The sequence below is a fragment of the Siphateles boraxobius genome, unplaced genomic scaffold (assembly GCF_051911475.1).
Source record: "Siphateles boraxobius isolate OS27281-9 unplaced genomic scaffold, OSU_SipBor_1 16, whole genome shotgun sequence".
NCBI lineage: Eukaryota > Metazoa > Chordata > Actinopteri > Cypriniformes > Leuciscidae > Siphateles > Siphateles boraxobius.
The window spans coordinates 20,701,410-20,845,588 of record NW_027508766.1 but is presented as its reverse complement, the minus strand read 5'-3'; the positions used below and the strand labels follow the sequence as shown (position 1 = coordinate 20,845,588).

Below are 144,179 nucleotides of genomic sequence, written 5' to 3'. Positions count from 1 at the left end.
AAATCATACTTTGATAAATTAATATAGTAGATACATGTTAATATCTGTATCACATCAATATCATAATACAATGCTCCATATTTTTAAACCACTTTGATAAATTAATATAGTAGATACATTTTAATATCTGTATCACCACTAATGAATTATACCGTCTTTTCCTTATGTATAAACAATTTTTCAGATTAAACATCATTGCATATTACAGATAAACAGCACCGTAGCATAAATTAATTATAGAGAAAGTACTCACTGTTTTGCATTTTTGATGAGGTGGTCATAGAAGAGAGGGTGCAAAAGTTTTTGGTCCAGACATGGGGTATGGCACACGACCATGTGTCTTGGCTATTTTATAGCCTTTTACAGTAAGAGCCTGTGGAAAACTATGGGAAAACGGCGGAGCTGTGTGTCCACTATATTCTTTCAGTACCCTATGAATGGAACTGTTCAGGTTCAAGGCCAATTCACATTCCCAGCATTTAGGCAGACCTTTTGATAACTGTCACTCCTGAAAATAAGTCTTATGAATTAAAATTAATTTATTACCGGTGGTTCGAAAACAGCGATGATATCACTTATTTGTCACGCACACTGTCCATGCTGGCAGGCACTACCTGTGTGATTTTTTTTCTTCAACCCTGGTGAAAATGTAAGATGATTTTATTTTTATCTAAATCTAACATAATTGGTACAGTAAATTTGTAAATTATTTATTTTAAATGAACAGAATGCTTTTCAACTTCAGTAATTTAGTAAGATTTTTTTTAATGAACAGCATGATTTTCAACTTCAGTAATTTAGTAAGATTTTAAATGAACAACATGCTTTTCAACTTTAGTTAAATTAGTAAACTATTTATTTTATATATGATATATTTTAATTTATACACTTCTAAAGGAACACAATGCTTTTCAATGGGCTCAGGAACGTGTCACAAAAACAGATACCAGGCCAGCCACACACTGGTGTGACAGAGAGAAAAGACTTCAGGGGAAACACTTGTGGGTTTTTTTCAACCATGGTGAAACAGTAAGATGATTTTATTTTTGTTTAATTTATATACTTTTAATTGAACAGCATGGTTTTTCAACTTGAGTCAGTGTCAAATATTTGTGAATGACTAAATGTAAATTTTATAATCATTTCATTTAAATGAACATAATGCTTTTTCAACTTCTGTGTGAGATAAACTTTCAAGGTCCTCAGCAATGCGGAGGGGGGGAAATTCCTGCTTTGACACACACACACACACACATAGACACGCGTGCTCCCTATGTTTTTGAGACAGAGTCAGATCATTCATACATTGGATTGTTTGCAATACTTTTGTGGCTCCATTTTATTTAAACTGAAATGCTTGGTTCAGTGAATAGTTGTACATTTATTTCAACTTTTTGTGTGAGATTTTATTTTATATTCTTTTTTACAGAACAGATAAACTTTCACCATTTTATTTAAATGAACATAATGCTTGGTCCAGTGAATAGTTGTACATTTTTTTCTTATCACTTTCACAGCTCCCCTTGATAAAGCTCAGGGATGCGGTGACCAAAACACCAACTTCAAACAATCACATCTCAAACTAACTGTCACATCACTTTGTAACTGTAACATCAAAGCTTATGTTAACAAGGCCAATACCTCCCTTTTCTTGATCAAATGAACTTCAAACTAACTGTCACACATCCATCATTTTGACAGAAGCTGTAACCGCAAGGGGCGGAACTAGGTCAAAGGTAACCATCCATCATTTTGACAGAAGCTGTAACCGGAAGGGGCGGAACTAGGTCAAAGGTAACAGGAAGGGGCGGAACTAGGTCAAAGGTAACAGGAAGGGGAGGAACCGGAAGGGGCGGGACAGGGGCGGGACAGGAAGGGGAGGAACCGGAAGGGGCGGGGGAAGATCAAAGGATAGACACGCCCACCTGTCAATCATAGGGTCATAAATCATTTTGACACTTGCTGTAGCCTATTAACTACTCAAGATATCCATCCATATTAATGGAAGACCACATGTCAGCCGTAAGTCTAACAAATTCCGCCTTTTGTAGGTCCTCCATTGTCTTCTCCTTGGTTGTGTTGTACCTTTCGCTGACCATTGTTTTAAGCACCTTCCAGGATGGGAGGACATAGCTTGGATCAAGCTTGTTCACAAAGGCCCTGAAACCCTCATCCTCCACGATGGTGAAGGGCTGCAGATCCTTCACCACCATGTTCAGAAGAGCCTCATCCAATTCCCTCTGTCTGCCTTTTAAAAGAGAAGATAAAACATACTTTCAGACAAATATATTGGATAAATAGTAGCCTACCGTGAAAGTAGTCTACTGGTTCATTTGGAAACCTTCCTAAACAAAGTTATGTTATGAATATTTATGCTCAGTGTGCAGAGAAAGATAAAGTGCATTATAGAAATACAACAATTACAAAAAAAAACAAAATGATGTCTTGGCTGTAGATTGGGTACTCATATGTAGACATATAAAATGTATATTCAAAAAGTATAATATTATATTGACAACATTTGTTTTTAAAGTGATTGGCAGTTGTGATTGGGATGTTAGGCATGTCTTAGTCCATGGCCTTTCTAAACAATGGCCCAACACTTAGTTATTATATTTCACTTATAATTAGCCTATATTTCAAACAATGCATACCTTGCTTAGATGGCCCAGCAGTGTCAGTAGCAGGCCTTGGTACAGGGGGAACACTACCATCCTCTGCACCCTGCAGAATGGCAGGATGAATGCTCCTCAAATGGCGCATCATGGATGATGTATTGTTGCAGTAGGCTAGCTGCCGATCACAATACACACATCTCACTTTATTTGGGGTTTCCAAATGGAAATGCTCCCACACCACAGATGTACGGCATCTCTTCTGTGGAGCCTCCATTTCTATCTATCTATCTATCTATCTATCTATCTATCTATCTATCTATCTATCTATTTTATATGTAGCCTATCTATCTAATAATCTATATGTATCTGTAATATATGTATCTATCTATTAATCTATATATATATATATATATATATATATATATATATATATATATATTTCTATCAATGCATCTATTAATGTGTCACTATTTGTACTCTGTGTGTCTCTAAGTCAATGTGTAAATGTAAATTAAATCCTAAATATAACTAAACAAATCGCACTATAAATGTCACTATATCACCAAAAATCCGCTATCTCAAAACCAAACTCCTCTCACAAAAACCCACGATATGAAAATGCGTTGACAAAAGTTTTATACTGTGTGATTTGTTCCCGAACCGACCAATCAATGAAACCCTGATTCGGAGGAGCACTCCACCTGATGAAACACTTAAGGCTTGTTCGACTTGAACTGGCGCTGCACAGACCGATCGGTTGATGACATCAAAGTACCGCGAGAGCGATTCAAAAGCCTAAGGAGCCGTCTGCTCTCTAATCGCTCTCGCGGTACTTTGATGTCATCAACCGATCGGTCTGTGCAGCGCCAGTTCAAGTCGAACAAGCCTGAACAAGCCTTTAGACGCTTCATTTAGCCGTTGTCACGTGACGTGGGTGTTTTGAATCACGCTTCGGATCAGTGTTTCGAATCATCTTTGCTTCGGGATCTCGCAAAGCTTCGGAACGTCTGTTTCGCGCCAGCCATCCTTACCTAAAACTATGTACTCTTTTTGTGAAGAAAAAGTACATACTTTTGAGTGTGTAGCTAAAGAGTAGGCAAGCTTTGGGACATACTATTACGTCATCTTTAATGGACAGCTCTGTCGCGTGCTGCGTGGATCCTGTCACCGCAACCATAGATATCATATAGAGACTAGATGCCCTATTGGCCGCTGAGCACCGAGAAATGCGGCCGCCATCTTGAACCGGTCATACTCCTAGTTTCGTTGCGTGGCAGCAGATAAGATGCCAGAGCATTGTGTAGCATTTTCCTGTTCTAATCGCCGGACCATCGAAAATAGGGCTTTTCACAAGTAAGTCTTAACATTACTGTACTATTGGTTGTATTTTGTGAATAGAATATTACCAGATAATCGAGAAGGAGCAAGGATATTTGCTATTACTGTACTGAAATCGTTGCGAAATGCTGTTTAACTTACTGCATCAGCCGGTGTTCACCCGGCATGGAGAGGTGGGGTAACGTTAACTGTTAAAGTAATAATTACAAGAGCTTCTAGGTTATCAGATAAGCATTCAACTGCCCTGTTACATAGGTTATTTGTGTTTGCGCACAAGATATCAGGAAGCAATGTAATACACGCATGACAGCGATGCGCAAATTGAGTTAGCCCTCCAACTTCTAGTGTTATTGATAACCTATATCTTATCACAAGCGATTTGGCTATTGATATTACAGAAGTCCTGTGGTAAAATTACATTATTAACTTACTCCATCTACCCTTGTAAAGTTAATCCGAATAGGGCTTTAGTCTCGACATTTTCCCCTCCCACATCCACATACAATAAAAAAGGTATAGGCTTAATGTTGTCCGAAATTAATTTTTAAAAATTTCTGATGCAAACACGTTGAAAATCTTCTTCTCAATTTTTATTACAGGTGGCTGCGTTCGGTGGATTCGGTGGCTGCGTTCTGTGTGTGAGAGAGAGAGAGAGAGAGAGAGAGAGAGTGTGTGTGTCTGTTCGTGTTTGTTTGTGTGTCTGTTCGTGTGTATGTGCGTGTCACAAATCATAAATTGTTTCTTCAACTTATTAAAATATCTTACTTTACTGCAACTATCTGTTTCTGCTTCTTTATTATATTTATAGTGTGTGATTTATAAAATACATTATATCCTTCATCACACATAATGTGTCTGGTCACTTTATATCTTATATCAGAATATTATATTACTGTTAAGCCTACTATGGATATTAAAATACGCCGAACCATGTGTCCTGTATCATAGCTACATGAATGACCTTTGCAGCAAAAAAAAACGCGTGAAAATCAGTTCAGTATTCAGTGAGATATGATTAATTTAATGCGCTGACAGCTCATTTCACCTGCCATTCAGATTACACTGAGCGGAGCGGGTGACCGATTTAAGATGGCGGCTCCAATTCTCGTCCGTGCCAATAGGCAGTAGCGGTCGATAGGGCGTCTACCTATATGATGTCTATGACCGCAACTGCCCTGTCAATCATCTCATCACAGTTAAAATCCTCCATTCAATCTAATTTGATTTCCTACTGTTTCGGAGAGCACGTTCATCTGCCAGTCGTGGGTCTTTCATGCGGATACTCTCCTGTTTGCAATTTGAATATATGATGCATTTAAAAGGTAATGGCTAAACGTATCTTTACAAAAGTTCACAATGCTGCAGATGCAATATAATGTGGACAGCATTGAATACATTCATTTTTGTCAGGTTAGATAGCTACGGATAATTAATCACTCAAACTTCTTTATCTAAACCTCTTTACATAACCGCGGGACTCGCTCATCCTCCATGTGTGTAGTTTTTTTTAACACTTTTCACTCGTGTTTGTAGTTCTAACCGAATCCTCGTCCATCGCGCGATGGGTTGTGGGCAATATCAGCCGTTAGAGTGTGCATCGATCTACACTTCTGATTCTGACCGGTTATAGTAGACCATTCGGGCATCTTTAAAACACTCATTTCAACATACTACGATTTGGGACGTACTAATTCTATTTTCGAATACTATTTAGGACCGATAGTATGCGAATTGGGACGCAGTCTGTTTTCCATTTTCTGCCTTTCCCTGATGGAGTCGTGTAGTATGGGTTACTTATTTCTCCAATCTCTGGTATGTGGATGAGTGTAAAGTGGCATGTGATTTAATTTTCTGGGTAATATTGGTGTGTAACCTAAAGCCTGTTTTACAGTTGTTACAGTGCAGTGAGCATGTGGCAGCACGTAGTGGTTTTATATAGACAAGTTTCCCGGTCACTTCCGGTTTACTTCCTGTTTCTGCCAAGAACTTCCGGCGCAGGCTGAGTAGTGGTGTAAACATGGCTTTGGAATGGCAACATTCGACCGAAAATCTCGTTAAAAATGGTGTTTTGACCATTCCGCATCCAAGTAAGGTAACATCATGGGCGGACAACATGTCGATATGGCCCAGCATCACAACATCCAAGATCTTTTCTTATTTTATTGATTCCATGGCGTTGGATGGGAATGCAATTAATAACCTGAAAAGCTCAGAGGCGTTTCAGTACCTCCATTCCGACAAAGTGGGCTGTGTACTTTTACACGATATGGGCAGTTTAATTTGCCTAAAGGCCGATGTTCAACCATGCCAGTCCGTTAACAATTCAGCGCATAACGCCTGGGTTTTGGTTACCAAGACGGGAGATGTGGAGACTGCAGGCTGTACCTGTATCGCCGGACCTGGACGTTCCTGTAGCCATGCAGCCGGCGTGCTTTGGAAGGTACGTTAGCCCATCTTATGCTTGTATTAAGATGTTTTGTATGTATCCGTGTGTTAATCTGCGTAATAATGAGTAGACTGTGTTGACTTCCGCGAATGATAAGCCTTCCGTATTTGAGTGCAAATCTATAGCATTTTACCGCAAAACAGAGAAATGTTACTTCAGCCTATCTAATGATATAGAAAACGGTGTAATCCGTATGAAATGGGCAAATTTGCAACAAACCCTTTCTGGCTTTTGTTTATTTTTATCAAACTGATTTATTTTATTTATCTATTTGCTTTTACTCATTTTTTTATATTACTCACTTATCATTTATCACTTTATTAAATGTTATTTATTTATTTAATATTTAATTATATATTATTTTAGTCTTTTATTATTCTTTTCATATTTTTCCAGATTTTTTTATATAAGTCTAAATAAATGCAGGCATTAAGGGGTTAAACATTGATGTTGATGACTGCAGGCCCAGCTCATTAATTGTTTTTTAAAAAGTAACAAAAACGCTCTACCTTCATCATACCCTTGTTATTTTTATTTACAAAATGTTGTCTCTAAAAGAAGTCAATTGTCTGTGATGCTCAAACCATTATTTAAAAAGTGTGTGATTTTGTTTCTATCTGTCTGCAGGTAGAAAATGCTGTGAGGCAAGGGAAGACAGGGCTTGCCTGCACTGATGTGCAGAATTGCTGGAATGCCGGGACAAAAAGCAATACTGGGCAGCAAAAAATCAGAGATGTGTCTTTCCGAAGACACAGCAGAAATAATTTATACCAACCAGCATCACAGGCATCCTCCTCCAGCTCTACACATAGTCGCAAAGTAAAAGTCCATGAGACACTGGAAGAATGGCAAAATTACTGTCTCTCCACACCAATAGCGGCACTTTTTACTGCACCTGGCAGTGGACTAATGCAGCTCACTTTTAACACCAGCCTCCCTGCTCAGTCTGCTGAGACATCAAAAGCTCCACTGCCCCTACATCATGGTGATCACAACACACAACTTGAATGTGAGAAATGTAGGGCATTCTACACCACATACATGACCACAACCCAATTTATGTACATTGAGCAGCACACAAAAGAACAGAGCAGGGAACAACTGTGGCATGACATGCGACGGGTACGGATAACAGCAAGCACAGCCAAGAATGTGCCAGTTTGGGCTACCACAGCACCAGACAAATTCTTGTCTGAACACCTCCATCCTACCTTTCATGGTAACGCGGCAACCCGGCAAGGAGCAGAGGGTGAAGAGCACGCCAGGCAATACCTGCAAGACCAAGGTCATGATATCGATGTGAAAGGTTTGGTGGTTTGCCCGAGTGAGCCATGGCTTGCTGCGTGTCCGGATGGTGTCATGAACAGAGACACACTACTGGAGATCAAGTGCCCTGTCTTAGTCAAAAACCAGTCCCTTACTGAAGCACTTGCTGCAAAAAGCAGTGAGATCAAACGCATGCCCACAGGGGACTTCCATCTGTCCTTCAATGGGCCAAAGGGATATTACATGCAGGTGCAACTGGGCATGCACTGCACAGGCCTACAGCAAGCCTTGTTGGTGATTTGGAGTAACACTGAATGTCTGCAGCTCAACGTGTCCTACGACCAAACCTTTGTTGAGGGACATATCTCATGGCTGCACTCCTTCTATTTTACCCACATGTTGCCAAAAGTTGTCGATGACTTCGATGATGGAAGGCTGGAGTTGTGCAGTACATGAATGTTGTAAAATCAGTATGACCTGCTTATGTGTACTGGGTTGATAAGTCATTCCTTTTTTAACCCCTTGTCCCCTGTTGTCACAAATTGGTGACAAATCCTTTCTAGCTTTTATTTATTTTAATCAAACTGATTTATGTAATTAATTTGATTTTACTTACACTTATTTATTTTTATATCAGTCACTTATCATTTATCTTTATTTATTTAATGTATTATTTTATTCTTTTTGTAATATTTTGAGATTTTTTCCTGTATTTACTTTGTTTTTATTTAATTATAAAAAATGCAGCCAATAGGGAGTTAATGAAATTGTCCCTTTGTTATGGAATAGGATAAATAAAAAATTATTCATATCTTCTCAAAAAACAAATTGTTTATTGTCATGTATCAATATTTACAATACAAGAAAAAGAATAGCACTCACACAAGTCTTTCTTAGTTAAAACTGTTTTGGCTTATCATAACACCAGAAAGGGTACAATAACAATAGATTTACACAGGTTTTTCTAGCTGAAATTTTATATATATATATATATATATATATATATATATATATATATATATATATATATGTACAATTAAAAAAAAAACCTGCAGGTAACCCCGGTTTTACTTTTCATAGGGACTTACACCTCAGGTGGCAGTCGGATGAGTCTGGACCTCATGTTTGCTAAAGCAGCACATATGATAAGAATCTTGTCCAACCTCGGGGTCATGGAGATGGGGACAGTTTGGTACAGAATTTTGAAGACTTTAATTTTTGGGATTGCCCTCTCCACATGTATACGGACATTGGCCACTCGTCTAGTGCGGAATACCTCCGGAATACCTCCTCATTGGTCAATTGACCACGCTTGTGGGTAAAGGCAGGAATATTCAATTTCACTTTCCTTTCATGTAGTACATCTCGAATCGTGAAACCCCTGTCAGCCATTACCTCATCACCAGGCCTTAGGGCCTCCAGAAACCCACTGTTTATAGTGATGAACTTATCACTGCTTTTACCAGCATAGGCCTCTGATATAAACATTATCAGCCCATGAGGTGACACAGCAACAAGATATTTGACAGTATTGGTTCCCTTGTAATGACTGAAAGTGGCACTCCTACGGTTAAGGTTTGTAGCTCTCTGAATAGCCGTTTCAGCACAATCGATGATGCAAGTGGTCTGGGGGTGGTTCTTTTTAAAGGATGGTGGCATGTTAGCACGAATAACACTTCTTGGCAGCCAGGCAACCATGGGTTCAAGCTGCTCACCCAATGTATCAATCCAGTGAGCAATCACTTTACTTACTTCACCTTTAGACACTTTAAAGCGCTTTGCCACATCCCCTAACACAAGGTTCAGTTTCAGTTTCATGAGGGTCATCAGTATTTGGTCAACAACAGGAATACTACATGATGGTTTACTAAATGGCAACATCGTTTTCACCAAAGTAAAAAAATATAATAGACGCAGTCCTGTGTACAGCAGCGAGGTATCATCATCCAGGAGCATATCATCAGCCACAGTCTGATCCCCAGTCTGCGTCGATTTGTTCACGTGGTCCAACTTTGCCGCGTAGCTATGGTCAGTTTTTGTTAGGTCCTCCCATTGTGTTGCAGCATCTTTAAACTTCGGCTCGATGCACACTTCTAAAGACAAACAGCATCAACTATAAATGTATATACCCTAACACAGGACAGAGACACATATATAAACAGTCGAACTTATGCTGCAAACTTTAGCTAACCAGAAAAATATCAAGATACACTTACCATCCGATTGCGTGTCACTTGTGTTTCTGTCGAGTTTACGTCTCTTTTGCTGGGGAGGTCGCTCGTACCCCAACCAAAGTTCCGGGAAAGGGTTTTCCTCTGTGGGCTTTTTATCAATGAAGTGATAAGAACAAACAAACAGTCTTTTGGGCGGATTCTTCAACTTCAAAGCCGCTAGCCACTTCCGAGATTCAACATTGTTTTTGGGTTTCTCATACAACGCATACGGGGGAGCACATCCACATTGGGCGCCTTGTAGATGGTTGATGGTCGAAACATTCTCCTTCCGACCAAACATTCAGCAATCGCCACGAGTTGTTACAACCGCGAACAGCACAATATGTCCCGGAGCCGTGTCGGCGTGTAACACCATCCATAGTTTACTTTTTCAGCACGCTAACCAAAGACAGTAAAAGACGCTAACCGGAAGTGCTTGGCAGACACAACCGGAAGTCGTTGGCAGAGTGAAAGGCTAATGGCGGCCCGCCTATTTCACTCAGGAAACTTGTCTATAGGCCTACGTTGTTCTGACGCAGTGAGTATGATCTCTTTTCGGGGATTCTCTTATGCTCTGAAGAGTGCTTAAATCTCACTGCTGTAAGTCAGTGGACCCACCCCGCTGGCCACCCCAATGGCCAGTATAAATTTTAGTAGCTTCAGTTATGCATTTCATAAATAAGTCAAAAATATTCTTTAGTAAAAGAAGACGGGGAAATTATGTGTCGTGACGTGCTTTTTAAGTGCCAAATGGTTACAGTACTGTTACTGTAACAGTACTGATAGACGCCCTATCGTGGGGCTGCCATCTTAAACCGGTCACCCGCTCCGCTCAGTGTAACGTTAATCTGTTTGGCAGGTGCAATGAGCTGCCAGCGCATTTAATTAATCATATCTCACTGAATACCGAACTGATTTTCACGCGGGTTTTTTTGCTGCAAAGGTCATACACGTAGCTACGATAGACACATTGAATATTTATCTCACTGAATACCGAACTGATTTTCACGCGGGTTTTTTTGCTGCAAAGGTCATACACGTAGCTACGATAGACACATTGAATTTTTTGTTCACAAAATATAACTAATAGTACGGTAATGTTAAATGTTAAATTTACTTGTGTAAAGTAATCCCTTAGGGATGGTCTGCCGATTTGAGCTAGCCTGGTTCTACCAGACTCTCGTACATTTCATTTGTACAGAGAGTCTGGCACCGCTCCATTGACAAGCGTTAACTTCCTTGTAGGCGGGTATTCTATTGAAGTCTAAAACTATTGGATCTGCCCAGAGTCACTCTATCTGCCATAACCAATCGCTGACGTTTGGTCGTGACATATGTCTTTTCCCGAACCCCGTGGGAGGATGGCCATAAACACAAAATTAAGCAAAGATTGTTCTTGCTCCGGCTTTAACTTCTTGATATTCGTCAGCGTTGCCACAGTGGACCGAATGGCTTCGCTCGCATCTTTCTTATTTTGAACTACAACTCAAAATAACGCACGAGTCGACATCAACGTCATCGTTCTCAGCCACTCCCTCTGTTCGCTGATTGGCCCGGTAAAAAATTGATCGGAGAAAACCAAAGTCTACAGCGCAATCCCAGACGTAGTACTGAAGGAAAATGAAATTGAGCGGAAGTGCGTAGGAGGGCGGAGCCAGGCTAGATTTGAGCAGGAATATGCTGCACAGTGCTCTGGCATCTACTGCTGCTATGCAACGCAAATAGGAGTATGACCGGTTTAAGATGGCGGCCGCATTTCTTGCGCCACAGCGGCCAACAGGGCATCTAGTCTCTATATGATATCTATGGTTACAGTAGCTTTTTGATGTGTCTTTGCCACGTTTTGACAAGCAGGGATGCAAACAGAACGCTTTTCGGCGCCTCCCGCTTGTTTCACGTCAGTTTGGGTGGCAAAGTCATCTGAAGTTATAGCTTTAATGTGAGGGACAGAAGTCTATTTACATCATTAAAGTATACGGAAACTCGTTTTCCCTCCTCTGCGGCTGTCAATCATTCTCCATTCATATTCAAACATCGCGCGCGCCTCTTGGATGCACGGTAAAACTCTCTCCAATATGATATATTCACATTATAATGCATGATCTGTAGATACAAGTCTGTAGATTTACATAAAATTACTTTATTTTGTTGGAGTTTGTTGCTGTTTTTAACGACTCACTACCGTGTGCTTGCTAGATCACACACATTACAAGGACTATGAATCGGCATCAAACGCACAATGACTGGAATTTAAAACTGTGAAACAAAGGAACAAATCACACTAGGATTCGTGCGCTCGACATGTCTTCGCTTTGTGACGTGAACTTTTAAATACAGCGCAGCGCTGCACACTGTGACTCCATGTTGCCTTAAGCACATCATTCTGCACCCGCGATGAGCAGACACGCTGTGTGCGCTCTGTTTTTCATGTTATCATGGGTTTGCGCACTGAAATATTAATGAAACCAATATATTTTGTTATACCTAGCCTGCTCAATACATTTAAAATAAGCATAATTTAATTGTATATTATTTCTTTGTTGTGTAGGCTATATATGCACTTCTGAATTCTTGACATTAATATATAAATATAAAATTGTGAAATGTATGATTGCCTGATTGAATTTTATAAGAGAACTAATAGTAATTTGTTTTTATTAACATATTTAGATTTTATAAAATTACTGTGCAGATTTTTTCAAGAATTACTTTTTGCTGCTGATTTATTCACTCATTAAGTTTATTAAAAATTCATAACACATTTATGTAATATTTAAAGGTGTTAACTGTAATCTTACATTGCAAAATAATAACTTAAAAAGGATTAAATTCATCACAATTATGTAAATATCTGGAAATTTGCCGCAGGCGAGGGCCCTTATATAGATCATATCTATATAATATGTATCATTATATATAATATAATATATATTAGTAGGGGCCTACTAATATCATTAGTAACATTAAAGTTGCAGTAGGGAGTTTTGATAAAATGTTGACTTAGCCTGAAAATTTGAACAAGCACAACTTCCAGGTCCAACCCCCTTGCTCTCTGCTGCGCTACAGCCCTCCCTCACAGCTCCTCCCCCACAGCGGCGCCTGCCGTGAACGCGCAGGCTAGTAAGCAGGACAACCGATGATGGCGGATTATAAACAGTTATGGAACATTCACTAATAGGGACGAAACATCAACAATATGCTTTACATTGACTATGGCCTGCCCATACTTTGACTACAAACTTGGTCCTCAAATCATTATGTATTTTGCAATACATGTAACTTTATAACGTTGCACTCTTTCTATAAGTTATAAATAGCTAGTAAGATAACGTTAAAGGATAAGTTCACTTTTAAAAAAAACTTTTGCTGATAATTTACTCACCCCCATGTCATCCAAGATGTCCATGTCTTTCTTTCTTCAGTCGAAAAGAAATTAAGGTTTTTGATGAAAACATTCCAGGCCTTTTCTCCATATAATGGACTTCAATAGGACACAAACGTTTCAAGGACAAAATGACAGTTTCAGTGCAGCCTCAAAGGGCTTTAAACGATACCAGACGATGAATAAGGGCCTTATCTAGCGAAATCGGTCATTTCAAAAATAAATACAAAACTTTAAGTTTTATAAGCACAAATGCTCGCCGTATGTGATGCATGTTCGTGATCCTGTTCGAACTCGTTCATCAAAATGAACAAATCTTTTTTCGAGTCATTTCATTCATGAATGAACGAAATGACTCCAAAAAAGACTCGTTCAAAATGAACGAATCTTTTTTCGAGTCATTTCGTTCGTTGAATGAACGAAATGGCTCGAAAAAAGATTCGTTCATTTGGATGAACGAGTTCGAACAGGAGAGTCACGAACGACGGTACGCGCTCGCGCTGAGCAAGAGAGGGGTGATCAGCGCGTACACGAGCGTGATTGACACTGCTAAGACATTCCTCCTGGCTCTGATTGGTTGTTTCTGACCGGGAGCGGTGTATTTCTGCAAATGGCAATAGGACCACAGGGAGGAGCCAGAGGAGCTTGATTTTTTTCCACAGATTATCTGTCTCATATTCTACTGTCAGGACATAATGACAGTTTTAACAAATATTTGTTTACAAAAGCTACCTACTGGAGCTTTAAATATAACACAATAAACCAAAGTATATCAGTAGGAGTTTCCGTAAGTCTTTCTGATAGTTTTTTACAGGCTGGTTTACTACAACAGTAGAATAAAAATCTGAAATTATGGTTTATAGTTTTGGTGTGCCACCCCAAGATTTTAAGTGGCCCCATCTGGCCACCCCTATGAAAAATTTCTGGAGGCGCCACTGTTGTAAATGTGTGTAGGTTGGGGGTCATGTCTAACGGCATACTTCCAGCTCGGAGCTGTGTAATCAGCAGGATGCACGGACCCAGACTACACTGCTGTTTTGTTTTGTCTTCTGTATAAATATGCTGTGTGTTGTGAGTATTATTTTAGGGAACCTGTAATTTAAGTACTGTGGGTTCTCTCTGAGACATTTGTGAAAGGCTATTTGGCCCACCCGCTTTTGGGATGTGGTGTTAAAAGTTAACTGTAAAAGTTAACTGTCTAATGGGACAATGTGTATTTTATAATGGAAGTTATTCAGATGTGAAAGTTGCAATGTGGTGTGTGTGCCTCAAGGAAGTTGTTTAAGACCAATGATCATCCTTTTCTTTTAAAGTGTGCATGAAGTCATGTTGTCACGGTGTGGGTGCGGGTTGAAGAAGAAGGCTGAGTCAAAAGGCCCCAATTCAAATATTTACTATAACAAATTAACTCAACAGGTACAGGCAGGTAGACGGGCAGAAGGTTAACATTCACACGTAACATATACAGGAAAAGTAACATCAAATGCAATGAAGCAAATCCACGCTCAAGTGTGTTACTTGAGTGTGTATTTGCTTCATTGCATTTGTAGTGAGGGTCACTAGCAGTGAGTAGTTACTTACAAGGTGGGTCAGGGATTCCTTTTCCTGTTCGTGTCTTTGATTAACCCCAGTATTTATTTTCTTGTTTTTGTTTTTTTCTTTGTCTTATTTATTTAAAATACCTTTTCTGTATTACATCTGTGGGTAATTAAGAGGTAAATGTCTGAAAGGTATTTATTAGTGAATGTGTTGTTTCTCAATGTGAAAAGAATTTATGTAATAAATTGCTTTTAATTGTCAGAACTGTCTCAGTCCTCCTTGGGAAGAACGAACCTGTGTTTGAGTATTACATATCCTTGGGTGCACATCCTGAGGTGGCATAGTTGGTTACATTGTAAATCGTATTAGAGTTGTATTAATGTGAACTCCCAGGTTGCTTATCTTAGTTAGCACTTCTCTCTCCTTGCTCCTTAGCCCCCGCTCGCCACATTTAGAACCAATTATTCCATACCTACTTTATGACCAATTGTATTTTTTTCATCCAAAGCAGTAGACAACTGCTTAATTGATGTTGCAGGTAAATATAATGTTTTATCATCTGCATACAGTACATGTGTCACAGTCTTCGTCTGCACCAGTCTGTCTTCGTCTGAACTACACTCCCCAGAATCCTCCTTGTCTCCACACCTGAACTCACTCCCTCACTTACCCACCTGTTCATCGTCATCCGTGTCACCTGTCTTCACCTTGTTATGTTTGATTTGTGCTTGTATTTAGTTTGCTTCTGTTCAGTCTGTCCTTGTCGGTTCTTGTCAATGTTACCTGTAAATGTTACTTTTCCAGTATATGTTACGTGTGAATGTTAACCTTCTGCCCGTCTACCTGCCTGTACCTGTTGAGTTATTTTGTTATAGTAAATATTTGAATTGGGGCCTTTTGACTCAGCCTTCTTCTTCAACCCGCACCCACACCGTGACAACATGACTTCATGCACACTTTAAAAGAAAAGGAAGATCATTGGTCTTAAACAACTTCATTGAGGCACCCACACCACATTGCAACTTTCATATCTGAATAACTTCCATTATAAAATACACATTGTCCCATTAGACAGTTAACTTTTAAACCAATTTACAGTATGAGAAAATTTGTAACATTTCAGTTTATCCAGCAATAATGTATGATCCAGTACCTCAAAAGCTGAGCTAAAATCTAATACTTGGCCTACTCCTAAGTTATTGTCATCAATCTGTGGTCTCTCAAATGCATGCTGAAAATTAGAGAGCAAATTATTCACCTTAAAGAATAATTGAATTTGCTCACAAAATATAATTTTCAATACTTTGCTAAGAACTGGTAGCAAACCTATTGGTTGACTATTATGACCATTAAAACACAGTGCTGAATTTTTTTCTGAAGATGAATAACCTTTGCATCTTTCCAAGCTAAAGGAAAAATCCCCTTTTCAATACTGATATTAAAAATGTGACAAACTGGTTCTCCCAAACAACATTTCTTTTAATTTATCAACTTTATTTATGAAAAAATCATTACAATAATTTACAATTTCATATGGTTTAAAAATAGTTAAAAATTAATCACCTGTATCAATAAAAGAAGGAATTTGACTTTATTTCCAATGCATTATTTCATTGTGTACTTCACATTTTTTTTACAATCATATTTACATTCACTTATTTTAATTTTTTTATTTTTAATTTTGTTACTTGATTTCTTAATTTGCAATAGATGTCCCAATCCTCCTTGTTCCCAGTTCTGTTTGCTGTACCCTTTGCCATATCTCTCTCAAACATGTTTTTTAGCTCATTAACAATCCATGGTGCCCTAACATTCTTCACATTTTTTCATAGGTGCATGTTTGTCCACCAAAGGGTAAAATAATCTTTCAAATGATGACAATGCATTATCAGGATGAACTTCCTTATAAACATCCATCCAACATCCATTATTTACGTCTGTACAAAATTATTCTTGACTGAATCTCTTATATGATCTTTTATATACTACTTTTGCTTTCCTAAGTTTTCTAAGTGTTTACATGCTTGCTAAATAAAACATAATATCTTTTTACGCATGTGTTTAAAGGCCTTAAACCGCTTGAACCCCGATAAATGCTGCTTGCAGCTTTAATTATTATTGTTTTTGAGCAGTGGCAGCAGTAAAATGCTTGCTTTTTCTGCATTCCAAGTGGCAGTCAAAGATGATAAAATCTATAAGAATCATAAACAACAAACAAAATTTAAAATAGGAAAATTCATAAAGCAAAACATGTTTGACATAAGTTTCCAATTATGATACGTAACGTCACAGTTCACGTTATCATCTATAACCTTAACAAATTATCTGTAAGGTAACAGGCATGCATATCACAACTGAACTTATACATACATTCATGACGAACTGCGCAAAGTCTGTGGCTTTGCAAATGACTTTGTATCTTCGTGTTAGTTATTGGCGATTCTATTACACGGAACTTGAAAATAGAGACACCAGCCACCATAGTCACATGTTTGCCGGGAGCCAGAGCCCCTGACATCAAAGCAAATTTAAAAGTGCTGGCTAATGCTAATCTTAAATTCTCTAAGATTATTATTCACGTCGGCACTAATGATGTTCGACTTCGCCAGTCGGAGATCACTAAAATTAATGTTAAAGAGGTGTGTGAATTCGCAAGTATGATGTCAGGCACTGTAATTTGCTCTGGCCCCCTTCCTGTTCGAGATAGTTAGCAGATTGTCATCACTCAATGGCTGGTTGTCTAAGTGGTGTCCGCAAAATAATATAGAATTCACAGACAATTGGAAAAGTTTTTGGGGCAGACCTGACCTGTTGAAAAGAGATGGTATTCATCCCTCCTGGGATGATGCTGCTCGTCTCTCTAGTAATATGGTACATAGTCTTAGAGCTCAAACATGACAATTTGGGGCTCGGGTCAGGAAGCAAACAAACTGGCTAAACCGATCGTCTGCCAGCTGTCTCACGTCACCAAGGTCAGATAAATCCCATCACATAGAGGCTCTTTAACCTAGATATCATCATATATATAGAGACTGTGTCTGTTCCCTGAATTAGGAAATACAAAAAACTTCCAAACCCATCTAAGGGTAAAATTTTTATTGATGTTCAACAAATAAAAAACAGAAATAATACTAATGAACAAATGATAAAACTTGGGTTGCTGAATATTCGATCCCTTACTTTGAAAGCACTTATGATATGATATGATATGATATGATAGCGTTAATTATATGATTACAGACTATAACCTAGATGTGCTGCGTATGACAGAAACCTGGTTAAAACCAAACGATTACATTACTTTAAATGAGAGCACCCCGCAAGATTACTGTTGAACCTCGTCATGAAAAGTAAAGAGGGAGGTGTTGCTATAATTTATAGTAATATTTTCAAAATTACTATGAAGTCTAGTTTCAAATATAATTCTTTTGGTGCTTAATGTAACAATATATAGTGCAAATGATAAATCACGTTTAAGATTTGTGCTGGCTACTGTATACAGGCCACCAGGGCACCATACAGACTTTATCAAAGAATTTCCTGACTTTCTATCAGAGTTAGTACTGGCTGCAGATAAAGTCCTAATTGTTGGTGATTTTAATATACATGTAGATAATGAAAAATATGCATTGGGATTGGCCTTTGAAAGACACTATTAACTCTATTGGAGTTACACAACACGTGTCAGGACATACTCATTGTCGTAATCATACTCTAGATCTACAACCCCAAATCAGAAAAAGTTGGGACATTTTGTAAAATGCAATAAAATCAAGGAATATGTTATTTTTTCATTCTTTTTAACCTTTTTTTAACTGACAAAAGTACAAAGAAAAGTTTTCCAATGTTTTCACTGACCAACATAATGGTATTTTGTAAATATGAACAAATTTTGATTTTGATGGCTGCAACACACCCCCAAAAAGTTGGGACAGAGACATGTTTACCACTGTCACTTCACCTTTCCTTTTAATTAACCTTTTTAATCATTTGGGAGTTGAGGATACTAATTGTTGGAGTTTTGCCAGTTGAATATTTGCCTAATCTTGTCTGATACAAGACAGCCGCTCAACAGTCTGTGGTCATCGTTGCCTGATTCTCCTTTTCATGATGGGTCATACATTTTCCATAAGAGACATATCTGGACTGCAGTAAACAGGCAGGCACATCCCTTCTTTGGTGCAGGGTGTCTAGAAACCACTCAGTTTTAGCATGTGCAGAATGAGGCCTGGCATTGTCTTGCTTCCCAGGAAATATGTCATCTTGATGACAGTTTATGTCTCTGTACAATCCAATTATATATGCCTCCATGTCAATGGTACCTTCACAATAATGCAAGTTACCCATACCGTTTGCAATGATGCACCTCAATACCAGCACAGATGTTTGTTTTTGCACCTGTCGCTGGTGAAAGTCTGGTTGGTCCCTTTCGTCTTTGGGACTGAGAACTCAATGTCCATTTTCTCCTAAAAACAAGCTGAAACATGGACTCATCTGACCACAGCACACATTTACACTTTCTTCTAGACCATCTGAGATGAGCTCAGGCCCAGAAAACTCGCCGGCATCTCCACATAGAACTGATGTAAAGCTTTCTCCTTGCGTAACAGAGATACAAGTGGCATTTCTTAATGCAGAGCCAGACTGTGTTCAGTGAAAATGGTTTTCCAAATTACTCCTGAGCACATGTGGCTGTATTTGACAATGCAGCATGATGGTATCTTGTGCAATGCCATCTGAGGGCTCAGAGGTCACGCACATTCAACAGAGGTCTACTGCCTTACCCTACACAGACTGAGATTTCTCTGGATTCCCTGAATCTTGTCACAATATTATGTATGGAAGATGATGAAAGGCATAAATGCTTTGCAATCTTGAATTGAGAAATGTGATTTTTTAATTGTTTGACAATTCTCTCAAGATATTTGGCACAAAGTGATGAGCCATGACCCATCTTTGCTTAAAAAGACTGAGAAGCACTTTTACACCCAAACACGATACCCTCAACTATTACCAATTCACCTGCTAATTGTGGACTGTTTCAAAAGAGTTGGATAATCTAATTTGGATAATCTTTACACTTTTATTTGGTCTCTGTCCCAACTTTTTTGGGGTGTGTTGCAGCCATCAAAATCAAAAAATTTTCATATTTACAAAATACTATTATGTTAGTCAGTGAAAACATTGGAAAATTTTTCTTTGTACTTTTGTCAGTTAAAAAAAGTTTAAATAGAATTAACAAATCACAGATTCTTGATTTTAATGCATTTTACAAAATGTCCCAACTTTTTCTGATTTGGGGTTGTAATATTATCACATGGAATCAATGTTGATGCAGTTGAAATTCTGCAGCAGAGCGACAAAATCTCAGATCATTATCTAGTCTTGTGTAAACTTCATTTAGCCAAGGCTGCAAAGCCGACTCCGTGTTACAAATATATTAGAGCTATCACTTCTGCCACTAAAAATTGCTTTATTAATAATCTTCCTGATCAGTTTCATCATCTCAGCATTCTAGATAGCTTAGAAGAACTCGATATTGCGACAGAAACTTTTAACTATCTCTTTTCCAGCACTTTAGACACAGTTGTTCCATTGCGCTTAAAGAAGATCAAACAAAATAGTCCTACGCCGTGGTACAACGAGCACACTCAGGCCCTTAAAGAGAGCAGCCAGAAAAATGGATCTAAACTGGAAGAAAACAAAACTAGAGGTATTTCGCATTTCATGGAAGGAGAGCTCTATTGCATACATAGAGGCCTTAAAAACTTCTAGATCAACTTGATCCTACAGAATTAGTCAATAACAGGCCGATCTCAAATCTACCTTTTCTGTCAAAGATACTAGAAAAGGCAGTATCCTCACAACTATGGTCCTTTCTAGAAATAAATGGTATCTGCAAGGATTTTCAGTCAGGATTTAGACCGTACCATAGCACTGAGACAGCTCTCATTAGAGTAACAAATGATTGGCTCTTATCATCCGATCGTGGTTGATTCTCGCTATTGGTGTTACTCGATCTTAGTGCTGCATTTGATACTATTGACCACAACATTCTTTTAAATAGACTCGAAAATTATGTTGGCATTAGTGGAATTGCATTAGCATGGTTTAAATCATACTTATCTGACTGTTATCAGTTTGTAGCAGTAAATGAAGAGATGTCTTATCGATCAAAAGTTCAGTGTGGCGTACCACAAGGCTCAGTACTAGGACCGCTGCTGTTCACTCTGTACATGCTACCCTTAGGAGATATTATTAGGAAGCATGGCATTAGTTTTCACTGTTATGCTGATGATACTCAACTCTATATTTCTTCAAGTCCTGACAAAACTTACCAATTCACAAAATTAACGGAATGAATAGCTTATATAAAAAATTGGATAACTAGTAATTTCCTACTACTTAATTCTGAAAAAACAGAGATTCTAATTATTGGAAAAAAAAACTTCCAGACGTAATAACCTAGAATACTGTCTAACACTTGATGGCTGCTCTGTCAAGTCCTCGTTGTCAGTTAGGAACCTGGGTGTGGTCATTGATAGTAATCTTTTATTTGAAAGTCACATGAATAGTATATGTAAAACCGCATTTCTCTCAATGACAAATGCAGAACAATTAGTTAATGCGTTCATGACATCAAGGCTAGATTATTGTAATGTTCTTATGGGTGGTTGCCCTGCACGCTTAATAAACAAATAATAGCTGGTCCAAAATGCAGCAGCTAGAGTTCTTACCAGAACCAGGAAGTATTACCATATTAGCCCGGTTCTGTCAACACTGCTTTAGCTCCCTATTAAACATTGTATAAATTTTAAAATATTGCTGATTACTTACAAAGCACTAAATGGTTTAGCTTCCCAGTACTTGAGCGAGCTCTTAACGCATTATACTCCTTCACGTCTATTGCTATCTCAAAATTTCGGCCAGTTGATAATACCTAGAATATCAAAATCGACTGCAGGCGGTAGATCCTTTTCCTATTTAGCACCAAAACTTTGGGACAATCTTCCTAACATTGTCCGGGAAGCAGACAGTCTGTCAGTTCAAATCTAGACTAAAAACACATCTCTTTGGCTTAGCATACACATAACACATTATAGACTTCTATAATTCCATGTTAGGCTGCATAGTTTAGATCAGCCGGAACCGGGTACACTTCCCATAAATCCTGATGTACTTTGTACATCATAAGAAGGATGGCGTCTACGCTAATATTAGTCTCTCTGTTTATCCCGAGGTTTACTGCAGTCCGCCGTATCCAGGCCGTATCCGGATCTGATGAAGGACCTGCGCCTGGACACAACAAGCAGTCGTGTTACGTTTGTGACGTAATGCAGCTATGTTGTTTCTGCTGTTGTTTCTGCTGTCTCCTTCTCCTCCTTTAGGATTGGCCCTGTACTTAATGCGAAGCTGTTGGTGGTTTGACCAGAGATGAGGCCTGGACTATAAATTCCCTGGAATTCCTCTCTCTGCCTCTTTGACTGCACTTGTTGTACTGTCTGTGTTAGCTGGTGAAAATGTAACTATAGATTGTGATCTTAGTGCTCTTTGTGGTGTTAACAGAGTGTTAACTTTTTTTTGATACAGTGTGATCTGTTTCTAAATCATTAGTGCCCTAATGTAAGTGTGCCATTATTTATGAAGCCGTAGGTGGTGAGTGCCTTGTTTACTTTGTAGGCCAAAAGGGTCTTTACTTTTCTCCTGTTTATTGGGCTAGATAAGGAGATAGGGTATGTTATTGTATGTTTTGTTTCTTTCATTTCATTGGTAGGGAAGTTAGTTTTCGTGGGGAAAGTTAGTTGCTGTTTGTTTATTGTTTTGGCATTAGCTCACCCCTGAAGATCTTGCTTCTACCTTTTTTTCTTTCTTTGTTTGATTCTTTCTTTTCAAGAAATTGTTTTGTAAATGTTAAAGTCTACCGCTCTGAAAACAAGCGAGAGCAAGAAAAGAGGAATAAAAAAATGGCTAACTAAGAAGTATTGTTTTGTTGTTTATGTTACACCCTGACCTAGACCAGGGGCCTGTTTCAGAAAGGAGGTTAAGTGAAAACTCTGAGTATGTTAACCCTGAAATGAGGGAAACTCTGGGTTTTCTGTTTCAGAATGGGAGGTAAGTCAAACCTGAGAAAGCAGGGTAAGTCAAGCCTGTTTCTGAAAGAGAGGTAACTTATACTCAGAGTCAGTTACCATGGTAACTCACTCTGTGAACCTAACCTGGTCGGGAGCAGGTTTACTTCCGTAAACCCAGAGTTTATTTCGGTCTCCTCCCCTTTTTTAAAGAGGAAGCGGTGTTTAAACACCTTGTTCATTCTTTCGGTACATTTATTCATTGCTGTTTTTCCCCCCAATTTTTTTAATAAGATGAAGTCTATATAACTTCTTAACTGGCAACTGAAAATACAGTAGATTAGAGTTACATCATGTAGTCCTAAACAAATTCTACAGAATTAAACTGTGGCATTCACTGAAAATCACTGAACTGTGTTCATCTGTGCACCAGAAGTTGATGGACCTTCCTCCTGCTGTACTTCCACACTCTGGGGACGGGGGAGAGATAAGAATATCCGTTTATGCTTAGATATAAACTTAGATTCTATAGGCTACTCCACATAAATAATGTGAAGAAATGTGAATGTGGAGATTGTTTGATGTGTAGACACATAATATTAACATTTCCTCTGTAGGCCTCTCTGTGGCAGCAGAAACTGTTTCTTCATCCCCATCGTCCTGTGAAGATGAGCATTTGGTTGAGCACATTTTATAATACTATTTGTCATAATTTGTGGTGTATTGAGTAGGCTACTTCCAACTGTCTGGGGTTCTGTTGGGACAGGAGGCTCCAAAAGACAAATATTACCATCAGAATCTGTTGGGAGCAACAAAAAAACCCAACCCAAAGTAAAATATATGGAAATATCAAAAACAGCCTATATAAAAAATAACACATATGTAGACCTCTTACATTTTATGAAGGCACTTGAATCTTCGGGAGTGACTGGCTCTGAAGTCCCTCCAGGAATTCCCTCAGCAATTGGCCTTCCAGCATTCGGGCTCAGGGCCATCTCCATCTCCATCTCCTCTGCATCTCCATCTGCATCTTTATCTCCTCTGGATCTCCATCTCCTCTGCATCTCAATCTTCATCTTCATCTCCTCTGGATCTCCATCTCCTCTGGATCTCCATCTCCTCTGCATCTCCATCTCCATCTCCTCTGCATCTCCATCTCCTCTGCATCTCCATCTCCTCTGCATCTCCATCTCCATCTCCTCTGCATCTCCATCTCCTCTGCATCTCCATCTCCATCTCCTCTGCATCTCCATCTCCTCTGCATCTCCATCTCCTCTGCATCTCCATCTCCTCTGCATCTTCATCTCCATCTCCATCTTTGCGAGCCTCTTCCTTCTTTCTGTTGGCTGAGTAGAAGTCAAATGAGAATGAGCATTTAATTGTGTTAATTAGACCTATGTCAAAAATGCTGCTGCACTGCAAGACACTGGATGCTATTTAGTTATTTAATATGTCAAATGTTTGTAAAGTCAGGTAGCTTACATCCATGATATGCTCAAGCCTTACCTGATTGAATTATGTTTTTATATTTCATTTTCAGCTGCTGCCATGTTCTTTTAATGCCTGCATTATTGCACCTACATGAAAATTAAAATTAGGTTGAATAACATACTGTTCTTCCAGTTTCACCTCTGATATTATAAAAGTTGGGTAAGTTACTCTAAAATAGTTATTAATTACTAACTACAAATTTCATCTTCAGCAGTGTAATTAGATTAATGTAACAATTACTATCTCTAGAAAGTATTGGTCTACTTATTACTAATTACTTTATAAATCCCATATCAACCTCAACCACTTGAACAATACAAAAAGATACCATAAACTGCACTTTTAATGCTTTCAAATTAACAATATACAATTGCATGAATTATTCTTGAATTGACCAAAGTGTGTAGAGAGAGAAGGTTACATTAAAAAAATACCTTTAAAAAATGTTATGTTAAATCCACTATTGTTTTATACAGAATTGTTCTATAGTCTATGCAGTATTTAATGCAATGACATCATATTTTACTTTATATTACAGAAGAATTAAGAGTAATCCCTTTAATTAAATTACAGTATTTAGATTACTTAGTAATTACACCCAACACTGTATAACAGTAATTAAAATGTAAACTTACGCATTGACTCGAGCAACTATTTTCTCCCAAACTAACTATCTCGCTCGCCGCTACTGCCCTGTTGCTTAAAAAAAAAATGTTTGCGTGCTGGTGAGAAATATGCAGACCTCTTTTTGTGTGGCGCTGTTACCATGGTGACTCATAATATTTGGGCTCCATTGATAATGGCTTTTTATAGTTGTGGTGCACGCGCTTAACTCAGAGTCAGTCAACTTAGAGTTGATTGAACTTACTCATTTCAGCTGTTCTGAAACCGAAAACTCAGAGTTTCTCATCTCAGGGTAAGTCAACTCAGAGTTCAAGTTTTAACTCAGAGTTGGTTGAACCTCCTTATTGAAACAGGCCCCAGGGCCCGTAACATAAATTGGGGGCTCGTCCATTGCATATCAATGAAGGTAATTGGTATTGATTACACACACACATTTGTTGCCTGGTAATTTTTCTTTGGTGCGGGACGAATTTGAGTATAAGCATGGAATTTGATTTAACATCGTTTACGTTGTCTCCTACCAGGGAGGAATTTAATTAATTAATTTTAAGTGTCGTAAGGCTGATTTGTTGCAAATTGCAGATTTCTTTAATATTGTTGTTCCTAGGGAGGGGCAAAAACAAGTTGTTAAAGAGAAGTTGTATAGCAAGTTGGTGGAGGCTAGAATTTTGCCTGATGAATCTGTGGAAGGAGTAACTGGGACAGGGGCTGAGGCAGCAGTTGATGGAGATACCTTTTCTTTTCCTAGCATAGATCCTAGTCATTCCCGATTTGATCCTATGCTAGCTATTAAATTGAAGGAGTTGGACTTGCAGTTAAAAAAACAGGATTATGATGCACAGCTTCTTCACTTTCGGACTCAGGAGTTAGAGGCTGATAGCAAATTTAATTTATGCAGGTTGGAACTGCAAGCCAAATTACCACCTAATGTGCCTGTGCCTGCACCCAGATCTAGACCACCATCTCCTCTTCGCCAGGGAATGTACCAGTTTCACCTGCACAGAGTCAAAGTCTACCCATTACCTCCTCTGTTGATGCATCTGTGACCAGCTTTGATGTGAGTAAATACATTACAATAGTCCCTCCTTTCAGAGAGACGGAGGTAGACTCTTATTTCGTCGCTTTCGAGCGTATAGCAGCTACATTGCATTGGCCAAAGGAGTTGTGGTCGTTGCTATTGCAATGTAAATTAGTGGGTAAAGCTCAGGAAGTGTGCACATCTTTACCTATTGAGCAAAGTTTGAATTACGATACTGTTAAAGCTGCTGTTTTGAGAGCATACAAATTAGTACCTGAAGGTTATCACCAGAAATTCAGAAACCATCAGAAAATTACCAGTCAAACATTTGGCGAGTTTGATCGCGAGAAAACTGTGTTGTTTGACAAATGGTGTGCAGCAAGCAGAGTTACAACATTTGAGCAATTACGTGAACTCTTGTTGCTAGAGGACTTTAAAAGTTGTGTTTCAGAGGACATCGTTGTGTATCTGAATGAGCAGAAGGTCTTCTCCGTGATTAATGGAGCTGTTTTGGCAGATGAATTTGTGCTCACGCACAAAACTGTTTTTACTCCGTCTGTGTGTAGAGAGAAGAATGGTTCATCTGTTGAATTTCCTGTGAGAAACGGTTCAAGTTTTTTTTTAAGGGTAAGGGAAAACGCGAGAGTAGAGAGGCAGCCTCGAGTGTGTTTCATAATACCAATATGGCTCGTGAGGGAGAAAGGCGCGTGTGTTTTTTCTGTCGCGAGCCAGGACATTTGATTGCAGATTGTAAGCGCTGGAATCAGAATAAACCCCCTGAGAAACCAAAGGGAGTTGCTCTAGTTCATACTGCTCCCTCTGCGTTGAATTCTATTAATCCGCATACAAACTTATACTGCCCATTTATTATTGTTAGTGGTTCAGTATCTCTCAGGTGAGCAGGGAAATTTGAAGCCGATTACGATCATGCAAGATACTGGTTCGGTTCAATCTTTTATTGTGGAAAGCGCTCTAGATTTCTCAGAGCAGTCATACTGCGGATCAAGCGTGTTAGTCCGTGGCATTGAGCTCGGCTGTGTTAAAGTTCCCTTGCACTCCGTTTACCTCCAATCTGATTTGTTCACGGGAGTTGTAAGTTTAGGAGTACGTGCTCAGCTTCCGATAGAAGGAGTAGGTTTGATATTAGGCAATGATGTTGCTGGTGGTAAGGTGTTTCCTCAGCCCATTTTGGTGGACAAGCCAGATGTGTCTGGATTTGGTGAGCAGGTTGATGTGGGCGAACAGTTTCCTTCTGTTTTTACCGCCTGTGCGGTAACCCGTGCTCAGGTTAGAAAGTTTGATGATGTTATAGATGTGTCTGAAACCTTTATGACTGATAAAGTTGACAGAAAGGATTGTGTGCAGGATGTTTCTCCTAATGTGTGTTTTTGACCAGGATGTTGCAGTCCAGTTTGAGTCTATGCGTGGAACCGGGAAGGAACAGTTGGCGGTAGCGCAGAGAGCTGACCCGTCTCTAGTCAAATGTCTCACTGAGGCTGTACAAAAAGATGAAGTGGCAGATAAGGATGTGGCTTACGTTTGGGAGTATGGACTGCTTATGCGTAAGTGGTCTGCGTCAGGGCCCGTAACACTTGTGAAGGACTCCTTCCCTTTACCTCGATACTGATAAAACGTTGTCGGGATAACTCCGATTCACGTGGCTACGTGGAAGCGATAAAAAAAAATTAAAATTCTCAGAGCCACCAGGCACTGTTTTATGCAAATGAGCGGCCGGAGCACATTAAAGAATTTTCTGTTAGAACGGTGTCGTGTTAGCGGCCCCTAAGTTAATAACTAATGATCGTTGCGACAGAAGTGAATCAATCAAAACTAACTTTAGCTTGACAATAACTTTATTCTAGAGCTGCTGTAAAGCCAAAACAATCTCTGTTACTTTAATTTCGTATTATCACTGTAAAGCTGTTTTGAAACAGTCCATATTGTTAAAAGCGCTATATAAATGAAGGTGACTTGACTTCAAAACAGTGAATCATTTGAAACCAAAAAAAAACCTAAAAAAAAAAAAAAAGAAAAAGTTTTTTTTTAAAGCTTTTTAAAGCTTTGAAAAGCATGTTCTCACACACACACACACACACACGCTGTGTGTCATATTTTATGGGAACTTTCCATAGACATAACGTTTTTATACTGTACAAACTGTATATTCTATCCACTTACACTAACCCTACCCATAAACTTAACCACCATCACAGAAAACTTTCTGCATTTTTACATTTTCAAAAAACGTGAATAAGTAGGGAGAACCTATTAGATATTTTAATCAGAACGGAAGGGCGGTGTTTTGTCCCGCGACTATGCCGTCTCACAGTCACCCAGTTGCACGGCATCTACAGCTGGAACCGAACAATGTAGAGTTCACTAAGCTAGTCACATCCAAAGTAGGATCTAAAGCCCTTGCATTCTTACTATCGCCGATTAAAGTTTTAATGTGTCTCTAGTTCTGAAATCTTCTCCATCAGCCTGACTATCTCCCTGCATTTATCACATGTGTAGCCTTCAACGCTGACAGAGAAGGCTATATGTTGACATTTGGCAGGCAGTGCAAGTGACAATAACAGGAGATGACATGACTTACCGTGTTTGTTGACTGATCCAACTCACCACAGTTGTTTGATGGACTTGTAAAAGGCACGAGCCTAATAACTTAATAACTGGCTAGCGAAATGCCAGCGCGTTGTGCGAGCGATAGCGATTTAGATTATAGCTAGCGATGTCAGATCAATGTGACAGACAAAATTAGATAATATCAGATATATTGTGATGATTAAATTATATCAAGCAATATAAAAGACAGGAAAGATAGAAAATAGAGTTTAAAAACAAAGCTATAAGGAGATACAATATAATTCACTCAGACAGACAGGAAACCGCTATGCAACAGTGAAAACGGGACGTTAAGGAAGGCTGGAAGTGAAAAATTTCTTATTGTGCATAATTATTAAGCAGGTTTCCTTTTACAGTAAAAATGGGCCAAAAAGGAGATTTAGCTTGCACTGAAAAGTAAAAATAAATAAATAATTAAATGTTCATGAGAAGAATGCAATACTAGAAATTGCAAAATTAAGGCGTGACCAATGGACAGCAAACGGTCATTGGTTCAGCAGGGTCATACAAAAACAGGCCAAGAAGAAAAGACACATTAACTGCAAAATAATTATAAATTAAAGTGAAGAATTAGGTGTGAAACCATCAGGAACCCTTTAGTCTCCAGCGTTACCATTTTTCAGAACTGAAACCTATCTGGAGTCTCCAGAAGTACAAGTTTTCAGGATCTCTATGGTAAAGAATCCAGAAATATGACTGTTTATAGATAATCTTTCTGTCTGAAGGCTTTTGAGAGGCTGAGAGTGACTCTTGAGGGATCACCACCAGTTCAAGTCAGACAGAAGCAGGTTTGGCGAGGGAGTGAGCTGCTAGTAACAATGAGCAAGACAGACCTTTCAGGGTAGGAGATGGAAAAAAAGTCTCAGAGATCCTGACACCTTGAACTTCTAGAGACTCCAGGTAAGTTGCAGTTCTGGAAAATGATGGCACTGGAGACTACAGGGTTCCTGATGGTTTCACACCTAATTCTTCACCTTAATTTCTAATTATTTTGCAATTAACATGTCTTTTCTTCTTGGCCTGTTTTTGTATGACCCTGCTGAAACAATGAGCATTTTGCTGTCCATTGGTCACGCCTTAATTTTCCAATTTCTAGTATTGCATCCTCTCCAAGGCGTTTTTCACTTCCAGCCTTCCTTAACAATTATGTACCACATATAAATGATTGAATAAAAAAATTCAATAGTATTATTCATGAATAGTTATTAAGATTGATGTGGTTTGGAATTGGTCAAATGTGCTTGGAAAAAAAATATGATCAAAATATCAACATGCATAATAATTATGCACACACACATTTCACTATTGCTGTTTAACTATAGTGGCACAAAGTAAAACTGGTGGAACTGTGTACATTCACAACAAAAATAAAAATAAATGGAGGATGCTTTGGTTAAAAGGATTCCAATCACTGATTTAAATAAATATACGAGTTAAAGCAAAAAAGGATATTCCCCTAGTACCCTCTGGACCCCAGTGTACATTAACTTGTATTAAAGGAATGAGGAATGTAATTTATTTTCATCAATTGCTAAATGTGTTCAGGCTACCATGTAATTAGACAATTTATAGTTAATAATATATTAGTTTGGAGAAAGAAATTAAACTAATAAAGCCAAAATATTTGAAAACAAAAGCCACTAAGGTTTCTACACAAGGAATACAACAAAGTCTTGTAAGGAAAAGAAAATGACAACCACATTTAAAACCCATCTTTATTATAGACGATAAGAAAAATTATCATGAAATAGTTAATCAATTAAATTGTTCATTAATCCTATAAATGCCCAGTTTTCGGTCAAACACATGTGCTCAAATATACACATGTATAATAAAGAGTGACACTGTCTCTTTTTGTTTGCTGTCTTTCTACACACAAAATGCACATCTATCATTCCTTCTCCCATTATAAATACAACCATTTCTTAATGTGTATTAATGAAATATTGTTAAAGATGTGAGCTCAAACAAAGAACCTTTTTATCTCAAATCACAATCAAGTTCCATCCTGTATTTTTCTGCTGTGTGTGTGTTTGTCACTGTTACAGCTTCTCTATGCTGGCAGCCACAATGGCAATTATGCAAGCATTTATGTTTGTGTTTACATGTACATACAGTATTTCAGACATGTATTTGTGTGTATACATTATTCACTGTTAATGTTTTTACGTATATATATCGTATGTACACAGTATGTGAATGAGTCTTATGGTCCAAGTGTGCATAGCTATTTGCTCGCTTTCCTAATTCTAAGCATGTGTCAGTTTGTCCGAAAGTGCTCAGTAAGCACTATGACGAGTCTCAAGCTACATTTATTGTTCTTCTGTATCTTGGTGGAATAAGCGACTGTGTGAGTTTCAATGTGGCAATTGTGTGCTTGCGGCCGGTGATTCCGAACGTTCTAGCTTGACAGCAGACTCCATGCTGATGGGTGAGGTAGAGGAGGGAAGGACACATGAGCCCTTGTTCTCCAGTGAGGAAGAGGATGAAGGCAAAGACACCACAATGTATTTCTGGAGAGGGCGTGAGCCACCCACAGCACCTGTGTTTCCAGACTCAAGTTTGACGAGTGGCTGTAAAGACGTGGGGGTGCTGGGGACTGTACTTGTGACAGGAGATCCAGACTGGGAGGAGCTGAGAGTGATTACCTGGAGGAAGAGTTTACATCTACAATTACAACAGATATATAGATTCGATTTTGACATTTTCTAAAGAAATTGTGAATTTCAGTTCAACTTGGAAAACTCACTGCCACGGTGCTACAATGTTGGTAGTTTTAGGGCATTGCATTGCCATTTCTAAGGTGTTGCTAGGGGTAGTTGCTGGGTGGTTGCTTACTGTTCCAAATCAAACCCACCTCCAAGTCTCTGACAATCTGGATATACATATGGCTTGAATTTACATATCTCGTTCAATGTAAATTTATGGGATTTTTTTCAGTTATTACTTTTCTAAGATCTGTATGAGTGTAATGAGAATATGATTTGTCTTTTACATTACATTTTACATCAGAGGGTGACAACAGTGAATCAGCTTTCCTAGGAGACCTCCTAGGAAAGCTAGGTTGCTTCTGAAAGAGGTGTTAGTGAGGCCAGCAGGGGATGCCCACCATGTGGTCTGTGTGGGTCTTAACGCCCCAGTATATAGAGGCTATGCGTGTGACGTCACCATCGGCTGGAGTGACTGCAGTTAAACAGCAGTAGCAGCAATAACAGGACGCTATGCTGGAATTGACAATATTGATTTCTTATATTTAAATCAATAAGCTACTAATAGCCGGATTCTTAAAGGAAGTTGTTCCATGGCAGAAAAAAGCACTTTCATTCATACACTTGTGAATCGGAATCGAATCGTGACTTCATCTGTATTAATACTCAGCCCTAGCAGAGAGCTCAGATACATAAGACAAAACTTCTTGTATTGTTAGAGCCAAATTGCTAAACTTAAACTGAAAATCTTTCACTAATGAACAGATTAGTATGGAGCCACAGAGCTCTGTCTAAAGCAAGATGCAGTTACACAAGTCTAAGTGGCAAAAAGACTGGAGCTTCAGCATTTGTTTTTAGCCTGAATGGCGCGAAAAAGACAACACATCCGAAACGGGAAAAAGCTTTGCGATTGACTATACAACTAGATTTGACAAGAAATCTGAGGTATATTTTTACAGACTGCCGATACCTAGAGAACAGATAAGCAAATGGATTGCTGCAATTCCAACATGACATCATGACTTTGCGTAAACATACACGCCACTTTCAAGTCAAGTGGCGTGTTATCTATACGCATTTTGAGCTATCCGCGTGTATGTCCACGCCGAAATCTTTTGCGTGTATGTCTACGCCATTAAATGTCCGTGTGATTCCGCGTGTATGTGTACGCCGTTAAATGTCCGAGCGAAACGAAGCAAAATCTATATCTACATCTGTGGAGCGATCTTTTTTTTCCTAGGATGGTAGGAGAACACTCATAAATGGTTAACCCCAGTGACGAGTAGGTTTATGGACGGGGTTGGGGTAGGTCATATATCTATATATACATAATACAGTAATATAACGTTAAGTCAAAGGCGTTGATAAACACGCTGAAAAGCGATTATGCGTGTTGATAGCACGCAAAAAATGGAAATACGAATTGGCGTGTCATACATACGCCATTTCATGAGATCAGTCTGGCAATTCATAGAAACTACTGGACTCCTGGCAGAAAAAAGTGGATTTACAGTTATCATTTTGTGTCACTATGCTGAATTTAGGAGTAAAATCAAACCCTATATATTGTATTGACAACTCATCAATTAAATATTTACCATCGTTTATTATCGTATATGTTTTTAAATAAAAAATGAAAAAAAAGTACCCATTCTTTCACAAATGTTTGTAGAAGCAGTCTGCATGCCTAGGTGTTTGATTTGTGGCCATGGAAGTGATTGGAGCACCTGAATTCAATGATTTGGAGGGATGTCCCAATACTTTTGGCAATATAGTGTATTTAACATTGATATAAGTTATCACATGGAATTAGACCTACCGATATTGTATTTATATATCCACCTGTTTCCGGGGGGTGCTACTATAAAAAATAAAGTGGGCGCAACTTCCGGTCAGGCGGCGGAAGTAGCATACCAATGGTATTTTGTGTGCTATTTAGCGAAGAGGCAAGGTTTTTCTTTTTTTCGGATAATTTTTTTACTATTAAAACTAAGTGGCAAACCTTTATGAGAGATGTCGTTACGGAGCTCATGGACAACATGTGCTAATTCAGTGGCCAATTTTATTATAGCCTACAATTATCCCATTATATAAACATGTTTTCGGTGCTAATGCAGACGTGTTCATGTAACATGTAAGGGTGGCGCTGCCAATAAAACACCTAAAAGCTGTCACAAGGAACCGGCAAAAGTAATGATTATGAATATGTCAAATATAGCAATGATACATTTTAATTAGGCTATTTAGTAATAAACAAGTGTTTTCTGTGTCGATGCGGACTCGCGATCTTCACAGTAGTGAACGCGCCGGAGAAAAATGCACATTTCATACGGATTACATAGTTTTCTTTCGTTTTGAATTGTTACGTTTAAGACATTTCAAGCGTTCTGTAGATAATATATATATATATATATATATATATATATATATATTTCTCAGGTCTGTAAGGCAAGTAGACTATGCTGAGTTTCGGTTCATTTATGAGACGAGCTGCAGTTCAGGCGCCGGCGCCTCCGTGTGGTGATATTATTGTCTGCTATATTTACTTATTATTTATTAAATCCAGGTCATTTTTGGATGAAACATTGATTAAAATGAAGATACAATTAATACAAAACAAAATTAACTTTAAAAAAAGGCTTAGTGCTTTCTGTTTGAGGTCTGTAAAAGTTTTAAAGCAGTCTTTTAGTAGGCTAACGCTTTCAGGGAACTCTCACGTCCGTAACATTGTTTTTTGCTTATAAATGCGAACACGAAAAATAAAATAAAATGAATATTTTATTTTCTGTGGAGAGCCAACCCTTCTTCATCCAGTGGGTAGTATTACTTTAGGTTGCGCAGTGTAATTCACACATTTCACAGAATTACAAAAAAAAAAGAATTTTGCCACCTAAAACTTTAAGATTTTTTTGTGTCACGTCCGTAACGCATGTGTATTTCCCTCATATTAAATATAAAATCCATGTGTTATATTTTTCTAATGTCTGGACTTCTTTATTAATGGAGTATGATATATAAACAGAAGTTTTAATATATTAAATGCATTTTTTGTGGTATTGTATTGTATAATGTTAACTTCAAATAATAGGCTACTAATAGTAATTTAAAGATATGCTATAGCCTATTGCATCTGGATGGGAAGGATAACTCTGGGAGTTGAAATTCTCCCTTCACACACCGCAACACAGGTTCGTGGATCGATTTCGGTTTTATATTGCGTATGTTACAGCATATTTAACATGATTCTTTTTTTTTATCATTATTATTTAGGAACAAATGAGGGTCTCTGTTTAAGAAACGCTGGCTCGCAGCAGCAGGTTCCAAAGCACCGCAGCGCATCTTCAAGTTTAGCCTAACCTCCAGTTTAACTGCCACAAGTTGATCTTCTAGTAATAAAGAATTCATCGTGGAAAAACACGCTGTTTTTTTATTGCATTTTTAATTTATAAAAAGTTAAATAATAAAAAAAAATTATATAAATATTAGTTTAGCCTATAACGTTAAGGTGATGATACACAGGGCAACTTTTTGAGCAATGTTGCTGGGCAATCTTGCCGAGCGACTGTTGCTTGGGCACTTTCCCATTATCTGGATAATTTAGATCGGTTGTGGGCCCTGTGTCTCATCTGGTTGCCCGTTGACGGCAACATTGCCCATCAACATTGCTCAAAAAGTTGCCTTGTGTATCATCACCTTCAGTCGATCATTAATTCTCCCGACGATCGACTAAGAAAATGTAATCGAATGCCCATCCCTAGTAGCCTAAGTTACTGCTATTTCACCATTTTTTTATTTTGTTGAGGTTATGTTCCCACATCGTTAGCAAGTTTGGATCGCTAACGTTACATCTTGAATGACTGTCAACTGTTGAATGAAGGAACGAGTGTCCCGTCAGGTCTCGCTTGTTTACTTCGAACCGGAAGACGCGCCCACTTTTGACGCTAGGCCTCATGGGACGTAGGAAACTTGTGGATAGCATTCACAGGCAAATTTGCATTATGTATTTACCCGGCATCGAAATCAGGCACATAAATGTCAGAAAACACAATCCCTGGCTGCATGTCAATACCCATGCATCACTGGATCTTTGGTAAGTTGTAAGGAACACTATATTGAGTCCAACCTTTAGTTTAAACTGATAATCGTTTGTTTTACTCATGTTTTCACAGTTTCCCCTATTAAATCCAGTCACGCAGCAGGCCATTTTGCCACTCAGTCCGGCTGAGGGGGACGTGTTCTGGCGGGAAAGTGACGTCAATGCACACCCCCTATAGTGATGGGGACACTATAATTTAACAAGCACCGTCCTTCAGAAGAGACATTAAACCGAGGTCCTGACTCTCAGTGGTCATTAAAAGTACCATGGCACTTCTTGTAAATGAGGTAAAACCCCAGTGCCCTGGCCAAATTCCCTCCATTGGCTCTTAACAATCATGGCCTCCTAATAATCCCCATCCACTGAATTGGCTTGATTACTCTCTCTCTTCTCCACCTATAGCTGGTGTGTGGTGAGCGCACTGGCGCTGTTGTTCTATCGCAGCAGTCGCATCATCCAAGTGGTGGTGGTTGAGAAGAGATTCCCTGATAGGATTGTAAAGCGCTTTGGATGTACATAGTAAAGCGCTCTTTCAGTGCCTAATTTCATTTTATTTAGTTTCAACTAATGAACCGAGGATAAACAATGTCTGCACATTGAAATTGCAGCGCCAAAAATTATTTACCAAAGAGCGCAACATTTCGAACAGCCAGGCCTTCCTTGGGGCAAAATACCTGTGTGGAGTGAGATGCAACTCTTTATAAGAATAGGTGATGATAATGATTAGAAACACATTGTCTCATGTGAAAAAAAGAAGAAAAAAAACGAAACTGCAATCTAAATGATCAACTAAGCAAATAATAATAAAGACAACATAAATCACACCTGTTACATACACACTACACTAAGGGTAATGAAGGGGATGGATTTTGGAATCCAATGCTGCTTCAATGTTTATCTAATGAGTGATTATAATCAAGGTATCAATCAATATTTTTCCTTCTAAACATCACATGAGTTGAATGACTTCTCTAGGCTTATGAGATTTTACTTTTTATAGAAGTGACCAGTGTGATTACTGAAATGTTCTTTTCATGTATTCTCTAATGTCTATATTTGATATGAATGCAGTAGCAGTGCTTGCTCATTTAGCCTGGCTTCCAGAAATGAAGTGTGGACTTCTTTAACATGTGTCAATACATATATCTGGTTTTCTAGGGTACTCAGACAACTATGGTCACAGGGGTCATTGGAATCAATAGTTTGAGTGACCATTTCGTACATTACTTTACAGTGTTAGATTAAGTGTCCTCTCCTTGAGAGAAATAACATTATCTTGATGTTTTGAGAGGACTCACCTGTTTATAGTTAGAGCCTGCCAAATCCAACCTTGTGATTTGAAAAGCTGTGTTGATGTGTGTGTTAGTATTTTTTGGTTACAGGTTAAGGAACCTGTAATTATTGGAGATTGATTGAGTTGTTGTTCTGGACATGCTGGCGCCCAGCAACCCAAATCTGCGACCTGGAAGGTCACGACGTGCCTAACTTCAGGGTCCGAGTGTCAGCTGCATAATCAATGGAGATATGCTTCAGTCTCTGTATATTGTGTGGAAAATTACTTTGTTTATCTATTTCTTAGCCAATGAGAATCATTCAATTTGAAGCAATGACGTAGCTTAGACCTTGGTGAAGTGTACAATTGCTGTGACCTTTGTAACTATAAACGTGGCGGCCTACGAACTCCGTGCGAGTCTTGAAGCGGACTTCTGCCTTGACGAAACTGCAAACTATCTTCAGTAAAACTTTTCTTTAATTTATTATAATTCTGACTCTTGTCTTAATTAATCATTTCTGGTTCTGGGTCTTTGACTGTAAATCCCCTTACAGTAAATAATGCAACATATTTCATTTACTACTAGGCTATATATAATAATTAAAAGTAGTATCATACATACATTTTATATTTATAATTTTTAAAAATGAGAAAAAAATACAAAGGCTACTACAAAAAAGTTTTTATATCAAACTCGTCATTTAAGTCGTGGGCCTAGATGAGAAGGAAATTCTGATCTAACAAGCATGTCATGGAAGATTTTGACGTCTAGTTTAGGATCTTCCTTAAAAATGCACATTAATTTAGGATCATTAGAGATAATATGCCAATGCCTACTGAAAACTTTTCAAACCCCCGCACAAAATGCAGAGATACATTTTACATTTATTCATTTAGCAGACTCTTTTATCCAAAGCACAAACATCTTTTTGTTAAATCAGTGGCTTGTTGAGAATAAGATTCATCTGTGCTACAAATTCTGCACTCTCACTTAAATTGTCTAACAGGCATCGGCGTAGATTACGCGGGGGACGGGGGGGACGTGTCCCCCCCCCACTTTTTATACAATGTAAATTCGTCCCCCGCACTTTTTCATAGGGCAAGTGTTTCAACGACAAGCTGAGGTTTTCACGGGTGTGTATACATCGATATTTAAAATCAAAAGAGTCAAGGATAATCTATACGTGACTTTCACGTTTCCATGGTAATCAGTCACTCGTGCATTAGCTTACGACACGCCCGCATCCGCGCCGAATCCATCAGTTTCATAGAGTTCAAAATGGCAAAAAACTCTTCACTCCTTTTTCACGAAAAAGTCAAGCACTGTAAGTAAGTTGTCATGTAGTATCCGAATTGTGTTGCACAATGATGAATAACTCCGCCTATTTCTCTTGTTGAATAATTAACAGGTTTTGTTGTAAATTCACTACCCGAACAAACATGCAATATTTTCAATCTTTTTTTTACTCGTAATGCATTTTATTTTCACAGATATGTTATCAAAGCCCTTCAATTTAGAATAAACATGTTGAATGTTAATGCTGAATTTGTATTTTCATGCATTAACAGCCACGATCTGCTTGAATCAGGCAGCGTTGTAACGTGTACATGATGTTTATCATAATTTGGTAACACTTTACAATTAGATAAAAAAAGTTTGTAGACAAACTTTAAGTTCTCTTGAAAAAGCCTAACTAGAAAGTTTGTAGTAGTTTTAAAAGCTTGAAGTTTGAAGGTTTTCAATAGGAAAGTTTTAGTTTAGTAAAACAGACTTTGTTTAGGCTAGTAAGAAAATGTAATTTTGCCAAAAGAAGAACTTTTATTTTAAGTAAATGTTATTTTTAAATCAGCTTCAGTGTGATATTTAACCATATTATCATGCTTAACACTGACAATTTGAATAATTGTAATGCTGACAATTTGAATAATTGTAATGCGATGATCAGATATCTAAATCAGAGAATATCATGTTTGGGCAGTTGGATTATTTATTTTTAACAGCGGATTCGGGGCACTCAAAGTGCACCAGATTAGTCAATTTATCCTTAAAATGTACAAGATCTTCTTTCAGGGGGGCATGCCCCCGGACCCCCCTAGAGGTACAGAGATCCACCTACGAAAATACTGTGGTAAAACAGTAGACTATATGATGGTCTATGAAAAATACACATTTTATTGTCTTATTAAAATACATGATCAGGATTTTACCACCTTCGCCTAGTTTTAAGCCAGGAAAAACCCTGCATGTGCAATATAAAGTACTGGACAACTTTCTTTCTTTTTTTCTGCTTTATTGCTTTAAAATAAATAGCATATTAAGCCAATTAAGCAAAAATCTGTCAACAAAAGTCTGAAGAAAAATAAAACTGGTATTACACTTGACATTCTGCCCCCTTCACTTTTGAAATGATGGCTACGCCCCAGCTAACAGGCAAGCTTTAGACAAAAGGTCTAGGGTGGAAACTATTGCCTCTTACTCCACCGGACGCGAATAGCGCGTCAAATTCGCGTCTACCGCGTCTAGTTTGATGCTTGACCACTTTGTGTTAATTCGCGTGTCAAGAGTGAAACTGACGTGCGTAAAAACAAAAGTTTGAAGCAAAATTTACGCGCGTCAGAATCGAAACCCGTTGGCGGCCATCTTTTTTATGTTGATCGAGCATTCATCGGAGAGTCACCGCTCTGTATTTGCTCTGTAGAGCAGAACGGCGGCGTAGGGGTAATCGTCGCCGTATTTGTGTCCACCAGACCCTTCGAAGGCGAACCCAGTGTGGCGTGTTTCACAATTGGCTCGCTCCAGGAGCTGCGCCTGGATGACGGCGGCTTTCAGCGGTACTTCCGCCTGTCCCACGCCCAGCTTGATGACCTGTTGTCCCACATCGGAGCGAGGATCACCCTCGCCCTCATCCACCTAATCTGTCATTTATTTTAGTTTTGATGATAAAAATGGAGCCAGCCTCCAAAAGTGATTAATCTGTCCTGAGATTTTTCTCTCTCTCTCACACAACACTGTCCAGACACAAACTTATGGAGTATGTTGGTTGTCTTTAGATTATAATAATATTTCATATAATCTAGATATGGAATAAATAGCATTCAATACAAAACGAAAATGTCTCATATATTGAAATCAAGTTTTATGTGATAAAATATTTGCTTTGTTGTGCATTAGAACCACAGTCATATTACAAAATAATTTATTGAAGCATCCAGATACTTCACCACGTGACAGCAGCAAGCAGCTAGGCTCCTGATTGGTTAACGCGGCGCGAATTGACGCAGAAGTTCAGATTTTTCAACTCGGGCGGCAGACGCGACTTCGCGTCAAACGCGTGAATGCACAAATAGCACTAACTAAATCATTCGCGCGTAACGCACTTAAAGCGGCATGTGCAAATCAGGCGTATTCGCGTCTACCGCGCTCTACGCCTCAATCACGCCGCAGGAAGTTTTTACGCGCGTAACGCGTCTTTGCATTGACTAAACATTGAAATCACCATTAGGGTGCATTCACACTTGTAGTTCGATTTGCTTGGTGTGAATAGACCCATAATTAGTATTCCTATTCGTAGGTTTTGAAATTTTGTACAAAATTTACTTAAGAACATAAGAAAATATAAAGTCTACAAAAATGTATCTAAAGTGGATAGGGATTCTTTACTTGACCTTAAAAAAGATGTTACACTGTAGTGGTGCATCCTGCAGATAATTTTATTGTTATACAATAAAAAAAAGTGTTGTGCTTTTTGTCAAATAAGGAAAAATAAACATTTATTTTCGAGTTTTGCCTTCTCTCTGTCAGTGAAGTCCATTATGAAACGCGTCCGAAAATGAACTGTAACTCAGCAAATACTTGTCACACAGGCACGAGAGATTTTTCTTTATGAAGCTTGAATTCTCTTCTTTCATTCGGCAACTTTTTCAACTTAATAAAACTGTTTAGAAATCATTTGGATGGTTTAATGACCTGTTCTGGTGAGAATGGTGACTTTCCCGGCTCCCCCCAGCGTTCCCAGGCGGAAAACCAACCTTGCAACATGGGGACTAACATCCTGGTAAGTTGGAAATAGGAAGTGTAATACAATGTGCACATGTAAATGTGCTTTATACCTTTAAGGACATTCTGCAACGTCGCTACGCACGTGCCCCTAAGGGAAGACGCAAGCTGTTGTGGAGAGTTTAGTTCGTACATGCCTGTATGTTACCTGCACGTTTGTTTAAAAATACAAAGTATTCATTGAAGTCTAAGACTCGTGTGAACATTTGAATTATTTACAGGAAGTCTCGTGAGAAGCGAGAACGAGCGAGAAACACAAACTGCTTTACGGCAATTCGACATAAACACACACACCGCCCTCAATGTGTGTGATGTATTACCCACCTCGGTAGACATAGCTCCACACGATAAAGTTGATCGGCTCCGATAAAAACAAATGCCCATGAGCAGCGGTAGAAAGGGGAGGAGGGTGCCGCAAGTGAGTTTTTTTACAACATTGTTGTGAAATATATGCCTCACAGCTGTAGAGGGAGCTCGTTGAGAAAACATGCGACAACAAAAGTGAAAATCAGCCAAGAAATAGCTAGAGTTGCCGAGTGCCCCTTTAAATTAAGTAATTTATATAAAACAAATATTCTAAGTTTATGTAATCTGTATGAAAAGAGAGAAATATGTCAGTATTTTTCTTTTCAGCTCATTATAGCTCATTAAGTGCTAATCTGACCACGCCCACAGAGAGCGCGCGCTATTCAAACACAAATGACCTGAGGCAAGCCATGCAAACATGCCAAACGCCCACATCAGCAGGATAAAACACATCAAGTTTAATAAGAATCATGGTACCTTACGTCGTCTTGCTACGCTGTGAGGAATAATACTATCGTAATGGAAAATTTACCTCAGAAGTACTGGTAGTTTCATTTAGAGGAGCAACGGATCAAGCTGATGTGAATAGTACGTGTATTCTTAAGTGCTTTGTTCTAATTGCGATATGGAATAGTGTCTGTAAACCGCAAAAAGACTGTTTAAATATGAATTGCGTGTCTGTGTGTTAATGAATGAATGAATGAACGGCAAAGACATGCGTGCACTGTTGTTTACTACAGCTGTACAGCGCACCTACATTAGTAAACATGTTATTTTTCATGAAAACGTCCAAACTATATTGCTATAGCCTACTGAAATGAGTCAAAATAGACTGAAATATGTTGAAATAAAATGTCTTTGTCTAAGCAACAAGCTGCAAATTAACATTTATATGCTAATATATCATAAACATGATATGTTACAGACTAAATATGAATGTTTAGACAAGATTTCGTTGATTAGTTTTGGATAGATTATAAAGTTTTTACTGTAAAAAAAAGAAAGACTACTGCCACATCAAATAAGCTTTTGTTCGCCAATTTCTGCTCACCGGGTTAGTATGGGATGTTTTGTCAAAAACAAAAGTAGGTATATTGAATTATCAACTAAGATGTTATTCTAGTGTTTGTTCCAATATTCAAACTAATGAATCCTTACCTTTGAAATGCGTATGATAATATGTATACTTTTTACAAAGAAAGATTACACTTGAAATATTGTTAAAATTGTAATTGTTGTTGTAATTGTAACCTTTTGTTATTGTGTTTTATTAGTGACACATTTGGGGAGAGGATACATATTCCAAAACTTTCTGAAAATACAGTATGAGAATTAACCGCACAATTAATATAAATGTTTACCTTGGATATTACACAATTTGCATGCATACAAAATTTGTGGAAAAAGACAAAAAAAATGTTTAAGATGTTTCCAACTCTAACTTTGAACCAATTCTGTACAATATATATATATATATATATATATATATATATATATATATATATATATATATATATTCTCTACAGAATTGGTTCAAAGTTAGAGTTGGAAACATCTTGATTTTTTTTGTCTTTTTCCACAACTAAGAATCCGAGGACAAAATTAATATTATATATATATATATATATACACTCACCTAAAGGATTATTAGGAACACCATACTAATACTGTGTTTGACCCTCTTTCGCCTTCAGAACTGCCTTAATTCTACGTGGCATTGATTCAACAAGGTGCTGAAAGCATTCTTTAGAAATGTTGGCCCATATTGATAGGATAGCATCTTGCAGTTGATGGAGATTTGTGGGATGCACATCCAGGGCACGAAGCTCCCGTTCCACCACATCCCAAAGATGCTCTATTGGGTTGAGATCTGGTGACTATGGGGGCCATTTTAGTACAGTGAACTCATTGTCATGTTCAAGAAACCAATTTGAAATGATTCGAGCTTTGTGACATGGTGCATTATCCTGCTGGAAGTAGCCATCAGAGGATGGGTACATGGTGGCCATAAAGGGATGGACTGCTCAGGTAGGCCGTAGCATTTAAACGATGCCTAATTGGCACTAAGGGGCCTAAAGTGTGCCAAGAAAACATCCCCCACACCATTACACCACCACCACCAGCCTGCACAGTGGTAACAAGGCATGATGGATCCATATTCTCATTCTGTTTACGCCAAATTCTGACTCTACCATCTGAATGTCTCAACAAAAATCGACACTCATCAGACCAGGCAACATTTTCCAGTCTTCAACTGTCCAATTTTGGTGAGCTCTTGCAAATTGTAGCCTCTTTTTCCTATTTGTAGTGGAGATGAGTGGTACCCGGTGGGGTCTTCTGCTGTTGTAGCCCATCCGCCTCAAGGTTGTGCGTGTTGTGGCTTCACAAATGCTTTGCTGCATACCTCGGTTGTAACGAGTGGTTATTTCAGTCAAAGTTTTTCTTCTATCAGCTTGAATCAGTCGGCCCATTCTCCTCTGACCTCTAGAATCAACAAGGCATTTTCGCCCACAGGACTGCCGCATACTGGATGTTTTTCCCTTTTCACACCATTCTTTGTAAACACTAGAAATTGTTGTGCGTGAAAATCCCAGTAACTGAGCAGATTGTGAAATACTCAGACCGGCCCGTCTGGCACCAACAACCATGCCACGCTCAAAATTGCTTAAATCACCTTTCTTTCCCATTCTGACATTCAGTTTGGAGTTCAGGAGATTGTCTTGACCAGGACCACACCCATAATGCATTGAAGCAACTGCCATGTGATTGGTTGATTAGATTGCATTAATGAGAAATTGAACAGGTATTCCTAATAATCCTTTAGGTGAGTGTATATATACTGTATATATCATTTCTTTTGTCCTCGCATTCTTTGGTACCCAGTGACACACCTGTGTGAAAGGCTCATTATGCAGCTCATTATGCGTGAATCATAATATATTTATAAGCAACAGAAAAAAGCACAAATGTTAAAACATCTCAAGGACCCCAAAAACAACTTAGACCCAAGAGGGTTAAACATGTTCAACTTTTCATAAAATTGACGTGCACGTCAGTTTTACTTTTCGTAAACTGACCAATCACAGCCTGGATGGGGCGATACATAAATTTTTTTTTTGACATGCTACAGTAAACTTTCAAATGTTGAACTCCTCCTGCATGAATAGTTCTGATTATTGATGAGATAGTAGCATTAACAAATTAGAGACCAATGTAAGCCATTTTTCTTGCACAGGGATTTAATGAATAAAAACAACTCACAAATATAAAACTGCTGTTTTGTCCGACTGGAATAAATATTATACCTGTGGTGAGCAATATAGCATATTATAACATAAAATTAAACGCGGTAGGCTATTTTATTATTATAAAGTGCAGAGACGTGAGTGCAGAGATCGTGAGTGGTATTTACGACAGTAACGTTAAATACAAGTACTCCACAGCTACTCTAGGGGTCGCTGTTTGACAAAAACTGAATTCCTGCATAGTGCGCCTTTAAATGAAGAGTTTGATATAAAGCCTTGTAGCAGCCAATATATTATGTATTTCTTCATGTTTATAATAATAAATATAAACTTTATTTTTGATTCTACTTTTTAAATATATATAGCCTTAAATATAATACAATAGTATTTTTTCCCTAGTGTGAGTCCCACTCATATGCAGGGTCTGCTTCAAAGGAATTATCCGCACATAAATTGGATTTGCCTCGAACCTTGGAACTTCTTGGAACTAACGACAATGCTACCTACTGAGCAACTGTCCCGCCACTATAATATCATAAAGGGCACCTATAATGCAAAATTCAATTTTACATGGTGTTTGAACATAAATGTGTGTTGGCAGTGTGTGTACAAAACCACCCTATAATGATAAAAATCCACCCAGTGCTTTTTTTTTTATTTTTTTAATCCCTGTAAATCAAAAGCGCTGTCTCAGAACAACCCGTTCTCAGATTCGGGGCAATGTGACATACTTTTGCACAAGCCTCTCCCACGACTGTTGAGTGACACTGCAGTTTTAGCATAGACCCGCCCTGAGTGAGCTGTAAACAGTCCGCCATTGTTTTGACGCCGTAGCAGCTGTAGACAAGAATGTCTCCTAAGTGGTTGAAGTGTTTTGTTATAAGATGTAAGAATGAACATAGCAGTCTTCATTTCACTTCACTTCATTTCATTTGGCAGCAGCAGCTCATTTGCATTTAAAGGGATACACACTAAAACAGCACGTTTTTCTCAGCCCAAAAAAGTGAGAATTAAACATGCTGTAAAAAATTATCTGTTGGGTATTTTGAGCTAAACCTTCACACAGACACTCAGGGGAAATTAGAGACTTGTTTTACATATTGTAAAAAGGGGCATAATTGGTTACCCTTTAACCTTGGACTATGACACTATTTTCTTCTAGAACTGCTGTAAAGCCGAAACAAACTTTATTGCAAAAAATAATTATCACTGTAAAGCTGCATTGAAACAATCTGTATTGTAAAAAGCGTTATATATAAAGGTGAATTGACTGTTCTTATAAAGAGTTGCATCTCACTCCACAAGGGTACTGTGTCTGATAAAGACCTAACATAATCGAAACGTTGCGCTATTTGGCAAATTCTTTTTTTGGGGCCGCATTTTCAGTGTGCGGACATTATTTATCCTGTTTTGGATATGCACACCTTTTTTTACTCAACTACCATGACACAAAATCCTTTAAAACTCTTACCTGCTGTGTGGATGCAGCCCCTGCACTTGTTGCCATAACAATATACTTGGTTGCTGGGGGTGATGGCTGAGTGGGCGTTCCAGGGCGAGTGGACATGAGGGTGAGCGAACTGGGTACTTTAATGATGCTGGGTGTGCGTGAACCACCTGACGTTGACAATCCACTCTGAGACATTGACAGAGTTGGCCGTGGCTGCAGAGGGACAGAGTGAGCATTCAGGTTTGATTTGAATGATTTTAACAAGGTATTTTTAGAGGAGAACTACTGGTTATGATTTAAACCAGCTCGACAAAAGTTTTATTTCAGATTTACTCACCTGTGTGATAGTGAGTGTGGTTCTGTTCACAGTTTGGGCCTGGAAGGAAGCCTGTGCACGGGCCTTGATCACATGGGAACAGAGCATGGTGCCCAGATAGCCAAAATCCGCCTTGTATTGATCCACCAAATCTGGTAGTGGCCTAGTTTTAGCAACCACACTTGCACAATGTTTCTAAACAGAATGAGAAAGAGAAGTTTTTTTTTTTTTAACCAGATAAGAACAAAAAGAAGAAAGTCCAATTAAATATGATTATACAACATCATATATATATATATATATATATATATATATATATATATATATATATATATATATATATATATTATTATCATTATCATTTTTATTATTAGTTCTGAGTGTGAATGTGTCCCAGCACAAAGTCCAATCAATGTGAACTTGGTCTATATAGTGGGTAGGGATGATGTGTAGAGACCGATCAGCAACGCTTGGATTGGACTGATTGCTCAGATTGACAGGTCTAATATTTACCATGCGCCATAGAACAGGAGCACACAATATTGAGGTAGACAGACAGCCCTGGAAGATCACCTGTCATCCACCAAGATTTTATAACTTGTTATTTATTCTACATAATTATAAGTATTGTTTTGGTTTGTTGTGTTTACAAGTGCAAGGCAGTTCTGAAAACAATCAGATTACTTATTTGGAGAGGTTTTTGGACTTCTGATAAAAAGGCGACCATGGCTCCAAATGCCATAACTTTTGATTGCTTTGAGGTATCAACAAATTTTTTTTCTCAATTACAATTGTCATGATTGTGAATGGCAAAAATTTATTTTTCATTTTATGACCTTTCATTAGGGCTGGACCCGAATATGAAAATGTGACATTCGAATAATCAGGTTTTTGGGGTTTTTTTTAGTGCACACCTGGCATCCCCCTCGAAACGCTTCTCATTTGCGCTTGAATATTTTTTACACTATAAAATCTGGTGAAATATAAAACTTAACACATAACTTCATTATAGCTACTTAATAAATATATTTGCTGCTTCTTGGACTACTAAAAGTGTTCCTGCAACGGGAGTATTCTCTGGCTAGAGCGCAGAACAGCGGAGTTTGTATGGACAGAAGTGCATGCCTTAGCTTGTATTTTGGGTTAAGCTGTGTTGCTTTGACATTGTGGAAAATACAATAATAGAACCAAAATGTATTATCCTTTTTACCCGTTATTATCAATCTAAATTAATCTACTGCAAAATATAGGAGAAATTTCGTTTTTATTTATTTAAATTTCGTTTTTATTTATTTAAATCTACCCTACTTTGTCAGTGAGAAAAATATTATAAGACTACCTTATTAAAAATATTGCTTAAGTTAAAAGACATGTGTGTGTGTGTGTGTTTTATATCACTATAGTGCAGTGTCCATTCTCGGAGCATATAAGCCCTGCTCGCGTGAGGCGCGCCGCTTCTTTGTTTAAATCTACCCTACTTTGTCAGAAATTTGTTTGTGAGAAAAACATTAGACTACCTTATTAAAAATATTGATTAAGTTAACAGACCTGTGTGTGTGTGTTTTATATCACTAGTGCAGTGTCCGTTCTCGGAGCATATAAGCTCTGCTCGCGTGAGGCGCAACGCTTCCCGCTCTTGCTGTTCTGTAGTTTAAAAAGTTTTTTAATTCAGAATGTGTCGTGTCACGCCTGTCTATCTATATTGCACCAAATACAACACTGCACTCCCTTGTGAAGTCGTTTGGATGAACGGTTCTCGAAATAATCAAATTGCAAACGGACAGACAGACACACGCATATTTTCGCACACACATGCACATTTGCACACACACACGCAAAGTCTCTCGCTCTCTCCCTCTCTGTCGTGCGCGCGCTACACGGTTTGGAGCTAGCGAGCTCTAGATTCCGGGAGATTTGAACTAATTTGCGGGCATCAGGAAGCCACTATCAATATGCGGGAGACTCCCGGAACTTCCGGAAGACTTGGGATGTCTGAGACATATAGAGATTACGAAGCTTTGAATATTCGATATTCATTACTATCGAAGCTTCGAAGCCCAAAAAATGGTATTCGGACCAGCCCTACCTTTCATACAAACTTTCTTATAGTTGTCATTTCAAGCATGAACAATAAAAATATGAAATCATTAATAATACCTACAGGGTGTAAGGGGTTCAAATGTAAATTTATTTGAATAAATAACAACAATAATATGAACAAACAAACTTGGCAGCACCAGAACTAGAGCTACTGCTCATCAGAATGACTGAACGCATTGTTGTAAGGTACTTACAAGTAACAGACTCTGGACATGATCGGCTCCAATCTTATCGATGTTAGATACCACTGGCCCATCCATCACAGCTTTAATACGAGCACCCTCTACAGACAGGCGAGGGATGATCAATGTCTTTATCACCTACATGAAAAGTAAAAGACTTAAGTTTACTCTCAGTGAATGATCAGCAACTTCCAACTTAAAATGTTTTGGTAGGGTCTTAAAAAAAGTATTAAGACCTGCACATCACTTTGACTTCTATGCGACACAGAATCACACTGGACATTTCTGGCTTTAAATGAACTATAGCAGAGTAAAGGTCTATAGAAGTATATAGGAAACCGTGGCAAAAATAATTTTAGCAGTACCATTTGCTCCAATGGCTCCAGAACTTTGGGTTAAGATTGTTGAAGGGTGACATGCTAACATCTGGATGCTAATTCAGTAGCCAACAGTGATGCGCGGGTTGATCCAAAATGAGCGGGTGCCTGCGGTCACATTACGAGTCATCCAAAAATATTTGTGATGATATTCGGGTCGCGGTCGGTCGGCAGCGTCTGATATTTGTATAGCGATTTATTCAGGAGTGCCGTGAGGCATGATTTTGGCCTCTGTGCTCGCGCTGGCCAGTGGAAAAGCGGCTAATGGGTGAAGATGGCATGAAGAATACTGTACATTTGCGAGATGGACGTATGTGCATTAGGCTACTCTATTAGTTCTTTGTTTTCTTTCTAAACAGTTAGGTTATGTTTATGTGGTATTTTTCATGTTTTCATCACGCAATCATGTTTTTGATGGGGTGGTGACGCGTTCACGTAACATCATGATGAGGGTGGCGGCGGCGCTGCCGAAAGCACCTAAAAGCTGTCACAAAGAACCGGCAAAAGCAATGAATGATTATGAATATGTCAAATATAGCAAGGAGACATTTTAATTGTTTATTAATAAAGATGAAGTTGACGTTGCTGCCTCGCGATCTTCGCAGTAGTGAATGCGCCAGAGAGAAATGCACATTTCATTCAGATAGGCTAAGCAGAGAGCAGTCCGTTTTCTTTTGTTTTGAATTGTTCTGTTTACAAGCAGACATTTCAATATAGATTGAAATATATTTTTCAGGTCTGTGAAGTAGGCTACCTTATACGCTGAGTTTCGGTTAATTTATGAGACGTGCTCGCGCAGGCGCCTCCATGTCATGATCTATTGTCTGCTATATTTACTTCTTATTTATTAAATCCAGGCAATTGGATGATGAAACATTGATTAAAATTAAGATACAATTAGTACAAATCGAAATTCACTTTAAAGAAAGGCTTTGTGTTTTCTGTTTGAGGTCTCTGTGAAAGTTTTAAAACAGTCTTTTAGTGCCGCTTCAGAACGGTCGCATCCGTAAAGGAGAACTGTCACGTCCTTACATTGTTTTTTCCTCATAAATGCGAACACGAAAAAATAAAATAAAATGAATATTTTATGTTCTGTGGAGAGCCAACCCTTCTTCATCCGGTGGGTAGTATTACTTTTGATTTGCGCAGTGTAATTCACAGAACTACAAACAAATATTTTGCCTCCTAAAAGTTAAATATCTGTTTTGTCACGCATGAATGCGTGTGTATTTCCCTCATATTAAATATAAGACGCATGTGTAGACTGATATTTTTCTAATGTCTGGACTCCTTTAAGGGGTAGCCTATGGATAAACAGACGTTTCAATATATTGGTATGCTATTAAATGCATTTTCTGAGAATTTATATTTCAAGTTTTGACTGCAAATGTCACGCCTATAATGCTGGATTTGCCCAATTTTAAGTAATTTATCCTCAACTAGTTTTGTGGTGTAGGTCCACGTATTTTATAATGTTAACTTCAAAATTCAAATAATACTAATAATAATTTAAAGATGTGGTAGCATTGGATCTGGACGGGAAGGATAACTCTTGGAGGGGTGTGTCGCGATTCTGTAGGTTTGTGGATCTGAGTGTCGCGATTTCGGTTTCATATCGCATATCGTTACAGCCTTAGAATGTTAAGTTCTACTCTGTAGCCTGTATCTATTTTGGTGAAAGTAACTCAAAAGTAATACAGGATAATGTAACGCATTGCAATTCTGAGACAGTAATATTGTAAGGTAATGAATTACTTTTAAATAACAGTAACAAGTAATGTATAATGTATTACAGTTTGGAAGTAACTTGCACAACACTGACTACTTTTTAAAAAATGTGGGTCAGGAAGCGGGTCGGGTACAATATTTTCTTCTTTTTTTTTTGCGGTCCGAGTTGAAAACGTCGGTCGGGTGCGGGTTGTTTATACAGTGACCCGCGCATCACTGGTAGCCAATATAAGATTAAAATGTTTGGGACTGATGTTGCTGCAAGAATTGGTAATTCTTGACTGGGTACTAATTCAGTAACCAATATTTTAGTTTTAAATTAAACATTCTAATTGTGTTAGAAACTAGAAGTTTATTTGCCTCCTGATGAAAGATGCAGAAAGATTGAAAGTCTAATGTCTAAGGGACAAATTTAAACCAATTCAGGTTAGAACTCAGAAAGAACTGAACAAGTCTTATCAATCAGGAGTTTTCTTTTCTAAAAATGAAACGAGATGAAGCTAGCACAGATTAAAAAGTATAACATTTAACTGTTTTTTTAACATTAGATGGTTGACAACAATTTTGAAAAAAATTTGTTTTGATTTGTCTGTGTAACTGAAATGGTCCTACTAAAAGATTGCTGAGAATTTAAATCCGAATAAGCACCGTTAACGGCTCAAACACTTTTTGTTTTGTTTCCACACCTCTGAGGACACTTCTCCTGTACTTGTCATGGCTGAGTCTGCACTAAAAAATGGTAATGGCCCTCACTGAAGCCAACAACAGAAAGACATGGAACAGAACCTCCAAATATTACCATTACTCAGATTATGGACAATATGAATGCATATTTGGGAAAAAGGCTGGGACTGAGGAAGTGCCATGATGACATGTGCCAGAAGTACGGCATCAAGCACTCAGAGAGTGGACTGTGGGCTTTGCCGGACATTAAAAGGGCTTATGGAAAGATGCAGCGCTTAAGGACAAACACCAACAGAGATGGCTTGTCTGTGATTTTGGTAAAACAAATTCTACAGCATCGACAGAAGTGTGAGACTGACAAATCACAGAAAGCAGAGAATACACACAAAGCAGAGAAAGCAAAGGTTCGAGCACTGGCTGAACAATTGCAGAATGAAAAGAAGGACAAAGAAAGACTGTTAAATGAGAATGCCAAGTTGCTGACTATATTCTCTCAAAATCTTCTATCAGCTCTGTTGACAGTGAGGCTGAATTTCCCATCAACACGTGTGTTCATGCCTCAAGGAACTCGACGGTTAGACTGGCTCCTGTAATAGTCAAAACCAGAAGGACTGAAGTTGAAATAGACAATGAGGAGGCGTATGAGGAGCATGGTAAACAAACAAACTCGCACTGCGGCAAAGGTGGTAAAGAAATATGTTCCATATAGAACATACCAACCTGCTACTCCAGAGCAAGTTGACAAATGGTCAAAAGAATTGCCAGACGTGTACAAGCAACCACGGAAAGGTTGGCAATTTCTTCACCGCTTACAGAAAATCTACAATTTACATCCACTAGATGGAGTAATGATTCCTAATGTGAACTCAAGGGACAATGACCAAAAGAGGATAACTGAAAGTTTTGAAAACTGGGTAGGCGAGTTGCAAGAAAACATCGAGGCTGGATGGGAAGCTGTACGAACATTCTTGTTTGAACTGAAACCTGCAGAGGTTAATTGGGCTAGAATTACCTCATGTATGCAAAAGACTGGAGAAAGTGTTGCAGAGTTTGAAGAACGCTTCACACAAATTTGGTTGGAACATGCTGGTTTAAATGACAGCGAGGATCTTGATAAGGACACTAGCATGCCTCTGAAAACTGCTTTTGTAAATGGACTGAAACCTGAAGTTTCAAAAGCACTCAAAATCCAATATGACGACTTAGAGAATGTTGGAACATCTTTTAATTAAATTGTTGAGTGGTCAGCAAAGATTGAAAGAACACATGAAGTCAAACTCCGAGCATTGCGATCGAAGACAATGTCATACAACAACAGGACAATGTGGAATGAGCATAAAGAAAATGAAGATAATAGACTATGCAGGTACTGCAACGAAGAAGGACACTGGGTTTGTGATTGCAAGCTGAGTTTAAAACATCAAAGTGATGATGAGGACAACCTTTTGAGAAGATTTCAGCAGTTGACAGCCAAACAAAAAAAAACTGCAGCACCAACTAGTGACATCTCATCCGACAACTGATGGACTCCATGTTTATGCAAAAATGACAAATGAAGACACCACCCCAAAGGTAAAAGCATACACAGATGTCTCAACAACTGAAGCCAAAGATGATGTCCTAGTCGAAGGTGCTGCTATACAAGCCGTAAAGGAGAGAGGTGCACATACAGCGGCATTAAGACAACTTCAGGAAGTTTTGCCATGTAAACTGATTCAAGATGAAGCATCCAGAAAACAAATGCCATCAGTGATGGAAGCTAAAACAAAACTGCATAATGACGAGCAACGCCAGCGTCGCGGATGCCGCAGCCATTATAGTCAATGCTCTTAAGTCCACCAGCTGCGGACGCAGCGCGTCTCAGAAGCGTCCCAGAAGCGTCTCTCCGCTCCACTCCGCAGAGAATAGGTAGCAGGTCTATTTTCGCCGCTTGCCGCGTCAAGCAGTACAGAGCATATTGTACTGGGCAGGAAGTCAGACACAGAACGGCATAGAGGATCCGGTCGATTTTCAAAATAAAACACCCTGTGGAGACCAATGCTCCGCTGCTGAAACGCGTCTGAGACGCTTCCAGTGGACTTTGACGCCGAGCTAGGGACGCATCAAAAACGTGGTGCTGACGTTCCGCGCCGTAGACGGATCCAGTGGATTTTAGGGGTAAGAAGATTGGAACTTGCACGTTGTTTTCTGTGAGCCGGGCAGACAAAAGATCAGTGGTCTTTCTCTTATTTCTGAGCTTGAACAAACACGAGAATTCAAAATAAAGTCAGAATGCCCTTCCTGCATTGAAAAAATTTTGGTGGCCGCCAAAGCGTATTTTTGTCCCTCCAAAGCCTTATTTGACCGTTGAGTGATAGGTGACTGACTGCTGTGCTTGTTAAACTGAGAGAACGAGCAGAGAGAGAGAGCTCCGATTGCGCGCGCGTGCAATCTCACCGTTTCAAACGGTCTTGCTCTCTCTCCCTCCCTCGCGCATATTAATGAATTGAGTTGACTGAATATCTTTGAGAATACACAATGGTAAAAGGTCGGAAGACCGAAGTTTCACGTGAAGCATTCGGATAATTTTTTTTCCTGAATTACCGCTGGTTGTGAATTGTGCTAAAAAAATATTATCTGAAAAGCTATCCACACATTCAGATAAACCACACTTTCAATAAACAAAAAAAACAAAAAAATCTACCCAGTGATGAAATGTTTTCTGTGTTGAGATCAATCTTGTGCGCTGTCCTAACTGCCGGGATAATCACACACGTGTGCCGTGGTCCGTTAATGACACCTCCAATTCGCGAACTAATGACTCCTTTGAACCGATTCACTTTAATGAATGGTTAAAATAACTGATCTGTCCAACACTGAACTCACGAGACATAACAAATCGGTAGAGCCCGACCGATATATCGGCGGGCCGATATTATCGGCCGATTTTAGGCATTTTCCTAACTATCGGTATCGGCATTTATAATGGCCGATAAATGAATATTTTAAAAAATGCGGGTACGGTGATTCATGTAAGGGTGGCGCTGCCAATAAAGCACCTAAAAGCTGTCACAAGAACTGGCAAAAATAATGATTATGAATACAACAAATATAGCAAGGAGACATTTTAATTGTTTATTAATAAACAAGTGTTTTCAGTCAGTGTCAGACAAAGATGAAGTTGACGATGCTGACTCGCGATCTTCAGTGAGCGCGCGCCAGAGAGAAATGCACATTTCATACGATTACATGAGTCTGTCTGTCTTTCGTTTTGAATTGTTCTGTTTAAAAGTAGACATTTCAATATAGATATATTTCAATTCTCAGGTCTATACGCTGAGTTTCGGTTCATGAGACGAGCTCCAGTTCACCCGCAGGCGCCTGCGTGTCGAGATTATCTATCGTCTGCTAAATTTACTTCTTATAAATTAAATCCAGGCAAATGGCTGATGAAACATTGATTAAAATTAAGATACAATTAATACAAAACGAAATTCACTTTGAAACGAAAGGTTTTGTGCTTTCTGTTTGATGTCTATGTGAAAGTTTCAAAGCATTAGTGCCGCTTTCAGAGCGCTCACGTCCGTAGTGCTGAACTGTCGCGTCTGTAACATTGTTTTTTCCTCATAAATGCAAACACGAAAAATAAAATAAAATAAAATAAAATGAATATTTTATGTAGCCTGTGGAGACTGAGAGCCAACCCTTCTTCATCCGGTGGGTAGTAGCCTACTTGTGATTTGCGCAGTGTAATTCACAGAATTGATTTCTCTGCTACAAGCCTCTGTCACGTATTGTGTGAGCTTGTGACTATTGCAAGCGCGCAGCTGAGAAGTCCTGATTATATTGTCTGCTATATTTAGGCCTTCTTATTTATTAAGGCAATTGGTTGATGAAACATTGATTAAAATGCGTGGCGCGAGCGATCTCCGACAGTAAACTGATTCTGCTTTGTCTAGGGTAAACAGCTGTTGCGACGCGAGCAGTAACGGCCGCGTCCGGTGTAGACACAGTGTTAAAGCTCATTCTGCCTGATAACGCTACGTTACAACATCAAGCAATATTCCAAAAATGTATATAATTATAACACTTTATATAGGGCCATTTTGCATTAAGAGTAGCCTAGTTTCACGTTTAGTACATTTTGCTTACTAATTATTTAAAATAGTATAAAAGTACTGTACATATGTAATTAAAAACGTTTTCATTATGATATTATTCATTTTACTTTAGTAAAAAGATCTGAGTTCTTCCTCCACTGGTAGAGATTAGAGGAATTAAGAGTAAAAATAGAAGATAATAAGGTTTTGTCAGTGACACTTTTTATATATTTATTGATACAAGTTATGACTAAATTAAAAGACAAAGTCGTCGTTAGTGAAGATTATGCAACAGTATTTAGAATATAATATAATATAATATAACATGCAATGCAAACTAGTTTGGTTACAGCTCAGCTGTATAATTCTCATTCTATCATTCCCCCTGCCTCCATTACATATCTGTGTCACACAAGTGTTTGATTACCACATTTGAGTGATCATTGCAAAACGTGTTTATAAAATATATTTATTCTGTTTATAGCTACTGTGTAAAGTACCCATCAAAAGTTTGTACACACCAATAGGAAAGTGTCCAAACTTTTGACTGGTATACTGTACTATAATACACATAAATAATATCGGCCGATATATCGGTATCGGGCTTTTTTTACTCCCTAATATCGGTATCGGCATCGGCCCCCAAAAATCTATATCGGTCGGGCTCTACAAATCGGTAACACTTTACAATAAGGTTCCATTTTATTAAACTCTAGTTAACTACATTAGTTAACTATAATAGTTTCTATGCAGATTTACTCCATTACAAAATCACCCAGTCATTCAGATGATTCATTCTTTCCAAAGAGAGCTATTCAAGTCTCTGGGGAAATTGTTTTCATATCGCGATATATATCGCAGAAAACTAAAATATTGCAATATAATTTTTTCCCAATATCGTGCAGCCCTAGTTTTTAGGCTCTAGCTTGTCGCCTGAGGACGAAGACATAAACATACAGCCACTGTACAGACACAGTAGTGTCCTGCCAATATTAAATAGGGACAGTTTTTCAGGCAGTTAGGAATTATGTGTTGAAAATATTTTCCTTGGCAAAATTCGTTTCCCTTTTCTCTTTTGTGTGACTACAGGTCTTCCAGTGTTCCAGAGGATGAGCAAAAACATCCAACGTTTAGACCGCACTACATTGGCCACCTAGATGAAAACTTCTGAACATTCACAGAACACAACACTATACACCACTTCCAAAAAAAAAAAATACAAAAATTAAATGGACTCAAGCATTCAAGCGGATGCAAAGTTTCACCATAAACTCTTATCCTGTCATTTTAAGTAATGGAGCCTGTATGCAGCATGCTGTATATACGATTAATGAAGTCTGTTTTGTGATCAAAAATGATCAGATAAGGGATTGTAAGATTATGTGTATTTTCAGTTAACTTTAGTCAAATGCATTTACATTGTTACTGTGCCTCAGATGTAATCAACTCTATCTGTGTCTGTAAAGGTGTGAACCAAATGGCCCATACAGATGTATGGCCTATAGAAACTGAATGGCCCATAGGTGTATGGCCCACAGAAACTGATTGGTTTAAATGACAAAGAAACAGCATTGCTCAGAGTAGATTAGCAGGTTAGATCGATCTCCTGTGGGAGGTCCTAACCGGTTTCTATTGTTTGCAGCCCATGTCTTCATGTATAAAGTTCTGTCTCAAAAACAGAACTTTGGGTTAAGATTGTAAAAGGGTGACACGCTAACATCGCTCTGAAGAACTGTACTACACTACTACCTTCAATAAATTCTTCTCCCCACAAGAACTCTGGTCAAGCTTACTTATTTTACGTATTTGAGAAATAGAATGCATTGGCGAACCACCCAAACCACTGCTCGGACGAATACAGCAAAATCTAACAGCAGTCATGACACAACTTATTGACACGGTTGTAAGATTTCAGAAAGCAACAAGTAAAAATAACATTTTAATCTTCACTGCGGTGACTGTTCGGTTGCATTTTATGACCTTCGAAACGTGAATTTAAGACTTTTAATGCTAATTAATGCCTTATTTTTACATCAACAAATTTAAAGGGATAGTTCACTCAAAAATAAAAATTAGCCCATGATTTACTCACCCTGAAGCCATCCCAGGTGCATATGACATTCTTCTTTCAGACGAATACATTCGGAGTTATATTAAAATGTCTTGGCTCTTCCAAGTTTTAATGGGAGTCATTGGGTATATTTTTTTGGAAGTCCATCAAAGTGCATCCATCCATGATAAAAGTGCTCCACAGGGCTCTGGCGGGTTAATAAAAGCCTTCTGAAGTGAAGCGATGCGTTCGTGTAAGAAAAATATTCATATTTAAAACTTTATTGACTAAAATAAACTAGCTTCGGCAGACGGCCGTACGCAAGTCAAACAAACAGGGCTGGGCAACCGCGTTCGTCATTACGTTGTGGCTCAAGTTCAAGGGTTACACTTTTAAGTTGGCTTGCGTACGGCTGTCTGCGGGAAGCTAGTTATTTTTAGGTGTGTGCCGATCCGATACTCTGTATCGGTATTGCTTCGATACTGCCAATTTTTGCCGAATCGGATATCGGCCAGACGAGACCATCCAAATCCGATATTGTGCGTATGTTATTGTTATACAACACAAAAGGCACAAAAACATTATAAAAGCACCATAATGTTTTCGTGCACTATATTCCAAGTTTTCTGAAGCCATTCCATACAGTTTAATGTGAGGTACAGATTTAAGTCGTTAAATTCAAGTTCACCTAAGTGCTTCTCTCCGCTGCGGCTGTCAGACACTCTCTATTCGGCACTCAAACAGCGTCGCGCTCGGTTACGACAGTCAACACCATGAAACTCCCTCTAAGATGATTCAATGCTCCTATTATTATACTGTAGATCTGTAGATAAAGATCTATTGTCTATAGATTTTTTTTGCATAAAAGGACTTTATCTTGCTGGAGTTTTACACGTTACTTTCTCCCGGGTGTCTGTTAGATCACAACACTTAGTAGAGAGCGATATAGTTTTTCTTCAAGCGCACAGTAACTGAAATTTAAAACTGTTAAAAAGCTCAAACTATCGAATAAATAAATTATATATAAATATCTTCCCTTTGTGCTTTGAACTTTTCAATGCGAAGCGCTGCGCGCTGTGACTCCATGTTGCTTCAAGCGCACCATTCTGCGCACGGGATGCGCATAAGCGTTTGGTGCTGCTCTGAATTGGAGCCTTTCCTATTAAAAAGCTTAAACATATAAAATAAATGTCTTTTAATTATATAGTATCTATTTTGTCCGCATATTGTTTTACAAAGTTAGGAAAATAATCTTTGAGTCAAGCTTGATGTCTTTCACAAAAGAATAAACACAGTCTCTTCCCTACAGTGAGCCATACAGATACAGTTTATTAGGTAATTCGGCACTGTTTTTTAAATTATTATTTTAGTATTGGATCGGTACTCGGTATCGGCCAATACTGAATCCCAGGAATTGGGATCGGAGGCAAAAAGAAGCGGAACGTGCCACCCCTAGTTATTTTAGTCAATAAAGTTTTAAAAATTGATATTTTTCTTACACAAACGCATTGCTTCACTTCAGAAGGCCTTTATTAATTTCCAAAAAAAGATACCCATTGAGTCCCATTATAAAGCTTGGAAGAGCCAAGACATTTTTTAAAATAACTCTGATTGTATTCGTCTGAAAGAAGAATGTCATATACACCTAGGATGGCTTCAGGGTGAGTAAATCATGGGCTAATTTTCATTTTTGGGTGAACTATCCCTTTAAGACATTTTAAGGACCTGCAGACACCCTGTTATAATTAAGCAATATGGTACATGAGGTTGTTGTATATATATATATATATATATATATATATATATATATTAGGGGTGGAATGGTACATGTATTCGCATTGAACCGAAACAGTACTGGCGTCACAGTTTGGTGCGTGAATTTACACGGAGAATACACAGTATAAAAATAAATAAAACTTGCGTGCAAATTAATTAATGTAATGCGGAACTACTGTTAGATACATGGGTTCTTTAGGGACACCTAATCTGTAGCCCCGCCTTAGTACAAAGCTCTGATTGGCGCCTATGTAGCCGAACTCCGCCTATGTATGCAGTTATTTGTCAGGTTGACGGTCCAGTCAGTGAGTGAGTCAGAAGCTATGTCCCAATGTGAAGGTTGCATCTTTCGTAGGCCACAGACGCACCATGTAGCCTTCGTAGGATTTCCTAATTGCGCAACCAGGTGTTCCTGATTACCGCTCCTGTCGCCAAGCAACAGTGCGAGAGTACAGCTGCCGTCCTGTATTATAAGTCCGTCCTTATAATCCCTGTATCCCGGATTATAAGGCGCACCTTCAATGAATGACCTCTTTTAGAACATTAACTGTATATAGGGCGCACCGGATTATAAGGCGCATAAGATACTGCAGTCAAACGTTTGACTGGGTTTGCGTTATGCATCCACTAGATGTGCCAAAGGGAATGTAGCGATTGCGCGGCGCCGGAGGCGAGGCGTTTATTAGTAAGCGTGAGCGCGCTGGGGCGGGCACGTAACTTACATTCGCCGCCTGACTCATACGAGTATTCATGTGCGGCGGCTCGCTGACAGCAACAGCTGGCTGTTTTGAATGAGACGACCCGGTAACTGTGAACGGGGAACGCTTTATGAACATTCTGTGACGCGCAAGTAGCGCCGGGGACAGTGTGTCTGTTCGTATGTCTGTTAGTAAGAGTGAGCGCTCGTGAGCGGGCACGTGAATTACACACATAACCTGATTTATACGAGGTTGCTTCCAAAGCATTAAATATGGTTATAGTAGACAGTGAATGAAGGAAACTCACGTCATGCCCAAGTTCAGCAAGTCCAGCAATGCAGCCATAACGAGTCGTCCACTGAGTTCTATCATCCAACAATGCCTGACAATTAGAGAAAGTCATATAATAATGCCGGACACGTTAAGCTTCTTAGACTAATTTCTGTGTTTTTGCTTGTCAGGTGTATTTGTTTCAATTGGATAGAATAATAGTTTGTAAACACACCAGCCACAATGTGAGCACGCAAACACAAAGGGTCTACTACCTTAGTAAAGGTCTTGGTGATACGAGACTGGATGTTGTTGGTGGTTGTGCTGAACGTCTTGCAACTCTGAGCCATTAGCCGAGCAGCAAAGTCTCGCAAAGCCCAGTGATTGTCCACATCAGGCCTCAAACATAACTGCTTACTGACAATACACGTCACCACTGCCGGGATCAATTCATGAAGCTGAAAGACAGCAGAAAACAAAAGTTTCTATTCTATAAAGCAGTCACATTAAGAAAAATTGTGTTTGCATTGAATTTTTTAGATAAAACAGTTAGTACTATGAAAACATACAGTAAGTTTAAAAACTAAAAATGTCCTTTCTAGTCCAAAAATAACATTATTTTACATCCAAAGAAGTCAGCCTATCATAAAACATGTTTACATGGAAGCCTTAAAGGTATAGCAGCAAAACAAATCAAGGGTCTTAATTCTAAAGGTCGGGGTTTGTTAAAAAACTAAATGATCCCTTTAAAAAAGTAGCTTTTCATATGGGAAGTAAATATGTGTATGTTATTGTTAGTATGTAGTGTGTGAATAACTCACATATTTCTCCAAATATAGAGTGGGATTGTCCATTAAAGCCTTCACCATCCTCATCAAGTATATCAGCAAAGCCAGGTTATTCTGAACAACATTTACACGAACCTGAAAAAGAGACACTTACTCCTGTGACACCCATATAGAGGAATAAACACAGGCCTGATTCTACAGGTGCTAAATACCCTCAAATGAAAGCAAGAGCACCCTCAGTTTGAACTATAATAACAGCATATTGGCAAAACAGAGAAACAAACTCCTTTGTGCGTATCTGTGTCCGTGCTCTAGAGAACATCAAAGGTGTCTTTGCAGCCTGTTTTTGCAGCGTTGAGCAATGTAGCCAATTGCAGAAATGTCTGTTGATCACTTGAATGCAATGGCAATCGGTAGTATTTAAGTTTTTGTTTAGTGCCAAGTAAATGCTCATGAATCATCTGATAAATTACAGGCATAGTATAAATAAGAGATTCATTGTGCATCTTCTTTATCTTGAGCTGGATGATTTATGTTTGCCTAAATGTACTTAGGAACCACTTTACAGCCAAATCAGAGATGGCGCAGCAGTAGCATGTCTGTCTGTCTGTTTGTTTGGTTGTTGTTTATTCTTGGTTCATTTTTGGATTTGTTTATTTTATTTTAATCTTGAAAATGTTGTGTATTAGTAACAGATATTTTATTATTATTAGGTATTAGTAAGCAACTAATAAACAGCGTATGAAAATGACATGGAAGAGAAGAGATTGTTGAATGAAGTCGTTATTTTAGGGGGTTTTCCCCACAAAAAGTATTCTCATCGCTTCATAACATTAAGGTTGAACTACTGTAGTCACATGGACTATTTTAACAATGTTTTTACCACCTTTCTTGGCCTTGATGACGTTGCTGTCAATGGAGGGACCGAAAGCTATCAGATTTCATAAAAAATATGTTTTTGAGACGAAGGTCTTAGGGGTTTGGAACGACATGAGGGTGAGTAATTAATGACAGAATTTTCATTTTTGGGTGAACTAACCCTTTAATCGCAGTAAGATGTTTACATGACAAGAGCAGAACTCTTCACTCCAGTTACATGCAATTTTCATTATTCGCCATTAAGTATGGTTATACCACACTCAGATAGGCATACAATATGCATGTTACCAGTCATTGTTTTATCTACTCACATCAAATTCAAAATACCATATCAAATTTTTATGGGCGTACTGGATATTATTCGGCGCCGTGATGAACATCGCAATGCCGGGTTTGCCCACACTGCCATTGTGTTCTTTGTGCTGTCTGGGAGAAAATATGAAGCAGAGACTGCACAGTGAGTTGCTTTGACAGAGTTTGGTCAATTTGGAGAAGAGAAAAATTCACAATAATGTCACGGAGTTCATTCATGAAGTTGTTGGAAAGACACACGGCATCCGTGTAGAACCGAGCACATGCGCACTTTGGACGGAGTGGTTATAATGAGATTAAGGTGTTTACATGCCTGTTTATTGCAGTTAAAATCGGCATACTCCACATAGTTTAATGCGAATATGGTTATTACGATTATGAGCTTAATCGCATTGGTTTAATCGAAGTATTGCGTTTACATGATGTAAAGTTTAAATCGCAATATTGCCAAAAATCTATAACATTGTTTTAGTGTATTTTTTGGATATCTTAATCCAAAAATCTTACATATTGTGCCTTTAGCTTGCACCAGAAAGTTTTTATTTAGTTTTATTTAGAAACTTTCAGGAAGTTTTGATTTCAACATTTTATCACTGTGATAAGAAAATCTTATTTTCCTGATTAATATTGACATGCTTCTTTGGTAATTAATCAAGCAGACTTGCTGGAACATTATATATTCAAAAGAACCCCCTAATATGTCTTCTATGTAAAGAGTAACGGCTGAATTAGTTACATTTCAGAGGGGTACTCATTGTACTCATTTATGCCGAGTACTGTATATACAGAGCACTTTCTATATATAGTCATTCATAATTCATAATTTAAATAAAAGTTTTGCTTTTCATGCTGCTAAGAGAACCAACAGTCACATACACACTGCAAAGTTTCAGTAATGACATCCATATTTAAGTGCGGGATTCACTCAATATTACAAGGATTAACACGGTGATAACTATAGCAATGGACAGGACAAACAAATTGTCAAAATTAGGCAATATACAGTCAGGTCCATAAATACATCGACACAATTCTAATCTTTTTGGCTCTATACACCACCACAATGGATTTGAAATGAAACGAACAAGATGTGCTTTAACTGCAAACTTTCAGCTTTAATTTGAGGGTATTTACATCCAAATCAGGTGAACGGTGTAGGAATTACAACTGTTTGTATATGTGCCTCCCACTTTTTAAGTGACCAAAAAGTAATGAGACAGATTAACAATCATAAATCAAACTTTCCCTTTTTAATACTTGGTTGCAAATCCTTTGCAGTCAATTACAGCCTGAAGTCTGGAACACATAGACATCACCAGACACTGGGTTTTGTAAGACTGGAAAAACTGGAAGGACTTTAAGAGAGGGCCACTCTCTGAGAAAACAAAGAAAATTAATATTTGAGCTCCCCCTCATGCACTATTGAGACGAAGGTCTCACCTCCCTCATCCTAATCTACATTTCTCTCCCCCATTCTTCACCCTGGCAGAGATCATCAAAACTCACACAAGAATCGAAATTATTTAATATGAATGAAAATCATCGAGTTTGATACATGTTTGGTATTATTTGAAATGTCTCAGTGCGACTGGTACAAATGTCTCATTTCCAGATAAGTAAACCAAAAGGTAATAAAGTTCTTAAGAAGTTTAGAAATATCTTCCACACTGGTGGGTGTGTCTTTGAGTTAACACCTTCTGACCATTTGACTGAATGCAAATTTTCCACTGCTAGCAAATGGTGACTTACAGGTAAATTTCCACTGTGGACGATGTTTAGATTTGAAATAAGGTCTGGGTATGTAATGAAACGCAACGAGAGCTCGGCCTTTCTCTATCTTAGATCAGCCCGTGAATGCTGAGGGTCACCGACTTTGTCGGGTAAACATTTTTCCTCTTCGTTCTAGAACATTTTATGGTTTGCATTGATTATCTTTGAATTGATTATGAAATTGTAATGATACATTTACCTGACATATTAAATTGTGATATTTGATTATTCTAATTGACTTTGACATTATTTTCATTCAAGAGTTTAAAAGAATAGTAAAACATTCGCTCACATTTAATGATGCAAAGATATTAGGGGTGTAACGATACAAAAAATTGACGGTTCGGTTTTCCCACGGTTTTGACGTAAACTATATAGGGAGCCGCACATTACTATAACATTAAAGGTTGTAGCCTAGACTTTTAACCTAAATTCAGATGCTATTTATTTTTTAGATATAATAATCAACACACAACACATTGTATGAAAACATGTAAACTGAACATAAGGCAGTTTTTGCATTAACTTGTGTTTTTACTCTAATTTGTTATTGAAATATAATACTTTACGCAGTTGTCATTTTCATGAAAGATATTTTAAACATACATTAAATAATCAAGATACAATTAACAGGTTAAGTAAAATATAATATATAGGCGAACATGGTGCATTTATTTTGTGCAAGAGTTCATTTATAGGAACCAAAGATGTGGACAGTGAATCACTTGCCTGTTGAGGTAAATATAATGCTAGTGTCAAGCTATGCTGTTTTATTGACGTCTTTACGCTGCTGAAACACTGATTGAGCGATTACACGAGTTATGATGCCTTTCAGTAAGTATACTGCATCTTTCAACATACCTTCAGGTGTCCATTCTGTAACTGAGGAAGAGATGATCGCGTTTACCCGCGCGCCGCGCTGCCGCTTGAAATGAGGAGCTTAGTAGGCCTACAGCGATCTGTCACGCCACAGCAAAAAGCGCCAAAACACCATTTATTGTTTGAATTTCGTTATCAAATAGACAGAATTTGAAAGATTACACCTTGCTTATTATCGAAAGTAACAAAACACGGAGCTTGTTATTTGGTGTTAATGGTGGTTAGGCTACAAATCTGAATTCGTTGTGTACTGAACACATAAGACATTCGGTCCATTGAGCCGGGCTTGGCGGGGCCAGGGTAGCAGGGGGCGGGGAGGGGCGTGTTCGGTACGCAATGAGAGTATCGCGATTCAAATCGTGTGTTCTGTATCGCGGTTTTTCGGTTCGGTTCGAATATCGTTACACCCCTAAAAGATATCATTAAAGCCTTTTCATTTATGGAGTCAGATGAAATAATGAGTAAATACATATGACAAAATGTATTGAATTTAACCAAAAATACTTTGCCGCGAGAAAAGAAAGTAACACGCAGAGACCTTCACCGCTAATTTGAATACTCATCCCTGGTGATGCTCTGCCAGGCCTCTACTGCAACTGTCTTCAGTTCCTGCTTCTTCTTGGGGCATTTCCCTTCAGTTTTGTCTTCAGCAAGTGAAATGCATGCCCAATCGGATTCAGGTGATGTGATTGACTTGGCCATTGCATAACATTCCACTTCTTTCCCTTAAAAAACTCTTTGGCTGCTTTCACAGTATGCTTCGGGTCATTGTCCATCTGCACTGTGAAGCGCTGTCTAATGAGATCTGAAGCATTTGGCTGAATATGAGCAGATAATATTGCCCGAAACACTTCAGAATGCATCCTGCTGCTTTTGTCAGCAGTCACATCATCAATAAATACAAGAGAAACAGTTCCATTGGCAGCCATACATGCCCACGCCATGACACTACCACCACCATGCTTCACTGATGAGGTGGTATGCTTTGGATCATGAGCAGTTCCTTTCCTTCTCCGATTGAGCATGCATTTCACTTGATGAAGACAAAACTGAAGGGAAAATGCCCCAAGAACAAGCTGGAACTGAAGACAGTTGCAGTAGAGGCCTGGCAGAGCATCACCAGGGATGAAACCCAGCGTCTGGTGATGTCTATGCGTTCCAGACTTCTGGCTGTAATTGACTGCAAAGGATTTACAACCAAGTATTAAAAAGTGAAATTTTGATTTATGATTGTAAATCTGTCCCATTACTTTTGGTCCCTTAAAAAGTGGGAGGCACATATACAAACTGTTGTAATTCCTACACCGTTCACCTGATTTGAATGTAAATACCCTCAAATTAAAGCTGAAAGTCTGAAAGTCATCTTGTTCGTTTCATTTCAAATCCATTGTGGTGGTGTACAGAGCCAAAAAGATTAGAATTGTTTCGATGTCCCAATATTTTTAGAACTGACTGTATGTAGACTAATAGATAAATAGAAAAATGTTCAGTATTTTATGATGACAACTATTTGCTATAAGCCAGCAGCACGTTCAAGCCGACACAATGTTTTTGAAATGGTGTTGCAATTATTTAAGTAATGACTTCTTGTAAATATTGTAACCGTGCAAATCTCTAATTGTACATTGCTATTCTTGTTATGGTGGTGCTTTGTAGCCTTATTTACACATTACATCTGTTTTGCAAGACAACCCACACTCATTTCTAAAGCACCCTCAGTGATTTGATTCTGGATCTGGGCCTGAACTAACACTTAAATCAAACTAAGAAGTGGCCTGTTTTTATGCATGTATTTGCATGTGAGAGCTAAAAGTCTAACATATCACCTATTTTACTGGTTGTAGCCATTGTACACTGACTAATAAAGCAGTTGTAGCAGATATAAGTGGTCAATGAATGTACTCACGCCCTCGGAGATGAAGGTACTAAACCTTGGCAGCATCTGGTACAGCCCAGGGTCTGTTGCTATGCTCTGCAGTGCCTCCTGGTGGCATAATTACAGCAACATTTATACAACATGTGGAAGTAAAGAAAAAATGGATCACAGTCTACAAGCATGCACAAATAAGGTACAAAATTCACAAAGCACCAAATGACAAAATGACAGGGCTGAAGGACAAAATTACAATGCGTTTCGATGTTTTTGTTTTAGGTGTTTTAGTTTTGTCAAACTTGCTTGCTTATCATAATGCAGAGAGATATCAAAAATACAGCTAAATATCACAGGGAAAAACATTTTAGGGAAATAATGCATAATGCAGTTTAATGGCTGATACATTTTCTCGCTTTAACCACCATTAAGAAAAAAATATTTTGGAGTGGACACTGCACACACATACCGCTCTTTTGGCTTCACAAGATCCCACACAGGCTTCAGTGATCTCTTTATAGTACAGTTGCTGTTCCACAGAGAGCTCGTGTGTGCTACGCGGTTTCATCCGCATCTTCTCCTTTCCTGAAAAACCATGAGAGAATGGCATGAGTAAGATTGTAAAATCAGTAGAATAAAATAACTAAAACACCAGATGTACAATTGCAATCAATCATTCAACCCCACAGAGACTGGAGCAATTTATAAAATGTGAGCTTTTCTAAAGATCCAGAGTTTAATAAAAAAAAAAAAAAAAAAATAATAATATATATATATATATATATATATATATATATCAGGGTATCTGCACACTTTTTAAAGTCAAATTTAAGGCTTTTTAAGACCTTTTTAAGACCTGAAGAAATCTAAATTAATACCTTACATTAGGGGTGCGCAATATTGACAAAAATATGTCTCAATATTTTCAAAGTTTTGTTGATAATAATTAGATGATATTTTACTGATTGTGTTTGTGTACTGGTACCATGGCTGGTTTAGGCCTGTTGTTGACAGCTGACTCACGAAGATATTCATATTTTTCATATTCTATGCAGTGGTCAGTTCACAGCAGTGACAGAAATTAACATTTTTTATAAAAGGGCAATATTTGCAACCTTAAATTGAGTTCCAGGGGCATTTTCACCCATATATGGACTTTTTTTTTAAACGTAGAGGTATGCATCACCTTTTATGTCAAATTATAACATTCAAATTAAATTATTTTAGAATAATAACACAATACAACTGTTACCAGTTAAATTAAATCATTAAATCAAAATCCATCGTTGCAGTGCAGAGCTGACACAGAAGCGGCATCAGAACTGGCATTAATATATTTACACTCCATTTACAATTGCATAAATAAAGCTATGATATATTCAATTCTTAATTCAATATCTAAATATGAACTGATTTCTAATTGTAACATTTTAATTACAGGGTACTTTAAATGTGAAACTAAACCCGCCAGTAGGCGGCGGCAAGTCACTGTCTTCATTCAACCGATTTGTTCAAACGGCTGATTAATTCAGGAAGTGCAAGTGATTGTTCATTGAATCGTTAAAATGATTCGTTCAATACGCGGATTTCAGTCAAGAAATCATCTGCTACGGTTTCATTTTGAAATTCTCGTCAGCGAAATAAAGGGAAAACAAACAATATTGACAATATTGTTTATAAAATGTAACAATGTTAATTTAACTGTTATATAAAATAAATATCATATTTGCTATTGTGCACGGGAAAACAGCCCTCTTGCTGATGTAATATTGTATGATAACAACATATGATATATAAAATACCAAAACTTTATACGTCTATTAGGGAACATACCTATAACTGCACTGACACATCACGCAGTGAAAGCAAGCATGAGAGACAATGCGATGTCAGCTCGCAGTGCGCCCTCGTACATAGTTAAAAGTAAAACAATGATTACAATATCATAATAGACAATACACATCGCACACCACTACGCACATAAAGAATGAACTTACAATTGATCTGAAATTAACCAGCTTTCTCCTCCTTCTCTCGCGTGAGGGAGACAGACGTAACGCTGCCGCGAATGTGACGCCAAATGTCACGTGAACGAGCAAATCCACAAAGAACGAATAATAAATATAAAAGTACGCTAATTATAGTTTTAATTTGGAAAACATTTAGATATGTCTAAGTCAAATTGCCATCGAAAATTTAAGACCTTTCATAAGTAAAAATAAGACTTTTTAAGACTTGTTAAGGCCTTAAATTTTTAAAATCTAATTTAAGACTTTTTAAGACTTTTTAAGGACCCGCGGACACCCTGATATATATATATATATATATATATATATAATGTAATATTTTGGAGTTTTTTAATAATGCAGCTATGTCATAATTATTCAACATTGCTGTTTTTAAATCACTTACTAGTATGATAGGGGAGAGTCCTGCAACGGGTACCCGCATAAAAGTGGCTAAAACGGGTGGATTGTGTGACATTCCTAATTCACGGGCGGGGATGCGGGCCAATAATGAACTCTTTGCGGGCAGGTAGCGGATGAAAAATATGTGCAATATTTGTGTCTAAATTACCATTACACATACGCAACAACGATATGACCTTTGGACCCATCACGTCACCACTGCGACAGTGCGACTTTCATTGATGCTTCTCGTAGCCTAGTTGGAGCGTTGCAGGAGTAGCTGTGGATGAAGTAAAATTAAAGTTGGCGAGTGGAGTATATAAAATTGTTGACAACAAGGCTTGACAAATAGGCTATTTGCGTTATTTGCGACAAATAGGCTATTTGCCCCCCCCATTAATAGGTCTATTTGCGTTATCAGGTTCCATAGCCTATTTAGGTGCCGATGTAAGCTACTTGAATGGCGCAAAACAAAGCGCACTTTAGACTATTTCATTAGCCCATTCATGAGGCTATTGTGATGTTGAGAGAGGTGCGAGATAAAAAATAAAGCACTTTAATTGGAATGATTTTAGGGTGTGTGATTTATCGTGGGCACAGGTTGGGTCACGGGCCAAATATTAACGGGTCTGGGCGGGTGTGGATTTAATTTTGATATTATCACGGGTGACGGGTCGGATCTGGTGCTGAACTTTGCAGGTACGGGCGGGTGCAGGGGCGGGTCTCCAAAAATGGACCCGTGCAGGACTTTGTGATAGGGTACAAAAATGTGTAAAAACAAAATTAAGATTTAATTTAAACAACTCACCCTTGCTCAAGTTCAAACGCACAAATTACCAACGACTTCAACTCGTGCAACCAAAATAACCCAGTCGGTATTTGTAAAGACATGCGCCCGCTCAGTGTGGTTGAAAACGAAGGTTTCCGTTATATGGTACAAACAATGGAGCCTTTTTTTAATGACAGATTGCACCTTATGTGTTATGCATTAGCCTAGATGTCACAGTCAGGGGCTATGTATTTTCTTTAACTGACAATTTACATTTGTTCCTCAATGTTTCTTTTAGAAATCGTGTTCGTGTTTTTGCAACATAAAAAGGTGTTGGATGTACCCTGTGTACAAGGAAAAGTACAAGCATTTTTTTTTTTTATTGACATAGACATATGTCTTTTCTTTTTTTCAGATTGCACATAATGTGTATGTGTTATGTATTGTGACAGGGGCTATGTATTTTCTTTTATTATGGCCTACTTGAGCATATACAAATTTGCTCACTAAAAACCTGTGAACCACAATCCCAAACTTGCAGTTTGATTTTCTGCGTACTGAATTGTTTACCTAAAGTAAACTTGTTTGACTTTTATGCACATCATGTCTTTTTTTAAAGGGGTGGTAAAACACATTTTTTCAAAGGCTTGATTGTGTTTGTGGGGTGCATTGTAACATGTGTTCATGCTTCGTTTTTAAAAAATTGCATTATTTGTCAATATTTTACCTTTATTCTACACTGCTCTGTCCCTCCTTGTAAAAACGGTCTGATGGTTTCCAGGTTCTATGAAGCAAGTCCCTCAAAACTACGCAATGGGCTCAGATTGGTTAGCTGGCCCAGTGTGTTGTGATTCGCTAACCGCCTAGTGCACGTTTTCCGAAAACGTCACGCCCCGTACCTTTACCGGTAGTTTGTGCTTTGGTGTATTATAAACGATGGCGTCAATAAAACCATACCAATTTTAGCCCGAATCGGACCCAGAGAATGTTATTGAAGATGATCGAGCAGAACCTGTTCAAGAACGGCTGTTAAGCGACGTTTCAGAAAGGTTTGTTTTTTGTTGTCTCATTACTTTTTAGATACGCTGTTATTTAATTGTACTAATTACAAAAAAATTGTACTATTACAAAAAATAAGCTTCATAAACAAGAATTTCATTTAATCAGTCTAACAAATTATACTACAGTCCTCAAAGGGATTTTTTCTTAGTAAAGACTGCGGATCTATAGTGATCGTTACTGACTGTATGGCACCGTTACTTTTGTATTTTTAGAACGATTGTAGCCAAATATCTGTCGCCAGAACTATTAACCCAAACCGAACACTAAACATTGGCTTTACTACAGTAGCCAAATCAAAGACAGAACCATGTTTAGCATGCCTGTAGATAAACAAGCATGTAGATAAACATAAAAGCTCTAATCAAAGAATAATTTACACTAATTCCCAGTTCGCTGTTGAGATTAAAAAAAAGTTAGTAACGTTAGGTGTTTGTATGATAACTTTAAGTATCAAAAAGCATTTAAAGGTACAATATGCAATATTTTTTGCAGCTAGAGGGCGCTACATTCAAAACAACAACAACGGCGTAGCTCGATGACGATGTGAAGGAGCATGGAATGATAGAAACTGTCGTTTTAAACTCCACCGTGGATATAAATCCGTCAGACGGGAATCGAAAAATCATATTCATGGATGAGGTTAATTTTTTTTTTAAATCAAATGCTTTTTGTGGCGAGGGTGGCGTGGTTCAGCGCGGTCTGTAATGGGAGAGAGAAGAGACGAGCGGGAAGTAGGTCAAGAGCAAATGACGAACACCTGTGTCTTATTGCAGTGATCGGCGTGGAGAGACCACTTATAAGCCGCGCGCTGGAACGAGAGAGAGAGACTGGAGAGAAAATTTGTCGCAGAGAAAGAAAACCGGTGGATCCGAGCTCTCATTTTTTAACGCGTACATTGTTTTTTTTTGTTTTGTGCCGTCGTGGTTGCCACGGTGAATGCGCGTTGTGTGCGACTTTTTTTTGTTTTGTTTTATTTTAATAAAGTACAAGTCCCAGTCACGCAGACCCCTGTCTTCTTCCTTCATGACTCTTGAACCTCATCACACTTTTATTTCATTAAAATGAATTAACCGCAAGAAAAATAAGGTTTAATACTAAACTGGTTATCATAGATGTTACTGTATTCCGAATTCATTATTGTGATAACGCTGTGCAGTTTTACGTGTTCTAAACAACTGTTGTAAAAGTACATTCGAACATACCCACATCATTTGCCAAAATACTGATTAAACTTTATGTATAACACATGCTATATTTATTTACATGGTGTAGGGTATGAGCGCAGAATCATGAAGTCATTATTTCTTAAACACAATAAACACATGTTCACGAAGTGTTTCTAAAGCCCAACCTATGACTTCTCCAAGTCTAAATCTTCCCTTAGCGCCAGCCAGTCTGGAGGGTAGATTAGTTCTTGACACTATTACAGCGTAATGAGTCCCCACAGAGATCCTCGCGCGATCCTGATTTGTTCGCAAGCCAACATCCAAGAAGACCGCTATCTCCAAACCAAACCCCCCCCCCCCCCCAAGCGAGGGAGGAATGCCAGATGCGCAAATGGACAACACACACACACACACACACACACATATGCATCTCTAACATTAAAACCCTGAAATGAGTGATTATGAAATGCAAACATGATGTATTCCCGTATGTTTTCTGGGATTTTGATTTGTGGGTTTCATAAGCTGTAAGCCATAATCATCAAAATTATAACAAATAAAGGCTTGAAATATCTCACTTTGCATGTAATGAGTCTATATAATATATTAGTTTCACCTGTTAAGTTGAATTCTTGAAATAAATCAACTTTTTGATGATATTCTAATTATATGACCAGCACCTGTATATAGTCTACTATAAAATGAAGACATTTTTAAATGTATAGCACAGGTGTTTAATGAGGCAGCAACATATGATAGATAGGACAGAACAGAACAAAAAAGGCTATTAATAATCTTTCAAAGCGCAAAAGTATTATGATATGATTATGAAAGACTCCAATACAGTGCGGCAGAAATCGCTTATGCGCATCCTGAGCGCAGAATGATGCGCTTGAAGCAACACGGAGTCACAGCGCGCAGAAAAGTTCAAAGCACAAAGGAAAGGCATATCGATGCATAGTGTATTATAGAGTATCTATCTATGAAATAGTTTATTGAGCCTTTTCTTTTAACAGTTTTAAATTCAGTTACTGTGCGCATGTAGAACAATTATAGTGCTCTCCAGTGTTGTGATCTAACAGACACACGGTAGAAAGGAACATGATTAAGGAACATAAATACAGTCCAGCAAGATAGTTATTTTATGCGAAACCATAGAGCTTTTTCTACAAATAAAGTATAATAATAGTAACATTGAATCATTTTGGAGAGAGTTTCATGACTGTCGTAACCGAACGCGACGGTCTGTTTGAATGCTGAATGGAGAATGACAGCCGCAGCTGAGGGAAGAGTTTACGTGAACTTGAATTTAACGACTTAAATGTTTATTTCTATCTCACATTATACTATAGTAGCCTATGGCTTCATATAGTATATAGTATACCCCCCCCCCCCCCCCTAAACATTTTCTCATCGAATCTACACGATTCACGTAGGTCACCAATTTTGTTTTCAAAACAGCGAATTTCGCCGAAAGGTGAGTGATTTTCATGTATGTTACATACAAGCTCCTCGGCGCCACGTTTGCGGGACTCATGTTCCCGCGCTGTAGGGGATTTAAAAAAAAGTGACGTGAGTGGAAGGGCGGCGCCGGGGCAGTGTGTGTGTGAGCGGGAGGCAGAGCAGCAGAGAGATGCGACAGAGTTGCGAAATTGCAGGTGCGGCTCGAAATGGCTGTTATTTCAAATAGCGTAGCATATTTTAAACTAACCGGTTAACCGGTTTCAACCGGCTAATGAGGCTCGGTGGTCGGTCAAGAAAATTTTTAGTTTTCGCCATCCCTAATACGAACTATTACAGGAAAACACATCGACGAAAAATAAATCATACTTACAGGTTGTGGCCCGTAAACAACAGCTTCTGTTCTTAAAGTTGGAACTGCTCCATCTTTCAGGACAAGCCGTTGTTTGAATCCTGCATCGAGCTCGCGAAGATAGTGGAAGCTTTCCTCCGTAAAATGTGCAGCACAGAGAGCGAGATTTGGGTAATAATTAACCATCGATCCCTAACTCCCGCGACCCTAGGAAGGATGAACAAAGTGCACCTGCAATCCGGATGAAAATAACAGTGTTTCGACGGCATTGCGGCGGCAACAACACTCCTGTACCACAATAACTCTTCTCCAACGCAATATAAAATGGCCTCGCTCCCTAGGGGTGGGGGAAAAAATTGATTCTTAGATGCATCGCGATGCGGACGTGGACGATTCTGAATCGATTCACAAATGTCAAAAATCGATTTTCAACAAAAAAAAATTTTTTTTTTTAGATATGTAGCCTATTTATAATGACGTAATATTGACGGAACGCAAAAGACGGAAGTGCAGTGCCCGGACCGTCTGTCTGTGGCGTGTGCACATAACAGAGACGCGATGGCTGAGCGCGAAATCCAAACACCCTCCTCGTTAAAAGCTGACGTGTGGAAATATTTTGGCTTCTATGAAGTTGAAGGGGGAAAGGAGCTGGACAAGAGCCACACTAGTTGTAAGCTTTGTAGAATAAAACTAAAATATTTCGGCAACACGACAAATATGAGAAGCCATATGACACGTTTCCACCCAGAGGAGGAAAAACACTCGGCTGTACCAGAGCCGTTTCTCTCTATGGCTCTGGGCTGTACCGGTGTTCAGACGATTTCTGCTGCCTTGTCGAAAAATGCTACCCAAACGCGAATCGATCATAGATAATGTTGATTCATTCTCTATTGTTTCCATAATGGTGTAAATCTCACAATATTATAACATCGTTATTTCATTTTAAAGGGGGGGTGAAATGCTCAGTTTCACTCAATCTCATGTTAATCTTGAGTACCTATAGAGTAGTATTGCATCCTTCATATCTCCAAAAAGTCTTTAGTTTTATTATATTTATAAAAGAAAGATAGGCTGTACCGAGTCTTTCCGGAAAAACCCGAGCGGGTGGAGGCGTACTGTGTGGGCGGAGCTAAATAATCACGACACGAGCGCGCAAAGCTTTTGCGTTGAGAGCGTCTGGAAGCTGTGAGTGACATCCGAAAATAAACCATGGCTAACAATCAGATTCAGCCAATCATTATATAAAGAAATAATTAAATAAATAAATACCATGTGGTTCTTTACTGGCAACATGACTTTCAGAATAATAACCTTGCTAGACTACAATCAAATAGTAATCCCATGCAGAACAAGGATCTAAACAATATAAGGGCTCGTTCATACAGAACGCGTTTTTGCTCACAAAAACGTGAGATGGGCAGTGAAATGGGTGAAAAACATAAGGTCTCGAGCGTTTTTTTAAAAATAGAAATGATTTGAACTTGAGCGCAGTGTTTTTAGAACACCATGTCATGCGCGAGTTTTACAACATTTGTGTGTTGTAAACAGACAGACTGGTTTATGAGGACATGATTTATTTTTACAATAAACAAACTGACACCTACAATGGCCAGCTAAACAAATGTATTTAAACACACACCATAAATCGCATGCTCCATAGATACATTAACTGTATGTGATCATGTTGTTTACTTTCTGTGCTTACACGCCGATAGTTAACAACTCACAGACATTTGAAGCAGTTTTACTCACCGCCTGCGGTTCCAACGCACGACCGTGAACCTTTATCGTTGGGACTGCTCCATCTTTGAGTATTAGGCGATCTGCAAATCCGGCGTTGAACTGGGCCTTGTTTATAAAACTATTACTGTCGAAATGAAGGGAACAAACAAAAACACTTGCACAACTCCGTTGCAGCTCTGGAAAAACAAAATCCATCCACAGGTCCCTTAACGCTGGGTTCTTTGGAAATTTGTGCAATGTTGTTTTGCCCTGGCAACCAAAAACACACTTTTTTGGTGCCATTTTTTTAATTGCAGCGCAGCCGAGCCCAGCGCTCTGATGGGCATAGGCGTACTCTCGCACGCACTAGGCTACAGATGCGCGCGCGCCCTTCCGGGAGAAGTGCCCTTAAGACCCGTATAAGGAAATTCCGGCGACTCTGACGTCACACAGGCCCGTATTCGAAAAAAACTTTCCGAAACTTGTGACAAACCGGAAGGAGTATTTTTGGAACAGAATTACTCCATCAAACTTACAACTTCATTTTTGAAACTTTGTCCATGTTTAGCATGGGAATCCAACTCTTTAACAGTGTGAAAAACTAACTATGCATGAAACAGCATTTCACCCCCCCCTTTAATCAGGGTAAGTGTATGGGGAGCATATTTGGATATTTTAAATGAACTAGCAATTATCACATTTGATATAACAAGTAAAAATGATAATATTATATGAAATAAAATTATAATAAAATTCGAAGTTAAGAGTACAGTATAATGTACTGTTTTTATTTTTAAAACGCCTTGAAAAGTAAAAATTATCATCAAATATTCATCTTTGACCTGTCAAAGTTTCCTACAAGTCTCCACAGCAAGGATGCATAGATTTATGGGCGTGGTAAGCAGAAGAAAAATGAGTCTCCACATGCACCAGTAAATAGCACATCTCGATGGGTAGCATGAATCGTCAGAACACCTGTTGTTGTTATATTATTAATTTACTACAAGTATGCTGCTAGTTCAGGCACACTTTATTTTCCTGTTGGTTCTTTTGCAATGTTAATAAAATATATTGTACGTTAATTCTTTATGGGTCATTACTTTGTACTTTTAAAGCAAAGTATTTATATTCATACACACACACACACACACACACAAAAGATTCAGATAATCGATAATCGCTTTTGAATCGAATCGCAGGCCTCTGAATCGTAATCGAATCGAATCGTGAGGTGCCTAGAGATTCCCACCCCTATCGCTCCCCTTATTTAGTATTCTCGGAGGGGTTTATGTAAATATTGGGGTTAGTGATGTCAGCAACCCTGGAGGAATGTTGTGTAGTCCCTTCCGGGCGTTTGCTGTAGTACTTAGAAATTGATTTCTATAAAAGCAAATATCTTCCTTTGCTTTGAACTTTGAGCGCTGTAACTTTGCAGATGTTGTTTATGCTCAAACAGCAACATTACACACTAGCTAAAGTTAGAAAAGTGAAATCGTGTTTTACCAGCCCTTTGAATAATACTTTTTCTAAAATGATAGTCCTAGTTTAAAAAAAAAAACAATATATCGCCTTATGCACAGCATCGAAATATATTGCAATATATTGAATCGTGACCCATGTGTCGTGATACGTATCGTATAGCCAGATTCTTGCCAATACACAGCCTAGGGCTGGACGATTTTGGCTAAAATCATAATCGCGATTAATCGAACAAGTTACCGCGATTAAGATTATTGAACGATTATTTTTAAAAAATTCTTTCTCATGTGTCACTGGCAAGGCTTATACTGTAAATATGTTCACGTCATTTTTTTTAATGAAAGAATGCATAATCCTATCTTTGTGATTCTAAAATAAGGAAACACACAGATAGCTTTTAATGCTTACTTATTAAATATTTCAAACAATTGAATCAAACAAGCATACAATGCTTGAAATAAAAACGTCTTATAAAAAAGTAATTAAGTTCTAATGTAAAAAGAAAGTTTCCTAAAAATGTAGAAAATTGTTATTTTTGTAAACAAAATAAATTATTGTAAATATTGCCATCTTAAAAGTAAAATATAACTTGTATAAAACTAAAAAAACTAATCCTTTTCATATTGTGTAGCATTTGTAAATGCTTGTGTTATTGAAACCTGCTTTATGGAGTGGAGGTTGCTGGGCGTTTGTCAGTCTCTCTCTTTTTTCGCGTGTTTCTTTGGTACAAGCGGCTCCTGTTGCTGAGTTGACTCAGTGTTTGAGTTCCCTTTCACACAGAGATTCCGGAAAATACACGGATAAAGTGGCCAGGGATTTGACCCGGGTTCGTTTGACTTTGGTTCATTCATACTGCCAGTGATTTTCCGGAATCAAGAGAGTGCGTTCACACAGACACACACAACCCGCAAAGACACGTGACATGTCCCAGCGGTGCCTATAGTTTGCTTATGAGCTGCGATTTCTCTCGAGAAACCACGCTTGTGCATTTTTTTCTCTGATTCGATCATAAACTAGCGCATTAAGAACCGTTTCACGCTGGCGAACGATCCTGGCTTAGCGCCATCATTACGACACGGCATTGATTATGGCTTTTGTTCACACAGCGCGCGTTCCGGGACTGAACACGGCAATGTTACTATGTCCCCAACCTGGCATCAATCCCGGGTCGTGTTTGCGTTCACACAGAAGGTGTTTGTTCTGGCAATTTCCCGGTATCAACGCGCTGTGTGAAAGGGGCTCATGTTGCTTCAATGTCGGAGACTGGACGGGGCGGAGTTACGTGAATACACACGCGGTAATATGTTTTAAGGGCTGAAGGGTAATATGTGTTAATGTACATTAACACACAGTGGGCGGAAATATTAATAGGATTAAAAAAACGAAATAACCGACATAGTAAAATTACGTCGATTATAGGCTCTGAATTTTGGTTTCGATTAATCATCCAGCCCTAACACAGCCCTAACTATGATGGTTAACTGATGCTTTACTTGAAGTGTTTTCATACAATTTACCAGAATGTCTTGCAGGGCAGGGGGGTTCAATAATTTTGATTGCAACTGTACCTTTTTAACTTAAACTAATTTCTGACCTTTGACTTCAGCAGAGGTTGCACCCTGACCCTTGGATTGGATAGAGCCTTCCTCTTCCTGTCCAGGTTTGACAGCTTTGAGCGGCTCTGTAGACTCTGCCTTCTGCTGCTCTTTAGGGGCTGAGTAGGATAAAGAAATCACAAAATTATATAATGTATTTTTAATGTAATAAGCTAGAAATGGGATACTAGTGTACTACTGCAAACTTGCGCAGTATACACGGTCTAATGCACAAATAGTATGTAAGTTAATACTGGTTAATAGGAATAGTATTAACTAGTTACCAGTATGTAAGTATGCAAGTTGTTATGATATTCAACAGTATTATTGATCTGATTACACTCCCTGACACTATTTGATGGGAACTGAACTGAGCTGGACAATGACATCACTGTTTTCTGCACAGCTGCTTTATAGCTCAATTGAACTAATTTAACAATTGATGATCTCTACAACGGAACCGAATCAACATTGAACTGACTTCAGCTTTTTACAGCTGGTGCATTAAACTCTGTTTGCGTCATTGAATCATTATTTTCCTGTTGAACACAGTATACATTTATACAGCAATAATAGTGTGGTTTTAATATGAGCTTTATCTTTATTGCAGTACAATAATATAAACATATTCTCTTACTCTATACCAACATAATACAAATGAAAGAAAGAGCTGAAAAACACTTACCTGGAGGTGGGTTCTCTGGTATTGCAGGCTGGACACCATCAATGCTTAACCAGTGAGCTGAAATACAGAGACGACAGGCTTTTTTCATCTTCTTTTTTTTGCTAATGTGGGAAACAATGTCATTCACAGACAACAAATGTAGCATGCAAATAGATCTCCTCACACAAAGCACATTGGAGACTTGACTCGCAATTTATTCAGTCTATTGTTAGCATGTTGCTAAGCTAATGATACAATGCTTATTATAAACGCTTGTAATTAACAAAACAGCATAATAAATAATGGGCTAAATAGTCTATTTTTAATTAGATTTTCAGCATTTAATTAAAAATATATATATTATTTAATTTTCCACATCTACTATCTTGAAGCGTTTTTTACTGAGCTCACTTACAATGCATTCTGGGATGGGCACATTTCATGTTACCTTAGTATTTAGCAAAAACAAGGTATTCTAAAATGTAAGAAAACTTATGCTGTTCCTATTGGGACACCTTTTAAGTCAGGACAGTGTCTATAATTCTATATAGCAGTGTTACTCATTGCGCTGCTCGCGAGCCGCATGCGGCTCGCCAAGCTTTCATTTGTGTCTCGCATGGCGGTAAATAATACAGTGATATGATCAAGCAGTCACTACGGATATTTCATAAAAACATTTAAAAAGAAGAAGGACTATAACATAACCCATTAAAAACTCAACGTGTCAGCTCTATTTTCAAATAATTTTGATCGGATTGAAAGGGGTGGTTTATCGAGAGAACATGTTCACTTGATCGATTGAAAACCGGAACTGAAAGGACGCCGTCCGTCGCGCTGAACCCGCTGTTCTTCTGATGAATAAAGTGTCGTATAAATGAGTGTCACGTCGTTCTATAATTCTCCTTTCACTCAGTATCTGTGAAGTGAAGCAGGACAACGGCTCACCAGTCCTTGTTTCAGATTCTCATCCACAGACGACTGATTTTGGGCATTTTTACTGCGTGATCAATACAAACAGCACGGCATAACGGTTCATCATAGTCTCCAAATTATGACCAGATTTTGATATTAAGTCTGCTGTTTAAAACAAATAAAGAACCAATGTAGGAAGATGGTTATTACGCGACAACAGCGGGAAACTTTGTATATTTGTGCACCTTTAAGTGGGCCGGTACGCGCCGGTACTCAGTACCACCACTTCCAAATATAGCTCTTGAGCGTACCTCCACCTCTCCGTGCGCCCAGAACGTGCTTTTAGCGTACCGGTACGCTCATTTGTACATCTGTTTTAATCCTTTGGCTGCGCTGTCGCTTTTCAGAGCGCTCTTCACAATGCACGCTTCCTAATTCGTCCCACGAGAGCAGAGACTACATTACCCATACACCTTTGAGTTTTACAAGTGAAAAGAGCATGCGTCGCTTTTGCCGCTGTCAGTAGCTACGTTTACATGGACATAATCTGAATGAAATCAATACGATTGATGAACAAGGTGTTTACATGAATGATAAAAAAAGTAATCGGGTTGATGTGCGCGTTTATATGTCACAAGTTTCAAATCGGATCTGATTTTTTGACATGCACAAACTGCACGAATATACAGTTTCCCGCTGTTCGCGCATAAATATTCTCCTCTATAGGTTCTTTATTTGTTTTAAACAGCAGACGTAATATTAATTCGTCTCTGGTCATAATTTAGAGCATATTAACCATTTTGCCGTGCTGATCACGAAGTAAATATGCCCCTCCCCGCGGCCAAAACCAGGCGTCTGTGGATGAGAATCCACAACAAGGACTGGTGGGACGTTGTCCTGCTTCACTTCACATACGCGCGAGTAAAATTAGAATTTTAGAATGACGGGAAGCTTATTAATATGACACTTTATTCAACAGGAAAAACAGCTCGTTCCGCGCGTTATACTCATTATGTTTATTTAACGTCATTGCACATGTGCAGTCCTTTCAGTTTCGGTTTTCAATCAGGTGTTTACATGTTCTCTCGATCGGATTACATAAGGGATAAACCACCCCTTCAATACAATCGAAATGTCATTCGGATCGAGCTCAATCGGGTCGATTAAGGTGTTTACATGAGGGTTTTTTAGTCCGATCGAGCAGTCAATCCGATTATAAGTGTCCATGTGTCAATCATGGTGTCAACTCAACGTGGTCCGGAGAGGGTGTGTGAAACGGGTAAAGAAATGAATGAACCATAGCAAGACTCATGTTTATGTTCTACTGTTCTATGGTTATTATGTTATTATGTTTTATAATTTATTTTATGTAGCCTACATTTTGTTCAAAATGTTTTCAATACCCTTTTGCACATTTTATGTATGTTCAGTAGCTCTTTCTAGCTCAAGCAAATCCACAATTAAATTATTTTTTATAAGGTCGTCTGTTGACTGTAAATATATATATATACATATATATATATATATATATATATATATGTATATATATATATATATATATATATATATATATATATATATATATATATATATATATATATATATATATATAAAACCCCTTCAATATAGTTGTTGTTACCTCAGGGGAGGAGGGGAGTCAGCAAAAAAAATAATTAATAATAGAGTACCGGCACCTCTTTTGGGCCACTTAAAGCACTGCAAAAAACCTATGCCCAATTTGAATCTTTTGACTTATAAACGTGAACCCGATCATGCATCATATCATGATGTTAAGCATTCATGTAAACTACAATACATTCAGATTAATCAATCACAATGAATTCAGACCGATTGAAACAGAAGTTGTGCAAGTAAACATATCCAGTCCCTGTGGAGTTGCCAGTTATGGCGGTATTTCCAGCTCTTAACGCCGCATGTGCTCTTGGATGATTAGATACATGAGGGGCTAATGTAGAAAAAAATAACTTAATGTCATTCTGGGATGAATCTATTCTGGAAATCCTGCTTTTTTTGTCATTAAGGGAAATCATCTTGTCTCAGTTACAAATTTGACTGGTAAATCATTAAAAAAAATTATTTATTGCATTGCATATTGAATGTTCAGGGGTGACATATTAATAAACAGACATGGTATTTATGACTGGATGTAACTTTTTATACTTTCCTGTAAAAATGGCTCTCCTACTGACTTTGTCCTATCAGTGCGGCTCTCATGAAAAAAATAGTGAAGACCACTGCTATATAGGTTAAGTAAGCAACTCACTAGGTTTGGTATAGAGTTTGCATCTAAATAGTTTCATATGAGGAATGCTTGTTAATTACCTTTGAGTGAAACATCAAGAGGAACTCGAGGGAGGGGTGTGTTGATGATGTCACTAAGATCCACTTCCTTTTCCTCATAAAAGTGCAATTCTCTGCCACCTCCACTTGCAAAGCGAAATGGGATGAACTCTTGAGACTGGAATCCATACAGCGGCTAAAGGAGACAAGTACAATTAAAGAAAAACTTGCTTTACATAGGAGAAATAATTTGTAAAGGGTACTGAATGTTGTGGTTCACCAAGCATGAGTTAGACAGAGAAAACAAATGAGACTAACTTTTTCATTTCAGATTTCTTACCTCCACGTTTTTTAGTTTAAGAGCATGGTCAATGTCACCAGTCATAAGTTTGCGTCTCTTCCCATGGTGCATAAACTTTAGTGCATCCTGTGGGAGATATCACATCAACACTTAAACAACACCTTCCGCTTCTCTGTGTAGTCTCTCAAATGGAAATGAATGTACATTGCTGCAAACAATTACACTATCACCTGATTATTATAACCAGCTATCATATGATTATTTGATCTAAAAGGAAAATAAATTTTAAATTCAATCTGCATATTTCAAATAAGGGTGATTGAAACAAATATAGTATTTTCCACAAAATTTTTGAGACAATGGTCGGTGAGCCTCGAACCCTCTAGGAGGAGGTCCACGGGGTCCATTTTACAATTAAATAATAATAATAATAATCATAATTATATATATATATATATATATATATATATATATATAGAGAGAGAGAGAGAGAGAGAGAGAGAGAATAGAAAAAAATACTATGGAAGTCAATGGGGTCCATTAAATGTTTGAAAGTAGTTCATACAGGTTTGGAACAACTCAAGGGTGAGTAAATGATGACATTTTTTTCATTTTTGGGTGAACTATCCCTTTAATGTATAATATAATTTTTGTTCAAACAGACGATGAAAATATGGAATAAAGGAATCCAGAGAGCTCTAAAATAATTTTAGAGGCTAAAGGCGGCACCCTCTAAATCAGTGGGGATGTGCGAGACTAGCCGTCTAGTCGATTTGGAAATACTAGTTGTTTACAATTCTTTTTTTTTTGCACATTAAATGTTTAGGTTAACATTATTAAATGTTAAATGCTGTATTTATTTATTTTTACAAACTGTCAAACTAGAAATGTAGAAACTTGCCACTTGTTGTCAGTTCAGAAGGAAAGTTAGGTTGTTTGGCTGCCATTCTCACTCTGTCTGCACAGCGTACATGACCGTGCTGATGATGGATGATGTCTGCGTGAACACGCTTACTGACAGGGAACACATGGTATTGAATGGACCGAAGGAAATAATTGAACGAACATTTTTTGGTCCTACGCCTTGCACAGATGATATATATTTATAAAAATACATTTAGACCTCTTAACATAGTGATTGCTATCAGGAGGAGACTTTCAACCAGCAAAACTAAAAATTTATGTATAGAATCACCTATTGCACCTTTAAATAGTGTATAGTTGTTAGTACAGGTCAGGATTTTCTCAACACCTTAACACCCTATAGCTACCGCGAAAAGCTCGCTCTGTCTGGATGCGCTTAAATCCACAGTAAGGACGCTTTACTGTCATATAGCCTACCACATATGCACACTTCAATAAGTCCAAAGAAGGCAGGTTAATGTGTTTACATTAGACATGTGCCGGTGTCCGGTAATGCGATAAATCACGGTAATGAATATGCACGATATTGTTATCGCGGGCACTTCAAAATACCGTGAAGAATAATAGATCCGAATTTAGATTTTTAGAACGCGCATTAGCTTATTTTCCATCAACTGCTTAAAAAAAACACTGCGTATATGCTGCGCAAAACACGTGTGCACTCTGATGTAAACAATCCCCACATCATGTATAAGAACTGTATGCATGCGGCGCAGTGCGCACTCTAGTCTAATCCTCAGATGTAGAAGGAGCATGGCGGAAGGAGGAATGCTGCCGACGATTTATCCCCCTTCTAAAAGTCAGGGCTGCCATGACTCATGCAATCGACACTTTTCACACGCTCTCACGCCACACATTCATTTTTTCATGCAGAGAATAATCGCGGAGCAAAGAGGACACTGTCAGACTAGACAGAGCAGGTTACTTTTGATATGAAAAAAGTTCTCCGCTCTCAGGTTCTGTCCATTTTATTACAAAATTCTGACAATAAATACCGTTTTGGCACTTGTAAATGTGACATGACAGATCGCTGTAGCGCCATTATTTCAAGTTAACCGATCATCTGTTACTTTTTATTTAATGATACAGTACAACTTACCGAAAGGTATATATGCCTCATACATAATATCGATCAATCAGTGTTTTTCAACCACGGAAAGAGGTCAATAAAACTGCAAAAGAACAATATTGTCATAGAATGTTACATTTACCTCAGGAAAGCCATTTAATGACCAGCACGTTAGTTGACTAGAAAAAAATTGCTATGGAGAGGAGTATTTTGCTAAATATGTGCACTATATTACATATTTATTATATTTTTACTTGTGTCATTACATAATTGTTATTATAATGAAAACCACATTATATTTAATTTATTTTTAACCTATAATAATACCAGCTGATAGAGCTCTATGTATGTTTACAGCATTATGTGAGATATATTTTTTCTTGAGAAAAATTAACATGTAGGCCAGGGGTGCCCAACCCTGCTCCTGCCGATCGACTGTCCTGCACAGTTTATCTCCAACCCTAATTAAACACACCTGCCTTTAATTTTCAAGTGATCCTGAAGACCTTAATTGGTTGCTTCAGATCCTGAATACCTTAATTGGTTGCTTCAGGTGTGTTTGATTAGGGTTGGAGATGAACTGTGCAGGACATTCTATCGGCAGGAGCTGGGCACCCCTGATGTAGGCTATCTACTGTAGCCTACCTAATATTTATCCATTTATGAGTCAATATTGAATCAAGATTGAAATCAAATCAAGAATTGAACTGAAATCGTGAAAATTGTGTTAAGCAATAATACAAACAGTAGCCTACCAGTCATTGTACCATGTAAAGATTGTAACATGTTGTCACTAAACTTAATAAAATTCTGTTTAATTACCAAATGTTTTGACAATCGCAATTACACCAATTGTGAAGCAAGTTGTTGTTTTTTTACATCCCCCCAATCCATTCGTTTCTCTTGTGCAATTAAAATATCGTGATGATACCATATACCATGATAAAAGCTCAATCAATTAATCGCAGCATGAAAATTTGATACCGGCACATGCCTAGTTTACATGCCAGGAGAAATCAGTGTACGGGGCAAAAAAAGAGCTAAGTCGATCGGTTTATGCTTAAGCTTATGACTTGACTCTGATAAAGGAAACAAGTTAGCGCGTTTTCATGACCGCGTACATTGTCGGCTTATTAAGCATAATTGCGTTGAGAACATGCATGTAAACACCCTGAAAGTGAAACCAAAAACTTACCGAGCTTTGGCATCTGTCGCTGCATTAGCAGCACATTCTTTTAAAGACGATGAGATGTATCTCTCAACAAAAGCTGGTAACGGTATTTCTCTTGTGGACCATATATTAATGACAAATTTGAAGAATCCATATTTCTTGTTAAACAAGTTGTTTTTTTAACTCTGTGTTTGAAGTTGCTTTTGATTTTCACAGATGCCAGATTTGTGCTGTGTTCGGACCTAAAGACTGTTATAAGGCCTATATAATTTTAGTGATATTATTATTAGGGGCCAAGCACCGAAGGTGCAGAGGCACCTATTGTATCTGTTCCGGTTCTTCTTCTTCTTATTATTATTATTATTATTATTAGGGGCCAAGCACCAAAGGTGTGGAGGCACCTATTGTAATCATTGGCGTTCTTATTATTATTATTATTCCGCTCTTGGAGTCTATGACAGCCCATAGAACCGATTGCGGGAAAGTTGTTTTGGTTTGACATTCTGATAGAGGACAGTCCCAACATTAAATACACCAATTTTGGTGTTTCTTAGTCATTCCCTCTAGCGCCACCACCTGTCCAAAATTTCACTTTTATTTTGCTAATAACTTCTGAACCGTAAGGCCAATCAACAAAATTCTTTTTTCCTCAGATTCCTGATCTCATGAAGATTCGATTGCACTCCATGAGATCATTTTCCGTCATAAAAATATGGCCGCAATCTTGCATTTTCTCAAAAAGCTACTTTTTCGAACTCGTCCTAGACGGTTTGTCCGATTTGCACGAAAATTGAACCAGATCATCTTCAGGCAGCGCTGACAAAAAGTTATTAAAATCAAATTGATTCGTCAAATCGTTTTTGATAAACGCTCGAACAAATTTTACGTAGCGCTTGCAAAAACAGTCGTAATGCTGTATCTTCGCAACGCTTTAGCGTATTAAGACCAAACTTGGTCCATGGTTTGTGTAGCGTTGCGATTTAGCGCGAAAAAAACATTTGGCTATATCTTCGAAACCGCTTGTCCGATCGAGACGAAACCACCGTCAGAAGTTTGGAACCATAGCTTGTTAACTAACATCAATGCCCAAATGCGAAAATATTGATAGTAAGGGGTAGTAAAATTCAAACAAAGTCACGTGTCAGTCATTTTTTATGTGTTTTTTCATATAAATGTCTATAACTCTGAAAGTTATAGATGTCATGTCGATAGATGAAACTGTTTTCGTATAGCGCAGCAGCAAAATGACTATTAAGTCTTTATCTCTGCAATGCCTTGACATTTTGACACCAAACTTTGTATTTGTCATTATCACCTCACTCTGACCACATCATATCGATTTCATAACTGCGCCAACTATTTGTCGAAAGTGATAAACCATTAAATCATCTTAAAAGTTATTGTATTTATGATTTTTTAGCCATTTATCCAAAGTTCTCTTAAAATGTCTTTAATTGCTTCTTGTTGCAGTTGGTCTGCCATTCCCATCCATGATGGCATCTGTTGCCGCTTGTTGCGCTTGGCCCCGGTAATGGCTGCTTGCAGCTATATTTATTATTATTCCCTTTCTTCCGCTCTTGGAGTCTATGGCAGCCCATAGAACCGATTGCGGGAAAGTTGTTTTGGTTTGACATTCTGATAGAGGACAGTCCCAACATTAAATACACCAATGTTGGTGTTTCTAAGTCATTCCCTCTAGCGCCACCACCTGTCCAAAGTTTCACTTTTATTTTGCTAATAACTTCTGAACCGTAAGGCCAATCAACAAAATTCTTTTTTCCTCTGATTCCTGAGCTCATGACGATACGATTGCACCACATGAGGTAATTTTCCGTCATAAAAATATGGCCGCCATCTTGAATTTTCTCAAAAAACTACTTTTTCGAACTCGTCCTAGACGGTTTGTCCGATTTGCACGAAAATTTAACCAGATCATCTTCAGGCAGTGCTGACAAAAAGTTATTAAAATCAAATTGATTCATCAAATCGTTTTTGATAAACGCTTGAACAAATTTTACGTAGCACTTGCAAAAACAGTTGTAAGGCTGTATCTTCGCAACGCTTTAGCGTATTAAGACCAAACTTGGTCCATGTCATCACAAGCATGACCTGAGGGTACACGCTGCGTTTCGGCGCAGCGCCACCTACTGGTCAAGAGATACAGAAAATGGCTATTTTTGCTTATAACTTCTGAACGGTTTGTCCAAAAATCATAAAAGTGGTCTTGTTAGATTCAGGGCGTCACGACGAGTCGAGCGATATCCAATTTTCCCAGATCAGCCATTTTGGCTGTCGGCCATTTTGAATTATGTGCTAAAATGCTGTATTTTCTGAACGCATGAACGAATTGTTACGAAACTCGGTATGGGTCATCAGTACGATGCCCTGAAGGAGCCCGAGAAATTTCGAAACAGCGCCACCTAGTGGTAAATTTTATTTTTCAAATGCTTATAAGTCTGGGTGTGGTTGACTTATTTTCACTGGAGTCATCTCGTTAGGTTCCTGAATCCTTGCCGAGTCCACAGATACCAAACATGCTAGGTTTTGCCTTACGGTTTGTGTAGTGTTGTGATTTAGCGCTTAAAAAACATTTGCCGATATCTTCGAAACCGTTAGTCCGATCGAGACGAAACCACCGTCAGAAGTTTGCAATCATAGCTTGTTAACCTCATGCAAATTCCCAAATGCCAAAATATTGATAGTAAGAGGTAGTAAAATTCAATCAAAGTCACATGTCAGTCATTTTTGACGTTTTTTTCATATAAATGTCTTTAACTCCGAAGCGAATTGAGATATTTTCACCAAATTTGGCACACACATGTATGGGCTCATTCCGAGGACACAGGAATTTTTTTTTGAGATTTTGCCTCTTGGTGGCGCTATAATAGAACAAAACATGAAATTCCCATTGACTTCAATACAGTTTTGTGATGTAAAATGCTATAATTAACAAATGCATTGCTGTAACATTATAAAACTCAGAATTTGCCACCAGCACCATCCCCTGAAGGTACTCAAAAAAATTCGAGACAGCACCACCTGTTGGTCAAAAGTTATGGAAAATTATATTTCCAAAAATGCTAATAAGTTTTGAAAAAAATATGCCTATTGTAATGACACTGGTCTTAATAGATTCCTTGGGTCATGCCGAGAACATAGATACCAAGTTTGACGTATTTGGACGAACTTTCTTTATTTACTTTCAAAACCTTCTTTTTCGAACTTCTCCTCGACCATTCTTCCGATTTTCACCAAAATCGAATCATATCTTCTCCAGACCATGGCCGTCTAAAAGTTATGGATTTCGTGACGATAGACGAAACCGTTTTCGTATACCGCAGGAGCAAAGTTGAGGCATGCTGCCAAAATTTTAAGTCTTTAAAATTTTGGTCTTTAAGTCTTTATCTCTGCAATGCCTTCACATTTTGACACCAAACTTTGTATGTGTCATTGTCACCTCACTCTGACCAAATCACATCGATTTCATAACTGCGCCACCTATTTGTCGAAAGTGATAAACCATTAAATCATCTTAAAAGTTACTGTATATATGATTTTTCAGCCATTTTGCCAAATTCTCTTAAAATGTCTTTAATTGCTCCTTGCTGCAGTTGGTCTGCCACTCCCACCCATGATGGCATCTGTTGCCGCTTCTTGCACTTGGCCCCGGTAATGGCTGCTTGCAGCTATATTTATTAATTTGTAATTGTGTTGTTTTTAGTGTTATCAGTGTCATTAAATGTTTTGTTAAAGTACTATGGAAACAAACTGCTGACGAACAACAAGACTCTGCAATTATATATTTTCTATAAGTATAACCACTTAAGAAATGTATAAACATGAATTTGATCTTTCCTAGGTCATGGTAGCCGGTATTATGGCTTTATAGTCGTGTGAGTGAACATTAAATGTGTGTAATTCTGCATATGAATGTAACTTTATGTTTCTTATACTCTTTCCGGCCATTCTTGGTACCTGTTTGACCGTCTTGTTTTGACTAAACCAGTCATACATAGGATATTACAGTAAAATGTATTGTTCTGTGTGTACAATCTTTCTGGCTAGAAATGACAAAATTTTATAGCATCATCAATTATCCTGACAAGACAAAGAAGAACTTTTCCCGCTCGAGATGCTCTAAGATGATTGGTTCACATACGCGAAGCAGGCGTGAACCCCTCCTCTCTATAAGAAACTGACACAGGAGTTTCTAAAAAAAGAAGAGAGCACTTTCCCTGTGAGAGGTGTCCGGTCCCATGGCTCCTTAGGGAGCATTACACCGCGTTTCTTTTCTTTTCCTTTCTTTACTAAGTTTTATTTTCATTCTTCGCCTCTCCCTCCCGAGGGAGATGAACTCTGAACTATTTCCTTGGTAACTTCACGTTCGGTGAACCTTTAAAACTTCCCGCGAGTCTGCTCGCCCCGGAAGACACGAGAGAACAAGCCTATAGCGCCGAAGGACAAACACGCATACGACTCTGCGTTCTTCAGCTCACACAAAGAGAACCATACGCATTCGCAAGTATAGGTTATTGATTTGATTTGATTGATGTGATTTCTTGTTGCCTCTCTAAGGGTTATTGTCTGTGATTTTTGCCATGCTGCGATCACCCCGGTGATCTCTCTCATCCTGACCGTTAGTTTCACTTTCTCATCCTCTATCTCTCTCTCGCTCTCTCTCTCTCTCTATATATATATATGTATATATATTCACTCTCTCTCTCTCACTCAATCTCTCTCTCTCTCACTCCCGTTGTTATTCGTTTGTCTCGTTAGTTTTACTGTTTATTGTACATACATGTATCCCGGGTTTAAATGTAGAATTCTGTATTCGTAGTTTCATTTTATTAAAACCATTATATTCTTGATTGCTAATTGTCTAAAGTTCTCATTTTTACAAAGTCAATGAAGTGTTCGACCATTTTGCTACAAAGCTTTACAATTCGTTACTATTTCAGTAACCTAAATTTTATAATAACAAGAAGGTGATTTTTCATGGCCAGAAAATAGCTTTTTTTGGAATTATAAGAAAGAGATACTTTTTGTTGAAAATTGATAAGTTAATCTTACGGCCGTTTGCTGGACAAACAGATTGTTCGATAACTAAATTAATTCCATTTAAGGTTATCTCATATAATCGATCTGTAATAAGACTATTGATATATTAATGACGAACCATAACCCATTATGGTGATCATTCATATATACAATCGATCTATTTTCAGCTTCGATAATTTAACTGTAATATGCAATATATTAATCATTCATGATTAATTATTAAATTCCCTATATATCATTTGAGCTAATTTAATGTAAGACTCATTGTCGCTACAATGGGAAAACGTGCCAATTATCATCTTGGTAATACCGCCATCTGCAATTTCTCTGGCTTTCGTGGATACACGATACAATCGTCTATCGACACAAACCTGGTCCTGCGTTGTTTATTGATTCAGTTATGTCTGGCTAGTGTTGCTTAAACGAATGTTTATAGGGGTCATATGATAATAATAATAATAATAATAATAATAATTCATTACATTTATATAGCGCTTTTCTCGACACTCAAAGCTCTTGACATTGAAGGGGGAATCTCCTCAACTAACACCTCGCTTGTCAAAAGTGCTTGTTACTAACACCCCGCAGTGACAGATCTCAGTCACTGCGGGTCTCAGGTGCACGGCCACCCCGCTCAGCCCCGCCCTTGGTTCGTCCCGTCTATCTCCGCTGGGCTCTACCCACTTTTCCAGCATTTTTCAAATATTGCCAGTGGGTGGAGTCAGGCTCTGACCAGGGGTTAAGTTACCCTTTAAGCTTTATTTACAACACTGTTCAATATCAGTACAACCAAAATATTCGACTGTGTGCTGCGCATTTTTCGGAGGACTGTTTCCAGAACCTGCGAAAGTACAAGGCCGGCTGTGCACAAAGGCTGATTCTAAAAAGTGGGACAATTCCTTCTTTGCAAGTACATTCTGGTAGCCTGGTAATACCAGACTCTGCTACTTCACTTTGCTTCGTACACAGAGTCTGGGATAGCATAATAGAGAAGTGTTTTCTCTCTCGCTAGGGGGCGCGTACTGAAGTTTAAAATCATTGGTTACCCGTAAGCCAATCAGATAAGTTTGTTTATGACGCATGTTATGCGCCGACACAGCCGCATCGAACCACAGACATCATGCATCGAACTCAAATCTATGATCGAACTTCCACTGTAAACACTTGATGATGCGAGCGAAATACCCGAGTGAACATGGCTGTAAACGACTTTTTTGATCTGTGAGTGATGTAATAGAATGACTGCTGCGCTTGACAGGGCACAAACGAGCAGAGAGAGAGAGAGCCCCGGCCGCGCGCGCGCACTCCCACGTCTAAATAAATAAAAGCCCGGGCTATTATTTGAAGTTTTACGGTATTTAAGACCTGGAAAAGAAAAGAGACACTGACCTGTCAAAAGGCTCCCCAGTCTCTCGCTGACGATCGGTAATAGTTGATAAATTAAACTTTTCCCAAAGGGAGTAGGGCCACAACATCACCTCCATTCAAAATGTTTAATACACACTCTTCGTGTTCGGGCTTCAGTTTGCTAATGCCGGGAATATTCTCCACAACAGAGCGAATTGCATCCGCGTCTCCATATCAGCGGTCGTTTTCGATTTCCCTGACCTAATCTTAAACACGGCGCTTACCGACTACGTCACGGCTTTCAGCCCGCCCTCTGTTCGTTGATTGGCCAGGCTGTTTTCAGGCCGGTGGAAAACAGAAAGATAGGCTGCTATCTCAGACTGACTACAGGAGCGAAATGAAATTAGCGGAAGTAGGAAGTCTGACGTAGTCAGGCTAACATTCTGGTGCTTCTGACTCACAGACACAGCCTGTAAGTATGTTTTTACGTATTTTAAGATTTTTTTACTGATTATTAAAACACGAGTTTTGAGCAGTATAGAGTACTGCTTGTTTGTCATTTCTACAATCACACATGCAGACATGGTTTTATGCTTGCATAGTGTTCTCCTCTCCCCCCCAACCCCCCCAAAATGGAATTTTCTTTACATAGCGGAATGTCACGGAATTTGTCAACTTCTTGATGAATTAATAAAAAAAGCAGGTCAGTAAATTAAATCGAATTTCAAACCGCAAAAAGACTATTTAAATATGAATCCTGTGTGTCTCTAAATGAATGGTGCAGACGCATGATTTCATCTACCACACACACACACTGGAGCACGTGTGACGCTTGCGCTGTTTTCAGCCTCAGGCGCATCATTATATGAGGACATGATTGCATAAACATCATCTCCAGAGCCGCTTAGTCACTTCATGAGCTTTTTAAAGCTTCAACTGAGAAAAGTTATCGTCATATCATAAACACACAGAAACTCAAAGATCTCCACGGCAACCCGTCAAAATAAAAGTTCGTTTTTTCATTGGGCCCTAAACATGTAATTTTTTTTAAACTGTAAATAAATTGAATAAGTTTGTTGATTTAAATTAATTAGAAATGCTTTTTGATTACTAAAATTTAATTTAACCATTAAAATAGAGTCTTTAAGTTTTACAGAATGCTGCTGGGTGCTCCCTGCACATATTTTTTAGTTATATTATTTTTAATGTTATTATTAATAAGAGTTCTCAGATTTAAAGATATGTTTAAAATAATTTAAAGAAAGTATTTGTCAAAACTCTTTGTTTTTCTTAATTTTGACATTAACTTACATTTTTACACCAGACATAGGCTATATATCGGTTTTAAAATATCGGTTATCGGTCTACTTGATCTGTAATAATCGGTATCGGCCCTGAAAATCACATATCGGTCGACCCCTAAAGCACATCGTATGTCTTAGGCCTATTTAGCGGCATTCAGTCTGGGATTTGACTGTTCATAGATTAAGTAGTCTATTTCAAATGGATCGCAGATACAGCCTGTCTCCGAGGGGCGGGGTTAGACTAGTTGGTTGCAAAATTTCTGTTTAGACGGTAATGAAATTAGTCGTTGCGCACATCCCTATAAATCAGTGGTTCCCAAACTGGTGGGCATGACTCCTGGGGGGGCCTGTATGAAGGTATTTTTGGTGCAAAACAACTGAAACGCCTACAGTGAAATTTGTAGTTGTAGAGAATAGCCACAAATGTGTATCAGTAAATTTGAAGTCACAGAGCGAAATGTTTTAAGACTTGTAAACTTGTAGACTTTTTTTTCTCTCCCACAAACGCAACACAACAGTTACACCACCTCAAATTCTTCATTGCAGGTGCACAAACCTATTCTACAAATCACAAATTAATAAACTCGTGCGCTCACATTTTTGCAACAGTAGCCGCAGTAAATATGGTGCAAAACGCATTTAAACACCCGCATCAAAAAATGTGAAGTCACAGAGAATTTTTCCTCATCCGCAAATCAGTATGTGAATTCATCCAATGAGAGTTGCACATTTGTAGAATATTTTCTCACAAATATCTCGCATATTTTTCTAGCACAAACACAAGTACATCACTACAGCTGCTTGAATCTGCAGCAACGAATCTCGAAACAAACAAATCTTTTTCGCTTTCAAGTGACAAGTTTTGCGCGCTCTCCCTTTTGCACCATATATCTTGTTAAATGTGGAGCAAACGTGACCCGTCCATCTGTAGAGGCAGTGGGCGGAGCCAACATGAATATCCATGAGTTTCCCGGGCATGAACTGCTCATTTTAGTTCACTCAGAGGTTCACTCGTTTCTCAGCAGGTTTAATGGGTTATTTCAAAAAGGGAAATATAGTTTCTGCGTGAACTTAAAATAAAAGTTAAAAGTTTTTGCATTCGTTAATGACTGAATGATTGCAGGCATTCACTTTGTGTAGGCCTATATAAAGTACAGCACACTTCAACTCGTTCATTTCGTTGTGCTTTTCCTTTGTACATTGCAATGCTTTAAAACTGTCTTTTGTTGTCATTTGTTGAATGTCACTGCAATAAAAAATATTAACATTTTTTTAAAAACAAAATATAAATTTACAAAAAATATCACAGGTTCCACTTTTACTGTAAAACCAGAAATTCCATAACACCTGAATGATTACAGCAACACTTATTTCCAACAGAAGAGCAGATATAGAATATTCCTAAATACATTAACCATAACCATTTAATTTATTTATTGCTAAGCTCTTCTGATACCTTACCTTATGAAGCTTTAAAACTGTGTCGTCTCTGAAAAATAATTCCATAACCATATCAGTGTCCTAATAAACATTTTGCACCCTACACTGATGTTTCTCTTTGTTATGTTATAAGGATGATACACAATGATGATCATTGATACAAATGCATGATCTATTTTGTTGCACAACAAACACTCATTCAACAACATGTCTTAAAATTCATAAAGTTCTATAAACATGTGTGTTCTTGATTGGGCTTCAATTAGAGGCACTTCTGACTTGAACTCTTGAAAAATTAAACCTTTAAACTTTGTTGGATCGATGTTAAAACATGACATTCTCATCACTTAAGATTTGCATGACAAAAGTTTGGAATCACTATGATTTAAAAAAAATGTATACTTAGCAGGCAAGGTCAAGGATGCCTTAAATTGATCACAAATGACAGCAAAGATACTTATAATGTTACAAAAAAATAATAATTTTAAATAAATTTTGTTCTTTTGTACTTGCTATTCATAAACAATCCTGGAAATATATGCTCCATAATGATTTCCACACTTCATTAAGCAGCACAACCATTTTCAACTGTGATCATAATCAGAAATGTTTCTTGAGCAGCAAATCAGTATTAGAATGATTTCTGAAGGCTCGTGTGACACTGAAATCTAGAGTAATGAGCTTTGCCATCACAATACATTTTTTTAAAACATTAAAATAGAAAACTTTCACATATTTATATTTCACAATCTTACTGTTTTTCAGATAAATGTAGTCTTGGTACCCTTCCTAGAACCTTACTAATACCAAACTATTGAACAGTAGTTTATATATTATATCAAAGCCAGCACAAGCACAACTTGCAACCAAAACATAAAAAAAAATAGTGTTATATTATTTTGCCAGTATGTATATTTGTAAATATAATTCTTTTAGAACATCAAATTGGTTGCTTATTATATTCCGTAAAAGAATGTTAAGTGTTTTTTTTTTCTCATTTACAGTAACCTAGTTGTACCAAATGTAATTTATCCAATTTTGTCCATACAATTTTGTTTAATCCAAATTGTACTTAAGTATTAAAGCAACACATTCATGCTTCTGTGTGGTCTTAAATTATTTGGCTTATTTAAATGAACAAGAATTTAAGAACAATCACACCAGGATATATTTGTAAAAAAAAAGGGTTAGCCCACAGATACATTAATAAGGGTTTATTTAATTTATTGCAATCAACAAATGATAACAATTAGTAAAAGACACAGTTTTAAAGCTTCGCAAGGTGCAATTTATACTTTATAATTTATACTGTACTTTATAGGCCTAAACGAAGTGAATGCCTGCAATCATTCAGTCATTGACGAATGCACAAAACGTGCAAATTAATAAAAACATAATGAACTTTACGAAACGATACACAATTGTAGTTTAAGTTCGCACTGAAACTATATTTACCTTTTTTGAAATAACCCATTAAACCTGCTGAGAAACGAGGAGTGAAACTCTGAGTGAACTAAAATGAGCAGTAGGGGTGTGCCATATCATACCGTCCACGATAATACCGGTATACATTTTTACATGATAAAAAAAGTGTCATATTGCGATATCAATGATATAGCGACGCAATGACGTATGGCGCATTTACGTTCCCTAGCACGCACAACAACAACACCTGTCTGAGCGCGAGAGCCTGTCAGCCTCCGATGACGATTTAGCAATTTCACAAACAGCTTGAGTGTTCAGCGGGGCTGCCGACGCGCGTCTTCTCTCGCGCGCGTTTAGGAGTCGGGACATGACTGAATGGTCTCTTGCACAATCGGGCCATCAGTGCATCGTAACTAAAGTTTATCATTTTCAAGTCTTCTTAATTCTTATCAGTTTAAACATTCAAGCGGTTTTAAACTATCCAGTAAGCTACTCGCGCACTCTCTGAGAGAGTTGCACTGCGTGCATACATAGAGTGCAGCTCGCGAGAAACTAAAGTAATTTTTCGCGGATTATATCGCTTTAATGGGGGGAAAAACACAAAATTGTGTCAACCTCCCGGTCTTGGTAAGTATACTCATAAACACAGTCGGTTATGTATAAAACGCATGTGACAGTGTGACAGACAGTATAATGAAAACAGCAATGGATCCGTGCACTAGCTGTAAAAGTGACAGCAGCCATAGGCTATGCAAGTCTGTCATTAATGTTGTCGTCAAAACAACAAAAGATAGCTTTAATTGTAATGACTGAGAATTATTAGCCTATGTATTTAATTTAATCAAGAAACAGAACTAATAGACTGTGTTATTTTACATTTGATTACTTTATTATGTTTCTGTAGTATTTCTGAATACTGGTGTTAGACCTACACACATTTAACATTTAATTCAAAGATTGAAATCAAGCTTCCTTGTGTTGTGTAAACTCTTAACAACAAAATTACCACATTGTAAAAACGCAATGAGTGAGCAAACATTTAGGTGAGATAAACATAAGAAAATTTTCAACAACAACAAAAAAAATGTTTATATCGTCATAAATATCATCATCGCAAATATTCTTGAAATATCGTGATAGAATTTTGAGGCTATATCGCCCACCCCTAATGAGCAGTTCCACGCGCATGCCCGGGAAACTCATGAATATTCATGTAGGCTCGGCCCACTGCCTCTACAGATGCACAAGTCACTTTTGCTCAACATTTAACGAGATATATGGTGCAAAAGGGAGAGTGCGCGAAACTTGTCACTTGAAAGCGAAAAACAGTGTTTGAGATTCGTCGCAGCAGATTCAAGCAGCTGTAGTGATGTACTTGTGTTTGTGCTAGAAAAATATACAAGATATTTGTGAGAAAATATTCTACAAGTGTGCAACTCTCATTGGATGAATTCACATACTGATTTGCGGATGAGCAAAATTTCTCAGTGACTTCACATTTTTTGATGCGGGTGTTTAAATTAGTGGTCGACCGATATGGGTTTTTTGATGGCCGATGCCGATATCTTAGAGAGCAGGGTGGCCGATGGCTGATATAAAGCTGATATTTATATCTATATATCTATATATATATATATATATATTGCGTGAATGACAGGTGGTTGGGCAGATATTGTGTTTTGTGGTAGGTGGTATGCCATACGGAACCGTTGCCACTGAAACTGCATATTAACGCACCAGTGGGGCTCGACAGCCTTAGTCAAACGGGTTGGCGCGTGTCCTTGGGTTGCGGAGAGATTGTGAGATTGTGGTTAGGTCTCAGCAGCAAGAGGGAAGTAGAGGTCAGTAGGCTGGGCTGAGTTGAGTGGGGGACGGAGGGGGGTGACTCTGGGACGCCAGAGTCACTGTCGAGCCCTCTTGAGGTGTCGTGGGCTAGTCGACGAAACACTGAGGACGGAAGGTGCCCACTTGAAGACCCTAGAGATGTTCCCTACTCCGCTCAATCCAGAGGGTTGTTATGGGGGGACCGCACTGTGGTTGCAGCCGTTGTGTGTGTTGACGCGCAATACACTGCAGCTATTAACACTAGACAGAAGGAGATACACGTCACCAGATGGAAAGAAGCGTAAATGGATGGAGAAGCATAGGTTACTGTAAAGCTACGTCTTAGTCGGTGATTATCTTGGCGAAAGCAGAGTACAAATCAGCATGAAGTTTTAACACCTACTCTCGTGTAATGGAAATCATATATATACACACACACACACATATATATATATATATATATATATATATATATATATCAATAAATCAATATTTAATAAATTAGATAAATGTAATAAATATTTAAAAATATTTAAAATAAACATGCTTAGGCCCTATACTAGATGGCAACTTCTTGAATCTGCAATCCTATTACAGTATTTTTCACAAAAGAGTAATTGTTTAAAAATATATGAATATGTGAATAAAAAGGAAGAAAACACTGTAACAGGGCACTCAGTAATCTGGTAATTTCATACACACTGATAATCATATATTTTTTTACTTTGACTTTTGACAAGGTAACGCTAATTTTACATACAGCACACAGTGAAAATGACATGAATATGACACAGTGGGCAACTGGATATAGCACAGCATATTTTAAAATGAAGGATTTAAAGTTTTTCGATCACGTCTCCTGTGAAGTTGATCTTCTGTTCGGAACTTCGCATTTACTCACTTCGCACGGACCGTCACTCGCAGGAACACGTTTATGCAGGCTGCAAATGCACACTTCACAAGATATCACAGCTGCATTCGATTAAATCTGCAAGGTTTGTGTAATTAAATGTTTATTAGATTTTCAGAGATTTGTTTAAATTATGTAGATGAGCATTTGCTGAATGTTGACGCTAAATGAGAAAGTATTTTAGCCTGATTGTTTGCCTTTTCGGTTACAAATAATATAAAAGCAAACGCATTACTTTTTCGCATAGCATTTACTTTCTTTGATTACCAGTTCTGTAGCCACCGGTTCTGTCTAACAATGTATTAGATATGACTGACAGAGAGACGGAGAGTGAGCGCTGTGTGATCAGATCCATCCGCTGCCGTTCTCTTCTCAGGTGCTGGTGTGGCGATATATCGGTCGACCACTAGTTTAAATGCGTTTTGCACCATATTTACTGGAGCAACTGTAGCAAAAATGTGAGCGCACAAGTGTATTAATTTGTGATTTGTAAAATAGGATTTTTACACCTGCAATGAAGAATTTGAGAAGGTGTAACTGTTGTGTTGTGTTCGTGGGAGAGAAAAAAAAGTCTACAGGTTTGCAAGTCTTAAAACATTTCTCTCTGTGACTTCAAATTTACTGATACACATGTGTGGCTATTCTCTACAATTACACATTTCACTGTCACAGGCGTTCACAGTTGTTTTGCACCAAAAATCCCTTCATAGGCCTGGAGTTACATAAAGGGGGGCGTGGCTAGGCTAAAGAATAGCGTACAGTAAGCAGATTGTTATGCAAAAGAAACCTCTTCAGGCGATACAAGACGCCACTGTGAAAGTATCCCACTTATTATTGGCTACTTGCTACATAAGTAAATAACTGAACACAAAATATTAATTTTACATTTTATTACCTCTAGATGACTCGCAGTACCAGCTTGAGTGCAAGATGTGCAGCGCCAATCAGCCATATACATAACATTATAATGAGAACAGTATTGAAATAAAATTCTTTGGGCTTTAGTTGCCGTGTTTAAGTGATATTGTTACGGGAATAGCGCATCCACAACACATTCAGACAAGCACGGTCAAGTTCACGTGTGCATTTGCATCCTTTTGTGCGGATGTAAGCTGTAATATTACTTATGTTGTGTATATCGGATTAATCTCATATAGAATGTGTTTAATTGAATTTATTAACCTGTTTGCAAAGTGCTTCAGTCTGTTCATTAACTCTTCAGCATCAGTCAAACGGCAATGCCAGACATGATTAGTTTATTTGAGACAGTCCGTATATACATTTCTTTCTTTTTTAAACATTGATGATATTATTAATAATCCAGCAGTGTTATTTTTTTTCAACAGAAGGCTTAGGCTGGACACATACTTTTTAAGCATTTTTTAAGAATTTAAGCCCGATTTTGGGCCCGATTTGTAACCCCCAACGATATGGGGTGTGTGGCCTGATTCGAGGCTTCACGCAACCAACATTTAGTCCAAAAAATCCTCAATTGTGTGGTGTCATTACGATTATTTTACTGCTCTCAATCGCATCGGAGCCCACACGATCCCAAATCGCAAATATCAAACATGTTTGAGATTTAGAACTCTTGATAGGACTGCCTCTGACATGATACCCGCGATAGCCAATGACAGGGAGTAGGCTTCACCAACTGGATGTTGCGTGCTTCTATAGCTGAAACTTGGCAGCCACAAACATGCCACGAAAGTGGAGTATTGAGAAAGAAGATCACCCATATTCTTCTTTTCTCCTTTGTTTTTCTTCCTGTAAAAACACACTCTAGGAGAACCAGCTGACGGCGTTGATCGCCATTGTTTTTCTTCTCAAGTCATGTTTGATCTCGTCTCGCTGAGAAAATGTTACTACAATCGACAGGTTTGGTGTCTCGCGGTCCGAACAAATCTTGTAGTATGTCCATTCGGAGTATTATAATGCTAAAAATCAGTTGAAACTGCCCTTATGTCTGTGTTCTCCCATAGTTTTAAAATCAGTTAAGATTTGAAAATTGTCTAGTGTGTCCCAGGCATAAATCAAAATGTTTGCCGTGGCTTCGAAACCGAGCAGGGATCCCTTGCTAAAAGTATATGAAAATACAGATGTGCAGTTCCAATCTGGTATATACATAACATTATAACGAGAAGACTATAGAATGTTGAGAGTTCCTTGTGCTTTAATTGCCCGTGTTTCAGCAACGTTGTAATGGGAAGAGCGCATTCACAACGGTAACAGTATCTGGCTAGCACATACTTAGTTCAAGTTCACTTGATATCAACAGTACTTCTTAGAAATCGCTTACTGCACCTTTATGCCTTTCATATTATGATAGGTTATTAATAATCTTTCAATGTGCAAAACTATCTTGTTCTGTCAAATCTATCATATCTTGTTGCCCCGTTAAAATGCTGTGCAGTCCATGATTTAAAATAAACATCTTTTAATATCATAGTATTCATTTGTCAACAAATTCTATTTCACGAATGTATTTTATAATACAAATAGAAAATTGTCATTTTTTTATTGATATTTTACCAGATTTTGCCAAAGTAGTCTTTAGTCCTTACGTTGACTTCCTTTTTCTCCACTAATGCTGTTTTTAACACTAAAAGTTTAGATTTTATAAAATTACTGTGCACCTAATATTTTTTCTAGAATTACTTTTGCTTCTGAATTATAGATTCACCTAGGTCATGATATATATTTGTCATAGATTATGATTAAATATTTTTAATGATTTGTTGTTTTCCTCTAATGAAGTAGTTATCAGAATTGGATCAGTTATGAAAAATGGTATTGGTGCATCTGTAATTCCAAATTGTTGTTTTTTTAATCTCTGAAATTTCTCATTTTGGTTTTCAGTTGCAATGCATAGATTGTAATTTTTACAAAACATGCAAAAGTTGTTTTATTTTTTACACCACAAAAGTGTTATATTATATTACCCTGATAATTTAATTGGACCAAAAAGGGGGAAAAAATACCAACATGTAATACATAGCCTAAAGATTTTAAATATGCATTTCTGAGTACTGTGCACAATGTTTGTTCTTAAAACCTTAATGAAAATCATTTTCCACATGATTGTTTATGTATAAGCTTACACTGTAAGCATAAACAAAATCGTCAATTGAAATTGTAAATACCTGTGCAATCTCTTTAATCCTGTAGCTAACCTCTTCGCTGAGGGCCAGACAGCTGTCTTCCTGCAGTGAGCCAACACCCACTGACTCCGCCATCGCCTTCATGGATTCAGTAGGGAGGATCACCGAACACAGCTTCTGTCTGCGCTCCTCTGCCATGTCTCACTCTATGGCAGAAAAACAACTACATAAATCAGATATATTCAAATTTCAATGTCATCATCATCAGTAAATAAAGCTCTTTCAATCCATTTCCACTGGCAACAGAATTAGGCTAGATAACTTTAAGAATGGTCTGCCAAGTCAAGTCACCTTCATTTATATAGTGCTTTTAACAATACAGATTGTACTGATAATACGAAATTAAAGTACCAGAGATTGTTTTGACTTTACAGCAGCTCTAGAATAAAGTTATTGTCCAGCTAAACTGAGTTTTTGATTGATTCACTTCCGTTGCAAAGATCACTAGTTATTAAGGGGTCGCTTACACGACAACGTTTTAACTGAAAACAAAAAACCCTTAACGCGCTTCGGCCGCTCATTTACAGGACAACGGCGTTTGGTGGCTTGAGAACGCAAACTTTGAAATAGGTTCCAAGGTGCAAGTTTTGATTTTTATTTTTTTTAAATAATCATCTCCATGTAAACTTCAAAAATGTGAATCTGTGAAAACATTGAGTGCGTGCACATGCATATCATGTGTTCAGTCTATAGGTATGCACGTTTGAATACGTATGTGCCTAGGCGCGTAGTCTTTCTTTACAAAGTGACATTGCCAAATTACTTGTCTGGCCAGCATAATACAGATTTTTTTGTTGTTTCCGAAGATCCAATGCGAACTGGAATTATTTTGGTAACGTTATATCTGTACAGTGGTAAAGGGAAGAGAAGGAGGAATTTTGTTTAATTTTGTCTGCTGAGGTTTTGTTAAAAAAAAAAAACATTCTAATAGTCTTAAAGGCATAAATAAGAATTTAAAATTTTTAATGTTTTAATCAATGCCATCTTTTAAAGCACATTTATGTTGAAAGCATTTATGAATGTATAGCTGCCATGGAGTTATATAGCTGCATCTTTTATCATCTATTCTATATCTATTATCGCAACTTAAAAAAAATATTTTTTACTAGTGTACTTTTAAATAATACTTCAAAAAAGTGACTTTGTTTTTTATATATATATATATATATATATATATATATATATATATATATATATATATATTCTATTTTCCATTACACTGTGAATTCACATATTGAGTGGTATATTTCATTGTGTTTTACTTGGCCACAGGTTTATGGCAAGATGATTTGTACATTTGTTCAGTTAACTAAGTTATTCCTTAGTTGTAGTCTACTAATATATAATCTTTTATGGCTCTGATGCCAAAACAGATATTCACAGTGGAGTGTGACTGGTGGCAGATATGAAGCAAATATATTACAAATAATCAAATGTAATGATAGGAAATTATACATGCATTTAAAAAACCCCAATAACAACTATTTGGAAACATAACAAAAAAGTTTATAACTAGAATGTTGAGTTTTTCCAGAGCATTGTATACTATTAAAAATCATAAGAGTCCTACTGAGAAGAACTACGGGTCTAATATCTAGTTATTGGTTAATTTAGTTATTTGTTTTACAGGAATCCAAAACACTCCTCCGTAATGCACAAAGCAGGATCAAAACTTCTTCCAATGTTCAACTCTTATAAAGATCTGTCAGATTTCATTGTGCTACAGAAAATATATGACGATCGGAAAAGTGTATTCATCTGAAACGAGTTAATGAGTTTTCAACCACATTTTTAAGCAAACTTAATGCTGGATTGAGTACTCGAATACTGATATACTACGCTGTCAAAAAGTTGTTTATGCACATAATCAAGTGTCTTAAAACTCATTAGGCCCATTATTTATATACAGCTGAGGGTAATCATCGTCATTTTCCTGTAATAAAATTGCACAAAAAGCAAAACTGAACTGCATGTCGTTCTTACCTTTAAAAAGATGATGCCGCAATGTTAAAACGATTAAAACAAATGAAAAAAAGGCAAACCCGTTATTGATAACTGTTCACTTTGTGGTTGTGCAGCTAATTGTTTATTTTTCCCCTGTATTTAATTTTATATTTATACTTAGTATATCCTGTTTAGCTCCGAACCATTTTTCTGAAATTCCGCCATTTTGAATTTGCTGGAAGGTCCTGAGAGTGCGAATGAAGGAAAGAAATCTAATCGCGATACACGTATTTACAAAAAAGCACATTTTAGCATCATGTCATTTAATAAACTTCATAAAGAAGCTTGACAAACGATTTACTAACAACTATAGCTAATATTTTATGCAACAACAAAAAACGTATATAGGTTATTATGGTTAGTATAGGTTCTTATGCATCTTTCATGATATCGATTGGTTCGTTCATCCGCTAGCCAGTCTGTCTAAGATTGCCGCCATAGAATATATAAACGACACCGCATTAGCGGCCGTTTCAATGGACCACTATACGTAAGCCGTACGCCACATTGGAGCGGTCCGTGAACATTCGAAAGCAAGTTGACAGAGCGTCAGTAACCGTAGTTAGACGCATGTATGGATAGAATATCTATATATTAAATATAAGTCAGCAGATGATTTTCTTACTGTGAGTGACGACACGCTGACTGTTGCAAGATGGCGGGCAAGTGTCGTGAGCGGTCGAATGAGGTATCTACGTATATGATTACCGCTATCAACATCTATTCATGCCTGCAACAATCAACAGCCATTTCCCCCAAGTGTGATATTTGATTTTAGATAAATTATTTATATTAATATTCACTTGTTGAAATATTTGTTCATGCAAAATTAAAGCGAAGAATGTGAAAATATGTAAACAGAACAACAGTAACAAATCAACAAAAGATACACACCAACTACATAATTTGGGTGGGGGATGAAAATGGAGGATCTAAATACATAATGAAAAGTTTGTATTATTCAGCTCAGCTGACATTTTTCAAAGTGAATTTTCTCTAGACTTTTTTTGCACAAGTGGGAGGGGTTGTTTCTCGTCAATTTAATTATTGCCCGACTTTCAGCAATGCAACGCCTAATTAACCCGTGATTATGGAACTCATACAAAAATTAGTTGATTGTCCATTTAAAGAAATGGAAGTAGTCCGGATGCTTGCTAGGTGATGCGGGGTTTGCTTGCAGATTTGGCTCTCTAAGTTAATTGAGGACGATGACGGAAAGTTTAATCTTGCATCTCTTGATCCTGACTTTGACAGCAGAGTTTAGTGATGTAAGGGCCTCTCAACTGAGCTCTAACCCTCCGATACCCTATCCATCCGGTCGGTCGCAAACAAAGGAACCTTTCCCAGCCAAGCACCTCTCGAGTCAAGCAAAAGATTCGCCCAGCAGACAGATCACACGCGTCAAAACAGTAGCCGTGATTTGCCACGAGAATTACATGGAGATTGCGGTTAAGGTTGACCTCTTTGACGTTGATTTACCTGTGGATGCTTCAGAGCTGCGGCTTGGTGCCGACAGTCAGTTCACTCCTTCGTGTAAAGTGACCGCGTTCTCCAATAACGAGTACATCATAGCAGCTGAGCTCACTGACTGTGGCACTCAACACTGGGTATGAGCAATTGAAGCTTTTATTTTTATTTTTTATATATATATACATTAATTTTGGGTCACCAGGTTATTTTGTTAATTTAATTTGTTAAATAGCGATTAATCTTGGGGTTATTCCTGAAAGCAGGTTATGTGAAATATCCGGGTATGTTTAAGGGTAGCTTTCCAGGCCCGGTTCTATCGGGGTGCTTGAGGGTGCTAAGCACCCTCAAACAAAAGGGAAAGCACCCTCAGATGAAATTTTTAATAGCCCACGTAAACGAGATTTTACCGACAATAAAAACACAGACGGATTTCACACTCATACACAAAATAAATCCATTAACACGATTTTTCAAATCAGAAATTATTTCATAATGCTTTATGCATTATGTTTAATGCATTTGATTGGTTGTGTGTCCTTTCGCGATCGTGATTCGCATAGGTGAAGCGGTCTCTTTAATTGCCCACTTTGCTTGCGTGTGTGCGTCCCGCTCAGGAAATTCGTTAGCTGACTTTCTGAGACGGGGCTTTATGTAGCCTAAAAATATTAATAGTCCATTAGTTAATCATGGACATACGAAATTGGCTCAAGCAAGATATAAATGTAAAGGACAAAAACTCGTACAGGGCATTTCCCCCCATATTTTGAATTTTGGCCATTCTAGCTGCATTTAAACCGTGCAGTAAATCACTAAATGCACGTGCCATGGTCTGAACCAGTGTTGGGGAAAGTTACTTTTAAAAGTAATGCATTACAATATTGCGTTACTCCCCAAAAAAGTAACTAAGTACGTTACTTAGTTACTTTTATGGAACGTAATGCGCTACATTACTTTTGCGTTACTTTTTCTCACCTGCATGGGCTTGTTTGTTTGTTTTTTAATAACAGCTAAAACAATCTATTTTTGCCGATTGTTAAGGCCCTTTCACATCAAAAGTTAAATTAATAAACCTAAGGCTGAAGGAAATGCATATTTACTAATGTACAGTAGAGGGCGCCGCTCAAACAAACCTTTCAGCTGCTGCTGTTCTTGATTAAATAACAATAGGATACAGGAGAAGGAAGTTCAACACTCTTATTTCTAAACCTAATCTAAAGTCATTTTTGCTTATTAGTATGGTTGAATTATATCATTGTAGATCAGCAGCAAAGACATTGGTTAATAAAGTGAGATTAAATACATAAAGTATATTTGTGTAATTTAACATAATTATAAAACTTTTGCACAAAATTCTGAGATTGCATTTGACTGTTTTTATTCATTTTGAGGAATACTGAATGTTTTTGTGCAAGTGAGATGAGTAAATGCATGTTCAATGCAAATGCAAACAACACCTCACTTTATTTCTCTCAACATGGGGACAGGAGAGCTGTCAGTCAATAAATGTGAAAAAGTAACTAGCGTTACTTATTTGAAAAAGTAACTCAGATATTTTGTTGTAAATTGAAAAAGTAATGCGTTACTTTACTAGTTACTTGAAAAAGTAATCTGATTACGTAACTCAAGTTACTTGTAATAAGTTACCCCCAACACTGGTCTGAACTATATGGTAACATCACAGTATAGGCTATGTGTGGCATTTTTTTGTTTGTTTTCTGCAAAGTGAGGGACATAGGCTACTCGATCATGCCAGATCGTATATCGTTTAACATAAAAGCAATTATTGTCGTAGACAATAGGTGTCGCTCAGCCCTATTTTGAGGTACTATTTTCAGACTGATAACAACTTTGGGAGCCATTTCCTATGTTTATGTAAGCACCCTCAGTGATTTGGTTCTAGAACCGGGCCTGTAGCTTGCACCTGTCCGAAATATTCGTAAGGCCTTTCGTATTTAATGTTCTTTTTTTTAATCGTTTAACAACGGAATTCCTGGTGAAAAACTACATTACCCATGATGCTGTACAGAAAATTACACCGATCAGAGAGTCGAAAGAAGAAACTGATGTGTGAAGCTCTGTCCGAAACCGCTCACTCGTTCACTAATCCCTATATAGTGTATGGCATTTGAGTGCACTATATCTGCAAGGAGTGAACAAAATGAAAGTGAGCTAGTTCGGACGCTCACGTGTAGGCTATAGCCTACTGTGCGTTGAGAGCTGGAGCTGTCGCAGAAACGGCTTGGTTTAATATAAAATAAAAATAAAATAAAACTACTTTTATCTTACTTTATTATATATATATATATATATATATATATATAATGTGTGTGTGTGTCATTTTGATTGTTGTTGTTAATGTAGTTTTATAAAGTAAGATAAAATTAGTTTTTTATTTTATATTAAACCAAGCCGTTTCTGCGACAGCTGCAGCTCTCGACGCATATATATATATATGTATATGTATATGTATGTATATATATGTGTGTGTGTATGCCAGCTTAAGCATGATAAACCAATTACACAATCAATGAAACTATGTGTATGGCCCTGGGTCCAAATGGCACAGACACTTCATATGCACTTTCGGTCTATTGGACCGCGTTTGCTTGCCGTTAAGTCCATAGACCTTAGCGTGTCCCATTTGTCATTTTAGGTCTCAGAAGGGTGCTCGCGAGCGCACCCTTTGCGGTCGATATGCGCCCCGATACGCACTTTTTACGATACGCACAGCATAGCCTACTACTTCCCGACAGTCGAAGACCGCGAGTGCTTAGGCTGCCATTTGGGACATGGCCTATTTTCTGTAGTCTATGGGGCCTTTCAGTTAGAAATTGTTAAACTCTCACGCTCATGACGTTGTCGACCGTTATGATTACATTCGAGTGAATACGCTATGGTCTACAGATTAAATCATCCACTAAATTATCATCTCTTCCTTAGTTTGAGTTAACATTGCCACAAAATATTAAAACGCCTGGCTGTTAGTAAAATGCATTAAATTGAGTTTAATTTGCCTTATTAATATCATTTAATTTTATATAAAATTATAAATTTTTTAATTTTATTTTGTCTCTATTTTAAAATGTTTTATTCAAGTAATGCTTAATAAAAAATGTAGAAAAAAAACCCTAAAACAAGCATGAAATAAATGTTAAAGTATAAATAAGAAAGCTTTAAAGTAATCTCTGGTTTAAACTCCTGTACTTTCACGCACGCTGAGTCCTCTGCCTTGGATTTTGGGAAATAGTGCTTTAGCAAGTGTACATCGAATGTACACTCTAATTCAGAGAGTATTGTGCTCTCAAAATACTTAAATGTTTGTATATGTAGGCTATGCATTTAATTACGACTAAAGTATCTTAATGGGATTCAATTAAAGGTTTGGGAAAACTTATTGTATTAACAATTTTTGCATTTTTATGCACTTTAAGATGCTATCATCAAATTGACGTAGTTTAAATAAAGAAATATTTCCAGCCCATAGATGATTATGAAAATTGAAATGCGGACTGGGATAAAGTACCCTGAGTTTCCCCATGCTGCCTTGCGCGCAGCGCAATTTTATTCACACTGCTAGGAAGTCTGGACTCTGGATTCAATGGACCAGATTTTCACCTCAGCGAGGGGACCAACACACCGAAGCTGTTTGTTTATACCTATGGATCCAACATGGCAGCAGACGCGAAGTTACCTTACAATGCAGCACAAACGGCAATAGTCGCTGAACGCCATCGTGTACATACAAATCTCTGACCCATCGTCTTTGTCTAATTTCTGTGAGTCTGGCTAACCTCAGACCTAGTCTCATTGAGACTTGGGTCTGGGAACCACGTTCATTTTCTCGTATTTTAGACGTGGTTTACGAATGCCCAGAGCCTTTTATTGGGTGCTACGAATGTCTATCAAATGCGCCTGTACGAAGCTCATAGCTAATAGTTTCAGTTATACCAGATGACGTATGTAGAGCGACAGTAAATTAGACGTGGTAGAAGACGATGGGTCAGAGATGAATAAACTTGCGTTCTAAACTACTTAGAACAATATCTAAGGCTGCATCGAAATGTAACTTCGCGTCTGCTGCCATGTTGGATCCATAGGTATAAACAAACAATAGAAAATTGTTTAATTTGTCGTTCAATGAGATCAAATATGATGTTAGTGGCGAAAATGTTGATGTTTTTCTTGTGTACTTTAATGGTCCAGTGGCAGAAATTTTGCCAAGCGTGTCAGAGGTTCTGGGTTCTAATCCGTACGAAGTAGTATATATATTTTTTTTCCTCATCAAAACCGATAGTTTATTAGTGGTTGTATATCAAGCATGGACATGTTTTTTTGTGCATTGTTTTGTGATTTCACCGTAATGAATAGTCTCTCCACAATGGATTGAAGCGCGCATCCGTGTGAAGACTGTGCGCGAGTCACAACAGAACACTGTATCCACGCCACTTTGGTCACTTGATTTCAAAATCAAGACATTTCAGATCGCCTCTTATTTAAGAAATGAATTAAATGAATGCTCTACTAGAGTTAAATGGAGATGTTTTATTTATTTGTATTGGTACATCTGTACTGTGAGATGTTTCAAAAGTGGTGGGGACACAATCGACCCTGGCAAAAAGTGGTGGGGACATGTCCCACCCGTAAATTACGCCTATGGCTTTAGGCTTCAACCTGTCTGAGAGTTGGCACCATGGTGAGTGATAAATGCGTTTCAGTGCTCAATCTAAAAATAATTTAATCCTGAAATGTCTAACTTCAGAACGATCTAAAAGTAAAAAGGTGTTAAAGTTACATTTCTGTGGTGGCTGTGCTTTATCACTTGAATTAAGATTATAATAATTTTAAAGGATTTTAAAAACTCTGACAGTAATCAGTGTTGAGTAGCTACTACCTTAAAGGTAGGACCACCAAACTGACGCCAAAGAACTAGTGTTGATCAGAGCCAACTGTTGTTGCCTGCGTCAGGGAAGAAATCTGTGCTTGAACACACCGAAAGGACTACAGGTGACTAAAGGAGATAACTGTCTATTTAAGCAGATATATTTGTCTATATTTAATTAACCCTACCTGTTTAAATGTTTGAAAATGTTTAACAATTGAAAACATTAGTTAGAAATTTAGAAAACAAATCAAATGTAATATTACTTTAATAAAGTAATTTAAATAGTTAGACCATTACATTTTCAATAGGGTGACTTGTACTCTGTAACCTACTGTATTACATTTCCAAAGTAACTTTTCCAACACTGGTCACTGCTAAATATTTTGGAATTCTGCCACGTTTCTCATTGAAATGCCCCTAACTCATAAACTCAGGCTTATGCTTCCTTCGTATGCTATCGGAATTATCGTAAATTAAGTTTCCCTGTTGAAAATTGGACATGAACACCTCGTCGTATTTACCTCTGGGAAGCTTGTGAATGTTTATATGGTTGTCAACGAATGGGATGCTAGGCCTACATTTTATTCAAAACTAAATATCTTTACATTTTGGCTTTAAGATTTCCTCAAGAAATAAGCAAGAATAAACCTGGTGTTCTCCATGATTTTTATTCTATGAGTTTGTAATCATGACTTCAGAAGTGGGAGGTTGGATTTTTCCGATAGAAGTGAAATGCAGTATGTAATTGACAGCTAGTGGTTGAAATGGTTACTGCAGTCCAAATTCAAAATATTAAGTTTTAACCTCGCCCCCTACTGGATTCTCACGCGAGTTGCCACATTGAGGATGCGCAATTGCGATCTGACTCAGCTTATTGCAGCCATGAAAGCCAGCAAATTAACTTAGTTGATTGGCAACCTGGGGTATTGAAATACTATTGGGTAAATTGGGCAGTGGGCAGGATCACACAGACCTAAACAAAAACAGAGATTCTGACATGGAATGCACATTTCAAAGTAAAAAACGGTCTAATTGTTTTTCAATCTTTTCACCATGATTTGAATGCACCAATTGTCCACTCGTGCATATGAAAGGCGACTTGTAACATTCAATAGAGTAGTGCAGGTATGATGTCACTTTGTAGGCCAACCGGCAGTTAGCATCGGACTGGTTCCCTCGACAAAACCCAATAGGATTTTTCCATAGGCTTTTGGATTATTGGAAAAAACAAGCTCGGTGATCAACAAAGTTTATCGTACTTTTTTCAAGATAATTCATCAAGAGAGTTTTCAGATGAATGCAACTTTTATGAATTTTGAACCCTAAATGCAGTGTCCAGAAGTAAAATGCTAAAGGTAGGCTACAAACAAACTACACCATGGTCCCATGACTTCAACGTCACCAGTAAGCCTCCGACAACTTTCAGTTATCTAAAAAAAAAATTCCCCAGAAAGTTTGAGTTAGAATAGTTTATAAGAGCACAATTATGTGCATACGTGTAAAAGCGGACTGAGCTTACCTGTTCAGTGCGATCAGGGGTGGATTAAAGTCTACACAGGACCCTAGCCACTGGGATTTTTAGAGCACCTAGAAAGTCTGTTTCCACCTGGTATTAAGATGGTCAGCCAAGTGGCATTACCGTTACACCTGGTATTATCACACATTTCAAATGTATCTTCTGTGAACACTTTTGATTTCAGATTTTGTGGAGACTCACCTTTTTTTCCGTCATACTCAACTACATCAGTTTCGGTGCACGAATGCTATTAAATAAACAAACCCATGTTAGGTGTCTTATGCGAATGAATATAATAGTAGCCTATATAAAAAGAAAAATATTAGGAAGGGTGTTGTGCCATCTAGAAGTCTTTTACCAGGTTAGGTAGGATGTCTGTGCACGCACACCCAATAGAAACACATGAGCATGACTAATAATCATCATAAATATTAGTGATAAAATAAATGTAGCTTTATTGGCATGGTAAAAAAGCTTTACATTGCCAAAGCATTGAGAGGGCTCTGATCCAATTGTGTTGAGCATGGTCACATTTACAGGCAACAATGGCCTAGTTAGGGTTAGAAATAGTACTGTAGAACTGTGCAACTTGCCGCTTAAATACCATAGTACGATTCATTGTTGAAGAAATCAACTACGACTGTTTCCCGAAACCGTATTGTCATAAATTTGTCGTTCAACCATGTTGGTTTGGTTCATGATGATGGTGTTAACAACTTATAATGAGTCTGTTGGAAATCGAATTAATTCCAGATTTTTTGCTACAAGTTACGGACATGCATCTGAGGACTAGTTCTCATTTTATGAGTTATTTAGCTTTTTCTAGATTCGATCATATAGACTCGTTCTTGTGTTCTAGTGCATGTACACTCTTTAAAAACGGCACTTTAAATGTCTTGACAAAGTAAAACGTAAATGACGTTTGTATATTTTCAAAATAAAACATTTAGATTGTACTGAATGTCAGCTTGCTTTGCTCAAGATAAGGATTTAAGTTCATGTCATGCAATCAAGAAACTATGCTTCTAACCACAAGTCGGTAGCCGTCGTTCCAACCACAACTTTGCAAAGCTGTTTGCGAATGTTCGTTGGAACTATGGTTTCGCGAAACACCAACTCGTTGAACTATGCTGATGTTGTAGCAGATTTAAAGTCTCTTTGGTTCGGGTCTCAAAGAAAGCTCTCAGAGTCTAAGTTCCAGTTCACATTGAACTCACAATAAAGTGAGATGCAGGCTGTTCATCTGATCTTACTATTGCCAGACTTCATGTCTTATACCTTTTTCTTATCGTTAGGTACCCAATGGGCATCCTTGGCTATATTTTCTTTTCGCCCCTCCTCGTGATTTCGCCACCATTAAAAACATCTTTCCAGAGGCCTTCTTATCTTGTATAACATGTTTTTCAGTGTTTTCCACTTCCTGCACCCTTCCCATATGATTAATGTAAAGGATTTTCGGGGCTTTTCCATCTGCACAAACCCTTTGACCTGTTTTTTGCCTGGTACATCGGCTTTTTGCACTTTTTGCATGAGACAAATGAAATGAAACGATGCTGTCTTATTTACAACATAATGTGCAGATGACTTGTTGGATTAGTGCGTCTTCTGAGGCAGCGGCAGAACTGTAGGAGGCTGGTAAGAGCAGCTTTATTCCGTGCTGTCATCTCTGCCGGTTTCAAAATATGTCTGTTATATTGTCCTTTTTTTTGCTCGACCGGTGTTCTGACGATTCATGCTACCCATCGAGATGTGCTACTTACTGGTTATGCGCATGTGCAGACTCATTTTTCTTCTGCTTACCACGCCCATAAATCTATGCATCCTTGCTGTGGAGACTTGTAGGAAACTTTGACAGGTCAAAGATGAATATTTGATGATAATTTTTACTTTTCACAACGTTTTAAAAATAAAAACAGTACAGTATACTGTACTCTTAACTTCGAATTTTATTATAATTATATTTCATATAATAATGTCATTTTTACTTGTTATATCAAAAGTGATAATTGCTATATGAACTATAGTTCATTTAAAACATCAAAATATGCTCCCCATACACCTACCCCTGATTTAAATGAAATAACGATGTCATAATATTGTGAGATTTACACAATTATGGAAACATTAGAGAATGTATCAACATTCTCTGTGATCGATTCGCGCTTGGATACCATTTTTTGCGAAGGCAGCACAAATCGACAGACTCTGCTATCGATTCAAGCTACGGTAGTATTTTTCGACAAGGCAGCACAAATCGTCAGAACACCGGCACTTTGCACATAACCTTGTTTCTGCAGCGACTTTCTGTGTTTTCTATAACAACGTGGGTCATGCAAAATCCGATCAGAGCGGTCAGACTGAAACGGATTTCCAGAAATGCGTTTTGAATAGAATTTCAAACCACACATGAATGAAGCTCAAATCATTTGTAAAAAATAGCATTCCATGTGTTTTTTTTGTGTTTTTTTTGTTTTGTTTTTTTCATTTCACGCTTTCATTTTAATATGCACAATTTGATTGGGACTGACAGTCTGAATGTAGCCTAAGACAATAGCAAAGCGGCTTGTATGCAGCATTTCATTTCACATCAGACCAAAGCCTAATTAATAAAGTCTAGTTCTTGATAACCACTTAAAGGCATGGTTAATAAATTTAATAATTTTAATAAAGTTAACCTTTTATTTTGTTCAGATTACAGATAACTCTCTTATATACACCAACCTCCTTATCTTCACTCCGCAACCCTCTCCAGATGGAGTGGTTCGCCTTGAGCAGGCAGTAGTTCCTATTGAATGTTATTACAGCAGGTAAGTGGACTGCGTATATAACTAACCATTTTACCCCTGCCCTGTCTACGTCGGGATAGGTATAAAGCTGGGGCTTTTATTTTGTGTCCTCGGTCTCTCAGGAGATTTGACATTACCAGTAACCCCATCAAACCAACATGGATTCCTTACCTTTCAACGCAATCTGCACTGGAAGACTTGCAGTTTTCACTAAAGTTAATGACAAGTATGTGCAGGGGTATTTGTAATGTCAGTAATCTTTATTTTAACTCTTTACCTGAATGTGTGAAGTAGACAGTTGTAGATTGGTCCTACTTGGTTTGCTTTATTTCTGATGCAGGTGATTGGCGCTCTGAACGGGCCTCTGCTGTGTACTTCTTGGGTGATATCATAAACATGGAAGCCTCAGTTCGTTTGGGTCATCACATTAACCTCCGCATATATTTTGAGAGCTGTGTTGCCACAGTGACTCCAGATATCAACTCTGTTCCCAGATACACGTTTATTGAAAATCATGGGTGGGTACATTCATTAGTGTTTTTATTTTTTATCTTTTTTTTTTTGTCTTAAATTTTTTTCTCAGATCTTACTCTTAGCAACTTCATAGAAATGCCCTAGAAACCACTGTAGCATCAGAGTTTTGTGATGGCAAGCAACTTTATAGAAATGCCCTAGAAACCACTGTAGCATCAGTTTTGTGATGGCAAGCACTACTCTAATGTAGTCTAGTGGGTGTTTCTTCTACCGATAAAAGGGGCGTCTTGTGGGTGTTTTGAGAATTGCGTGCAAGACCGCCATTAAAGCATTGGGTGTGAGGGGATATGATGCAACAACGGTGTTTAAAGGTAAAATAATTGACATCCCTTAATTAAACTTTATTTAACATAACAGCCACTTATGAACAAATTAATGTTACATGCTTGACATGTAGTTTAAACTATAAATGGAGACTGACTCGACTCATGTAATCTGTCATGTTAATAAAGACGTAATTTTACATGAATAAAAAAACAGCCATGAATGAGTGCATGTTGAAAATAAAACCGCTAAATTTAAATTTCTCCCTCTCCGTTGTCTGTGCTCATTAGGCTACGCTGCCTTCACGTGCTATCAGAATTATCGTAAATATTAGTTTAAAAAATTGTACATGAATGCCTTCTCAATTCACATTTACCACACTCAAAAAAAATAAGCTGTTGAACAAACTTAATTAAATTAAGGAAAGCTTTTCCACGAAAATGAATTAGATTTTTCCAACAAAATCTAATTTGTTTCAATTATTTGTTGTAATCTTGTTGTATGAACTTAAATGAATTTAGTCATTCCTGCTAGATAAAGTTTTGTCAGGTTGACGATTTAATTTTTGCCCTGCCTAAAATCGCCAACATTATAATTTTGGCTAATTTGACTCTACAGTTATTTCCAATGATAGGAGCTACTAGTGTTCAGTTTAATTAAAACCACTTTTGTACAGAGTAATATTGAATATTACTTATGCAGGCCTGCAAATGAGGTTTTCAAAATTCAAAAACATTACAGAAAGTCTTTTAAGTTTCTAACATTACTGAATATTAGACAATAAAATTAACTAACAACATCTGTCCATTTACAGAAAAACACATAAAATAACACTTTAATCACTAAATTTACCCCATTAATGCAGTCCCTTGCAAAGCATGCTGGGAACTACAGATCAACTGCCCAGTTAGTTGTCAACAAAAATGATTCATGTAGTTTTCTCACAAATTAATTCAGTAAACTTCAGTTTAAAATATTAGATTGATTGAACACAATCAAGTTGTGACAAAATATTAAACAATTGTGTTACTCTTGCTTATTTTAATTAAATTTAACAAGAGGCAAAAGTTAATTTTTTGAGTGCAATGGGAACCTCGGGAATAATTTTGATATCTAAATTCCCGCGATAGACTGGTTGGACTGTTGGATTCCGAAACTTTTGGAATTGCTATTAGTTCTGGAATCAACTCCATTGAATCCAGAAATCAGAATTAATTCCAAGAATTGATTGTTTTATCTTTTCTAATGTTGAATTTATATATGTATATGTGTGTGTATATATGTACATATAACGAAAGATTAAAGGAACCTAGTCCCGGAGTGACCACATAATACTGTAGAAAGTATTATTCTCTGAAGCTTTATTTGTAAAATGAAGATGCATTTCAATAACTCTGATTAATTTTAAATTGTAATTTAGGATGCTCCTGAAATGGCCCATAGCCCAGCAGTAAATGCGCTATAAATAAAAGCACCTCATTTTAGGATGTGCATTTATTGCATGGAAAGAACGACATTAAACTGAACTGTGCACATGCATTTTAGATGTTATGACGAAATTTACTTTAACTGTGTGCTATTGCACAGAATATATGAGGCAAACACTTCACTGAAATAACCACAATATTAACTACACTGAAATAAGAGTGCGTGGCTTATTTGGCAATCAATTGCACGAGGCTGTTGCGTTCATTACTATATAGCCGGGAGGCTCTAGATGCATTTTCTTTCTATAATACAATGATAATTCTGAAAGTAAAAATATATATATTAATTCAAAATAGGACACGTAGAACTCTGAGTTTGTGTGTCAATGTAGCCTCTGTATTGTGTGCTTTGGGTGCAAAATGTAGTAAACTCAAGATGCAGGATCACAGAAGGAGACAATGACAACAAACACTATTAATTTATGTGAATGCATATTCCTGATTATTACCTTTTTTATTCACTTATGGCTTTGTTAGAAATAAGTTCTAGTGACGTCATTACACGAAGACGAATAAGAATGAGTTGCGAATGTAACTACGGTTCTGGATGACCGCCAGAGGCAGTGATTTCCTCTGTTACTAGACTCAACCGGTGCATGAGCAAGAGAGATAATATTCAAAGTCATCGCATGACCGGGAATGTCATGGGGATCTCCTCTATTTAACCCTGTGTCATCCCTCAAACTGTGGGAACTCTACAGAATCTTCTCGTGAGTAACGGGGTTCTCTTGCGGTCATCCAGAACTCGTAGAACCGTAGTTACACACAAAACTCTCATTCTATTTCATTCTTACTGACCGCCAGTGGCAGTGCTTCCCACTGGATGGCTCATATCAGCAAGGTCACGAGGAGGCTACTCCTAACATTAAGCAGAAATTGAGGGACCCAACAGGACTGCCGCTTCCATAGCACCAGCGGCTGCCACATTAATTCTGTAGTATCTGGATAAGGTATGAGTTGATGACCGGTTAGCCTCTGCACAAATGTCCATTAGAGGGACACCTATTAATGCTGCCCAAGATGCATAGATGCTTCTCGTTGAATGGCATCTTATGCTGGCAGTTAATGTAAGGTTGTTGGCCTTGTATGCCTGGACAATGATTCCCACCACCCAGTGTGACTACCTCTATTTTGACAGAGGCTGCCCTTTTTCTTGGCCTGCCGTAGCAGAGAAAGAGTTGGTCTGACTGTCACAGTTTTCCTGACGCTCTCAGATAGCCCAGAAGGGCTTGCACTTTGCTCTAGGGTACTGCACAGGTTGTTGCCTTGGCTGGCTCCTATGAGCAGCACATGAACGAACTAAAGGTTGAAAGCGAGTAAGATACTGTCCCCCATACCCTTGTCTAAATTGTGATAGAGTTCCTATTAGGTTTGCCAGCTGTTATTCGTCTAAATCAGTGGTCTCATACTCAATTCCTGGAGATGAATGCGAATGCTTGCAATGACGCATCGCTTAGGATTTGGGCTGAAGGATCACCCCCGTGCTTGCCGTGGTATGAGTAAGTGACTTGGGATTAGCCCAGCACTTCTGAAGCTCCTCAATATAATCTTTGGATGGGGGAATGCTTAGAGCAGGCGGTCTTGCAGTCCTTCTGAAAAGACACTGGTTGGAGCTGCCACTGTGATTGTGCATTCACACCGGACGTGGACGTGATTTCAATGTAAGTCAATGCAAAGACGCGTTACGCGCGTAATAAATTCCTGCGGAGTGGATTGAGCATCTGGCACGTTAAGCGCGAATGATTTATTTAGTGCTTTTTGTGCATTCACGTGTTTGACGCGAATTCGCGTCTGCCGCCAGAGTTGAAAAATCGGAACTTCTGCGTCAATTCGCGCCGCTTTAACCAATCAGGAGCCAGCTTGCTGCTGTCACGAGGTGAAGTAAATATTTTATAAAAACTTGATTTTAATATGAGACATTAATTTTCTATGCCATTTATTACATATCTAATCTAGATTATATGAAACATAATTATTCTAATGTAAAGAGAACCAACATACTTAAGTGCAAGAACATAGTTTGTGTCTAGACAGTGTTGTGGGGGGGGGAGAATCACAGGAGAGTTTAATCACTTTTGTAGTAGCCTAGGCTGGGTCCATTTATCAAAACAAAAATAAATTACAGATTAGGTGGGCGAGGGTGATCCTCACTCTGATGCGGGACAACAGGTCATCAAACTGGCCGTGGGACAGGCGGAAGTACTGCTGAAAGCGGCCGTCATCAAGGCGCAGCTCCTGGAGCAAATGGTGAAACTCGCCAAACTGGGTTCACCTCCGAAGGGTCTGGTGGACCCAAATACGGCGACGATTATCCCTACGCCGCTGTTCTGCTCTCCAGAGCAAATACAGAGTGTTGACTCTCTCGATGAATGCTCGATCAACATTAGCCGTTTTGTAAAAAGATGGCCGCCAAAACATTTCGCTTCCGACGCACATAAATTTCGCCTCAAACTTTTGTTTTTTATGCACGTCAATTTCGCTCTTGACGTGCAAATGGATTCAAAGTGTACACGCGTATAACTAGACGCGGCAGTCGCGAATTTGTCGCTCAATTCGCGTCTGATGTGAATGCACAGTAAGGGCGGTGTCCAGGCTTAAGAGTGCCAACGCAATCTGGAGGGCTTGTCTCACTACATCCTGATCTTATTCTATTCCTTCCCGTGAACCATGTGCCATGGTTCTGAGAGTCATCATGAGAGAACAGAGTGGATTTCCGATAATGGGTAATCCCCTACAGCCCAACTAGTGTTAATTCTTTAGCTCACTGTTGATGGTTATCAGTACAGAACATCAGAGCGAAAACACTTGTTATAAATGTATACATAGGCTACGTGTGTATAGAAAACAAATAATTTGTCATGTACATACCTACATGTGTAACGCTATGTAATCTTTAAGAATACTACTTGCCTAAATCGAATGCTCAGTTTCATACAATTTCATGCATGCACTCGATGTTCTCCATTATTCCTGTTCTTTCCAACAACAATGCACTTGAATGTGATGAGCTCGTAATCACGACTTCAGAAGTGGAAAAGTAGGAAATTTCCGATAGCATGTGAAGGCAGCATATGTTCCTGAGATGGGCGGGCCACAAACTTTAAACATAGCGGAGGGGAGAACGATTGCTTCTGTGGCTTTTTATTTTTTATTTTTTATTTTATTTTATCGGTTTCTTCCTCAACAGTTACATCGTCTTGTCTTTAAAGCAGTGTATATTTAGATGTATGAATAATCATTTGAAGCATATTGTATGCGTTATACAAAGCGAAAATATCTTGCATTTGTCTGAAATTCCATAATAGTCAGCCAGCGGAATATATGGTTGTCAATTAATGAGGTTAAATGGGACTTTAATGAGATTTTCCTAATTAATTGGCAAGATTAAACCTGGTGTCCTCCGTGGTTCCTGTTATTTCAGACAACACAGCACTTGAATGCGATGTACTCGTAATCACACTTTCAGAAGTGGGAAGTAGGAAATTTCCTATAGCACGTGAAGGCAGCATTAGTCTCGTAAAGTCGCATTCATAATGCCGTTCAGGCTCGAATGCCCCCATCATATGTGGGTTTTATCCAGATCCACTGGTTTAAAAGTCCCTAAATTACATTAATATTGACTACATAACCGTTACTTCGCTAATAAATATCTAAATAATTACAGCTATGTATTAATCCTTCTCTGCGTGAAGTTCTTTGTAAATGCATAAAAACAGCGCTCTCTCAGCAGATTCTGGTGTTCACACCATGTTGTAATTATGAGATTTCAACTTTTAAAATTTGTAGAGCTCTTTAAAAACTGTAGAGCTTGTAAGATAAGAATTTTCTGAGACCTACTTGTAGCAGCTGACCGCTGCAGATTAATTTAGGCGTTGATAGCAGGTGTGTTCGACTTGAAGTGGCGCTAACATAAGTACCGTAAGATCGATTCAAAAGCATATGGAGCCGTCTACTATCTAATCACTCTCGTTGGTACTTTGTCATACACACATCGGTCTGTGCAGCGCCACTTCAAGTTGAACACTCCTATTATCAACACCTGAATCAATCTGAAGCAGTCAGGTGGTACAGTAGTCGCGTGGCGCAAGTAGGTCTCAGAAAACTCATCTTACAAGCTGTAATCATGAGCTCTACAACCACGTGAATGCAGTTGATGTCATACACCATGGCAGCTCCAGTAATAAGATGGAAAGATTTATCTTCAACTCATGAAAAACTATGTAATGAAGTTAAACAATTTATTGATAAATTAAAAGGGAATTTATACCTGAATGATAACGCTGTAGCCACATTGGACCAGCAGACGTGTGACCTCTGACATATATAGCAGTTGTAAGTCGCTTTGAATAAAAGCGTCAGCTAAATGTAATCATAAATAAGACTGGTAAATATATGGATGAATAAATCTGCTGCGGGCGCCATCTTCTGGTCAGACGCGAGAATTCATTCGGTGTGCGACTCGCAGTGCATAATAGGTATTCTCTAGCCGTTGAGTGTAAATTGGTTGTACACACGTTATTGTGGAATTGAATGAGTGCACTATCATCCATTATGGTTTTGGACACCACTACAAATGGCTTTCTCCAAGTAGTGCCCTATTAAAGGGTATATCGGGTGATTTCAGACACAGCCCTAGTGGTGCCATAGAGACAGCACATCTTGTCATTCAAGTCATCAAGACTACAGTAATTACGACATGGCATAAAATGCAGCATTAATCTAGACGGACAAAAGCAATAATAATTCTGATAGCATGCCACATGAGATGGACTTTGTCAGAAAAATAAAACCGTGAATGCATCAAATCGCAATTACAACGCAAGCATATTCCATCAAATGTACACTCACAAAAATTACTCTTTAAACTAACTTAATTCAATTATGGACAGTGGTTCCACACAAGCAAATTATTTTGTATTAATGTTAATGACATTTTTTGAATCTATGTAAGCTCCTTGTGTTGTGACAACTCCACTGAATGAGTCCAAACAAATCAATGGAATTGCTTCCCTGTAACTTAAACCGGTTACGTTTAGTGAACATGCTTGAGTTTATTTAAAACTGCACTGAAAAATAAATGTATGTAGGATTTACATGATTTTTCAAATGAATTACTAGACTACAGCTAGCTATTAGCTAATAATAGCACTTATTAACATACTAAATGCTAAGATTTATATGCTCTTTCAGCAACAAAACCAAACCTATTTGAATCAGTCCACATCCTAACCAAATGCTCTACTCTTCTCCACAATGGTAACCCACTGTAATTTAAATGGTTCTAATAATTGCAATGTAATTTAACTTTAAACAGAATTACACACTATAAAGTCTTCCCCTTTCCTCATTTTCTAAAAAACACATAAAATAACACTTCATTTCAACAATTATTCTGTCTTAATTCAGCTATATGCAAGGCATGCTGGGAACTAAGCACCGCACAGTTTCAGTTAATGCAACACAAATCATTCCTGTAATCCAACACAAACGGATAAGTAAACTTTAATTTTACATATTTAAGCAGATTGAACACAATCAAATTAATTTTTTGTTTATCGCGAAATTAAACCCTTTACATTAGTTTAACGATTGATAATTAAGTAAAGTGGAAAATTATACAAGTTAAGTTAATTGAACGCAATACAATAGTGTTTTGGTGGTAAAATAAATATATCTGTTACTTTAACAAAACATATTTGGGTAAAAAGAACAGTCCCACAAAACAATTTTTTGAGTGGTGTATTAATATTCCTTTTTCACTATTCTACTAAAAACAAACCTTTTAAAACTGTAGTTGATACTCGCCTACCATTTTGTTCTCCATTTGAAAACATTAAACTTAGTAAATTTATTTTGCCTGTTAATATTAATGCTGTTATAGAAAGATGCAACGGAGTATTGAGCTACACTAAAGTAGCAATGTTTATTTTTATTCAGGCCGTTTAGAATGTTTTATGCTTTTTTTTCTTCTTTTTTTTTAATTGTTAGAATTATTTTTCATGCTGTATTTATCTGTTTGTTTAACTGACCAAAGTTATTTTTTTAAGAGACATTTTAGTGATGGTGCACTTTTTTTTTTTTTTGCACCCTTTCGGACCCCTTTATTTATAGATGTAGAAGTGTTATGTATGCGATGAGGGAGTGAAATTACAGAATTTAAATTCGAAATGAGAAAAAAAGTGTTAAAACAGTTTTTATTCGGTTCAGTGCTGTTATAACTGTCAAAAACAAATGATATATATCAGTTCTGTTTATCGGTTATCGGGCACATAAACATGTAAATCGGTATTGACTATAAAAAGTCAATATCAGTCTATCTTTAGTGTCTTGTAGTGCAAATTTAAGGAAATGTTTTGGAAATATTATTTGGCTAATCAACGATAAGTACACTTTAATTTTCCCCCTCCCCAATTAGTTGTCTGATGGATGGACCGATAACAGGCTCAAAGTCCCGTTTCCTGCCCAGAATCCAAAATGACAAACTTCAACTCCAGCTGGATGCCTTCAAGTTCCACCAAGAGATGAGGCCAGAGGTGTATATAGTGTATTCCCATGAAAACTTGTTCTCAGGCCATTATAAAATGGTGATGAAGGGTTTGTTCTTTTTGCTTGTGTTAATAATATTTGATGGAAAAAGAAAAGTGGGTTGTTGGACACATTGAATTCTGATTCAGTAGTTCTGTTTGAGTACAAATTAACATACTTCTCATTTTGTCATGCAGATGTACATCACCTGTAATCTTCAAGCTTACCCTGTAATGGATGCAGTTAACCCCTTTCATAAAGCATGCTCCTTTATCGATGGAAGGTGTGAAGCTTTGCTTTCTTTAATCATTCATTCCCCTTTTTTCTATTGTCTAGTAAAGTTTTACATTTAATCAGACTCTCGCCAAGCAAACTGTGTTTTCTACAATGTTTCTTTGGGGAACCAACCTTAAGTTTCTCTCACTCCCCTCTTTAATCTACTAGCTGGAAGGCCGCAGATGGAGATGACTGGGCTTGTTACAGCTGCCAAGGAACAAAAGAGTATGCTCCATCCTTCCAATCCACACTGCAACAATCTCGGCCACCTTCTGCTCCCAGACCATACCAGAACTCCTCTTCCCTAAAGCCCAACAAATTCCAGCCCAGAATTCAAGAGGGTTCTGGAAGTTATTTCCGTTCCTTGCTAACAGATAGTGACCCTATTCCCTCTTGGAGGAACTTAATTCTCCCACAGGAGGATGATGAGGGAATTGGTTCAGTAGGTAAGCACTCCCAGGTCTGGTGATTTTGTCTGTGTAATTTGTCTTAAAGAGAATTTGTATTCATTAAAACTATCTGTGTATTTTAAAGCTGATATTTTGACATTAAAACTGCAGATAAGGATATTTGCACTAACAATTTTAAAAAATGTGGCTCTGTGTCAATAGGGTGGGAACTAGAGAAAACAGTGGGTCCATTGGCCATCTTTGCAAAGAAAAGCAAAATGGGATTTCTTGCTCCTCCTAGAGTGAAGGAGGGTGTTCCTCCTCTCCCTTCTCTCAGTAAAGATAAGAAACCGATGCCTCATAGTAGCCTATGGAAGGATGGTGTCAGTGCTGAGATGGGTTTGTATTCAACACGTTACAATCTCTCTTTAATTGGGTCAAAAACTAGGACTAACTAGGACATGCAATGCAATAGGTATTTGTCTTTCTTCTTTTCTCCCTTAACAGAAGTCACAATTTAAACTAGTATATTTGAAGTTGGATTTCCTTTTTTTTTTTTTAAGTGACCCATGCCTACAATTGGAAAATGTGAACTGATTGCAAACTGATATTTAGGCATTTGGGGCCCATTCATTAAACATGAGGAGAATTAATTAGTATAAATTGTTCGTAAGGCCATTCTAATGTAAATTTTATCTTTCATTTTAATCTTTATTTTAAAATCGTTAGTTGGTACCAAAATATTAACACCTGCTCACATTTACATGTAAATGGTACATAAAATATCAGAATATTTTGTTCTTTAGGCAAACTGATGACATTGCATTTTAATAACATTGCGTAAAATATAACAAAATTACTTAACTGAAACTCCAAGTAGGCAGTTTTCACCTATTATAGATTTCAATTTTTCTGAGCAGCAATACTATTTGTCGTCTGTATTATTTGACTTAATTTTAATTGCCTAATTTTGTCAGGCATTTGGCCAGTTTGGAGTAAAACCTAAGAGATCACACAGCATTCATGTACATATGATTCACATAATTGTTTCATGGGCTTGGATAACTTTTGGAGGTGTGCATGCATGCCCTTTTTAAAAATGATTTGAATTCATTAACATAAACAGTAATCTAAAGTTTACAAAACATTTGTAGTAATTTGTGCATAAAATGGACCAAAAACTGTCCTCTGGATTTACAAAGTTTCATAAATGTGGCCTTTTTTTTAAAATTTTAAATTTAATTTTTTTATTAGGGGTTCAAGCACAAAGTGCTGAAACCCTATTGTAATTGTAAGGATGTGTAAAACGCATCATCCAGACCAAACCGTAAGTGCTAGAGACTTGAAACCTGGCCAGATGGTAGGCCTTAATTTGGGGAGAACCTATCAGAGTATGACCCCGATTGGCCCATAGTTGGCGCTACAGCAACCAAAAGTACTAAATCGCTCATAACTCCTAGACCGTTTGACTTAGATTCAAGGTTTTTACACCACTGTGATCCTTGGCTCAAGATGGACAAATGTATCCAATTTTGATTAGGCAAGAAAAATGTTCTGCTATGTCGAATTTTGTCCAAAACCTACTTTTGCATTTGGGTGGCTCTAACAGGGTCATTTAGGAATGGGGCGTGACAAAATACACTCAAAAGCCTATGAATCCTAAAGCAAAACTCAGAACTGCACAAAAGTTGGTGAGCATGTGTAACATAACATTCTGAACAAGCATGCAAAATTATATGGCGATCGGACCATGGGTGGCGCTTTAACTGTTAAAAAGCTTTGAAAACCATGTATTTCCTATGGTAAATTGCCTTTATTGGTTGTAAATGGTCTTTTCCATCTATGATTTCTGGTTAAATGCTTGCTGAATAACACTTAATGTCTTAAATGCTTAAACGCTTTAAAGGCCTTAAATGCTTGAACCCCGATAAATGCTGCTTGCAGCTTTAATTTATTTGAAACCTCTTCAGTATTAACATGGTAATTTAGTTAAAGGTTATGGCAGTTAAAATGCTTATAACTGCTGAAAACTGCAGACTAAAATAAAGTCTCCAACAGACCAAGTGGGTGGTGTAACTCCTTCACCTTCATGGGAATCCACTGAACAACCCAATATCACGGAAAGTGAACCAGAATCCAAGAAGCTGGAAGAGGATGATGAATATGACAGTGAAGATGAAGACTATGATTATGAAGAGAGAAAAGCAGAGACAAAAGAGTCTGATCAAGGCATGTGGAAGACTAGAGTCTTGCCAGAAGAAGGTACAAAACGGCATAGTATTTCTGTTTATTAAAGCATTGTTTGATCGGATACTTATGTTTGCTCATGGAATAGTTGATTTTTATCTTGTAGATTTTAAGGAACTCTTCACAACTAATGCCTCTAAGAATGAGGAAGACTCTGGACTGCATACATTGGGTAAAAGCCCTTCTCTACCAGAAGAGGAGCCAGCTGACATATATCACCCTCCTAAGCACTCCTGAACTTCTAAACCAAAGGATATGAATGCTGACAAAGATGAAACGATCTCACTGAACTGGAGGAAAATCCTAGTTCATAAAGCACACAAGCAGGAAACAAGACATAAGGGTGGTTTCACCCTTTGCAATGATTTAGTTTCATAAATAAAAATATTTCTCATTGTCTGCATGTTTTTTTATTTTTTAATGGAATAAAAGAAATGGAAACGCATGATTTCATTTGATTTCTATTTTTTTTTTAAATAACTTTAAAAAAACAAAGCTACACCACAATTGATTAAAATGATCCTGATACACCACAACTAAGGTTAGTGCAGCACACTAGATAAAGTTGGTGTTTAAATTAGGTTCTGAAAATGCCTGTTAATTGCAAATATTGTTCAGGTTATTCCACTTAAAGGGAGTTGTTTTGGGGAAGAATGCCTGTGGTAGATATTATTCCATGGGTTTTAGTAAAGACCGTCAGTCATTATTCCAAAAATGATTTAAATGGCAATTATCCATATGCATATGCATTCAGTTTGGCAACATAAGTCATTAAAAGCATCTGCTTGCCTAAGGTGGCATGATTTACTTAAATAAAAAATTTGAGACCACAAACTACCCATAACACTATAACCTGCATGGCTTTAAGGAAATAGCTTTTTAACATCTAAGTGGATTGAATAATGGAATTAACATAGAACAAAATGTATAGCAATTGTGTTGCTATACATTTTATATAGCAATCTTTTTAATTAATTTGAACAAGCAGCAAACATCTTTTCTCACTCTTTTTTTCAGTGCACTTATTTTGGCCAGTGATTCATGCCTTACTTCCATATAAAAACAGTAGCCTAACATGTCGCCGATGTAGGGCCTAAACCTACAGAAAGAGTCACTGAATAATTTTATTGAATTTTTGAACAATTCTTTAGTGAATGGATTCAAAAAATTACTGGGTCGAATCAAAATTAATTATCAATTAAGAATCAATTAAGACCAACTGCGTAATTGAATAGATAGGCTCCCTTAAAATGCACCTATAAATGAGAATTCCCAATTTCTGCTTCGCTTGTATGCTGGTTCTTCCAGCAATGATGATGTCATATGGTAAACTTATAGGAACAATTGTTATATTAAGTATATGCATTGCAGGCGCCATTCGTAATTTAAAGGAAGGTCCGATGATAGGGCCAGATTCTAGACAGTACAAAGTTATATCTTCACCAATTGTGGATCCTACCGATGATAGTACAGACGTGCCCTTGAGCAGAGCAGCACCTGTGCAGGTGCTTTGCACTGAGCGAAGCATGATTGTGCTCATCAGAGCGGACCTTCACTTCAACGGCCGTCATGTCACTCCTGAAGAGTTTAGCCTCGGTCAACCGTGCTCAACCGAGAACTGCAAAGCCACTCAGTATGGTGATACTGAATATGTGATAAAAGCAGATTTGCACCAGTGCGGCTCTGAATTATCGGTATGCAAGAGTTCTTTGGTTTGGTTTGGTTTTGTTGTGTTTTGATACAAATGTTCTTTTTTGAGGAGAATTAAGTTAAATATCATTTGACAAGTCTTCACCTTTATTTATGTAGCGCTTTTTACAATACAGATTGTTTCAAAGCAGCTTTACAGTGATAACAGGAAAATAAAGCAACAAAGTTAATTTTGGCTGTACTGCAGATCTAGAAGAAAATAGTGTCATAGTCCATTTGTTAATTCATCTAAATTGTCACTGGGTAAAACGGATGCCATCGACCCGTTCAGTTCTCATAAAATGGTGTCAATGCAGGCAGATCAATAATATTGTTGAATATTAAGTCATCTTGTCAGTGTATGTCAAGAAAAGGACCGCATCTCCGTATTTTAATATAATTTCATTTTTAGATTGCTGGAGATCATTTGGTTTATTCAAACCAACTGATCTACACCCCTATGCAGAACAGCTTCGGTATTGTAAGGACAAGCACCGCTTCTATTCCTATTGAATGTCGCTACAAAAGGTATGAACTTTATCTGTCTGGTTATAATCAAATACCTCTTCATTTCTGCTGTCTTGCTGCCTTCCTACTGTATATTTGCCACGGTGTATGTCTCAGGACCCACTTTGTAAGCAGTATTGATGTGAAGCCTTCCTGGCCTACCACATCAGCTCTGGAATTGATTGGTTTCTCCTTTCATCTTATGAATGGTATGTTTAGGAATCAATTAAATTTAAAAAGTGGGGGTTTCCTGTTTGTTTGTTTGTTTTTATTTATTTCCCCCCTTACTACTTTTTAGATGATTGGAGGACTAAAAGGTCATCCTATGTGTACCACCTTGGGGAAGTGATGAATATCCAGGCTTCTTTCTTGATGGCTGAGCATGCTCCCTTCAGATTAGTAATGGACAGTTGCGTGGTCACTCTGGAGCCTAATGCCGCATCCGTGCCACGCTATGTGTTCGTTCAGAACCATGGGTCAGTCAGGATTTGGGATTCTAGTGCAATGAATACAAGACCATAATATCAGAAGTAAATGTACACATCTTTGGCCAATAAACCATTATTTTTATAATTGAATGTTGAATGAATAGTTCATTCATTATTATGTTTTGAATGGTTTCATCTGTTTGAATTTAACTGAATTGCACATGTACTTTGCATTATTACCACTCATGAGGTGCTGTAAAACTTAAGAAAACTAGTATTTGTATTTAAATAACAAATTGAATTTCTGTCCCTTATGTGGTAGATGTCTTGTCGACTCTAAAGTGCCAGACTCTAGTGCCCGTTTCATGCCCAGAAAACTAAATCACGTGCTTCAGATGCAGATAAATGCTTTCCGTTTCCACGAAGACCACCGGAATGCAGTGAGTCCTATATAAACTAAAACATTTCACTCTTCAGTGTTATAGAACAGTGTTTTGAGAGAAGTACAACATTTTTTTTCCCTTTTACAGTAGTTGGGACCTATCACTTCTCATTAGTAAATTGCTTTGGATTAAAAAAAAGTATTCTAAATGAACACAAATTAATAAATCTTTACTCTATAGATCTATATTACATGCCAGCTGAAGATTGTTGAAGTGGAGTTGAATATCATGAACAAGGCCTGTACCCATTCTGGAAATGGGTATGAGTGATTTGTATGTTAACCTAAGGGTATAAGAGAACTAAAATTCCAAATATAATTGTTTGAAATGCAGTATTTGCATTAGATAACATCTCTGATATTTGATGTCTTCTGACTCAGTTGACTTGTTGCTTTCTGAAGGTGGCTCAGTGTGGATGGCAAGGATGAGGTTTGTGAATGCTGTGAGAATACTTGTGATGTCATCAACCAGAAACATATTGGCAAATGGAGTCCAAAAAGGTCAGTCAGTAGAGGTAAGCTTTAACCTAGGCCACATCATGCCAACAAAAGGCAGTACCATGTGTTGTATACAGTTTCTTCAGTTTTCTGTGGAGAGGAGACTATCAAAACTTTCAAGAAGCAGCGGAATATGAGCCTCTTTCCACATACACTTTGCTAATCTACAACCATAAAAACCATGGAAAACTCTTTTCTACATTTCACCTCTGCTCCTTGCTACCTTTCGTTGAATACTATGAATATCATTGACTCTGACTAATTTTTTTGTGTTGTTGTTTTTCTTTCTCCTTTCAGATACAACAGAGTCCAACACTGTGTTGCTTGGTCCCATAACCGTTCTTGGCTAAATTCTGTGCAATTCATGAAAAATAAAAAATGTTTGTCTGTCAATCTCTTTGCATTTTTAATGTTTTAACCACTTAATTTGAAGATGTGGTGGTTCTGCAGAAGTGTCTACCACTGTTTAAAATGGGGTCCGTTTATAATTTGGGCTGGTCTGAATGCTCAAATCAAGCAAACAAAATCATTTTACATGCTGTCACAGAAACCAAATAGATCTCCAAATAAAAATCACTGATTCTTGAGATAAGGGACAAAACATGTTTTAGAACATGGTTTTGTTTTAATATATTATTATTACCAATATATTTGTAGACAAAGGTATCTGCTAATGAATCCTGTAAGTGAACTGTTTTTTTCAGAAAATGTTTTTTTTTTTTAAATGTACATTTCACTTCATCGCTTAATTTGTCAACTCTGTCAGATGCATTAAAAGCATGCTATTTTAATTTGATCAATCCAACAAAAGTAAAGTCTTCAGTTATATAAAAATGGTGTTCCATAAAGGAGTTAAGTGAAATACATTCTCTACATTTTTATCCTGGGCTATAATGTACAATCCAGTTCCTAAATGCCTTAATTCTCTACACTCCTTTTTAATATTAAACGTATATCCAATGTTCATGCACTGAAAAAATTTGGAGTAGGATTTACTTGAAATAAGCTAGGCAACTTTTTCCACTCAGAAAATGCTAGTAAATTTACACAGATTTGCCAAGTAAAAACCTAAACATATTTATCAGTAGCTTTAATTAGAAATCTTTAAGTTAAAATTTACTTGAAAAAGGAATTAAGTAAACTTTATTTAAACTAGTTAAGTGAAAGTAACAAAGAAAATAAGTAATTTTAACTTGGCTAGTAAAAGGTTGATTATTATCGATTTAGTTGAAATTTCCTTTGCATTACATTTCACTCAAACAATTTTATTGAATTATACCAGTCATTTATAGTATGTGTTTTACTTAGAGTATCTAAGTAATTTATACTTCATCATGTCAGATGTTAAGCATGATGTGAATGCAAAGACCTCAATACTTGGTAGACAATACACAATGACGGTAACATTTGATGGATCGTTTTTGTGTTTGAATGTGTCATTTTGAGCAGAAAATTTACTCGAAATGTCACAAAATGGCAAGTTACTAATCCTGACAACAAAAGCAATGATAAAACAGTGTAAATACAGCTGGAAACCAGTGAAAAATGAACCTCATTAATTATGCAAGGTCCAGTGCATGATGGGAACCCCAGTATCAGAAAAGTTGAGTAATTTTTACTAAATTTTATTGAGTTGATATTTACGCTTTCATTTCTACTCGCTTGAATTAAGTACTGATATGGAATTTACTTAGTTTTTTTTAATTCTTGCCTGAACTAACTTTTTTCTTGTAAATTACTTTTTTTTTTTCAGTAGTATTTACCTTACCAAAAATCATTTTTTACAGTGTGGGTAAATCAGACATGTGTAGTTCAGTTGATGTTTTAATATTTTAAAACAATAAATGGGACAAATAAAATATTTCAAAATTAACAGTTTCCCTTTAGTTTCCCTAAAGCCACAGATTGGGCCCGTCATCGCTGCTAGCAGCTATATTTATAACTATATAAATATAGTGTGTATACATATTTATATTTTTTAACATTTTTTTTTAATTATAACTGTAGAAATATAGTGTGTGATATATATATATATATATATATATATAATTTATTCTTATTTTATGATACACTCAAACTATTCCACAACAAATCCTTTAAATTTAAAGGATTTAATAAATTTAATTTAGAACAGAAAATGAATTAAAAAAAATAAATAAAACAAGCCAAACGAAATAATTTAAAGGGAAATTAAGCGGTGTAGGGCTCACGTAACCCTCTCATTAGAATCAAAATGTTTCAACATTTGAGATGTATTTGGATGCTACACTATTTATTATCTTTATTATAGGCTTTGTACTTCACTCATGTTCCAAAATCGATGGAAAAAAATAATCTTCTTCACATGCGCAAAAATGTGTTTGATAACATCACAGTGGAGCGGTGCTTACTGGGAATGGTACGAATTGTACAACTGACTATTTAAACAGAGCAGTGTAATTTGTATATGTTAGGTTGACTATTTTATTATTATATTTTATTAAGGCTATAATGAACAGGTTGCCATGTCAAGATTGCAATGCTGGAATGCACAATGTGTGTGTGTGTGTGTGTGTGTGTGTGTGTGTGTGTGTGTGTGTGTGTGTGTGTGTGTGTGTGTGTGTGTGTGTGTGTGTGTGTGTGTGTGTGTGTGTGTGTGTGTGTGCCGCGAACGAACAATGGAGACATAAAAACATACTCCGTCATTCTGTTTATACAGCATATCATTCAAACTGCAAAGTGTTTACTTATATTTGTGTACGCTCGCTATAAAATTTTCAACGCTTGTCAAACTGTAACCTACAGCTGTCGCCCAACCAAAAATCACTCACACACACACACACACACACACACACACACACACACACACACACACACACACACACACACACACACACACACACACACACACACACACACACACACACACACACACTAACACACACACACACACACACACACACACACACACACACACACACACATTCCAGCATTGCAATTTTAAACACACACTGTTTAAAAGCAAAAAATATATTTATCCAACCTCACACACACTGATGTCTAAATCATACCTACATATTGGGACCAAGTTGAAAAGTGAGTCCTGAGATACACACACATACACTGATGTCTAAATCATACCTACATATTGGCCACATAGTGAACATTGAGTGAGTTAAGAACAAGATAATCGTACTGATTTAAAAAAAAACTTTTAACCCTTGCTGTGAAGTAGAGTTTGACGTGAGACAACACAATAAAACAAACACCTTTCACAGCGGCCATTGCAAGCTGTCCATTTAATCTGCATTTCTTAGTTCTAAACATGCTGAAATAAACCACCAACTAAAAAAACCTATTAGTTTTGCAGTAATATTGCTTCTCCAGACACTCACTAAAACTAAATGTATTTATCATAGAAGCAAAGAGCAACCTATTACATAAAGTACAGATCCACTACTGAATTCACAAGATCGGTTTTATTGCTGTAGCACCAAGCACCATTTATTATAACACAGCATCCCAATTGCAAAAACAAACAAACAAAAAAACATGTGGAAAACATTCTGTGTTAGGCAATGGCATTAGGGTCCCAGAACTGACGCCCCAACAAATTTTTTTTAAACAATTCTTGTAAAAAACAAAGACAACTTTTAAGCCTTAAACTCAAATCGATTTAAAGGGATAGTTCACCCAAAAATGAAAATTCTGTCAGTAATTACTCTCCCTCATGTTGTTCAACCCCGTAAGACCTTCGTTCATCTTCGGAACACAAATTAAGATATTTGTGATTAAATCTGAGAGCTGGATCACTCCTCCATAGGCTTCTAAGTAATCGATATCTGCCATCCCAGAAAGATAGTAAAGACATCGTTAAAATAGTCCAAGTGACTACAGTGGCTCAATCTTAAGTTTATCAAGAGACGAGAATACTTTTTGTTTGCAAAAACAAACCAAAACAACTACTTTATTCAGCTATTCTTTTGCTTCTATGTGGGCCTCTGAGTGAGTTCACGGTGTGTACTCTGTTGTCTTTTCAAAGCAGTAATTCTGTTATTAATATAGAATTTAACAGCAGACCAGTCTCTGTTTTTCAGTGCCTGAGGTTCGGCCAACAGGCATGAGACACAGTCCGTCTTCCCAGGCATGAGACAGCTGTGTATGAAATGCATCATGTGCTTTTCAACCGCTCCAACCTCTTCTTCCGACCACTTCCTTTTGACTTTAGTACCTAATAATAAAAAAAACATTAAATGTAATTCTTTAAATACAAAGCAAATCAGTCAAAGCCAGAGAGAACATTAACATTAAGACCCATAAAATATTGTTACATGCCAATGCTATATACAGGGATTAAAGTGAAAAAAATTCTTCTGACTGAAAATTTTTTTCAGGCCAAGTCATATTCCTTTAACTTTATTTAAATAGTCGAGACCAATATCGTTTTAAGGGGAGATGTTTTAAACCGCTTTAATATTGCCAGTTTGCATATTTTAAAAGCTATTTTAATCTATGAAAAAAAATTACTTAGCTTGACAAATAATCAACCATCTACATAACTTTTCAGTGCATGTTTTTATTTATCTTATAAGACCAAACAATGCTAAATTATATTAATATATAGTTTGTTTAATGGCAAATCGTTTTGGCTGAGGGCAAAGTGAAGTTTCATAACTTTATATATTTAGGCTATTTAACTTTAACTGTGTAGCCTATTAGAGAGCTGACTAATGTTTGACTGAATTGTTTGCTTTATTTCTCATTGTATAGCTTCTTATAGCCTACATATTAGGCTACTTATACTTTTATGGATATTATTGATAATTAAAACTGACATTTAACAAAAAGCAACAGGGTTGTGTAATGTTATATATTCTAAAATATATAAAATATTCTTTATATATTTTACTATGCATTCTCTTGTATGTGTACATGCATAATAAAATAAAATGATACAACCCTGTCTCTGTTTGTTAAGTTTGTCAGTTTTAATGATCAATAATGTTTCATATTTTTAAAATGAAAACAAAAAGAAGCAGGGTTGTGTTTTATATTGCGTGTTGTTATAAATATATGGAGTGAAGATAATCAATGTGCGTTATCTGAACCACATTTGTGTGGCCATATACGCCTAATATGTTTATGATAATATGTTCATTTATAAATGAAAAGAGGTGTTTTGTATATATTTCGTTTTGTTGTTGATGAAAAGAGGCAGAGTTGTATTTTATACCATATTTCATTTTATTGTTGACTAAAATATACATAAAGAGATAACCGGAGTAGCCAGAGCGAGATGAGTGACGAAACCAAGATCGGCGCGGATCCGTTTGCAGAATAACCGGACTCGCGTCCTCGGGAGTTCGTTCTCCCGAGTCGAACTTGCCAAGTCCGAACTATCAAGGACGCAAGTCCGAGGTTTTTGTAGCCTATTGGTATTGAGAAACGGCCAATATTGACCCGCGTTCTGTTTTCTTATCATGCGCCGTGCACGTTTGCGTTGACGTAATATGCACGCAAACGCACCAGGGTTCGATAGAATTAAGTTGAACGTGAAACCAGACCAACGCTGCGGGGGGCGCAGGGAACAAACTCGCTCGGATTCGGACCGCAGCAAACCAGCTGTAGCCTGACATGCACTTCTCCAAAACTAAGATTAATTGAGTGAACACGGAGCAGTTTTTCCGTGAGCGGGAATTGAAAACCCGGACTGGACCATAAGCGAAGTGATTACAGAATGTTAGAGTGGAGAGAGGAACGTGCTTTCGCTCCGATCCAGGCTTTATCACATCCCCCTCAGCAGGGTGAATACACCTCGTCTTTCCTTAATTTAAGACCTATTCAAACTAAAATTAAGACATTTATCACACTATTTGAGAAATGAAAGCCTATTTACGGCCTTAACATTATGAAAAGTGAATTTAAGACATTAAGGACAGACGGGAACCCTGCAATTGACGGAAATCCGTCATAGACTCGCTGCAATTAACGGAAATCCGTCGTAGCGACGGAGAACTTTAATCCCTGTATATAGTAATTCTCTGTTTTTGAGAGTGTCATGGCTCAAAAGGGCTCAAGATACTGCGTATCCATAAATGTAATGCATCTAGAGCAGGCAAGTTGAGCAACAACTCCCTTTCCACCAAATTACTGAAGTCTAAATCATACATATTGGCCCCATGTTTAAAAGTGAGCCCTGGGATACACACACACACACACACTCATGTCTAAATCATACCTACATATTGGGACCATGGTGAACACTAAGCCCTTAGATACACACACACACACTGATGTCTAGATCATACCTACATATTGGGACCATGGTGTAGGGTATGAGCGCAGAATCATGGAGTCAGCATTCCTTAACACAATAAACACACGTTAACAGGGGTTTCTAAAGCCCCAACCTATGACTCTTCCAATTCTAAATCTTCCGTTAGCGCCAGCCAGTCTGGAGGGTAGATTAGTTTGTGACACCTTTACAGCGTAATGAGTCCCCACAGAGATCCTCGCGCGATCCTGATTTGTTCGCGAGCCAACATCCAAGAAGACCGTTATCTCCAAACCCCCCCCCCCAGCGAGGAAGGAATGCCAGATGCGCAAATGGACAACACACACTCACACACACACACACATATATGCATCTGTAACATTAAAACCCAGAAATGAGTGATTATGAAATGTAAACATGATGTATTCCTGTACGTTTGAAGTTTATACTGTATCCTGTCTATCTAGGACTGTTAGTTATGTAGTTGAACCTTGCGGACTTCTATAAAGGTCTAAGAGTTTATATATATCCTTGTATGCGTAACAAACACGGAGTGATTGGTATTAAACGAAATCGCTCAACTTGCTCGAGCCAAATATATGTAAGAAGTTAATGAAAAATATAGTTTACTATGTTTTCCATCTTTGGAGTGAAAAGAGACCAAAACTAACATCACTGGTGTTCTTAGATAACGGCGTTTACGACCCAAAGGAATGTTCACAGAACTGCCACCCTCTTTGAATTCTAACCAAGGAGGAGAAATGAATCCTGTATTCATATATATACAGTATATGCTATTATATATCCACTTGAGAATTGTATGAACAATGTATCTAAGTTCCCTATTTCATGAGTTGCCTTTTTGTGGTTTGGTCTATGTTTCTCGACAACTCTAATGCGATAATGTTTTAAACTTGGCCAACTAATGTTTAACCAAATCCATTTGTGGCAAGTTTGGTCTTGATAAACTCCAATCTTCATTCCCCATTTGTTAATTGACATTACATTTTGCTAAACTTGTGACACATTAGTATTATAAGAATTGTGAAGATTCTGCTCTTAAACACCCTAATTTCGTCGGTTTCAAATGTCTCTCTCTTAGACAAAGAGCAATAAAAACCAAAGTCCCGCCTGTGAAATTCCAACCCTCTAATTGGCCAAGTCAACAGGAAGAGGCCGGATTTCTCCAAGGTGATAAATGACGCTTCCCCCCTCCGCTCGCTCTGTTACTTTTGACTGTCAAAAATGTAGGGTCTCGCCTCCGGGCGAGCTCTTCGCCTTTCTTTTATTTGTTTGTAGTTTAGTTTGTGTTTTTCAGTCTTAGATAAGTCTCCGTGTTTAATTCCAATCGACGAGTGAAAAGAACACCGCGTGACATATCTCTTCAGCAAATCCATCTACAAGAGACCTTTAAACGAGCGCGCGCTCGTTTTGAAGGAGAAACACGCGCACGTGACCACGTGTCGAGAGACGCACACACGCTTCTTCACCAGCCATGCGAAGATGTGACGTTAACTCCGCGTGATTTCCCCGTAGAGATCTTTATTTCTTTTCTTTGTTAGTCAAAGTTTTGTTTTCCGTAGTCGACTCTGTTCACTTCCACAAAGTGAAACAAACTTAGCCGAACTATTTTCCTTTGGTAATGTTACCCCAAAGACTTGGAAACTCCGTTCAACGCGCGCCAAGCAGCACCCAGTGACGCTTCCTAAAGGACTCCGCTCACGCACGCGCAGGAATGCCGCGACACAGAGAGACCCAGAAACTTAAGTATATCTCTTTATAGAGCTTCTAAGAAGCATTAAGATGATGTTTTTGTGTTGTCACAGGCAGGGGACTGTCAGGGGAATGTTGCCAATGCTCTCTCTCTCTCTCTCTCTCTCTCTCTCTCTCTGTCCCTTCCCCTCTCACACGTGTTTCCATTGTCCACACTCTATGCATTTCTCATTCATCGATGCCTTATCGTGTATTGTTGTTTATTATGTTTGTAAATACATATATCCCATGTAACCGTAGTAAATACATAAGTAGTTCTGCCTTATTAAATTCATTATATTCATCTGATTGATGTACTGCCTTTTTGCTCATTTAAGTCCCTTAAGTGCCAAAAGATCTTATAGCAACAAGCTTACAAATTAAAGATACTTTAAAGAGTATGTGTTTATAGGGCAGGAAACCCAATTCTTGTGGCCACAGAATTGCTTTTCCTGAAATCCTATAAAGTAAGATGATATTGTGGATTCCCACAGATATTAGTCTGACAATTGAGCTAATTAATTTTGCCTGGTTTGTAAAACGTGGTCCGTGCAGGTAATTGCAATCAACTTGTGGTTAAGTGCAAGGATACACAAGCATGCATGCAAGTAAAATTACATATCATCCCTTATCGGGAGTTTTATTAACATGTAAGACTGATCTAATCCAAACATGTATGAATAATTATTAATTACCAATTATTAATTATGATATGCAAATTCCCCATGGATTAGATCCACCCAGAGTCTTTACAATGGTGAACACTAAGCCCTGAGATACACACACACACACATGTTGGTGCAACAGCATTATGAGGACTCTCCATAGGCATAATGGTTTTTATACTGGACAAACTGTATATTCTATCCCCCTTCACTGCCCCTATCCCTAAACCTACCCGTCACAGGAGACATTCTGCAGTTTTACATTTTTAATAAAACATTGTTTTTTATGTTTTTTAAGCTATTTGAATTATGAGGACTTTTGAAATGTCCTCATAAACCACCTATAAGTTGTAATACCAGTGTAATACACATGTCATTATACAAATTTGTGTCCTCATAAATCACATAAACCAACCACACACACACACACACACACACACACACACACACACACACACACACACACACACACACACACACTGATGTCTAGATCATACCTACATATTGGGACCATGGTGAACACTAAGCCCTGAGATACACACACACACACTGATGTCTAAATCATACCTAAATATTGGGACCATGGTGAACACTAAGCCCTGAGATACACACACACACACACACACTGATGTCTAGATCATACCTACATATTGGGACCATGGTGAACACTAAGCCCTGAGATACACACACACACACACTGATGTCTAAATCATACCTACATATTTGGACCATGGTGAACACTAAGCCCTGAGATACACACACACACACTTAGGCCTGTCTAGGGGTGTGACGATAACGGCATCACTGCAATACCGCGTGAATGAGATGCCTACCGCAGTGTGAGGTCATCACTGCACTTCTTTTTTTCTGCTGAAAGTTTTCTGTACCTCTTACTTCGTTATGTTGGGCGACGTTCCTCTCGTTACTTTATTTTAATGCAATACATGTTGTTAAATGTGTAGTTTATTCCAAGCGCGCTGTATCTTTTTTTTATGGGCATGAGCGATGGTCAATTCACAAATGAATCACTCTTTTGAGTCGATTCTGTTTAAAGACTTCATCAAACAAGTTGGCAGATCTGTCTAAATCGGTTCGCGAATCAGTTTGAATGATCTGTTCAGTTTCCTGCACAGTTTCCTGAAGCGCGTTCAATCACACTCGACTCGGAGTCGTAACAGGAAGATTTAAAAACATCAAGAGCGTTGGATGAAGTGGCCGTGGATCTACAGTTTAGTCTAGTGAAAGCAAATCTGCAAATGCATCATATTTTTGCCAGCGATGAAGATCTTTATTAGTTGAACATCTTCGTAAGCTGTCTGTGAATGAATGATTCCACAGGACGATACATTCGATTTCATTTCATTCAGGTAATACATTTTACAACCAAACAGATAGATTATTACGCGACGATAGCGCTACTACAAAGTATAACATTATCCGTTTTTTGGACATATACATTTATTTATAGGCTACATTAAATAATCTTGTCCACAGTTTATGAAATGAACCCCACCCCACGGTAATGTGTGTGTATTGCGCAGTGGCGTGCGAACTCGACTTGAAAAATGCCTTTGCCTGCCTTAGACACTGTCAGTTAACCAGTTTAAACATGCTTGCAGAAATAAACATTTGATTACATTTTGGAGAACAGACAGAAGAAGATCCGTCGATGTGCATTTGATCGTTGTTTGTGTTCAGATGTTCAGTAACGTTAGCGGTCATGGGCGCGAGCACACGTGTAGAGTTAACTCTTTCTTCTCTGTGTCAATGGTTCCCTTTACATGCCTTTGAATGCAAAACTCTGCAGAGTCACTTTATTTCGACATTGTCTAATAATCCAAATGTAGTTGTAATTTTCCTTGTGGTTTGTTGTGGTTTTCCTGTCACAAAACCTGAAGACCGAAAAATAAAGCAGCAGGACTAGACGATTCACTTAAGCGGTGAATCTATTCTATTATTGCTCTTTTATTTTGCACTTTAAAAAAAATGTTCTTTATGTTTAGCCTAATTAATAGTTAATTATTTTATTTACAATTTAATATAAATGCTAATTTGCTGTTAATAATAAAGAAAACTGCTTTATAATGATTAAAAAAGGTTGTTTAAGTTTAGCATAATTCATAGTTCATTATTAATATTTACAATTTAATACAAATGTTAATTTGTTTATTTGTTAATAAAGAATACTGCTTTATAATTATTCATTTCCATTGTCATTTACAAGCTACATGCGTTCTTGATCGCGTCTGCAGTGTGACACGGTGCGGGTGTACTCGGTGGCAGATCTGTACAAACTCAGATCTGTAATTACAACTCCGCTGACGCTGCATAATCATCCGGATCTACTACGCCGACCGAAATACACTCATCGCGGGTCTCATCGGAATATCAAAATCAACTCTGCCAATCCTGAACGTGGTGGACAAATTCGGTCTTTTTGGTCTTTAAATCCAAGACTGCCTAAAAATGCTGGGAGGTCTGTCGATTATGAAGTGCTCGCTCTGGTGCCCAGGTCAGATTTCAAGCCTTCCCCACTCTGCTCTACTCTTTTTAACGTTCGGTCACTCAACAACAAGACATCTGTTATTCACGAACTTATTAAAGACCAAAACACTGATTTTATGTCCTTAACTGAGACTTGGCAGAAGCCTAATGACTTTTTTCATCTAAATCAAGCAACACCTGTTGGATATTCCTATATATGCAAACCTCGCTGCTCTGGTAAAGGGGGTGGTCTTGCACTTATTCATCGTGACTGCAATAAAGTTTGTCCGATTTCTATATCAGAGCCATCATCATTTGAAATTTTGGCAGTACAACTCAAAGGTTCAACTCCCACTATTGTTGTCACAATTTATAGACCACCAAAGGCATCTACTATGAACTTATTCTTTACAGAATTTTCTACCATCTTAACACATCTGTGTACCCTGTCTCCGAACATCGTGTTGATGGGAGATTTTAACATTCATTTTGACAACACTACTAATACTCAATATAATGATTTTAAATCAATTCTGTATTGTGCTGACTTTGTGCAGTATGTTAATTTTCCAACACATAGCAAGGGACATATTTTAGATCTTGTATGTTGTTCAGGTGTCAAACCTTTTAATTTTACTTATACTGAATCTTCTATCTCAGATCATAAGCCCATTTTATTTAATATCTCTCTTCCATTGTCTAAAGTTAAGCCACAACGCTCTGTTTCATTTCGTAATATTAAGAATATTGATCTTGATGTTCTGGATGGAATGATTGATTACTCTGTAAACAGATGTTGTTTTAATTACCTACATCTGACTTGGTAAATTTTTATAATAACAGTTTGTCTCAAATACTTGACAATGTGGCTCCTGTGAGAACTCGTACTGTATCTTTTGTCAACTCTTCTCCTTGGTATTCTTCTGAGCTCCGTCACCAAACGGCTTTAGGTCGTCGACTGGAGAGACTATGCAAACGAACCGGTCTTGAAGTACACAAACAGATGTATTTTGAGCATCTGGTTTCATATAAGGCTGAATTGGAAAGAGCAAAATCATCTTTTTATGCGAATATCATTGCCAATGGACAAAGTAATACAAGTACTTTATTCAGTACTATTAACAAACTGTTGAAACCTCACAATTCTGTTTCACTTTCTCCCTGTCACTGTGAATCTGTTTCAAATTTTTTTAGATCTAAGATTGAGAATATACATCAAGAACTACTTCATTCTAACTTAATGTCTAGTGATTACCAAAATGTTTGTAATAATCATATCAGTTGGTCTGCAAGTACTTTCTCTAATTTTGAGCTGCCTTCAGTTGATTCCATTACTAAGCTGATCATTAAGTCTAAGTCATCTACTTGCTCACTGGATCCTTTACCTACCGTTTTAGTTAAGTCTTGTATTCATTCAATCTCTCCGATTATTACAGCTATAGTATGTTCATCATTATCTACTGCTACTGTTCCTTCGTCATTAAAAATGGCTTCTATTACTCCAATTCTCAAAAAACCTGGCGCTGATCCTAATGATCTAAAGAATTATAGGCCCATTTCTAATCTTCCTTTTATATCTAAAATACTTGAAAGAATAGTAGCAACTCAACTTGAGTCATACTTGCAAGATAATGACATTTTTGAGCATTTTCAGTCGGGATTTAGATCGAACCATAGTACTGAAACTGCTCTTGTTAAAGTTACAAATGATCTTCTCTTGGCTGCTGATTCTGGTTTCTTGTCTATTTTGATTCTTTTGGATATTAGTGCTGCCTTTGACACTATTAGTCATTCAGCATTACTGGAACGATTGGCTTGTATTGGAGTAGCTAGTAATGTTCTTCTTTGGTTTTCCTCATATTTATGCGACAGGAAACAGTTCGTACAGATTAAGACTGCTCATTCAGAGCCTGTCTCAGTCACTCACGGTGTTCCGCAGGAGTCAGTGTTGGGTCCCCTTTTATTTATTCTTTATATTCTACCCCTTGGTCATATTTTTCATTCTTATGGTATTCATTTTCATTTTTATGCTGATGACACACAAGTATATATATCCACAAAACCTAATGCTTCTCATCCCCCATCTAACCTTACTAAATGTTTGCAGGATGTTAATATATGGATGACTAATAATTTTCTAAAGTTAAATTCTAATAAAACCGAAGCCCTCCTTGTTGGGTCTAGGTCTGTTCTATCTAAAGCTCAACCCTTCACTTTGCTTAATAATAATTGCTCAGTTAACTTTTCCACTCAGGTGAAAAGTCTTGGGGTCATATTTGATGGTTTGCTTTCTTTTAGTTCTCATATTAATACAATTTCACGTGCTGCATCTTTTCATTTACGTAATATTGCTAGACTTCGTTCTTCACTTTCTCAACACTGTACCGAAGTACTCATTCATGCCTTGGTTACATCTCGGATCGATTACTGCAATTCCCTTTTATTTGGAATTCCCGAAAAACAACTACATAGACTACAGTTAATCCAGAACTCAGCAGCCATTTTGTACATTACAAAATATTGCTCCTTACATATAAAGCTCTTCATAATTTGGCACCTCAATATCTGTTAGATCTTTTTCATTTGTATAGACCATCGCGTTCTTTGAGATCCTCTTCTGCAGAATTATTGTCTGTTCCAAACTTCAAGATGAGTTCCTATGGTGGTAGAGCTTTTAGTTGTGTGGCGCCTAAACTATGGAATGCTTTACCACTGCACTTTCGCCAAATGGATT

General features: G+C 37.7%; 3 protein-coding genes and 2 long non-coding RNA genes across 6 annotated transcripts; 4 read left to right on the top strand and 1 right to left on the bottom strand.

Moving 5' to 3' along the window:
• Positions 1 to 14,841: 14,841 nt before the first annotated feature.
• On the top strand, positions 14,842 to 15,066 carry LOC143738981 (uncharacterized). The gene is made up of 2 exons (XR_013204115.1): positions 14,842 to 14,907; positions 14,994 to 15,066. It is a non-coding gene; the product is annotated as an uncharacterized LOC143738981 (long non-coding RNA).
• A 15,264-nt stretch (positions 15,067 to 30,330) lies between these two features.
• taf6 (TAF6 RNA polymerase II, TATA box binding protein (TBP)-associated factor) lies at positions 30,331 to 104,767 on the bottom strand. Its single transcript, XM_077231933.1, has 15 exons — positions 104,331 to 104,767; positions 102,330 to 102,493; positions 82,754 to 82,840; positions 82,456 to 82,609; positions 79,222 to 79,278; positions 78,536 to 78,655; positions 66,992 to 67,107; positions 66,559 to 66,636; positions 60,846 to 60,947; positions 60,300 to 60,482; positions 60,062 to 60,136; positions 48,375 to 48,500; positions 46,102 to 46,275; positions 45,786 to 45,977; positions 30,331 to 31,277 (listed from the first exon to the last, which is right to left on the bottom strand). The coding sequence occupies exons 2-15, from the start codon at positions 102,483 to 102,485 to the stop codon at positions 30,987 to 30,989; spliced, it is 1,911 nt and encodes a 636-aa protein (XP_077088048.1). The 5' UTR covers positions 102,486 to 102,493; positions 104,331 to 104,767; the 3' UTR covers positions 30,331 to 30,986.
• On the top strand, positions 47,044 to 47,697 carry LOC143738980 (uncharacterized). The gene is made up of 3 exons (XR_013204114.1): positions 47,044 to 47,292; positions 47,334 to 47,466; positions 47,627 to 47,697. It is a non-coding gene; the product is annotated as an uncharacterized LOC143738980 (long non-coding RNA).
• Positions 104,768 to 104,782: 15 nt separating the features above from the next.
• LOC143739419 (zona pellucida sperm-binding protein 3-like) lies at positions 104,783 to 127,130 on the top strand. Its single transcript, XM_077231934.1, has 10 exons — positions 104,783 to 105,958; positions 114,911 to 115,026; positions 115,128 to 115,231; positions 115,346 to 115,523; positions 123,706 to 123,823; positions 124,013 to 124,098; positions 124,260 to 124,537; positions 124,703 to 124,879; positions 126,539 to 126,742; positions 126,834 to 127,130. The coding sequence occupies exons 1-10, from the start codon at positions 105,560 to 105,562 to the stop codon at positions 126,962 to 126,964; spliced, it is 1,791 nt and encodes a 596-aa protein (XP_077088049.1). The 5' UTR covers positions 104,783 to 105,559; the 3' UTR covers positions 126,965 to 127,130.
• An 890-nt stretch (positions 127,131 to 128,020) lies between these two features.
• LOC143739420 (zona pellucida sperm-binding protein 3-like) lies at positions 128,021 to 131,101 on the top strand. Of its 2 annotated transcripts, none has more exons than XM_077231935.1 (8): positions 128,021 to 128,421; positions 128,829 to 128,944; positions 129,041 to 129,132; positions 129,222 to 129,399; positions 129,674 to 129,791; positions 129,975 to 130,054; positions 130,196 to 130,308; positions 130,589 to 131,101. In XM_077231935.1, the coding sequence occupies exons 1-8, from the start codon at positions 128,038 to 128,040 to the stop codon at positions 130,639 to 130,641; spliced, it is 1,134 nt and encodes a 377-aa protein (XP_077088050.1). In that variant the 5' UTR covers positions 128,021 to 128,037; the 3' UTR covers positions 130,642 to 131,101. The 2 variants fall into 2 exon arrangements, with proteins under 2 accessions (XP_077088050.1, XP_077088051.1); XM_077231936.1 differs by having other exon boundaries at positions 128,338 to 128,421; positions 128,823 to 128,944.
• The last annotated feature ends 13,078 nt before the right edge of the window (positions 131,102 to 144,179 follow it).

Coding starts and splice junctions, on each gene's coding strand:
- taf6 (XM_077231933.1), bottom strand. CDS start 102,485: ATGGCAGAGGAGCGCAGACAGAAGCTGTGTTCGGTGATCCTCCCTACT. Junction 46,276..48,374: donor ATGTCCAGAGTCTGTTACTT/GTAAGTACCTTA, acceptor CATTCTGTTTAG/AAACATTGTGCAAGTGTGGT. Junction 31,278..45,785: donor GGGCTGCATCCACACAGCAG/GTAAGAGTTTTA, acceptor CTCTTCCTCCAG/GTAATCACTCTCAGCTCCTC.
- LOC143739419 (XM_077231934.1), top strand. CDS start 105,560: ATGACGGAAAGTTTAATCTTGCATCTCTTGATCCTGACTTTGACAGCA. Junction 105,959..114,910: donor ACTGTGGCACTCAACACTGG/GTATGAGCAATT, acceptor TATTTTGTTCAG/ATTACAGATAACTCTCTTAT. Junction 124,538..124,702: donor TGAGGGAATTGGTTCAGTAG/GTAAGCACTCCC, acceptor CTGTGTCAATAG/GGTGGGAACTAGAGAAAACA.
- LOC143739420 (XM_077231935.1), top strand. CDS start 128,038: ATGATGATGTCATATGGTAAACTTATAGGAACAATTGTTATATTAAGT. Junction 128,945..129,040: donor ATTGAATGTCGCTACAAAAG/GTATGAACTTTA, acceptor TGTATGTCTCAG/GACCCACTTTGTAAGCAGTA. Junction 129,133..129,221: donor CTCCTTTCATCTTATGAATG/GTATGTTTAGGA, acceptor ACTACTTTTTAG/ATGATTGGAGGACTAAAAGG.